Raw genomic sequence first — 144179 nt, 5'->3', positions numbered from 1 at the left:
AACATAATCTTTAAATATATGTATAATTCTTCTGTAAGTGTGTATGTCACTGAACTTCTCTTAAACGACTGGACCGATTTTGATGAAATTTTTTGCGTGTTCAAGGGGATCTAAGAATGGTTTAGATTAATAAAAAAAGTTTAAAATTTTCAAATTAAAGACGTGTAGACAGGACCACGTCTGTCGGGTCCGCTAGTTAAATTATAAATAAGTATTTAAGCGACATAATCGCAAATCTGCAAATAAAATCGATCAAGATTTTTATATCAATTAATAATATATTTTATCTGTATTCAAATCCATATGATTTAAGATGGCATTAAGATCGTTTTGATAAGTTTTTTGGTCTCTGCTTACCTCTACGTTAGCGTGTTTTATGTATAAACGTATGTATTGAGTATATGGTAATTGCTCCTGTAGGTCTTATTATAAACTACTCTATCCCAAAAAAAAATACGATTGTGAGATACAAACTGGCAATTCGAAAAAGACAAACCAACTCTCTTTATTACATTATAGATATACCTAAAACCGTTTACACAATGTGATCACAAATGCATAGTTTTTAGGGATCGAAGCGCAGAACCGCAGTCGAATAGAAAATAAACGAGATATGTAACACATGTAAATGGAATCATCGCGGTATAACTGTATGTATTATGCGTTTGTATTGATGTTACGTGACTGTATGATACTGAGTATGGATACGAATATTTAAAGTATGTGGGCGTAGTATTTTGTTTTTCTTGAATATTTATTAACTCTGTTTTAGGTTAAAGATGCAAGGGAATGTATTGTGTGGATATAGTCTCCGAGTCTTGTTTTCTCGATCATGTAGAAATAAATGCAATACACAGGTATATTTTTATACCATCACTGTTTCTAGAGGGATGGTAGCAAACACAACTGACGAAAGGTCAGATGCGTCACCAGCGACTCTTATAATGCAGATGATTAGTACACATTTTTTTTTCAATAGTAAAACTTGGTATTATTTTTTGGCCTTATTACAAATCCTGCTGCACATTGCTCTTGTAACGTTTTGTTACTATCAAACAGTTTATTTTCAATGCCTCAAAACTATCGTTATTACAATAACTACAATCTATTCCCAACAAGTTATTAAAAGAAACAAAGAGCTGATTAAATTCCGTTCACCGCAAATACTCTCGTACATCGGCCGGCAAATTGCCCTTTGGTATATAATTCCTTATAGTCATAGCTTTGTTACATCTTGTGTAGAAAGATAAGCGGCTTACCGTATTCCCGTCCACATACTTAAATATCTTCGCAGGACAGCAAACCGTTGAGATATTACTTGTATCTGTTTGTTTATGTATTTTTGTATAGCCTTGTGGGAATAGCGCTATAGGGGAGAAAAAATACTATTTTTCGAAAGAACTTCATGTAAATTAAAACTACTAATTTTTATAATGTTTTTCAAACCTGTGTAGTGTTATGCTTTCTGTGACCAGAGTATAAAAATCAAGAAGTAAGTTTTTAAATGTGTTCTGTGACTAAGGAGCAAATAGCATCTTAATCAGGATATATTAGAAAAATAATCTATACTGATTACTGTTATAATATCATGCTTAAAACTTATCAACCCATAGATAGTAAAAACTAAGATATAAGACGAACTCAATTCGTGATAAGTCACAATTGAAGTAAAAGTTCTATGTGACTGTGTAAACTAAAGAAAGTATAAAACGATAACCATTCACGCGTGTAAAACGTTTTCTCACGTCGCCATAAAGCCCTTTAGTTCACCCTCACAAGAAACACCTCACAGAAAACACCGTGTACCAATAACTTATACACTTTTTACTGCAAGCCATTTATAATAGTTACACGGAACCCTTCTAACACAGGCCATGTTAGCCAACCTTTTGGTGACCAGTTATTGCCGCCCATAAATTCATATTTACGGCCTATAATGCAGGCTTGTGGTCAAATGCATCTATGTACGATACAATCGCTCGCAATGAATATCGTGTACCTTTTTGATGTTTATATTATAGATAGTTAGAGCGAGATGGAAGATAAGAGTTGTTGGAAATTGTAGTTGTAAGTTATGACTTAAGCTAATGATTGGAATCGGAATATTGACATTAGTTTGTTTGTTAGATTGGTTGCCAATCAAAAATATTGAATACTTTTTTTCTACTAATATTACCTATATTGTTAAAATAAACGGGGAGAATTCAAGCAAGGAAAACAACAAGAATTTAGTTTTAACTTATCTCCAAGATAATCCTAAGTGTGTTTTTTTCATTCTTTTTGAATTTCCGAACGCTATAAAGTATCAAAATTACATACAGTTCATTATTCAGCGACTAAAGCATTTTTGTAACTAAACAGCATTATTGATTAATTTTAACTTTAAACTCAAAAGAAACTCCAAAAATAAGCTTAACATGCAATGTCCAACTAATGCAGATTCATTTTCCATACACAAACATTAATAGTTACAAAAGAACGCTAAATTATAACACAAAATACGTAAATAAAATGTAAATCTTCTTACAAAAGTGCTTATATTTTGCGTCGATTGTAGACATGCATTGCTCGTTTAATGCAGCACAATATTTGCAACATGCTCTCGGAGTGCGTTGTTGAAAAATATTTGCTTTTTAGAGCAAAATAATAAGAGTTTAAAAGCAGTTCTTGCTTTTAAAACATGAGTCTGTTGTTATCGCGATGTTATTTTTAGATGGAGTGCCTTGATAGTCTATTTGTAGTGTATGTCGTTGCTTCTATTATGTAATGGTTTGTTACTTTGTATGAGTTAAAGTTGTTAGTGTTATTTAAGGCACTAGAAGATGATTTTATAGATGTGTTATTGGTGTAAATGGTTTCTATTTACATTTGTCTAATCTATGATCACTTTATCTTAAAAACTGTAATCTATAATTTTTGATTGGTAACAGTTAAGTAATTAACTAATAAATAAGTGATGTGATTAGAACCAGAATATAAAGTAGTATATTCATTATTGTGTTTTAGTAAAGAAAATGATTTAAGCATGACAAAGCTTCAATGCATTAGTACTGAGTAAATTATTATGTATTAGGCGGTCCTGTATGACAAGATGTATGGATGTAAATAAAGCAAAGAAAGTTTGAAAGGACCAAGTGACGTTCTCTGGTCTCTGCCAACCGCTTTGGGAAGAAGGTGTGATTTTATGTATGCATGTATGTGTAGTAAACAATTTTCTATTTAACATGTACTAGACGACCTATGTAAATATAAAAAAAAAGGCGCACATCTGCAAACTTTTCGAGGAGGTGCAGTTACGAAATGTTATGTTTTTATTTGACAATAGTAAGTTTTGTTCACGCCGCCATAGACTTACACAATCAGGCGTTGCATCCGGACGTGTGAGCGCTTTTGAGAATAAAAAATATAAAAACTACTACCATTTGCATATTTACTTATTTAAGTGTGTTCTCTTTATTATAAGTTAAAGTTGTGGATCACCTCTTCAATTAAATTAATCACAGTTATGTGTGAGTAGTTTATTCGAGTTGGGTATAAGCTCTGTATATTGTTATAATACCTGTAAATGCATGGAAGCCTGTAAGTTAGTTACTAACTATAGTAACTAAGGGACTGTGTAGTAAATGTTGACATTTAACTATACTTATTTATAGAAAAAAGTTTCCATTGACCCGATTTTCCCGACTACAATCTAAAGTGAAAATATTATAAAGATAACAAAAACATCTACTTCTCCACCGACACTAGAATGCTTACTGCACTAAAGCAACAAAAATCTGTCCACCACTTCGATTGATATTCACCTCACATTCGCAAACACATAGTAGTGGTCTAGAATTTTGTTACTCCGCTAAAATCGCGGCTCAATTCAGCGGTGGAACGGATTGGTGCTCCTGGAAACGGCGGCTCAAAGCCGTTTCATTTTTCAGTTGAAAAATTGCATTTTTTACTTCCACTGCTTAGGGGTAATGTAGTGGGAATTTGTGGTAGTTTAATGTAAATATCATTTGTATTGTGGATTTTGATGTCACTTTGTAAGTGGTGAAGTTTAATTTGGTGTAATGAAGTATGACCTGTTTGGTGAGTGTTTGGACTTTACGAATATCGGTTTTGTATTGTATTCATAGCATGTTTCGATTTATTATGCATTCAAGTTCTGTGATAACGATTGGTATTTAGAATTTTGATTCTAAATACCTATAGTTATGACAGATATTTATTATCTGTCATAACTATAGGCACACAAAATAAAGCTCTATAAGAGTGTCTAAATGCTTTTTTTCATACTTGTATATAAGGTTTTTAAACGTTTTGTTATTGTAATTTTAATCACGTTAAAAAAATCTACAATCTTGTATATAGTACACAGAATTCTTATGAACGTTTTCAAACATAATGTAGAATTACAATCTAAATAAGAAGTTTAAATTTTTATGCATCAAAATATTATTCTTATATCATTGTAATTTACGCTAACATTTGTTATAGTCATCAAAAATTTGGTCTTACATAGCGTAAAAACCTCTTAAAATTAAAAAATAAATATGATGGAACATTCTCTTATGTTTTTGTAGTAATTACTGTTCTCTCAGTGGAAAACATTTCACATTTGTGAGCTAAGAAATAAAAGAATACTGTAATAAAAATGCAATTAAAAGAACACTTGGAAATACAACAACATTGTCGAGAAAGTTTTGTAAGTTTATGAACTAAAAGTACAGTCACGGACAATGAAACGGGTATCTACATACACGTTATTTTTAAAATTATATTAAAATCCTTTAGTAGCGTGGTTTTGTTCTAATAAGCTATGTAATCATAATGATTTATTTTTTGTATAATAGGCTTTTGGGACTTTCAAACGCTTCTGATGCTTATTTATTAATATTTATGGCAATACTTTGATAAACGTAACCAAGACACTTAAACAAGTGGAAATGTGTCCTACAACCGGGTCTCAAACTGACTATCTGCAAAATTTAATAAAAAATAGCCCAGTAGTTGACACGAGTACACGTAACAGACAGACAGGCGTATTTTTATTAGTACGGTATGGATTGATAATGTTATTTTTAAAACATTTATCAAATCTTCGATGTATCAAAATGTTCGTAAGTGTACTTAAGTTGTTTGCGCTTAGATTTCTAGACGTTAGAACCACTTTGGTCCCACAGGTTTACACTAACTTTAGCTTACAAGTCATCGGTAAACGATGATCGATTTTATGTTGAGTAACTTTTTACAAACAAAATTTGCTGTTAATGCGTTTTATTTGGCAAGAATATTTTACGACATGCGTATTTGAGAAATACTATTGATATTTTTTAATAATTCTCCATTCTCAAATTACTAAAGTCCTGACATTAGTTTTTTGAGTTTTAACTAAACAATTACGATGAAATAAATCACAACTACGATAAATATTATATTCCAAAATTTGTATGCATAAACCTCAAAAAAAGAAATCTAAAATGCTTCGTTTATAAAGGTCAAATTATAGACTAAATATAATGACTAATCACTACACTGTTAAGGAAAACATAACACTTTCAAGCGCGTAGCGTATACAGGGTGTCCCATAACTCAACGATAATCCGAGACAGGATGAAAGGCCAAGTCATACCGGTTCTAGGAAAAATAAAAAAAAAATTCCATATCACTTAGTTCAGCAATAATAGACACTTTTCAAAAAAGTTGAAATTTCACACCCTTGGTCGCATTTTCAAGTCCTGTGATCACCAATGTCACAATTTCGCTGTGTTTTTTTGAATTTCGTGATCTTCATTAAATATGCTATTAACCGTAAAACGAATTAATGCACAAAACATTGTTAATTTAATAAAAAAAGATAAGTTTTAGTTAGTCATCGTTCACAAAAATATCGTTAGTTAACTTTGACGCTTCATATTGAAAAAAAAATGTACTACACTACCCTTGGCAAGTTATTTCAAAAGTTGGCGCATTTCATCAAGATTTCAAAATGGTGCAACACTTGTCACTTTTCTTGCCATTAAAAATGTTATTTTTATTTGAACGACGAGTATCCTCGAAGATGGATCGAACGCAGTCGTACAATTGTATGGCCTCCTCGTTCCCCCGATCTTAATCCAGTAGATATTTTTACTGGGAATGTATAAAATAAAAAGTCTATTCAAAATCAATACAAAATCTATCAGAACTTCGCCAGAAAATTGACACAGCGTCAGAAGAAATAAATGCAAGGAATTTAGCTTGACTAAATTAAATAAATAACAATAACAATAACGTTCAAATAAAAATAACATTTTTAATGGCAAGAAAAGTGACAAGTGTTGCACCATTTTGAAATCTTGATGAAATGCGCCAACTTTTGAAATAACTTGCCAAGGGTAGTGTAGTACATTTTTTTTTCAATATGAAGCGTCAAAGTTAACTAACGATATTTTTGTGAACCATGACTCACTAAAACTTAACTTTTTTTATTAAATTAACAATGTTTTGTGCATTAATTTGTTTTACGATTAATAGCATATTTAATGAAGATCACAAAATTCAAAAAAACACAGCGAAATTGTGACATTGGTGATCACAGGACTTGAAAATGCGACCAAGGGTGTGAAATTTCAACTTTTTTGAAAAGTGTCTATTATTGCTGAACTAAGTGATATGGAATTTTTTTTTTATTTTTCCTAGAACCGGTATGACTTGGCCTTTCATCCTGTCACGGATTATCGTTGAGTTTTGGGACACCCTGTATATTCACTTTAAAACTACATTGACAACTTTATTAATACAAAGGTCTATTGATTCACAACGATACTAACAGAAAGTTTATTAATACATTATTTCAAGCGTAAACCTCATTATTGTTTCAGAACCCTAAACCCCCAGGCGAAATAGATACACAACGTTCCAATCACGAAATTTATGAAATTTCCACAAAATCATGATTACAACTTAAATAAGTTTTAAGGGACTTAATCCTAAACAAACAAGTGAAAATTCAAACGATACGATGAATAGATTTTTGTGGACCTCTGCACTAAATCCCTGTATTGGAAATTGAGCTATTATTTTTGTTGAGTTCAAGGGCTTTCAATAATCTTTGTTGACAGAGATACTGTACATAATATTGGTGAAAGTAGTTTACAAACATATTATGTATTCACATAGATAGAATATAAACAACAACAGTTAGTACTAAATATTACATCATCTTTTCGTAAATACATTCAATGTACTACTCACCTTTAATTTTTGAAATAATTACGAATTTAATGAGATATGCGGATGTTTTTCTTGCCAATTTCGTTTATGGTGATTTATTTTATCATGACGTGCACTTAGTATTTGATTATATGACATGTGTATATCTGAATATTATTCAAAATTGGAGCAGTATTTTATATCTTTGAAAAATATCTAATTAATTGCTAATTTGATTGAAGTTATATCGTAAAAATTAAGATAAACCATGAGTTATTCATCTATTGGCTCACGACGCAGTCGTAAAAATTAGCTTACTTCATCTGCAAAATATTATTCTGTCTTCAAAATTTAGAGTCCTTACCCACACATAACAAACGTATTAAATATCTTAGGAAGTTGTGACATGTAAATATTTTACGACATTATAAACTGAGCTATACGCAGATTTAATATACGTGGCATTTATAGGCATTTCTCATATATATTCACTGGCTTAGTGCCAAGTACGGTTATCAATATAAAGATGGATGGCTGTAGTATATAGATTTTATTACGGACGGTATAAATTATCGTTACGAAGTTTGTGATTTTGTTATGATGATACTATGTGTGATACGCATTATAGTAATAAGCAGAGACTACTAGATGTATTTATAGTTTTTGAATATAACAGAAAATTTGTGAAATATCTCGGAAACATTTATTTTGCATATAATATTTTCATTGTAAATAAAATTATACCTAACATTTCAAACCAAAGACGTGGAAAGAAGCAATAAAATGCTTTTTCTCCGAAAAATAGTTCAGTATTATCCCAGTTAGAAAACACACACAAATACACAATTATCAGTACATCGTATCGTTCAGTTTATAGTCACTAAAACCTCGCTCTATTCCTAAACTTGAGTTTACATCCTAATTTCATCTATAACATTTTTATTGAACGATAACAAAATAAGCAACAAAAAAGCTTGTCTACCTTCATTGCTCACAAACAGGGCCTATAAAAACACAGATTTTAATACTGCCATTTTCGCGAAAATCCTGTCAAAAAGATAGATATCAGGTTAAACGGATCATTTACATTGTCAAATCATCTATAAAGGGGAACACTAAAATCTATACTAATATTATAAAGCTGAAGAGTTTGTTTGTTTGTTTGAACGCGCTAATCTCAGGAACTACTGGTCCGATTTGAAAAATGATTTCAGTGATAGATAGCCCATTTATCGAGAAAGGCTATAGGCTATAAATCATCACGCTACGACCAATAGGAGCAGAGCAGCAGTAAAAAATGTTACAATAACGGGGAAAATTTTGACCCATTCTCTCTCTTATGTGACGCAAGCGAAGTTGCGCGGGTCAGCTAGTGAGGGATAAAATCGGGAGAAAATTTTTATAGTCAAAACTCTTCCTCGTAAATGAGGGTATCTTATAGATTTTTATGGTTTACTTTTAGTACTAGTTTTCGTTCAGTGGTTTTCCTGAAAAGATTCATGTTTCAATTGTTTGGACTGTTTGAATATAGGGTGTTTGGGAAGGAACTAGACTGTGTCGGCGCGCTATAGATTTTGGTTTGATTTAGGTATGAAGTTGTTTGCGTTGCAGTTTCAAACTGATTACGTTTATGTAGTTTATATGAAAATAGAATCAATCTGTTTGCATATAAATTACATAAGAATTCTACCTTTAAACTCCAATTTTTGTTCAAGAAATAATCTCCAAGAAAGTATTTTTATTTTATTGAGAGTATAGCATTTTTTATAAACTCTAATAAAAGTTTATCTTGTTATAAAATATCTATGACCTACAAAATTACGATAATCGCCGAAACATTTTAAGGACCGAAACAACGAAAGCTAAATGATATGGCCAATAGTCATATTATATACTTTTGTGTTGTTCTATTTTAAACAAGAATAAAAGAAAAACTATAGGTATTATTATACGTAGTAGTATACAGCACAACTTCTGTCATTCATTAGTATTTTGATATTAATTTGCAATAATTTGCTGCACAATTTGAATAGCAAGTAATATGATACCATCTATCATCAATATTATAATGTCTCTCTATAGTATTAAATGACGCTGCTATTTCATGTTTATATTTAACGGAGCACATAGTCGTACATACTATTTTATACCAGAAACGCTATAAAATTCCAGGCAAGTGATATAAATATTCAAATGTAAACTAAAAATTACTAACCCGGGCATTGAGCCCAAGACCTCGCGGTCAACAGACAATTCTACCGCCAAGGCTACAAATCTTTGTTATTCCCAACGTTTCAGCAACTTCTCTCCATTATTTACAACAAGCTCTGTAAAATTAGGATGACGGTTGTTTTATTTTATGATAACATAAATTATTAGTAACCTTCGAAACTTAAAACATGTATGTTCCCATTTCTATACTCATAAATATGAAAAAAATAATGGATCACAATCTAAAGCAAACATTTCAAAGAACACTTGTTACAAACTAACGTACATCGTTTACATTTTACCGATGGGGTAAACTTGTGCGAGCCGTATAACTGAATAGGTTAAGCAAACTTTACATCGAACAATGAATTTATTGTCCAAGTTTGAGTGCAGTTAGCCCATACAGGAACTGCAATTACGACGCGAACATTGTTGCATAATCTTTATATGTTGGTTTTACTGGTTGTGTAAATTTTTGAAACGATATTTGGTTGGTATAAAGTTGTTTGGTTGTAAAACTACAATGTTGTTGAGGTGGTTTGTGTGGAGCTACTGCGAGAATGTATTTGGACTTACTTAAAATGGAATGTACATTAATTTCATTGATCATTTGAACTGAGGATATAACAGGTAAATGTAATGTGGTTTTAACCTCTACCGGGGTTATAGCTAGTGAAATAATTTTAACAAATAGCAACAGTGATAGGTTCCAAGTGAAGGAGTTTATTTAGTAAAGAATAAAAACTTCTATATTTTATGCCAAGTCCCGGTTCTTCAAGCTACTTTTAAAAGCACATTGTTTTTTCATGACGTACGTTTAGCTAAAATGTTGCTACCATGACTAAATAACACATTCACGAAAAGCTTATTGACACAACTTGAATTTAAAATCATTTGTTTTCTGGTTTATAATTTACTACAGTATCTTTTTTGACATTGCATTTTTAGGGACATTTAAAAACCACTTGTCAAATCGAATTCGAAATTAATATCGGCCAGCCCATAACAACTTCTAAAAGATAAAAAGAAAGACAAGATGATCCTTTTTAAGTCAGTTAACAGTATTTAGATAAAAGTAGGGAATTAAAACAATAATCTACTTATTTATCTTAGCTAACATTAGTAACAGTAAATGCAGGTGGTATTCTTCACACAGTCGTAACACTAACGCTCATGAACTTGCATCAAAGCGCTCATGTTTGCATGAGATAAACAATGCTGAGCTGGAATATTGCTCAACTAGTTATGTGGTATGAGATTGTTGTATTACGCTATAATGTACGGAAGTTTGTTTAAAATTGACACGTTTGTTTAGCGATTTCTGCGAATTACTTAAAGGCAGAAAGAGTGTTCTTTGTTTTCTGGTCTCTGCCTACCTTTATAGAAAAAAACGTGATTTTTATGTAAGTATTTCGTCTATCTTATCGTGATTTTATAAAGTGTTTAGTCTACAAATATATTCCCTAAAAATAGGGTTTTAGATGATGCCGATTTTAAGGTCTGTCTTTTCCAATGACTTGCGGGTATGACTATTCATAATGAGCATAGGTTCTCTTATGAAATTAACATAAACAGAAAGAAGCTTAAACTAACAAGTTTTAATTACTTTGACGTTAAGTTGATAACTAACTAGGAAGAAAAGTAAAGACTGGTTTTCGATTGTTTTTATAGTAGCGAGCACAGAGAAAGAATTCAGATGATGTGAAATAGTAGGCTATGTTTGTCGTTCATTTATGGAGTTTAGTCAAATCAAAAGCCTTGCGGCTTGAATCTCTGACCACTCGGAATATACGAAGATAGTAACTATATATTCCTATGTATAAATGCAAGCAAACTCGAATACGTAGAAGCGTTACGCAATTTAGACAATCGCACTGGCCATAGTCCGCCATAGCTCAGTTTCAGCCAACTTCACTCTCATTTCCATACAGTTTGGCCTTTCGAATTCAAATGTAATTTGCTTTCTACATTTCACAAGCTTGTTTTTTGATTCTATGGAATTTCGGAACTATTACACTGACCATTTGTGTTCAAAGACAACTTTCATAATAATAACTTTTATTTGACTGGTATGAATGCGTTTGCAAACATACGAGTGATGAAAAATTTTATAAATATGATTGTAATAACACTCGAATCGACTGCATCGTATTCTGTGAATCTCTTGGCCCCGCTTAGATCAATTGGTATAGGGGTCGTTACCGCTATATCTAATAATATTCATTAGTTCTACGTTCAAAAATACCTAATCTGCTATATTAATGTCTTTAACATTTTTCTAAATTACTAGTTGATTCTAAATGTTCAAGTTTAATAAAATTGAATCTCTAATCCTCCTATGAGATCCATTGAGTGTTTATTTTATGAATTAATTCAAGAAATTTTTGCATTAAATAAAATCTACTAAAAGATACACTAGTGAAGTTGTTCAAAGAAAAATAAGTAAAAATCTGGCTTTTATTCCGTCTAAAACCAATTTGCCATAGTTTTCGTAAAACACTCAATTACTTTTTTATCTGATTTAGAAAACAAACTAAAACCTTTGTTTGAACAATTTGTGAAACTCGTAGCTATCAAATTGAAAATACGACCCACTAAAAACTATTTTATTGTGAGTCCAGTCTTGAGATTTTTAAATTAAGTTTGAAGGCACTATGAAAGGCTAGGCTTTAAAACGTCGCCAACACTTACTAGTAAAAAAATATTTGAGTTGTTTATTCAGATTTTCTGGCAACTGTCTTAAACAAAACCTTTTTTTCCTAAAGTATTTTACCAATTTATATCTGTATTTCGCCGTATTTATTACCAAAAAACAAGCTTTGCCTGCGTGTATTTACCAATTTTATACGAATTTTTGATGTCCTCTTCAGAATCTATCCAACCCGGAACACGATAGACAATTAATGTTTCGAAACAGCCATGAATTATCTTTACGATTTTATAGGTTATAAATAAGACTGGGCAACGAGCCAGCTGATGGCGTCGTATAGTACCTAACAACACAACCAAAATAACTAGAACACCTTAAAAAAGCAAACCTATGAACAACACACTCGATAATAAACTGACTGTCTTCGTGACGCAGTAGTTATGATTGCCACGCCACTACCATTGCGCAAAGAGGTCGTAAGTTCGATTCCCATACGGAACAAGTATTTGTACGATTCACAAATAGTTATTTATTATTATTTATTTATTTATTATTATTAAAACAGTGTTTCTTACATGAAACTTATACTTATGGTCCACAAAACTGTTTGAACAGTTTGTCTGTGGACACGGTCGAGTCTCATTTAATTATAGCAGTACTTAAGATGTACATATATGTATATATTGTATAAGAGCTTTGATTATATATTATAAGTTTATGTATTTTATTTTACTTCGGGTCTGTTTGAACGCTGTGTCCGTTGTTTGTATTTTTGTAAAAGTTCCCATCGACACAAGAGCAATTCTTATGCCCAGTTTCTGAGTAAAATTAGCGGTGGTTTATCTATTCAATAGCTTTTTTTATTTTTTTAATATGAGGTCAAATACTATTGAATAGGTAAACTAACACAAAATCAGGGGTTAGTGTGGGAGTAAAAGCGGGAGTAGTAGTAGATTAAAATAATAAAGAAGAATAAAAGAAAAATATCCTTTCGCATGAAAAACAAACGATCCTTATCCCAAGATTATACAAACAGTTCCAAGCTCGGTTTCGCGATAAGAAAGCTATTTTAATATACTTTATGTTTCTGTCAGTGTTTTTTAAACTTCTCGCCTCACAGTGACAGTTTTAAATTGCATTTTTACTCGACACTTTGTACGGGATTCATTTCGCTTTAGGCCGTACAACAGCGCATACAAATCAGGAAACATGGTGAGGATGGGTATTTATTTTAAGTATTTAGAGTGAGATGTGAGGATTACTTTTAAGTGCGAATAATTTTGGTTGTGTTACAAAAAGCTTTTAAATCTAGATGATTAAAAAAATAAGTACTCGTAATTGATCCAAAAATAGTATAATAATATGTTTATTTCTGGGTCCTTAATAAATATTTATAACTATCACAATTTTACGAACAAGCAAAGAAAGTTTTATATTCATAAAAATTAGGAGGTATATGCAACTAAGCTGGCCGCTGTAATAAAGATTACATAAGACTTACTGACGTAAATAGTGTAACGTCGGTGTATTCCATACACCTCTATCTACAGCGGGTATAGCAGGTGTAATTTTGTATATACCTATGTAATTTATACCAATTGATCACTTATAAATATCAAGCCTAAGTCAATAAGTTCAAAACAAGTGGCATAGCGGAGTAACTACCAGATAAACTTAACCGAATTTTTCAATCTTAACATCGAGCAAGTGCCACTATCATTCTACCTGTATGTCTTCTATTTAAATTCGTGTAGATTTTAATTTCCTTTGTGGTGTCAGTTAATTAAAACGTTTGCCTTATTATTTCTTAGAATTCGCTTTTCATAGTTTATTATTGCGAACTTTTATAATTCATTAATGTTCTACGAATTAACATTTCAAATGAAATAAAAGTTTTCATATGAGTTGCTAGATAAATTAGTAGTAAATTATATTCAGTCAGAAACACGATTTTGTACCTTCTGTACCTATAGTCCTACTACTTAGATAAATCTTGGCATTTGGCCAGCGTAGAGTCAATGCCTAAATCCCTTCCTCATATCGAGAGAAGTTCCTTGGCCAGCTTTTAACTACCTTCGTGCTTAGTATCAACGGTGTGGTGACTACCTTAAGCACTACGCAATCAATTTCAGAGCTATCAATAGAAAAATATGTCGTCAAAAATATGTAAATACATAAGTACACTCTTTCCTTTGCCACACTTTTAGTACGTGTGTGTATTACTAGTACGCATGTATTGTGGTTTTAAAGCAATACACCTATTTTATGTACAACATAACGCGATACATTTGTTTTGTTTTAAGAACTTTTATATGTACCGTTTTATGTGACTTTTGACTTCAAGAATGGGTTTAGTACTGAGTTGATAAAGAAATAAAAGCATGGAATTAGCAGTCGTATGTCGTTGGAAGTGATATGGTTTCTCTATTTATTTTGTTGGTTTAAGGTAGTTCGAGTTTTAGTGGATCTTCTTTCTTAGACTGTTCAGGTGTTAGTCGATTTGAAGGTGTTGTTTGATTATAAGTTTATATAAGGAAAAATTATATTATGGACACACAGTTGATTAGTCATTTGTTTATAGTGGGGAGTAAACGTGTGTTTAACACGAAAACTTAGAACCAGAATAAGGCTTTGATTTTCATTTTCTTCTTCATTAGTCTACGTTATTATTCATCATATTATTTATAGACAAGTTAAATACACACAAGCCTTTTAACATTGATGGACATTAGAACTAATATTATAATTATATTATATTATAACAAGCTTATGTATACTATGGTATGACTGCCTATCTTTGGTCTGGAACAACAAAGATTTATGCTTGTTGTAGATACTTTCATATACGTAGTATCAAAAAATCAAAGAATTTGTTGCAACCGTAAAAAGAAACATTTAAAAAGCAATATCATTCGAAACACATAAAGTTTGAACAACAAACAAAGTCTGTATAGTTTGAAATACGAGTACATTTGGCTTGTACTAAGTACTGACAAAGTTGCACTAAGTGTAGTAGCGAGTACAATAACGTATTATATGCGCTGTTGGATTTACAACTTTGACTAGACGATGTAGGTTTGATGTTAGTGAGCTGATGAATATCTAGCTGTTTTCACTTTGTTATAAAATGATCGTGTAAGTGTCAGAGCTCACAAAAAAACGGTTTTACTTGTCGAAAGTCATGCATAGTACAAGTTTTTCTGTAACAGATTAATATAGTTTAATGTGAAATCTATACTAATATTATAAAGCTGAAGAGCTTGTTTGTTTGATTTTTTGTTTGTTTGTTGGTTTGAACGCGCTAATCTCAGGAACTACTGGTCCGATTTGAAAAATTCTTTGTAGATTCTGTGTTAGATAGCCCATTTATCGAAAAACGGGGAAAATTATGACCCATTCTCTCTTATGTGACGCAAACGAAGTTCCGCGGGTCAGCTAGTACCTACTAAGATAAGCATTGAAGAAAAAAAAGTATTAAAGATCAGATTTTAAATCAATGTATTTATGAGTGAAACGAAATCTGTTTATTGGCAAGATTGTTCATTGTATAAGACACTCATGTTGTCAAACCAAAATCATATTGTTACATCCTTATTTTTTACCACTGCATATTCTCAAACCTGCACTAGGTCACGGACAGGGTGATGAGACAGTGAGACCCGCCTTATTTGAGCAAAGAAAGAGTAATATGTTTAATATTTTAAAAGTCCTTTAACAACATCTATAAGAAAATGTTACTATTTTATCCAACTACATAAAATTATACTATAACAAATAGTGTACTTAACGTTAAAATATGTAAATGCCGAGCCATTTCCGTAACGACAGTAATGTCTATTTAATACAATAGCTGTTAATAAAACCCGATAACCGCAAATTGTTGTCGAACAATTTCCTTGACACAATTTATGGATTGACCCTTGTTGTCGCTATAAAAAGACTTTTGGGTATACGGTAAAACAAAATTAAACATATTTGGTATATATTTTCAATCTTAGAGCGGTGTGGTGTACCTATGTATGTATATATGTATGTCATCACATTTTTGATTTGACACGGTCGGGAAGATATTATTCAGTTTTCTTATATCTGTACAGCATAAGCAAGCAAATTAAAACCAGTAATCATCGGCACATAGCGAGTGGATAAATTGATATTCATTTAAACAATTAATTTTGTTTTATGAATGAGGTAAGAACTTGAAAGAAGAAATGAACTCTTTTAATCAATAAATAATAGAAAAAGGAAAAAAAAATCTACTAATTCAAGGTCGACAAGTCTAAGGTTACTGGGTCAAGGTCACGTCATTATACAGCGGCAATCAAGGTCTGTTACTATCTAGTGATAAGAATCACTTTGATTTCTGTAGCATAGTAACATGAATTCACTTTTGAACAAGTATAAGAGAGCTAGCCGGACAGAATTTTTACATTTGTTTTGATATTATGTGACACCTTATTCATAAGCTGTGAAAGTGGCCTTTAATCACTGAAGGTATATTTTTTAATACGTTTATTTAGTAACAATAACAATATGTTAAGCTTATAATAGAACACTTAAAGTCATTGTTGTGCTTTATCGCAATCTTATATAATGATTAATTTTTATATTAAAAGGTCATTAGCGAAGAAATATGTTCTCATATTTTTTTGGAAAATGTTGCTTATTAGAATTGTTACATTGACTTGTAACGTGGTAATAGAATTATTGGCTATCTAAGAAACGATTTCCTGCCACGACTATGGCCTAGCTATCGATAAATGCGTAAAAAGGTGATCAACGCGCCCCTAGCTTAATGGGCTAGAACTATTTTCTTTGAGTGATTTTAAGAATTAAACGCTTGCTACTCATTGGCACCAACTATAAACTATAGACAAGACGACTGTTTAGCGCACGAAATACTATAGAGCATAGATAAAGTGTGGCTTTAATTCAAAATAAACTAAAGTATGGTTTAAAAAAATAAACAACTTTTCGAAAAAGCCTTTTGTAAAAAGCAATATTCAATTTTTTTACTTCCTAATCGTGAATCCAAAGTTCATCGGTTCACAAAAAAACACATACGTACAATTAACACTGAAAACGTGTAAGTAATTATTCATGTCATGAATGGTATGTATTCGTGTATGCGTGCACGCAATCATTAGTGAGCACTGATAAGACGCGTTACAGTTATAATTTGTGGGAACAAAACATGTTGACATTGTGGAGCGATATATGTATTGCTTTATGTATGTATTGAAGAAAGAAGTAAAGTACTCTTGTTGCTATTATAGACCATAGGTTATATAGGTTGACCACTAAACATACGATTAGTAGTAGTAGTAGCTATTATAGAGTAAGATTATTTAGGTTCAGTAGCGCAATTCTCTACAATTGAAACCACCGAATATCGAGAGTTTGACATTTAAAATGTACTGCCGAAATAGTTTCTACGATATCCGCTGATCAGGTTTTCATACAATTTATTTTCATATTTACGACATTATGCTACGATATATTAAAACGAAGTAATCGCCGTAAACGAAACTAAAATTGCGAGGCATTCAAAAGAAATAAACAAATATAAATAGTTGGAGATATACAGTTAATACTCGTAGTTAAGCACCGAAGACCACTTGTCGAGCGTAATTGAAAGAAATTGAACCGCAATACATTTAACTCGGTTCTAGACTCGTGAGCTTCTATGTTTATGTCTTGAGAAATTCAAGCTGCTTCACAAATAAGGAATAATAGTTTTACTAAAACCAAAACCTGTTTTAGCACAGACTGTTACGTGCTGTAGAATTCTCAAAATGCTTTGAGATTTTTCCAGGAATTAAAAATTGTACACATATATACGTAACATAGCTATTTAGAGGTGATATAAAGACTCCACGTTTGGAATGACATGACATATCTTTGCTGGTACCAGGACAGGGCACTATTCAGAGTACTAAAAACTCCGGCTAAGTGCGAGTCGGACTCGCGCGCGATTGGTTACATACTAGCATAATCAAAAAAATGTGTAAAATGGGTCCCTTTTGTGTGGGGACAAAAAAAAGCATATGAAGGGTCATAGGGTTTTTTTATTTATTTTTTGTATTTGACAGACAGTGGAGGCTTAGTCATAGGGTTCCATTTTTTTTTCTTCTTGGTACGGACCCTAAAACGACCACTTTTTAGTCCCAAGATTCAAGAGTTCGTAATAAGCAGTCTACAGCACATCTAGGCAGAGAAATCAGAACAGTAAAGGTTCGATATTAAATAAACTATAGAAAACCAAAGTAAATAAAATACAGTAACCTAAGCTAGAGAGTCAATCAATCATTGTTTTATCAGTAATCGTTGTCTATCTAAACAGATTCAATATATTTTGTGTTTGTCAACGTCTAATATGTTTACCTATTAGTTGTGGTCTGTTATATTCATATTTTATGATATCGAATGGAAAATTTTATGGCTAAGTAAAATGACCATTAAAGAAAGCAACCCTACGAGCGGACGGCTTTTGGATGAATGGTCACTTAATGACACATAGAAGCATCCGATTGCAATGGATTAATCATTAAGTAAAGCAAGCTGTAGTGCGACCTGCAATTAGATGGGTGTTCATTTCGTTGTTTAAACTATGCATCTGATTGCAAAAGAGGGGGCGCCATGTGTCTTTACAGGTCGTTAAAATTTATGTTAAGTAATCAGCTTTTAATTGAGGAAGAAAATACTCAAAATACAATTTATTTTACAGGAGAGTCAAATCAATTTTAATATAATTAATAAATATTCTGCATGATTAACGTATTTGTGTCAGGTGTATTGGTAAATATTTAAATAGTATCTGCAATCAATTATAAATGAATCAGTATTGTATGTTTTTAATTAAATAAATATAATTACGATGTATTTTTTTAGTATCATGAATAGTAAAGTAAATAAAAACAAAATACATTGAGTTCAGAAAGTCCTTGTTTGTACACCGTGACGTAATATAATCATCAAAAGTTTTACTGTAAATTTTATCAACCCTTTTAGAAGATAAAGCCGTAACGTTTTGGTAAGCCACTTAGCTGTTCAATGTTCTATGCAATTCACTTTACAAAGTTACACAGAGCCTTGTTCCCGAGTTCGTACTAATTTTAGAAATTCAATGTATGAACTTGCACAATAAATAATCTAACTTAATAAATAGTTAACTAAAGCGCACTAAGTTTTAAATGAACTCGATCGTAGTTGCTACGCCGTAGCTCATAGCTACGAAGTGCTACAAACGCTACGAAACTTTAGGCTTGTTACACGTTTACACGGAATTTCGACTGAGTCGGATGGCAAAAACGAAACTGTGTTGCATGATTCTAAAGCCATATTTATGACTAAATATAACATTCACTTCGCAGAAGCCCGGTAAATATTATTAATAAATAAATAAATAAATTTAACCCATTACTGTCCCACTGCTGGGCAAGGGTCTCCTCCCGTAATGAGGAAGGGGTTAGGCCTTGAGTCCACCACGCTGGCCAAGTGCGGGTTGGGGACTTTGCATGCCCTCAATAAATGTATTAAACAAATTTTAGGCATGCAAGGTTTCCTCACGATGTTTTCCTTCACCGTTGGAGCATGTGATAATTATTTCTAATACACACATAACTTCGAAAAGTCATTGGTGTGTTGCCTCGGGTTCGAACCTGCGACCACTTGCGTGGGAGGTGTCAACTTATACCACTCGGCTATCACTGCTTGTAAATATTATTATTACGGAATAATGAATTTTCCATCTACGATTATGAAAAATATTATTTTTAAGCCGTCTGCATTGTACCTGTACTGATTAGTTCTTTTCATTCATATTATAATTCATTAAATAAATTAATTAACTCCAGCAAGTATAACATGACATAAGTGAAGATTTAGGTTTTCGCCTGTTACGTAAATCTAGACAATCTGTACAATCCATACTAATACTGTCTGTCTGTCTGTCTGTCTGTCTGTCTGTCTGCTACTCAATCACGCCTAAACTACTGAACCAATTTGCATGAAATTTGGTATAGAGATATTTTAATACCCGAGAAAGGACATAGGCTACTTTTTACCCCGGGAAAATGACGCATTTCTCGGGAAAATACAGGTGGCGAACGAAGTCGCGAGTAATCAATATTATAATGACAATTGAATTAACAAAATTCCGTTGTCATGGCAACTGTTTAAATGGCGGATATGCCTTAGCGCGACTTCGTTATATTAAGAAATATAAATAATTTTGAGAATATTTTTCGTGAAAAAAAGCATATTTTATATCATCACGCTACGACCAGTAGGAGCAGAGTAACAGTAAAAAGTGTTACAAAAACGTGGAAAATTCTGACCCATTCTCCCTTATGTGACGCAAGCGAAGTTGCGCGGGTCAGCTAGTTACTAATAATTTTAAATAAACGTGCAAAACCTTTAATATCTTCATATTCTTTTTTATAAAATAAGTCTTGTTGTACATACAAAATCAATTTCATCGTAGCATTGAGACAACCCTATCCTTCGCAGCGAGTCTACGAAGCTACAGCAGCTACGAACATTAAACAATTTTGTAATTACTTATCACTTACACCATCATTTATAACAGAGTAAGCAGAACTAGCAACAAACTTTGAAGATCGAGTATTAAGTGTTATATAAAGAGCTCTTAAGTTATTAACCGAATTAACAAAAGGAGGGTCATTGTTTATTGTTTCCTGTTGCATTGTCATCGTTATACATAGCTTCAGTCGATGGTTGCTTCCTGTAACAATTTGGATGTTAATTTCATTTTCAGTATGACTACTAAGTAGTTTATGTTATGCATTCCAGAGAAATTCTATGCTACTGTCGTTCAAAAGACAAGTTTGAATTGAATATATTTTGAATAAAAATGTATTATTACTATCAAGGTCAAAAGTGTAAAATTACTTTGCTAGATGATATACTCAAGAAACATTTTTACACATCATAAATTACGAGTTCACAACTTAAATATATTAATTACAAATTACCTTTCCAGAATATCGAATAAAGCTTGGCATTTATCGAAATCATTTGTATTATTACTAATTCTAGCCTTAAATAAAATACTAACATTTTATTAGCCACATTAAATGTTCAGATCACGATTGATAGAAGATTAACTTTATGAACTAAACTTGTGAAATATTAACTCGCGATTAGGCTCTATTGATATTTATTGGTTTTAGTTGTAATACTAAATTGTTAGATGTTATTTTTCTATTGAGCTGTAAAAGTATTGCAATAAGAGATAAAATATTTTTTGGAAATAATTATTTTTTATATATTAGTGGCCTTTTTTTCTTGCCTTTTTTTTCAAGTGTACTCATATTTGTTGGAATTAATAAGTATTAAAATTAATACTTATTAATTAAAATAAATATAATATTAATAATAGAATTGACAGCGCCGATGAACCTTGCTTCTGCACCTTTAATTACTGAATCACCCTCTTGGTGGTGAAGATCCGGTCTTTAGTTGCTATGGGATGCATTCAGATTATTCGGACAGTCATCTAGGGAGTATTTCGCGGTTGCATCGACTGATTTATTATTTAAAAGGTCGGTCATTGAAACATTTAAGCTGGTAAATAAAATAATCTCTATTTCATTTCGTTCAGATAGATACTTAAAAATGTATCTCACTTAAAAGTAATAATAAAAATGAATGAATTCACTCTACTAATGAATTCAGTGTTCTAAAATTCGAAAACAATATCACATTACATATAAATATTTAAAAATTTCATCGCAATCATGCCAACGCAGTGTATTGTTGGATAAATTAAATTAACCCTTATAAAGCTGTGAAATTACACGAGGCAATTAGGTCGAAACGGCCGAGCAATTTGGGGTTAGAATTAAAATATCACGACACTTCGTTGGGTCAGAAAGACCCATCTCGACGACTTTTTCTAAGCTTACTGGATGAGTTTAAATTTTAATTATACCATATGTTGTTCAACAAAAGAATTTTAAAGGAGTCGCTTAAAAAATTGTTGACAACAAAATATGTATGTTGTTATTTGCAAAGAGGTTTCGCGGAATGTTTTTTTCAGTTCCGTTGTTTTAGGCCTTTTTACTTTTTCTTTGTTTTGTTTGTAATGTACTGAGAGTCGTGTAATGGGAGGCCTTGAAGTAATGTAAGGTAATTAATGTATTTTCCTGTTTTGCGGCCGAAGAAGTGTTTTAAAACGTGAAGAGTTATCGTGTTTGCTGACCACAAGACACAATGCTCTTTTTTTTTATTGGTGGTTGTAAAGATTATTACACAAACAATACAGATTTTTGTTTGTCGAGTAGTCTTTCTGAAGGTTCTTAAACCTACACAAAGGTATTTTAGAGCTTTTACCCTTTCTTAAAACTTAAACATATTGTTTTTACAGCAAGACACTTGTCAGTTGTTCGATTGGTTCACTACACAGACGCCATACGTAGTCACAGTACTCAGTCCTCATAACATTTGCCAAATAACTCTACACAAGATTCAACACATCCTCAAAGAATCTCAGATCATTACCACAATAAAACACGATTCCATTAATTAACACTCATCCCAAAAATAGGTTCACCTCAAAAATGTACCGAACAATCCATCGTTCCCTGAACCTAAAATGCTTGAGTCATTAGGACGATATTTCGCTCAGATTGAGTTTCGTTCAACGCTCGCGGCTACGTAAAAACTTGCCCGACGGAAGGTGCCCAAGGAATTAATTGGGTTTCGACCCAACCCTTGTTCATGTGAGCTCGACAAAATCCAGCCCCCGTTGTCCGCTTAATTTCTCCTGACTTGTTCTACACTTTTTAAGTGCCGGTGTTTCTGTGTTTTTTCGATGAATCTGTGTTTCGTAATGGGATGGAAGAGATTTGTAGTTGTTCGATTCAATAGGGGAATTGGGTACATGAGTTATTAATCTGGTTTACCTTTGGGAGCTTGCTTTGTTTCTAGTCAGAACTTTATTGAGAAATTGGAGACCAGTGGCGTAATTTCCAGTATTCGAAACTATAGCATCGTAAATATGTTACTCGATTCTTAAAAGTGATAAGAAATCTCATTGACCGTTACTGTAAACAATGCAATATTTCATCTTCAAAAGAATAATATAAAAAATGTTCTGAGATTTTAAGTCATAATTTAAATAGCCTTTATGGCTTGTTGTTACTGAATTCGTTTACTTTAAATGTAATTTTTGTTTGACACTTTTATCGCAGCAATATTTGTTTTGGCTTGATATCAGTTTAAAAATAAATAGTTTTAGTTTTAAACACCTTTTATAAAGGTTGTAGATAAAATATTATTATCAGCATAAAAAAGTATTTATTAAACGACTGCATACGTGTCTAAAAGTTTGAAAGCTGTATCTTAGTTTTTGAAAACATAACAAATAATGAATTTGCAAAAACATTTAACGGGAAAGCAAAACATTAAAAAATACGACACACATTTAGACCAAATTAAATCACCTATCCCTTATTAAACGCGTAATATTTTATTAATTTCGTCAAAGATTCCGTCCGACCTTCGGTTAAACCTCACAAATTATCCCCGAAGATATTTTTTGTATTACAAAAACTTGCACATCCTTTCCTCGATGTAATTTTTTCTCTTCGCGTAAATATTAGAGGGGGTTTTGAAATATTTTATCGTGGCCACGCGCACGCAGTGTTGAAAGCGTTATGTTGTAAGAGACGTTGAAAACGTGATGTCTTTATAACGAGCTTATTGTTTTCGTAGGGGGTGGGTAAAAATATTTGATATGTAGGCGTTTGTAATTCAGCTGTCGTGTCAGGAATGTGCGGTGACGAAGATATTTTCGTGATCGCTATTGATTGTAATTAACGGGTTCTGTTTAAATTGTTATGGTGGTGTTACTCGGAAAAGCCGCTTCCGTGAAAGATTATTATGTTATAGAATTTCGTATGACACAGTTATTTCGTTACACGTAATTACAGGCAGATACTCTTTATGTATGTACATAATAAATTAATTGATGTGAAGCAATTTAAAAAAAAATATATATAATGTTTTATGAATCCGATTACGTCATCTCAGCTTTAGCTACAATCAAATGTAATTATTTACTATACTTTTATTTAATAAATATTTAATTTCGTAAATGACCTTTGTAATGCGAATAATTTGTTGTAAGTAACCTTTTAATCTGAGGCTTTAGACATGTCAAATTAAACCTCGGTAATAGCCGAAGCATTTCGTGTGCATAACACTTATAAGCGATCAAACTTGCAGTTAAGACAGATAAGATTGAAAGCCAGCTTTTATATTTTATTGATTTTGTTTTTAAACTAGGTATTATCAAATCTCTATAATATAAATGATAGTCGATCACTCATTGTTTTATGACGCGTAATCATTTTAAAATAATTCTAAAAAAATATGTCATGAGAAAACACTTGCCTTAAAGTCTTTCACAATTTTTTTCGGGGGACTCCACTGACTTGTTTAATAGGCGCAGTATCTTAACTTCCCAAACTTTAACAGTGGCAATACCAAGTACCAGTACCAAAAAGAAGGAAAAAGGGTAAAACAACAAAATAAATTAAAAAGCCTTACCAAAAACGACACCAGTATCGTCTGACGTCTATAAAAAGCCGTCTTCACAGCTTTGATCGGTGTCTCGAATTAGACAGATATAAAACTATACGACAATACATTTATTCTGACGGAGTTAGCCGTACTATTGATAACTGCGATCGTAGCTGATGAATTTTTGATTTGTAGCCGGCCGCAACCCAGTTTCATTTACGACTATGTGAACACGTCTGATATTTATTTTTGCTAAAATTTATGGCACGTAAAGTTTGTCGGTTTGGAAGGTATTTTTCTGTTATGTAGTTTTTGGGAAGTACTGAGCTAGAGTTAAAGGAAGTAACTCAAATCGTCAATAATTGAATTGAGTTCGATTTTTTTAGATTTGTTACTTTAGCGCTAAGTGAAACTATACCGTAAATTTTGCAGCTTAAAAAATAGGTTTTCAATTTTTTAGGACCTTGAATAAGTTCTCGCTGTTTTTTTGTTTTCAAAAAATCTTTATTTAAAATACAATGCTTACAATGACATTACTCAAAGTATTTTCCATCATTAGCGACTACTTTCTCCCATCTCTCTGGTAGCAATTGAATCCCCCTTCGGAAAAATGACTCATCTTTCGAGGCAATCCATGAATCAAGCCATTTTTCGGTTTCTTCAAAAAAAATGGAAGCGCTGCTCGCTTAAACCGTGCACCATCGACCGAGACAAGTGGTAATCGGAGGGGGCTATGTCCGGTGAATACAGCGGGTGGGGTAGAACTTCCCATTTAAGTGTATTCAGGTAAGTTTTGACTGGTTTTGCCACATGTGGCCGAGCATTATTATGTAATAAAATCACTTTGTCGTGTCTCTGCTCATATAGTGGCCGCTTTTCTTTCAGAGCGTGACTCAAACGCATCAACTGAAGTCGATAGCGATCTCCCGTGATAGTTTCATTAGGTTTAAGCAGCTCATAATAAATTACGCCCCGCTGATCCCACCAAATGCAGAGAAGAAGCTTAGAACCATGGATATTTGGTTTAGGCGACGATGTTGATGCGTGACCCCAAGATTTTTTTCGCTTTGGATTGTCGTAGTGAATCCACTTTTCATCACCAGTGACGATACGTTGCAGAAAACCTTTTCTCTTTTGTCGTTGAAGCAACAATTCACACATGAGAAAACGTCGCTCTACGTCTCTCGGCTTCAACTCATACGGCACCCAATGTCCTTGCTTTTGGATCATTCCTAACGCTTTTAAACGTTTTGAAACTGTTGACGCATCTACTTGTAACGTTTTCCCAAGCTCTACTAATGTTTGACATGGATCTTCTTCAAGCAATGCCTCCAATTCTTTGTCTTCAAATTTTGTCGGTGCTCCAGAACGCTCTTTGTCTTCATGGTCAAAATCATTTCTTTTAAAGCGCCTAAACCAGTCTCTGCACGTTGTATTCCACAAAGCATTGTCACCATATGTCTCAACGAGAATTCTGTGTGCTTCTGCTGCAGATTTTTTCTGAATAAAGCAGTGCAATAAAATTCCCCGCAAAAACACTTTATTTGGCACAAAAGTACACATTTTCACAAAAGGCAAATAAATATGTAGTTGACACTGTGGTAAATTCTATTCTACTATAATTTGAGTTTACATATAGCACTACTTTGGTGTTTCGTCACCGTACGAAATTTCAGGCACAGAGTGCCGCAACGTCATCTTACAAAAAACAGCGAGAACTTATTCAAGGTCCTGAATATTAGTCACGTACTTAGAATTGTCTTTTTCGTTCTAGCATTTGACAAGTTTTATTTTCCTTAACAGAGAATTAGTACTTAATTCTTTGACTGAAGCATAAAAATAATATCTTAACAGAAAATCAGCATGATTCAAACTTAAATATTAATTACGTTATCATTCAATATTCAATCGCAACAATTTATTTGCTTTATAAAATGAAGTATTACCAATGAGAGTAAAACATTGAAAATAAATATTGAAGCAAACTACTGAATTATTTATTGATAAATGTTGTGTGACAAATATGTATGTATCAATAAATTATTTTGATTCCAGCAGAACGTTGGATCGATATTAACTTAATGTCTAGTTTTATGAGAAATAATAGATTGTATTTGGAATTAATAAAAACAAAAATATGAAAATCTTTTAATTGTAAAAAATGCTACATCTTGGAGTTTATATCCCGTTTAAATTCCTCTACTGGGCAAAGGTCTCTAGGAATTAAGGTGCCCTACCTAAAGTCCGTACAAATTCGTTTCGGAATCCTATTCCTAGTTTTCGACATAAGTGTGCTCTAATAAAATAGTTATTGTAAATTTAGTTTTTTTTATAATAATGATTGATGGAATAGTGACATAAGTTCAATAAAAAATCTTTGTAAGACCATATGGGTTAGTTCAAATCTGACGGAAGATGCGTCGGGCGTACTCGATTAGTATGGACTCCGCATCGACGCATCATCGGTTACATAATTATGGCTAAACGACTGATATTACACTACGCATTTTGCGTAAAATATGAATATGCCTTAAGATAGCTGCTTTTAACATCATTGTTATTTGGCTAAAATTTTCTTTAAATGCACGTCGTATAACTTTTGCGAAGCCGCTATTGGTGCGTCTGCGTGAAACCCTGAACGTTACATACATTCATCATACGTTACATACGTTTTGTTCTTATCTTATGGCACAACGCATAAACATGCAGCGTGTTGCGTGATGTCTGGAAACAGGCATGTTTTAAATAAGATTAACACCATTTTATGCTATTTTTAAATCCATTTGAATTGCTTTTTAAAATTATAGTACTTATGGCAATGTAGCTAGGGTTTATGAAAAAAAATAATAACATTTATTTTTAAGAAGATTATTGTCATATTAATATTAGTAGCCTATTTATTCGTTGTTTGTAATAAAAAATACGGCAACACGTTGACTTGAGAATCATACCGTGGCATATTACACAACAAAGTACCTTAATTTTTTGCCCAAAATATTTAATTCTAATTGGAAAAGCAGAAAATATGTATATCCTATGCTGTGAGTATCCGTCTGGCAGACTGATTAGAAAATCTCTTCGTTATCCAGGAAACGTTCTTATTGGTTATTTTTTTTCGATTTCATTCCGCCGAATGTTCTCCAATCAGTATCCAATGCCCTTTCACTTTAGCAAACTAAATTTACTGGTTTTAACTGGTAAATAACGTTGCAGTAACGGTTATGAAGACTGGCAGGAAATTGAAATGGGCGTTCCGTTGCATATTGGCGGGCGTTTCGCCGGAGCTAATAATTCACAGGATGTTGTCTGGAGGGTTCAATGTTTTATGAAAGATTGGTGGGGCTAGTTAGCTTTTATGGGAGTTCAATCGACTATGGGATTGATATAAAAAGTTATGTGCCTTCACTCGTAAAGCAAGAGACAGTTATAATATCCACGTGACTTTGGATAGTCATTGGTGTGTTGTATGAGTACGAGACCTCTTTTTGTTAATTGAATAAAAGTTGTAATGACAAGTCATTTGTTTTGTTTTGTCCATAGCAAAGAAGTGAAAATGGTTACTATGTTGTGTTGTTGAATTATATGAACTTAATAGGTACTGAAAGGATTTTCATCGAGGAAGATAAGGTATATTTTGTAAAGCATAGCCCAGGGTAACCAGGGTGGAACTAGGGATTGCCGCGGCAGTCTTTAATAGGGATTAGAAATCTTACTGGAAAAACCGGCGTTGTCAATGTTAAATGTTCTAAAGTCACTATATTATTATAATGTTGATTAGATTGCAAAGTTCAAGTTCAATGTTGATCAAACTCAGTTAAATGAACACAATTCATGTTAATTACGAAATGTACAAACTTTTAATTAATGGCTCGTACTCATTGTATTCATATCTTTTGTACGTGTTTGGGAATTTTGAGATAAACAATATGTTGTCAGTAAAAAAAGTTATTCAGGAAGAAGTCATCTAGTACTTAGAGCTTATACACTTCAATAAAATAAGCCATATCTTAAGATTTAGGTCCAACATTAGGAACATTGACGAAAGTAATGACACTAACATGAAAAGTCAACTTGTAGTATACCTTATTCCGGTTTTTATTATAATAATGTTGACTTGACTTTTTTTCTAATATGTAGAATTTGACCTCGTTATGAGAATTCACAGTAGCTGGTCAATTGGTAAGTTGATAGTGCAAGGAAATGTTTCGCCGTTCAAAATTTGTTTTAAATTTTAAATAAATAAACAATCGTCGTAATTTCAAAACACAATACACACCCAAAGCTTTATAAAGGAGACATTATGCAGTCTCAAACGAAACCTTTAGAACGGCAAAGTATACGTAATAATGTTTCAGCAAACCCTAAGAGGCTATTTGTTATAATAGATTCTTTTTGGAAGAAAATGCATGTTCGAAAATTTAAAATGGAGAGAATGAGCACCATCTATTGGATTTTTCTAGACGTATGGAAGTTGTTTCAGTGATTGTCGGCAATTTTGAACATAGTATTGTATCTATGCGTAGTTTAATACCTCGATTCTGTACCACTATCGACTACCGACAACCGGCTAGCTATCGAAATTTTGCCATTTAGAATGTACTGCCAAAATGTTTCCTACGACACCCGTCAGAGGCGCTGATCAGATTTTCATACAAAATTTCTCGATGACAGTTCGGTTGTCGGAAGTCGATAGTAGTAGAGATACAGTAGGTCAATTCTCTACTACTATCGACTACCTAGGAAACATTCGGGCAGTACATTCTAAATGCCAAATTTCGATAGCTAGCCGGTTGTCGGTAATCGATAGTGGTAGAGAATCGAGGTACAGCTGTTTATGATTACTCTTTTAAAGATAAATTACTACTCTGGTTAGTAAACTCATATTGATATATAGATAAACCGATATTTTTAGGACCAGCTTAATAATTATTGTTGGATTTCTGAAAACTTTATTTAAAAAATTACAATTATTTTGCATTTTAAATTATCAGTCAATTATTTAATTCACAGATTAAAGTTAAACAAAATAATATTATAATTAAATGAATAATATTTCACAAAGTATTATAACTTAGAAAACGTAATCTTAAAAAGAATATTCTACGAACAACAAAAACAATATTGCATCACAAAATACATTTACATACATTACGAAGGAAACATCACTTTTCCATTTACCTGTTAACTGTCAAGGTATAATTAGGTGACTTTCTTACAAAAACCTTTTAATAATTAACGAAATCTTCAGTAGGTCAATTAGGGAGGTTACAAAAAACGTGAAAAGAATACAAAAGATGGACAGTAAGAAATGATTACGATTTAAAATAAAAGGTATTTTTATTGTCTTTGTTCCGAAATTATGTCCAAATATTAATGTTTTATTGTCATTGAAAATTAGACGTTTTTGAATTAGGCTTTCTTTATTGTTCGAGTTGATTATTCTTTTAAGGAAGATAGGCTTTTCAGAATTATTACAATGAAGTAGGCTATTTGTAATGGAGACAGGAAGGTCTCAAAATAAAGATAAAGGAAGAATGTTTACAATAACCAGTTATATTAAAAAAATATGTATTTTTATTTAATCATTAAATGTTAAACTATCAATATCGAGTGTTCAGGCATTATATTTATATTTAGCTTCAATCAAAGGGATTACAATAATAATGAAAAGTGTATGTTGACGTATACAAAGTAGTATTTGAAAACTACATTTTAATGAAAATGTGTATATAGAATTATAATAATATATTGAGCAGTAAAAATAATATGCCATAATAATCAATTTTTGGAGTATTTTAAACTCCAAGCAAATACGCGAGCTACTAGTTGAGCACCTTTTCTATGGACGCATGCGCAGTAGCATGAAAACGACAAGCAGCTGGCATGCTCTATCTTTATTCGACATGCGGTGTTTATCTTAAGTGTCTCTCGCTTTTATTTATCTTTAATCGTTGGCAGTCACTATTTGCGGGCATTTTTACGTAGGCACATATATCTCATAATGTAGGGAAAGAATTAATGTTCAATTTGGTATGTATAACATGATAATACATTATGAACGTATATATTTAACGAAATTATACCTGTTTACACCTGGCTGACATTAGGTTGCGGCCAAGTGAGGGATGGCAGCTTGAACTTTTTCGGTATCCCAGGTATATTTCTTTCGAATGAAATATATTTTTAACAATTACAAGTGAACGTAATAGTTCAAAAATAAATAATTAATTACATTTTAACTAAAATTAATTGCGGCCAAATTTGGATGGCCACCTTTGCGGATCTGCATTGGTTTAGTTATAAATATCGATAAAAATTATATTTTATTAATCAAACATGTGAACGTATAAATCACGCGGTCGGATCTCGTACTATATAAACAAATATTCTAAGAAGGTTTTATTTAAGTAGAAAAAAATATTTAAGAGTGATCCAGGCTAAACAAATTCGAAGAACACGTAAGTTGCTTTGAAAATATTCCAAAATAATATGCAATATTTCCTTTGAGAGCATTTTCACGGCAATACAAAAACCCTTTTACGAAAATTTTCGTCATTCCTCACCCGAAATTCATAGTAACATTAAAATATTTTAAAACGAAAACATAATACAGAAATACATGAAATTCTAGCTATCCGAAATTAGATTACTCACTACCACACACCACTTTCGAAACCCGAAAAAGTTGAGTACGTTTCGCAAATTCAATGTCACTTCGTATTCGCACTATGAATTATTTATTTCACGCAAATTACGTGGTAGGCCTTGATTAGTAGACGGGACGAGAAAAAATGCGCGCAATACTCAAATATGAACATAAGACTGTGTTGCTTAATTTTTTGAATAAATTATAGGATCACTTTGAGTGGGAAGTGTAATGTTGTGAAATATTCAAGAGTCTTGTGAAGCCTGTGGTGCAGACACGGCGACATAGTGGTGAGAGTTCGGTCGGAATATTAAAATGGAGTTTCGTTTGGTAGCTGTCGTGGTTTTGTTGGTACTTCATTTATTTAGAAATGTTAATATTTCATAGCTCCCTAATTATCTTGAGTAGAATAAAACAGTAAAATTATAAATTTCTATTTTTAAACATACTTAACCTGTTGGTAATAATTGTTGCCTAGAGTTTGAAATGTTTACATTTGAACTTATTTAACGTTACTTAAGTTAAAAATAAAACCTTACATACCAAAAGCTAGATATGAATGCATCAGACTTTGTAAATTGATAAAGGTCTTGATTTACACAAACATTTTATAGAACAAAAAACTATCCATTTTCAACGAATAAAAAGCCTACTATTTTAACCAGAAAACTATTCATTCCAAGTTTCTAGTATCATACTATGAACAAGGTTTCTGTCGCAATGCGTGTCCGTCGTCCCATGGGACGGTTTTGCCCACTCGTCCCAAAGCACACACGGACACACTGGCTTTTGATAAAGTCTACCGTTTCCTCAAATTAAAAAATATATTTTTGTGTTCGGAATTTTTCATTTTGAAAGTGTGAAGTAACGAAAAGATTGTAACTCCTGTAAAATATACTTTTTGTAAAAGTATCTTATAGCCAGTAGAGTGAAAAATTATTTGGTGTTATATTCAATCTCATACTATGTTATAAGTATCAAATGAATAGTAAATTTATAAAGTATAAAAAGTATCAAATGAATAGTAAATTTATAAAAATACTTTTGAAAAGAGAAACAATAGCATATTAAAGTTAACTTACTTTGTTACCACATCTATCTGAACAGGTTTTTAGTAGGTTTGCTGTCAACATTTTTATATTATTATGTATTTTTCAGATTTTAGGGTGTGAATTGTTTCGTATTTATTTTAAATTCATTCTGATGAACGGAATATTCAATAGACGGTCATTGGTCAAATTGATTATGTTCTTATTTACCCCGTTATTCATTATTAAACAAACACAACAAAATAAATTATTAATTACGAAGAATCTTCATGACACGAACCATCAAACTCACCAAACCTCAACCCCCATCCCATTAAAACTTTCCTAAAATAAACAAAAAATAAATACAAGCGTCCCTAAGTGTCTTACAACATTATCATTAGAGTCACTCTATTACCCCTACATTAGGAAATGCGGTGCATACTTTGATGACCATAATGGAACTGAGGAACAAGTTTGTTTATTTACTGACGGGAACTCCCTTTATGGAGTAAGTGGGAAAGGACTATGCATTTCACCTGTTTTAAGTTGGAAGGTTAGGTAGAGGCGTTTTAGTGGAGATTTTTTGAAAGGGTTTCTTCTTTTTTTTGCTGTTAATTAATCTGCGTCTGTATCTATATAAGTATGTTTATAGTAGTATGTAAGTATGTTTATCAGTTATTTGCTTACTTTTTACAAACTATGGAAACCAAACACAGAAGTATGAAGATGTTCTGCTTAGTTTGGAATCAAATGGCCGTGTGTGAGTTGATAATTATATTTATGGTATGATTTTGATACATAGCAATTTAATGTTATCATCATTGATATTGTAATTTAATACTTTTATTACCCACCTACTGCAACAGTACCAATACCTTTACTGTCAGTGCGCTCTTAGTAAGCTTTGTCTCTTTTTCCCAATTAGCGACAGCGTATTTTAAACCCTCAACTTTTAGAAATGTTTCCTAGAAAAACCTTCAAATCAAGCCTTACTAAGTCCACTGGGTCGTTTTATATTGTGCAAAAATATCTGTGTAACTTGTATTTCTAATAATTCTATAGTATTTATAAAATCCTACACGTGTAGCGGCTATACAAACAAAAGCCTAGCAAAGCCTAAATCCCAAAAAATCCAGTTGACAAATAACTTTTATCATCTCTGTGATGACAAAATATAACCAGCCTATAAAAAATCTACATAAATATAAAACAACACGACGTCAAACAATAAACATTTTAACGATTATATCAGTTCTAAAATCTTTTATTTTTAAGCATTCGTATACATTTTTACCACATTTTTTTCATACATAAACAAGTTACAACGCTCTAAACATACTCTCAGCATTAATATGCGAAAAGTCACTAAAATCTTCTATGTAAACTTTATTCATTGTTAAACTAGGTAGCAAATGTTTCACGACATGTGTTACTAGGGACGTCGGTTGACGTCGTGCGATATTGCCGGACTTTGCTCTATATGTGTCGCTATAGACGATGATAGGAATAGTGCAAGGCCGCCGGACTGCGAATATCGAAAGAAACTTCGGTTAAAGTCGTGCGATGTTGCCGGACTTCACTTGATATACAACATCCTACACTAGGAACATAATATACAAGCCATGTGATGTCGCTAGATATGTTTAGCGAAATCACCCGAGTTCGCTTGTCATGTCGCGACACATGTCGTAGGACATTTCATTTTGTCCCCTTGTATCCGTGGCATTATGTGACAAAACTACAGTCGTTCAAATATACTATTAATATGACACCCTTCATTTAGATCATAAAGGCGAAGTTCGAGAACTTTCGACAATAGTATCGTGCTTGTCTTGTGCAAATGTCAAAGTTTTGCTAGTGTTTGATATTCGAAAGCCTTTGAGACTTTAATTTACCACTTTGTTGTGATTTCGAAACACTACGAAACTGATATGGACGTGTGAATAGTTTACATATTAGTTCATGCTTTTTGATAAAAACTGATCAACATCGCGATAAACCCAAGCGAAGATACTGATGGAAAAAAGATTTCAGGCATTGTGTGTGTAATGGCTTAAGTATCCACATACTCATTTTTGATCATGAGTGTATTATTTATGATTTATAGAATAAAACATAGAAAACCAGTAGGGACAACTGGTTAGGACAGTTAAAACAGCCCAAGTTTTCACAAGAGTTAGTTATCTATTTAATTATTGCATCGCGTTATGTTATTCACATCTTACTACTTTTTGTGACACGAGTATTAGTAATAATGCACTAAACAAAACGTTAGCAAAATCGCAATCACTATAAACCATAAAAGTATCATGAAAACGAACGTCATTTAATAAGTAATACCATGTTTTAGTATTGCGAGAATAAAATTTTGTTTTAATGATGTCGCCGGCCGAAGCAAATAGCCCATTTGATCCGCGAATAATGGTTCACAGCAACAGACGTTACATCAGTGCGGTGTAAAGATGTTGTTCTGATAGATATAGGAAAGGCTTGGATGTGCTAGACCACTGACAAAGACGTCTAACTTTTTATTAGACATGGTAGTCGTAGGCTGCGACTACGGCGAGTGCAACCTGCGCCGCACGCACGCGAACGCAATGTGTGTTCGTGTTGATTCCGTCCTAGTATACTTATAATAAAAGTTTATAAATCTAATACGAATTACGAGTAAGCAACACTTGGCGCGGACGTGCCATAGATATGTAGATGGCTGTTTAGTAATGTTTTAGTCAAGCGTCTTCGTGTTTCGGAAGTCATGCCAAAAGTCGGGCCCAGTACCTCGATTCTCTACCACTATCGACTACCGACAACCGGCTAGCTATCAAAATTTTGACATTTAGAATGTACTGCCAAAATGTTTCCTACGACACCCGTCAGAGGCGCTGATCAGATTTTCATACAAAATTTCTCGATGACAGTTCGGTTGTCGGTAGTCGATAATAGTAGAGAATCGAGGCACAGTTGTTGTCAATTACGGTAACAGTTGTCAAACAATGTCAAATGTTTTTATTAACCTGTGTTACCTACGCTTAATGTAACACATACCATACACTCATCTACATGAGATTGTACAACACCTCCGATTATTTCTGGACCAATGATTACATTAGATCTTACCACCTGAAACACATGATAACTAATATAGGTATTCATAGTATATTACGTATTAAGTGCTAGTTTGCTTTACTTTATTGAGATTAAAAATATTTTTTATAGAAGCCCATACCTCTCCCTAAAATACCTATTTTTACTGAATTTAAATATTCTCTATTTCATATTTTTTAAATAATTTTGCAGCTAACCTGACGAAAAGCAACAGAATAATTCTGCATTTATAATACTAGCTGACCCGCGCAACTTCGCTTGCATCACATAAGAGAGAATGGGTCAGAATTTTCCACATTTTTGTAACACTTTTTACTGTTACTCTGCTCCTATTGGTCGTAGCGTGATGATATAAAATATGCTTTTTTTTTCACGAAAAATATTCTCAAAATTATTTATATCTCATACAACGAAGTCGCGCTAAGGCATATCCGCCATTAAAACAGTTGCCATGACAACGGAATTTTGTTAATTCAATGTCATTATAATATAGATAATTCGCGACTCCGGTGGCGAAACCTGAATTTTCCCGGGAAATGCGTCATTTTCCCGGGGTAAAAAGTAGCCTATGTCCTTTCTCGGGTATCAAGATATCTCCATACCAAATTTCATGCAAATTGGTTCAGTAGTTTAGGCGTGATTGAGTAGCAGACAGACGGACAGACAGACAGACAGACAGACAGACAGAGTTACTTTCGCATTTATAATATTAGTATGGATATGGATTAGAACGAATTAAAAATGCAACGTCACTAAATTTCTCTTTTGATCTTAACTCTCATTCCAAAACTGGACGCTTATCTAACAATGCATGTATTCAAAATAAAAACATTAGACTTAAACGCCGAAACTCACTCTGCTAAATACAAAATGCAAATTGTTCACCAAAACAGATTTGCAACGTTACCCCGCTCATACAAGGAAAAAACTCTTTGCCTTTATCAATTTGCAACAGTAATTACATGAATTTGCATTGCTTTGTCATATCGCGAAGTAATGGGGTCTTTTTACTGCTTATTTTAACAGGAAAACGGTTTAAAAGGCTCAAGGGGTCAGTTTTCGGGGCGGCTGCACTGAAGCCTGTATGCATTTAGTAATGAATTTTGAGATGAATATTTTGAAATTCATGTTTTAACACCGTGACAGAAGGAGTTTAGTGACAAAATGATGTAAAATTTTCGGTACAATCGTGTTGTTTGCCAAAAACTTTTAATTTAGTGTTAATATTTTGTAACACTCCGAGATTTAAAAAAAAAACCAATATGGGAATAGCGGGAAGGGTAATAAATCACACTATTCTATAACCTTTAGCAAATATTGCATGAAAAACTGGTCAGCGCCCCTAGCGTATTTCGAGAGAACTAACTTTTTTACGTAAGTTTCAACTGCCAAAAAGTGGATACTATTGCGAAATATTTATTCTACAAGCTTAGTATTATTTAGTATTACTAAATATAAATAGTTTTCACCTTTCAAAAGGAATACCATATCCATTTATTTCGTCAGCATTGTTATTCTCTCGAAGATGCTTCCGCAGGCTTTATTGCATGAAATAGGTATCTTTGAACACATTTGAAAATTTCCTCTTTAACACTTACCCGTTCGCAATGAGACTGTTAATGTTTTTATGATAGTCTCGTAAAAATGCCTTAGCCGTTAGTTTAATGTTTTGTGCACCGTTACTGTGTAGTCACTTGGAATGTGATGTTAGTTGCTGATTTGATGTTAAGGAATTTGTTTTGCGATTTTCTGAACTATTGCTTTTTTATATATTTAAGTGCGGCTGTATGAAATAGAAATTTATTTTAGTTTTAAATGAATATTTTGTTTTAGTTTTAAATTTGAAAGAAGTTGAATATTTTATATTCTCTCAGCCCTCTTTCCAACATTTAGATTAGATTGGAAAAACTAGATTTAGATCTCTTTATAGATACAGTTAACGGTGCTCAGTTCTAACATGACTGATCACTCATACTGACCTGTGAAGTAATATTCCACAATCTGTACTAAATTAACGAGCGTCTGATATTTGTCATAAACAGTTCTTCCGAAAAACCCTAGGAGCGCTGATCAACTTTTTCTTCATAATAATAATATAGTCTTTAATTATAGAAAATTGCCCGTCTAGTGAACTGATAAACGCAGCCATTCTATTTTTCACGGGATCATTTTAAAATTTTTCATTGACTAGAATATAAAGTTCACTACTATTATGAAACACAATACAATAGTTTTTCTAAGAAGTTGAGGACGTGTTATCACTGCAACTGTCACGTTGTACGACGGTCGACCTGGATACTTCGAGTCGAGTTCTTTCTGAACTAGTTCAGTGTTCTCTATTCATATGGAAAATATGATTGTGGAGGAACATGGTTTAAGAATAGACTATACGATCAAGTTATAAGAGGAGATATCAGTCTATCAATAATTATAAAATACTATATTAGTTACAAACTTTATAATGAAAACCTGCTTCCGTAGCGCAGTGGTTATCGTCGTCATGCCGCCACAATTGCGTCGGGAGGTCGTGGGTTCGATTCCATGTAACAATGATATGTGTAATCTAAAAGTTTTGGGTCTGATTGTATTCTTGTAAGCAGTTCTTATTAAAAAAAAAAACATAATACAGCGATGTATTCGTGTAGGTCTGTATGTAAAGTGTATTTTATATAATTAAGACAGAATTATTTTCTGCACATGACTCTGGTTAAATCTAAATCTTTTATTGCGTTGCATTTATTTTTTCATTGTATTGTATTTTTGAAGATTTTATATATAGGTACTCTAACATTCAGAGAATAAAAAAGAAATATTAAATCAAATTCTGATATTAACTACTACTCTAGTAGTAGAACTGTAGTTCTTTGAAGTTCAATTTCCAAGAGCAGTAACCAAAAACTTAATACCAACCAGAACAAACCGTACCACAAAGAATAAAATAAAACAACATAGAACAATTTAATAACAATAAAAAACTGGTGTTTCGCAAAAAACATAATGTGAAAGAGCCTTTAATCATTGTCACTTCTGTTGATTACTTTCAGTTATAACGAAAGAGCTTTTCACTCGAATTATTTCTAGGGTTGAATAAAAACATTATAAGCGTTTAATGGAGGCCATCTTTGTTTCATTTTTCTTTTCTCTTTAATATAATTAAGTTTTAATTGTTCGGAGTTAAGTGGTTGGTAATAAGGTAATCTGTTTTTGGAAGTACGCTTAGTTAGAAGGTTTTAGGTTAAGTATTTGAGTAGGTAATTTGAAATATTTTGTTGTAGATTATAATTTCATTTTACGCCTAGTTTTTTCAAAGGTAAAACTACTAACGGGAGATGGGAGATAAAAGAGCAAAAATTCTTACATATTTTGATAGGAAGCTTTGTTAGGTAATAAAAAATCCGGTTTAGACCCCGGGGCTAGCATTCGGCATTTGCATAGCTGTTGGACCACAAGTAAGTATAAGAATTACTTAAATTAAATAAAAAACGGTCGATATCACATACGGAGACACATACTGACTGATATGCATTTCTCGACAGTCAAACAGTTTGAGTTATTTATTCAATTGTTCTTAAGTAGGACTCCCCGTTCAATGCAAAATACAGTTCAATCAAAGCATTATAAAAAAAACTATAAATCAAAACCATCATGAGTCAGCACACCTTTACATCTATAGAGAAAAATATTACCAAACTATTCATACACTGTCCCATTTCAAATGCTTGATTGATTGCAAGCGATTAGCGATTGCTTGACCGTCAATCCGTCGTCATGACAACCGACCTTCCACATAAACCAAATAACAAAGACCTGTCATTATCCAACAAAACATTCGAACATCGAACATGTGTAGAGTTCTAATCATTCTGGCCAGTTGAATGAATCGACAAAAATAAATACTGCAGTCGGGTTAGATTCTATTTCGTAAGCAATAAGATTGAAATTGGTGTGTAATAGTTGTGTTATAAGATTAAAGCGGGTTCTACACGTGCGTTGATTGGCTCAGTTGACAGATAGGAAGATAAATGATCGTTGTCATTTGTCATTCGTGTCCCGACGTCAGTGACGAGTTCTTGCACTCGCCCTATTAAATGCATATTATAATGAGATATTTCGCCCGCTGATTGATGATTTGGCGATAGGTGATACTAAGCTAGATGGATTACAATAAGTTAGCGATTTTAGGAATGTTATTGTTCCGGTGTATTACCGCAAAATGACAAAAATCTGTTCAATCTCCACAGTGCTGTATTTCAATATGTACTCTTATGAAATTAAATTAAAGTATTTAATAAGAAATATATAGTATACTTTCGAGTAACTCATTAAAATGTGAAAGATTTCGCAACTAAGGAAACAACTGATGACATGCTCCGAATTTTTTGGACTTGTTTCTTATTTAATATTTCGATTCTCAGTTACATAAACCTCTCAATGAGTTTCACTATTTTCTTACCATTATGTATGTTCTAACTGTCATTTTCTTTCGAGATACTTAGACTTACAGTTTCATTGATATAGGTGAGTCTTATAGGTACACATTATTCAATAGAGTTATTTCTATTTAAAAGAATCCAATAGGTAGCAATAACAAAAGTCCTTCAATCCCACTATGAATGGCTCTCACAGAAACACAATGTCGTAATAAAATGGATTATAAATGTAATCACATCAATCACTCCGCAATAATACAAGCTACAAGTATTTTTAGGGGACAAACGTATCAGAATCCAGAAAATAGTCTGGGGTAAACTTTTACGTGTGTGTAAGTTTCAGAAGAATGATTATTTTTAGAAAATAAATGAATAAATGAGTGTCTTGGCATGTATTATCCTCGTCTTCATAGTGGTTTAACATAAGGAGGTGAACGAAAAATGCCGAAGAATACAATATTGAAAAAAAAACTATTAATTACTATTAGGGTCTAGTTTGTGACTACAACTAAGTTAAGAGACTTTCCTACTGTCTACCGTATATGTAATGTACCGTATGATAACTGTCCTGGCTCTGGGATTCATTGTTGCAGCAAAAAGCCGGAAACAAAAGGCGGCACGGAATACTAGTCGAAATATTTATAATCAATAGTTAGGTACATTTATTTCTTTAAAATGTAATCATAATTCTAAATTCAATGTCACGCTTTATCACCAAAATCTGGATTTGATATTTTCTGATTCACGATGCATTTTATTAATGTTATTATAGCGTCTTGAACAATCTTCAGATTTAAGATACGTTCCCATTACGGGGATTACAGGGTGTCCCTTCGCAGATAACTTTGACGGACAATCTTTTATCTCCCCTTTGTACCCTTTGTGTACCGACTACATTTTTCTTATTAACCGACCCTACTTTTGGTTGACAAATCAAACATTTTTGCAGGGGTTTGATTTGATTGTGGGCTATTGATAGTCGATAATGTTAACGGTTGATGACGTTAAGTTTTTGTTAGATGGGAACAACAATAGTATAGAAAACTAGTCTGGAAAAACACTGGCCTTTCAGGATTACTAAAAATAGGAGTGCCGAGCGGATTCAATAAAAAATAAATGATTATTATTGTATGTGTTATAGTTCCTATACACATCTAAACATGATATTGTTTCGTAAACCTGACGTTTAAATTTTGAAATTTAATTTAATGCATTTTGAGAGGGAAATAAAATCTCTGAATGACGGTCAGATATATTCTTATTAGACCGAAAATTTAAGTTTATTATCTGAATCGGAACTCATCCTATTTTTCTACTGTCATCATTTATATTATTATTCTAATATGATAAATAGAATATGCTAAGTCTATACAGTCACTAACAAAATAAGTACTGCGATATTTTTTATTTAAGTTAAACACCCAAAATATACCATGGGTAATATTAAGATCGTTAATAGTACCTGCACCTGCGATTATAACAAATAAATTGTAAGTTCTTTAAACACAGGACGAGGGTCAGAACATCTGACAGAGGAAAGCTTAAAGCGATAACCAATTGCGTCGAATCTCCAGGGGGAGGCTTTTTTATTCGCAAACAGGGTTCAAGTCCAGCGGGAACTGCGTTGAATTGAAGTGGCGTTTTGATGGTGGCCAATGACGTGGAGTAATTGAACGCATAGCAGAAGAGTGACTTCCGATACAGACGTTTTGTGGTATAACTTTTGATACTAAAGTGTCATTGGTTTAATATTAAAACATGGACCTATAATAATGAGTTATCGTGTTACTATTTTAATTTCCCGGTTAATTAAAAGGATAATACTTTCAAGCCGCTTCTTTGTGCGATTTGGTGGGGTACTAAAATGCCTTTAGATAAGTAATATTCGTCAAGATCTTCCTCCCGGAATCAATAGGTGTTGTTTAATAATTAAGTCCAAATTCAACCTAGCGCTTTCAAAGTGTAAAAGACTCAATTGTTAGTCAGTTGACTGTAGCGAATCAAATAATTTATTTCGTAGGTTTTATGTTAAAGCGAAAAAAATATCTTACTAGATCTAGTGGTAGTTGTTTATGTGCCTTACACTTTTGTGAGTATTGCATAAATTGACGTTCATGATATCTTACCGATTAAATTACGTGTCTTCATTTGTAGCAGAACTTTTATTCCCAAACTTGAAATCTCAATTTAAGAATTTCCTCTATATTTCGAGGAACATAGCCAGTGTAATGCACCGTCGACTCAAAGAGGGGAATGAACATCCTCAGGCATTTTTCATTCTAATATTATTTTTGAGACTGTCTTTGTGGCTATGGTACACGAATTTTGATCTCAATTGCAAAGTGTAGTCTGGATGTTTCTGGAAAGCTTTCATAATAGTTCATAGTTCCCAGAGCCCAGTCGGTGTTGGTCTAATGTTTGGTTTTTTAGGCATCTACATCTGCTATACGAAAAATAGGTTTAAATTACAAAGATTTACAACAATATGCGTGTCACTATAAAAATGTCTTACTGCAATTTTCACGTTTTAATACCCGTAAGTTCAAGCACAGGAATACACTGTGACGTCCCGCTTTTCACTGATTACAATGGTAGTACAATTTAATAGGGGACGAGCCTATTGCCAAATACCGAGCACATTACATCAGGACAGTATTGAGAACATTCCAACGGTAATTGGAAAACTGAATAGCTCTTTACCATGCATTTCTACACGGACCACAAAGGTATGGCAACTTAGTAGAGAGTTTTGGCATGCACTTTTATTTTGTTACTAGCTGACCCGCGCAGCTCCACTCATCTTTCAAATTTATTCATCTTTTACACCTTTAGACTTCCACAAATAATTCAAGACCAAAATTAGCCAAATCAGTCCAGCCGTTTAGCGAGACTAACGAACAGCAATTCTTTTTTATAGTAGGTATTGATAATTTATAGTTCTGATTATTTTCAAAAAGTAGCTGTATCTAGCAAGTCGACGTCAGCTGCACAAGTCTGCTAGTCAATAATGTTCTAAATCCTAAATTTTGTATACCTACCTCAGCGGTAAGCCATGCGTACAGGGATCTCTACTAAGTTTTTAACTATAGTCAGAAAAGAAAAATATTGATGATATATTTATAAACACCCCAAAATAGCTCATGTTATACACGAGCTAATAATAAGTATGTAGTGTAAGCAAGGCTGTGTACACATTGTACATATTATTGAGCGTACGACAGTGTCAGCGGCCCGTGAAATTATGCCCCCCCTGCTATTGTGCTGCACCCTTATTATAGGGTGGCGTGATCGATGAGAGGTAGCGATTTGGGGTTTATTTTCTTATTTTTAAGAAAGAAATCGTGCTTGTGATATTTTTACCTATGGATCTGTCTGATCACGGAATAAAAATATTTGGGCATGTAATTCTGATCTATTCAAGCCACTGCAACCTTCGTGAACTCCCTCCTCACAGTTTCAGTGTCCCACATGGCAGCTCCTAAGTATATCCCAGATTCCTATACCATTAGAGAACTAAGAAGTCAGTTGAAACAGAGCTGTGACTTGAAAAGCCATCTATTGAGTTGTCTTTATTTTTTTTAAATAAAATAAATATTATATTTAAATTACAGTCTTTGGCAATCACTCTAACCCAAATTACAAATTACTTGTTGCTAGTGTAATCTTTTTGGGACGAACAATGTTTTTCCACAATATAAATACCTATTCATACTTTTTAGTAACGTCTCAAATTCATAGCTAAAATCGGCTAAGCAGGATTTCCCAAAACCACTACAGCTGATAAACGTGCGTAGTATCTATTTATTTCCGATGTTACTAAATCTGTTAAAAAGTAGGGATAAAAAATAATTGTCACATACAATCAAACATTTTAAACTTTAAACTCTAACAGTTTTCAACTTGCACCAGACGTTGTGAAGCATAGGGAATTGGATACTATAGGGACTGCCGGTGTACCTGCTCTTTAGTTATGTTATGGCAGCATTAAAGAAAGAATTTTAATACGTACATTTTTGAAATCGCCCCCAAAATAGTTGCCGAAAAGGAATTCCGTTGTATTATGAACATGTGCATATTTTTGACTGCATTTTCGCCTCCATAGTGTTCATTTATCGTTAAATTTTAATTCTTTTCAGACTATATTAAAAACCTGTTTCAATTTTGTATTAAATATTCCGAATAATAGAGTATTCAAGATATTTTAACATTGAATTCTGATAAACAACAAATGAAAAGTTTCATATGAATTTATTACTTATCCATAATACGAATTACAATTCTGATTATTGAAATAAATAAATACATTTGGACAATTTACACATTAAGTTCCAAAAAATAAACTGGTATACTGGGAAATCGGACCAGCTCAAAATGAGCATGATTATCATAGCCGGCAACGAAACAGCCATAACATATGAATACTATCATCCTAATATACATAAACAAAGAGGAAATGTTACACAAAAACACAGATTTCCCCATTCACATATACGCACCGTGTATACAAAATATCCCACTCGTTTTTTCACGAAAACAAAGATATGTTGAATATAATGCCCTACATTAACTCTCTGTATAAAAAAGTAGTAAAGTTTGTCAGTACGTTGCGTGAAATATCACGGTACTTATTATCTTATGGGCACCGTTTATGGCGATCTGAGATTGTCAATTTGGCTGCACTTTGTATGTTTTCCATTATTCGTTATTACCATGAAAGTGGGAGGTATTATAAGAATGATAGTGGTTTTGTATATTGTATAATTCTGTTACATATTTTGTTCTCAGAATATTTTTACCAGTATCGAGAAATTGAAACTTTTTAACGTCAAATTAAGTCAATTAATTAATAACGAAAATAAAATTTTGCTTAGTTCTTATTAATAAAGGAAGAATTTATAAAGTTTTTCTGTCGTGTTTGATTGAGTCCATGAATTTATGTTATACAGCCCTTCGTAATTCACAAATTGCTAGTAAGAAAAAACGTTTCCTAATAAACGATGCTGGCAATCTAAGGATAGCCCTGATCCTCACCCCTTTATTCTTTTAGCTATTAAAGTCTCCATAACAGCATCAAATAACACTACTCCCCAATAATCTGCGTGAAATGATACAGAAATCAAAGGGATCATTTCTCTCTCATTGGAGATTATGACGGCATAAAAACCGTGTGACGTTCATAGGGGAAGATATAAATGAAATATGATGTTGTTTTGACCAGCTTTGTGAAAGTAAAAGTATATTCATAATAGTGTTTTTTTTAACTTCAAAATTCTAAAAGTGAGTAGATTTTAACATTAGTTATAAATTACATTGAGTATTCGTATAAATTAGCACCCAACTCACACTTGACCAGCGCGATGGCCTTAAGACCTTATCCTTCTCTTATTATGGGAGCACACCCTTGCTCAGCGGTGGGACAGCAAAGAGTAAAATTACAAATATTTTTTTGTTGCGAATTATGTATTTAAAATTAGGTGTATGTATTATAATTTTTACAGTCTTTTAACCCCTTTATCACAGTTTAATTTCAGCATAATATAATTTGTTACTAACAAAGTAAAGCAGAAACCAACATATAGAGAACAAACGGCAGACATTATGTACAAGATTATGCATTCAGCCATGTGCCTTACGGCTACTGAAAACAGATTTCCAACTGGACTAAGGCCATTCTGCAAAATATTTACAAAATTAATAGTATAGAGTCCATATATTAAATACACTATTCGCGCTTTTTAACCAAATAGTAGATCACATCAGATCATGTTTTTAAAATATCAAAATATAATATTTGCACGAAAATAATTCAATTGTAAATCAGGACAGCGACCTTTTACAGTCGTCACTATTTATTCATAAATCGTTCCTACGGAACCCACTAAAGGTGATGATTCGGTTTTCATACGAAATTTGTCGATAGCTAACCGGTTTGACGATAGTAGAGCAGTTGAGAATCCTACTACTAGATTATTATATTAGTATAATAAGCTAGTCTAATAAACCAATCAAATCATTATCCCTCAATGTATCAATCAAAGACAGATTGAATTTAAGATAGAACAGCTGCTTCAAATTTAGCTTAAGATCGGTCAAGGCAGTATTAGGTTTCTGAAGCAAATTCTCAGTACGTCGTAATTGGTTGTAGGCTTACCTTATCGTCACCGTATAGACGTGGCAATGCACTGACAGTAGCGTGTAAATGCACTCTCTGTTGAATAGGGAACTGTACTAGATAATTAATATTCTCTATCTCGGATAGTATTGAGACATCAGAGCGTAACAAGTAAAGGATTACTAAGTGAGTAATGAGTATTTGCGTGTATTTATCTTTTGGTCATATTTCGTGTACCTACTTCCAGCCAAATTCCCTTTGTGATTTTTCCATCTTCCTTAAGCGCGATTTTTTATAGTTTGTGATATCGATTATCGAGAGATTGACATTTTAATTTTGCAACGAAATTAGTTCCTGCGGTTCCCGTAAGAGGCGCTGATCAGATTTGATCAAACAAAATTTGTCGTTAGCTTTCTTGTTGTGCATAGTCGATAGGAACCAAAAATTTCCTACTGCACTGATATAAATATAGGTCTGCGTTAACAGCTAGTTTAGTAGCACATAATATTGACATTTATGTAATAATTTATTACGGTTTAAATTAAAGAAGAATCTTTCAAAGCCCCTTGTAGTTTTTTAAGTAAGTATGGAATAAATATGATCTTGCAAACCTCAAAGCACAATAATGTTCAAATTTCCTCAGACAAATCCACGTTTTCCCACATTACCTTCAAAAATATGTATTATAGTTACCAAGAATATGTTTCACCGTCTCCGGGAATTCTAAGGCGCATTATCTGTGGAAAGCGTAAGAAACGTCACGTGGAGACAATAAAAACTGTTATGCCGTAGGCGTTCTAAATGCCACTGTGTTGACATTAAGAAACACTTTGTTTACACCCTTCTTTGTTGCACGAGGGTTTCTTTGTGTGAGTGAAATGTATAGTGTTTGTATGAGTGGGTGATTTGGTTTGCTTTTATTCGTTTGGAGTAATTGGATTTTGTATGAGTGAAGATCTAAGTGTGATTTTATTTATTTTTCGTGTCTTATTTCTGTTACGTACTTTTCGTTATTAGCCTTTATAATAAAGTAGTGCATATGCTGATTCACAAATTAATTTATTGTTTTTTGTTTGTCGAGTGTATTTAAGATAGTTGCTACACAAGTTGTTAAAATTGATTCCATTTGTAGATCCGATAAACAGTGGCTAACATTTTCAATCACACTTTTTTGTATTGTCATGGATATTATTACCTTTTTTAAAATTTGATTGGTAGAAATGCCTCTTTCAAATGTTGCAGTATATTGTGCATATTCTTTCCTAAATCTTTGTATATTCAAAAGGCATGTCAAAAAGCTACTTTCATCGTACATATTAACCCACGTGTCGTGTGTAAGGTGCATCAATCCGACTCGCAGACGTGGTAATTATGTGTCATACTCGCTAAAGGGGTGCTTTGCCCTCAGATCGTACTCATTGTTGCGGTCTGCTGTCGATATTTGTGTGTAAGTTTGTGTGTGTGTGATTTTAGTTATTGTCAGAGTGTGTGTGTGTGTGTGTGTGCGTGTATGTCTAATTTTTTACAAAATATGTTTAACTTTTGGTAAAGAACGCAAATGATAAGTGCATTCTAGATGTGTTATTAACATGAATATTTGAAGTTATAAAAGAGTCTTGTTTCTGCGATGTCTGAAAAAAAAATACAAATTATAAATTCAAAAGAAATTGCTATCTCATCTGACTTTACAATAAGCCATTTTCAAAAAACAAAATTATTCCAAAATTATTTGAACCGTATAATTAGACATAAAAATCAAAATTTGACATCCCCTTTCCATCCTATCTCCAAACTCAATTAAAACGCGCGAACGAAACTTATGCACCCCTAAATCAAACATTTATTCAGAATCGAAACACCCTGTACAATGCACCCTGTGTAATGGGTGCACCGGATCATGGGCCTCGAACAATGAGCAATCAATGGCTAAATTAAACAACTGCCTTCGTATACCTATGCAAAGATGTGGAGAATCTAGAAGAGTCTATAAAAAGTGATAATTTGAAACGTTCAAGTGAGAAAAAATGGTCAATTTTTTCTGAATAGAATGTTGATTGAATTGGAAGTTTAACAATTTAAAGTTTGTGTATTTTAAGAGTTGCACATAGTTATAAAGATTGATTTAAACGAACGAGAATAGGCGAGATTTTATGTATGTGTGTATGTCAAAATAATTAAAAAGTAATATGAGACGACTCGACTGTTTTAACCATTACGTTATTGTCGATTCTTTGGTTTTGTAAAGAGAGATAGATCAAGAAACCCATATGAAATGTAATAAAAAATAAATATTTTAAACTGAAGCGGAGTAATTAAGACCTTACAACGCTCACCACGCTCAACTGTTCAAACCAACCACACTCACACCTTCCCTTTCACATCCAGTATGCTCTATACCCTCATTCTGCTCCTCCCCCTGTTTACTTAGCGTGAAGATGCTCCGTTGAGTGATCGGCTTATTTCGGCGTAGATAATTAAGTGACGTACAAAGGAAATGCACGAACATTACACTTTATTATGATGCTAAATAGAAATGACATGCGTTTTCAAGCATACCTAATACATATGTAGCGAAATGAATGTCTATTCAAATTGAGCGCTTCAATTTGGAATATTAAAAGGGGTTATTTTATGAAATTATGTAAGTATGTGTTATTTGGACCGTGTAGGTTGTGAATAGATTCTAATAAATGAATAGGATCTAATGTGCAGTTATGGCTCAGTGGTTTGATGGTAACAAGTGTAAATTTGTATCGTTAAGTCCGAACTCTGGGTGTCGATGACCTCTGCAGCGTAATTGAGTTAGCAAAAAGCATTTTTGTTAACCATTTGAATGTCCCACAGTCGAGTATAACATCGGTCATATTCAAGGATAGATTTAAATAAAGTATCGCATTCCTTTGAAGAACACATTGCAAAAAACTAAAACAAAACACATGGAAATAGAAAATTCTGAATAATATGAGACACCGATATTTTTTATAAATCTGGTTGTTTGAATCTCGTAGTTAGTTTAACAATCATATAACCAATTCGGAAGTTTCTTCGTCTGTTTGTCTTACTTTCAAACCTCAACAGCTGGAGTAACTTGGATGAAACACAAAGATATAACAAAGCCATATAATAATGTCTTCATAAAAGCGTAGACAAGTAAAATAAAAACATTTAGAGTCGCCAGCTCTAGCTAGTTATGTCAAAGCTCAATTCAGCTATAATAACAAAATCAACAAGTCAACGCACTTAAGTGTAGTCACAGAGCAGTCGTCAATTCGATCACAAAACGTCCTGCGATCGCAGTATCGATATTTCGCGATGTACCGAACATTCCACTGTAGTTTCTTTAAGTTTACGATGTACTACTGCGCACTCGTAAACCGAATCCTCAAAGGAAACTAACAAACTCAATGGCGGGCTACTTAAACTTTGATCTTGGAAAAAATTACAAAATCTTTTGAGAAGGTGATATAATAAATTCCATATCTCTCTCTATGGAGAAGCTTGGGATTCCATGTGTCCTTCAAAGTGCTAAAATATCACTTAGTCTGTTTATCAATAGATTGTCCACGGTGAAGGTTACTTGATTATAATCGTGATAAATGAGTGGAATATGCACAGTCTATGTATTATTAAAATCACATAAAGCTCAATGTTCGTTATAATATCCTATTTGAATTGTTAGAAGACTATATAAAATTCTATCTCACAAACTCAATATTAACAAAGTTATATTCCCATAATGTCGAGCGTATTTCTTATCTAATTGTTACTGAGATTAACGTAATAAGAAATATGCCTATTTAAGATTACGTTGTACGATCTGGAAATTGATCATCATATACAGTATCAGTCGAAAAAATCATACAGCTCAACGGCAGTCACTGCAAGCCTATTTTCCTTAAATCCCTACATATAAGACACACAAACGGTCTTTTTACAGTAGGTTATCGCTTTTCTTTCTTTAATCCCCTAATAATTGCTTAAGTCCCCAGTCGCCATATTCCTATTAAACAACAATAAGTTACATGGACGTAAGTCGAGCAAAGACGTTCAGTGTTCTCCGGCGCACGAGTATAAAATAAATGCCATAAAACTTATATTAACTGACTCTGTTACATGGTATAGTGAACATGCTTACCGATGGTTAAGCTGATAGGAAACGAGATTTGTTAGTTTTGTGATAGTTCGTGTATTATTTTTCATGCTTTAGAGAGACTTGGTGAGTATATTGAATGCATTGCTGATATAAAATCTCTTTCTTCAATGAAAGCTTCAGTAACATTTATGCGCGAGGTGCCACGAAATCGCGTGAAATTTGGGAAATTTAAAAAGAGGTTTAGGAGTCAATTTTAGAAAAAATAGTAAGCCTTGATCCAAATGTTTAATTCGTACATTTTGGTGGTTGAGCCGAGGAAGCGTGCTGACATATAAAACATTCAAGCATACACACATAATGACTTTTATATTTATATTTCAAGTAAGAAATATGCATTTAGTCATACCAATAGAGAGTCTAAAATAAAAATCCTTTCTAGAACATATTCACCTTTACTTCCACCATAATGACTTCATCAACACAATACAATCAACATAAACATGACTGTGAGGTATAAAAGTTTTAATTATTACTCATTAGTTGTGTGGCCATAACTCTACTGTTATCAAACTTCCATGACAGCGGGTAATAATAATATAATTTATGAATGTATGCGGTGTTTAGCTGCATCCGTTTGTTAAATGAGTCAATTTTCTAAAGATTTTTAGTTTGGAGCTAGTTTTTTCTTTCAAACTGATGTTTTAGGCTTGTTATTAATAATATTAAAGATAAACAATACAAAACGGATTGCCGTTCTCTCAATTCGTGTCATCCATACTTCCATGTTTATATAAATGCAGAAGTTTGTCAGTCTGACTGCCTCCGTGGCGCAGTGGTTTAAGGTCGCCACGCCGATACCACTGCAACGGGAGGTCGTGGGTTCGATTCCCACACGGGACAATTATTTGTGCGATCCACAAATAATTGTTTCGGGTCTGGTAGTGCTTTGTGTCCGTTGTTTGTATGTTTGTAAAAGTCCCCGCGACACAAGAGCAATTCTTAGTGCGGGAGTTGTCTTTTCTTAAAAAAAAAAAAAAAAAAAGTCTGCTACACTTTCATAGCCAGGCTACTAAACCTGTTTTGATGAAATCTTGCATGGAGACACTTGAAGACCTGAGGCCAATAATAAGCATAAAACTTGTCTTCAAAACCAACTTCTAAACGTCTATTTTTACTGTTCTTAAATCAGGCAGGGTCAAAGTCGCATAATCTGCTTATAACTTATATCCTGGGAATAGCAACCAAGTATTTTATAAAAAATCCTTATAAAAATTAATAAGAATAAAACATATTGAACTCCACACGGCATTTATCTTCGTGAAGCAGCAAACTCGGTGTTATTAAGACTTCAGTGCCACTGACACTTCGAATTCTCTTTGAACGTTGTAATAAGCAATTTCCTTTCGTTTATACTGACTGTCAATTATCTTGTGCACTATTAATATTTTACTGTTTTGTGTGATTATGATTTTTACTTGTATAACTAAATGTTAATATAAAAATTCATACTTATACACTAATATGTTTGTCTCTAACGCTTTTGTGAACTTAACTGCTGAATCCATTCACTTAAAATTTAGCTTGAAAATCGACAATATCGGGAATCTCAACAATCATTTTTATTTTACTCAAGCAAAGCTAAATCAATAGTTCATTAAAATTAATTTAATTGACCCGTGCGATTGGCTTGTCTTTTGGCTTGTATGTATCTTTTTAAATTTAGTTGAGAGTTTGTTGAGTTTAGAGTTCTTGACAAATTGCTATTGACAAATTAGCTATGAGGAAAAAAATATCCAACAAAAGCGCAAAAAATATTAAAATCGCTACTTTCATAGGAGACAATCATAGTTGGACTAAATTGCGATTTCCCCATTTGAGTCTTATTAGTTGGTGGATTAAGTAGCATGTCCAACACTGGCTAGTTAGTAGTCTTGATTAGACATACTAACAAGCTAATTTTAATCTTGGACAATTACTGCTAATGTTTGCGCAAAATTCACAGCAAGAGCACGAGTGTACCCATTTAGTTGTCTACGGAACGTAGCGTTACCACTACATTACCTGCTACGATTCGTACCTTGCTCGTATTGTCTACGACATTCGTAGCTGCTACGCTTTGTACAGGAGCAATGACTAAAATATATTTTATCTTGCATTGGTTAGTATGTATCTTAGAACAAACATGTAGAATAAATATGTACTATTTTTTATAAATAAAATAGACTACAGCCGTACCAGTTCCGCAGTAAGCGTGCTTAACTTTGTGTATGGCAAAACGTGGTTGTATTTGAACAGCTTTTAGTTTAGGTTTATTTGGTGAATAAATAGGTGGGATACTATTATAATTATGAAATTAACCAAAAATCCGTTCAAACGAAAAATCCTTTGTGTTGTTAACACGTATTTACACAAATTCACACAATTTTGAATAAAAATTTCATTTAAAATTTCTAGTACAACACACGGAAACAACTCACTAGCCCAGTCAATATTGTTTGAACTGTTTATCATTTTACGCATCTAGGTAGTAAATACCACCGTTGAGTTATTATCCAGTAATGCAGGCTAAATGTTCGCGCTTCTTCTTTATGTTTGTAACTCACGCACGTGTGGGGCAAAGATTATGTGTTTGTGGAGAGGCGACATATTTTTAAAGGATTTTTTTTTGCTGATAATTATATTGAATTAGTATGTGAATATTATCATGATGAATAAAGATCTCAAAGCCATTTTTGAACGGCTAAGTGAACTCAATACCTAACCCTTCCCTTAGTTCCTTAGATAGTTAGTCGGAGATCAGAGCAGCGTAGGACAGTAATGGGTTTATTTTTGTTTTATATAGACCCTTTGAATGGATGCTGATTTGCCGCCAAGCAGGAAAAAAAAATTTAATTGGTGTGTAATGTTTGCCAATCAATTTGGTAAATAATATTATAGTATGTTATCTATGTATTTTGAGGTGTTTTTCAATTATTTTGATACAAATATATTATTTAACAATATGTTATTAAACAATATTTATAGATAATTAAGTCACGCAAACAATATTAATATATTTACTAACGTAATTATTAAATTCTCGTTTGTTTTTTTTTACGTTGTGACCAATAGCATACATTACATCACGCCTGTTATATCCGAAGGTGTAGGCAGAAGTGTATGTAAACTACCCAGATTTCTCCTTGAACAGTGTTATTTCCATGTAATAGGGGACTATCATTATCACGTATAATAATACACCATAACCACTGATTTAATAAAATAAAATTCAAAGTATATTGTTTTGTTTCAATCCGGTCGATAAAGAATTACTTAGTATTTATAACCCTAATATAATATGCATATCAATCCAAAAGCCGAAAAACTCATTGACATATTAATGTCAGTCACTTTAGGAGCAATAAAATAATATGGAGCGTATCAGCATTGAAAATAAACGATTTTTTCTGGATTATACCCCTTTGTTTCAACGCGAATGAGAAAATTATGCAAAATATCTTTATCTGCTTGCGTTCGAGTCCTATTAGGGAGTGAAAACAAATCCTGGAAAGTACCATCATGGATTTCTTTGTCAGCATTTTTGTAAGAGAATTTTCACTGAATTAAGCTCTTGTACTTGCTGTACTCATATCTGTAGTGTTATTATGAAGTTGTAGACTACTCGTAGGGATTAACTTTTGTTACCATATAACAGATTTTTAAAAGGAATAATTTGAAGACTTATACTGCATTTTTTCCTCTTTCACTATTTGTACAGCCTGAAGTTTTTATTGGGCATGATTTATGCATATAAAAAGCCGCTTAGGTTTCTCGACTCTCAAATAAGTACTAGTTTGTGCGTCAGATGACATTGACAGGATTTTTTTTGTTTACAGTCCCTAATATAATTATACCTCGATTTGAAATGTGTGAATAGTGAATATAGATAGCTCCATAGTTAATTATGAATATTGCTCCCAATTAACACGAATTATTTTTAAATCAAAATTATCAAGTGACTGTGACCTATTCTACAACATAGTCGAAGCTGCAGGCAGAAGTTAGTCTTTTTAATTTTCACTTCTATCAATGGACTAAGCGATGAATAAAAAATTTTAACGAATTTCGGCAATATTACCATCATTTTCTGTGAAAGTTCTCGGTTCAAAGTCACAAATTTCTGTAAACATATAACGATGTGCAGTCTAGAATTTTATTTGTGTTTATTTTACTTTTGCGTGTTTTTATTTGGAGATGTTCGTAGAACATAAAAAATGCTCTATTTATGAACACACTTTTAAGATAGTGTGATGATTTTATAGGTGTTTATCGTTTCCGACTAGAACATATTGTACAACCTTACAATTATAATTTTAACTTTACAAAAAACCTGCACGATTTTTTTTATCGAATTAATAAGGGGTTTTAAGTTTTGTCATCAGACGGACCACTGTTACACACCAATAATTAAACTATTTGACAAAAAAATGGTATTAATTTAAAGAAATCTCGTTATTTTTCTAAATGGTAGGTAATTGTAATTTTAACTGTGATTGGCTTCAATTTCCTTACAAACTTCCACTGTATGGCTACCTCTTTTAAATATTATTATACAAATTACTTATTTGAATAACTGTATATGTTATCTTTCTACTGCCTGTACGCAATACCATACGTATTCGTATGACAAATAGTCGTTCCGGCTTACTCTGGCCGTGTCGATATAAACAACGAGAATTTATCGTAGGCCTCACTACATTGACGTTTTATTGCTTTGAATAAGAGATGCTTGGAATAAATGTCTATAGGTGCCGGTAATGGATTTTAAGAGTTTGTACAAGGTCGTCAGAGAAGCCAGAAGACGTTTTTAGTAGCTGTATAATATACAATGAATGAAAAAAATTAGTAGAATTATTTTTTATTTGGCAATGGTTGGGTCTTAGTCGAAATAATGCATGCATAGGATTATATTCCCGACAATAGAAATAAGTGAACCGATTACTTCTCATTGTTCTGGCTCTAGTTGTAATTTGTGTTTTAAGCTACACTATGTTTTTGCGGAACTCGTTTTTGCGATAGGTAGAAAGGAGACATATTTACAGAGAGTGAAAATAAATCAAAGAACTTTAAAAATAAATTAACTATCACTACAGATTTCCTCACAGGAGCTCCCAGCCTGTAGGCATGAAACTAAAGTTATAAACCCACAAATCCTTATATTGTCCATTCTACACACTTATGTAAGACTACACATGCGAACGCCATAATAAAATGAATTTATGTCACCGAATGTCCGTGCCCGTTTGGGACGTATTGTAAATATCTAAAAATATGCTCTAGCTCTCGTGTTAACATAGTTTTGAAGGCGTTTTGGGGATATTATAGACAATATCTATAAAGTAGAGTATTTTAGCCAGCGTTTGCTTAAAAGTACGGTGTAAAACATTGACTAGATACAAAATATCGAATTTTGAATTATTTTAACCTTTTAGCGAGTTGCGAATTTCGTGATGGCAATCATGATCAAATTTTCATTCTTACCAGTTTTTAGAAACGACCTTGAAAATTAAATGAAATATTTATATCAGAAATCTTAAACAAAATATTGTTAAGAATACGTGATTTTTAAATGTATGATAATTTGACGGATAGTAATATAATACCGTCTTAAACATACAATTAAAACGGGTCACACCAATTGCTTAATAAAGTATATTATTATGTAATAGTCACGATAGTTTAAAACCGTAAAGATTCCTTATGTATAATGTGTATTCCAACCTTCCGCCCACATAAATACACGTAATAATACCAACAAACACATCTACACTCACCTTTACAGAAGCCTAGATACAAAAAAAAATATTTATCTCTCGTAATATCGGTTTCGTGAGTGTTTTCTACGAATTCAATAATACCTTCAGTAAATTTTCTATTACGATGCCAAATTGAAACAAGTTGTATTGGTTATTGTTGATCTTTGATCTTGATATATTGTTTTCTATACCTACAGGTATACTTATTGTACTGAGAATTTTGACAAATACAAAGAATGATCAAACTGTTTAATGTGGTGAGTACATACATCTGTCGGGTCATTGTTCTGCTTTGTGTTGTTGCTGTCTTGGTACAATTAAGAAGAAGATGATCAAATCACAGTCACCTTGGCGCAGTGGTTACGTTGATCGCCTTGCCACTACTAGTGCCTCGGGAGGTCGTGGATTCGATTGCCAGAGAAGCAATTTTTGTGTGATCCACAGATAATAGATTCGGGTCAGCTTGTACTTTCCGTCCATTGTTTGTACCAAGAGCCATCCTTGAAGCAGGAGTAACTTTATTTATAGCTAAAGTTGAAGCTATTTTTAGCACGCTTAGCGGAATCAATTACTTGAACAAAACAGTCGTAAGCCATCGTTATTGTAAAAAGAAACGTTGAATGCTAAAAATAAACATTCCGAATTGCTTTTAATAGAACAGTTTTGCAAAAACTGGTTCTATTAAAAGCCTATAATACCACAACCGTCTATAATTCCTAAAGCCATATGCACACACATTACTTACATTTGAAGGCACATAAAAAGGATCAACACAAAAATAACACAATTAATCCGGCCCTGGATTCCGTTATTATTGTAAGTTTAAAATGTTGCTGAATATTGGGGATGGACATACAAAGGGATCTCGTCTTCCGAATGACTGACTTTTGTATAACTTGTGTGGTACAAATTGTTGATTTAAGCGGGCTTGAAGCGTATTATAGACGTAAAAGTATTTTGTTTGAATTGTACCACAGTTTTCGGTTACAACTTTTTCATTTGCGTTGCATGTTAATTATGTAAATGACTACGGAAATATACAGGAGCACGCGTTATTCCTTGGAATGCAAGTATAATTCTCGTATTTTTTATATAATAAAGTTATCAGTATCGGTTATGAAGCATTGGTTTATTTCTATTTAACAAAACGCTGAAGTGAAACCTGAGAAAACAATGACAACGTGATGCATTACGCCGCGCGCCGTAGCTTTAAGTAACTAAAAAAAATATATGACGTAACAAAATTTTACACAAAATAATATTTAATTTTTAGATTTCCAATACAAGTATATTGCTAAGTCAAAACGTACCATTGTAATGCTTGTGTCCACATATTGTGCCAATATCCACAAAGTTAGCCTTTTACTCATCGCTTCTCTCGTATCACTTGCGGCAACAAACATAAGGGCATGTAACAATGCACCCCTGTTTCGCACGTGAGTAAGTCGCATCAATCAAAATGATTTATTTGCATTATATTACACTAACTTTGTACCGATTATTTTGATATCTTGCAATTCACTAAAACCTTTGTATATAGTGTAAACGTATACTGGTTCTATGTGTGTGTTTTTGAACAACGTGATATTTGATTCCTTGCTCGTGTAGTGCTTTTTTGTTGAGAAGGCGCTGCTTTTGTGAAATGTGATATAAAAGATTTTTTTGTTGCTGTTTAAGAACCCGCCTCCTTCGGTTAAAGATGAGATTTGGTAATTTTTTCAACAAATTGTGACCAAATCTATTATTATTTAGTAGACAGTTTAGCTATGCTCTTTTCAATCATGCTCTTAGGCTTGCTACACACATATTCGGTTCGGTTCGGCAATATATATCGAACAACAAAACCGATTCGAAATTGTGTTCATCTACGCATATTCGGTTTTGTTGCCCGGTTTAGTCGATTATTACATGCACAAAATAAAACAATAAGGTATGTAAGTCAAAATCTTAAAAATAAATATAGATATAGACATCTAAATTTATATATTTACGTAATTATTTCATCACCCGTAGTCTAAAACAACAATAGCCACGATTAGTGCGCTAAAAATAGACCTTGCCATAAATTTTCGAATAGATCGATGCTGTCAATTGTCAGTCTCCCGCTTCGTCTGGCTGATTATTTATTTACTAGTATAATATACTAAATATTGTAGAGCACTCATAGCCAGCGTTTACTGGTCGATAAATGATCACGACACACAGATAGATAGTTTGCTTATCAATATTTAAACTGAGCTTTTCGATACTTGTGAGAGTATGTTAAAAGTCGATTCCGGTGGTTGTCCGTTAGATAACAGCTGTCATATTATGCTAGGTACCCTTAGGCAGACTTTTTTGTTTTTTTTTTGCAATCAGTCCTAGAACTATAAGCGGATTTGATGAACGGTGATTTGTTTAAACTTAGTAATTAAAAAGATATGAACTTAACGGTTTAGTATTTTTTTTAAATAGATTTTTATTAGAATAGCTTCCGCACATGATTCTGGCTGAGTGATAAAAAATTTATAAAATATTAATTTGGATTAAAACTGTGTATGTTAAATTTTATTTAAAGCCTAACCTAGGTATTGTTTTGGATGTTTGGACATTTTCAGCCATTTAAAAAGAAAATAACATTTTCAATTTACGGAATTAATACGAATGTTTTGACGGTTCGTTTTATTTTATTTCAATGCGGTGTTTAATTTTTATGCTTTGAAGCTCAATAACTATCAAAGAGAAGTATCTAATCTGGGTTGTATTTTTATAACTGTGATACTTTGGCGTTCCATTGACTATTGCACTATAATATTATCAGAGGATGAAATACCATTAAATGTAACCTTCTTCAAAACGTCAAGAATTTTATAAGATTTTTAATCGTTCTTTTTTATTATTTTTACGTTTAATAGTTCCAATATTAAATACCTGCTTGTGAAACTAAATTCACATTACCTAGCGGGTGAATCGTAATTTAATAAATATCAATAAAACAGAGTGAATTCAGCAAGAAATTTTAATGGATCCATATCTTTTCTTCCGCATATCTATGATACTAAATCTATGAGCTAACCATGAATCGTTTTGGTCACCACTGCACTACGTAGCAGTTCTTTTACACACAACATAATAAAATTCTCCACACCAAATTCACGTTAAACCGGACTGTACAAAGATTAATCTGGCGATCAGATTACACCTATTGTCTGCGACTGTACTACACCGTGTACACTCGAGCACAATAGTTGTCACTACAATTATTGTGAAGTTACATTGTTTATTTGAATAGGGACTGTTGCAACGTATTGATTAGTGTTTCGATAAAGTATGAAAGGCGAATTTGAAAACTTGAAATTGTCATGTAACGGTTTATAGGCAAACTATACTTCTTACATTAAATATAAATAGTTGTAAGTTGTTGCAAGGAATTTAGTATATTGAAATTCCTCTTTATTATGTTAGTATTATTTGAGGATGTGTCTTGTCGTCTCAGACAAGGATATGAATTAAAGTATGTAGGCTTTCTTGCAAATTCTCCGCTACGACGGTTTCGTTTTAGCTTACCTTGTAAACTTAAAAACATTGTAATGCATTAAATAGCAACGATATATAAGTCTAAGATAAAAAAAATATATTTGAAAATTAATATATTTTTTAATATTTAATGACAGATAAGGTATTAAACCTTAAGCTTCTCAACATTTCACATTAAAATTAATCAAACTGAAATTTAAAACTACAGTAATATTCTATAACGTAATATATTATTCTATTTTATGTACTGAAAACCACGCAACGAGAGCCTTTAATTAATATAATTAAATAATATGGACAATTGTATTACCTATTTCATAGAATTCGCATAAATAACTATATTTCCGTGTAACATTGGACTATAGTACCAAAATATGAAATTATAGTTCGAATACAGTTCACAAAGTATAGCTTTCAATGTAGATTAATATAAATAGTTTGTTGCAATATAGTAATGTATTGAGTGAATGTAAAATTTCAGTTAGTTATTAGTTATGAAATGATATAGATGGTGTTAGATGAAAAAAAAAAGATAATTGATGAAGAAGTCTATATAATAATATGCATAATATGTTTTTATTAAAAAAAAAATATTACGGAGACTGCCTCGTACGGACTTAGGAATTTGACAATAAACTTAAAAATCAAGTTTTTTTTAATTTTTTTGTACCGACGATATACTATAAATGTAGAATTAGTTCTCCATTTTATTTTGATACAACATTATCTACAGGTTATCTTGCGTGCATACATCGGCGCGTGTTGTAATTGCCTACAATCTAACACTTATACATAAAAGCTTTGTACTTCAGTAGAACACGTAGTTCATTAATCTACAATTTAACCTCGGCCAGCCGAAGGTCAACAAAACCATTATCCGAACCCAGAATACCAAGACAAAAATTAATTCTCAAACATTCCAATCCAGAACCAAATCAATAAACTCTAAACCGAATCTATCACGAATGCCATCAATACAGGCGCATGGCGGTCCAATTTCAAAAATTTCAACCAATATCTGCCACAACATTTTACAAATCCAAATATTTGCGAAATACCGCAGTACGGCCATCGCAAATACCGCAAACGGATCGGGCTAGGGGCAAGGTGGCCGCACACTGTGACGTAACATGCCTGGAATGCTTCACAACTGACAATGCGTGGAAGGTCGTTGTTTAATATGAGTTTTCGAAGGTTGTTAAGCTTGTATTGTGGATTAGTTTGAGTAATTTTGCAACTGTTTTAAGTGTTTTTCTTTTCTATTTCTTAATGAAATGACAGTATAATAAAAAAAAATCACACAGCTTGCTAAATCCATACAGGACGGTATATTCTGTACTAACGTACCTAAAACTAGTAATTACAATATTTTATTTACTATGTAGTAAATAGTCAGTGGCATCTTTTAAGAAATGCACACAACCACTCTTGTACCACAATAACTATCCAAACATTTGACCTAAAAAAGTAACACAATAACAATGGCAAAATAAAAAGAGGAACGATTCAAAAGGAAGATATTTTAGCTAAATCAGTAGGGAAATAAATATACTTTGGGCTGCAATAAATAACACATGTATATGATGGCACGCACGCGAGATCATCCATCAAACAAGTGAGGAAAATATTAAATGCAATTGTTTGTCTGAAGGAAAATCAAGTGAGAAAATTGGGTGGTACATTAGGTGTTTTTATAAGGAGGGTCTTAATTTATAACTAAGAAACGCAATAGAGATGTGAGATCTTTGAGAACAGCGTTCTATAGTGTCGCCAAACTGATTACGATTTGAGACAACAAAAAGATTTTGTAGTTTGACAAATAGAGCATTACATTATTTAATATCTGTCTACACCTTGGAACAGGTCGTAATTTTCATTTAATAATAAGGTATATTTATTTTTGCAAATTACCCGGACTTTTTGTAACATTAGACATAATGAAATAGTCTTCTATTATAAGAATAAAATAGTTTCATCATTAAGGATAATGTAGAAGATCGTTTGAATCAATCAAAAAATGACATAATAATATAGATTCATCCAAAATATCCTCACTTACAGATTTAAACCTAACATGGTAGAGTTTTTCAAAGGTATACTAAACAATAAAACCATATTTTTTCAAAAATGTATATTATTCTTAACGTATTATCATAACTGAAACCGGTTTAAAATCATAAACATAACTGTAATCTTACATAACAACATTTCCACGAACCAAAATCCTAAAATAGAACTCTAGGTTGTAAATTAATTACTGCAAAGCCCAAAGCCTAACCAAGTCACTCGGGTATGAATGTATGAAATTCCTAGAAGGCAAGGGACCTAGGAACACAGTACCTACAATAATAGTCTCAGTTGTTCAAGGAAGGTGGATAATAAGATTATTTGGATGTCATGCAGTTTCATAGTTCAAGGAAATATGATATTTGAAATATCATGTTATTTGATTTACTAACAATACAAATGGTATTGGGAATTGGGATTATAGATGTTTGGTTTTGATTTGTAATCCTGTATATCTAGTTATGAAACTATAATTATTTGGGAGTATTGTTTGGTGTGTTATGTAGTCGTAAGACTTAATTCATTTGCAGTATTTTGGCGGGCCACTGACAGACCTTTTTTACTTACGGATGGTTCATGGGGCAAAAAAAAACAACCCAAATTTATAATTACTGAATCCTTTGGATGCTAAAGTCACTTATTTTCATGCGCACAACGACATATATGAAATTTATTACAAATAAATACATGATTTAAAAACCAAATGAGTGCAGATTAGAATAATAAAGAATTAATGAATTATAAAAGTTCAGACATTAAAAATTCTACACTATATATATATATTACTATACATTGAAAATCAGAAATAGCTATCCAATAATTCATTTTTTTTTAAATAAATAGACTCTTACTGCTACAGTTCAATGTAACAGCAACCTTTTACTCCATTTACTAAAGTATCTTTCGCTAGTAACGTTGTATGGGCACTCATTCGATTCTCACTTGTTGCAGATTACTGCAAATTACTTTTTCCAGTTCGGAATTACAGTTTGTGATGAGAACTTCCTAGAAAATACATGGGTAGCGATTATTTGAGTTGTTTTGTTAGTCGTCATAGGAAGTGGAGTTTTCTCTTTTCGGAGAAAGTATGTTGTTCTTTTCAAAGCAATTATATCTGTTGTGTTTATGCATTTTGTGTTGTTTTCACCTTTCACGATTACGAACTCGACTAATAATGCTGTCGCTTCAAGCAGACCAAGGTCTAAAATGCCACACATATAAGGCAATGAGTTGTTAGGCATAAGCCTATTTGTTTTAAAATATAAAACATGTTAACTATATATAGATTGCAGATCGGATTCAAAGTTGCAAACGAATGTACAGCGCGGCAGCGTAGTGGCTTTCGAATGGTCGTCATATAAGATATGTGATAGCCCCCCTGGTTTGATCGGCAAAGATGAGTGCACAACCAATAGTACCAGTAGGAAAGGCAGTGAACAAAGTTGTAATAAGTACATTAGTTACATTGGTTCTGTTGTTTATCATAGTATGATTATATTTGACAGCCCAACTCAGAGGGGCTATCACGTATCTCAATTGACTACTATTTGAAAGCAACTATGCTGTACATTGTTTTCTCCCTTAGAATATAGTGAATAGTGATTAATACGTTATGTTAAAGCAGCAATGTACTGCGTAGTGACCATCAATTTGACGTACACTAGCTGTCAACTGTGATACGTGCTAAGCTAAAGATACTACTTAGATCGTAAAAATAAAGTTTTTATAATTTTTGTATAAAAAATATTTACTGAAAATATAACTTAAAAGAGAACAGATGACTTTATTCCCAGAGATATCTTAAAAAACATATTATATAAAAGATCTTTGGTCTTGTTAAAGTTTGACAATTTTGTGTTCTCGTATGTTATTGTACATATTACTTTGAATTCACTTTGAAGAATATTTGTGATCATTTTGTTATGTTCCAGACGTTTTTACTTGACAAAGCAAAACAGTATAAAAGTGTACACACATACCTAAATACGAGTACATACATTCATAATACCTACATTATACAAAAACACGCCTTTTTCCTAGGAAGGCAGAGACAAAAAAATATATTAGCGTAAAATTTTGTATAACATTTATTTTATTAGTTGCAGTTCTAACATACGTATAAAGTTATAATATGACTTTTTAATGCTAAAAATATATCTGACATTTTTTACTTCTTTTTCGTAGATACATAATATACCTAGTATTTATGGCCATAACCAAGCCCCTTTAACATTGAAATCCCTTTAAACATGGATCAGTTATAGAAACAGCAGATACGCTTTTTAAAATAATCGCAAAATAATAATTAAGCGTATCAAAACTTGACATAGTTAAAATTATACTTTAAATAAACCTTCCTCTTACTTCTAGGAAATATAGAACAAAGAAATTATAATTAAATGTCAGAAAGTTGATGTCTTAAGAAACGTTCAGATAAGAATTTCTTACTAACTGAGACATTATTTAGATAAGAACAATTAAAAGTAATTTAATAATAAAGTATTTTAATTGTACTGAATTACCAAAATAAGCTTTAGATTTTAAAGTGGCCCTATTTATGTGATGGCAGATTCGAAATAATGATAGCTTCCAACTTAATGAAACAAATACACTTACGTCAATGTTATTTAAAAGTGGTAATAGCAAATCAAGCAAAATTGTCTTTAACACGTAACACCAAACAGTCCTATCGAAAACTAATATACTGTTTTTGTTATATCATACAAGATGTGCAGAAATTTACCTAATGTTTGCATTATGTCTACCTATTTGTATAATGATTTCTTTATCTTCAGAGGAAAAATGACGAAAAATCAAAATGAACATCAGCCACTCACATCGTTATTGCATTAAAAGTGTTAACCTTAAACAAATTATCTCTCAAGTCTGTAACTCCAAAAAGTCTTAACGTAAACGAGTATATACAAGTTACGTTTTACATTAACTCATACAAGTTGTGCAGAGATTTACCTAAAAACAGTTAATTCAAACCGACACAGTTTGAAACTGGGGCAGCAGTTGCGTAACGTGTAACTATGTTGAAGTTTTCAATATTTCACTGCACTTTTTTGCTGGAATAGTAGTAATAGAGCAAAGGGTTTGGTTGTATTGTTGTTTGTTTTATCTCTTTGGACATAGACGATTCGAAAACCCCGACTTCTGAAAAACTACAAGTGTTTTTCGGAAGTTGGGTTCGAAGAAAGAAAAAAAAATGTGTATTCCCATCATCATCGGATATATTCATCGAATACCTGCTTCCTAATAAAGGGAAATATAAACTCCACTGTAAACAGAGTCTTAAAAAATATTCAGTTTAACAAAACAATTGCTATACATATGTGACGACAATCTAGCAAACCAAGTTAAAATACACGTATAATATTATTATAAATAACATAAAAAATATACCAGAGAACCAAATCAAACACAGTGTAACACAATCAAAACTAAATACTTATTTTAAATACTGCCAGCACTTATGTATCGTATTGCCTTACGATCGAAAAAATACAATTGTACTGAGTTTATTGCGTGATGCCGATGAGAAGAGCTAGCAAAAAAGTCGGAACCACTCTTACAAAGTAAAAAAAGAACTGTAACCAAAAATAAACTGAATACATCGACAGTATAGTATGACATAAATAATCCGCACTGGACAGTATTGGACAGTGTCCCTAATTCTCATAAATCGAAATATCCGGCGAGCCACATCGAACGGGTTCCGTGATAACGCGTATTTATGATGATCACGCTTCGACCGTGAAAGAAATTTGAAACTGACGAACTATTTTGGTTTAAGTTGTGGTCAGTTTTCATCGACGTTTGTTTGTCGTCCTGTTACGTAAAATTGCTAAACCGATTTTGTTTAATTAAAGGGAATAATAGATTATATTTTCTATACTCACCAGCTTCTACTTTAAGCGAAAACTAAATAAGGATCAGTAAAATAGAAAATGATTTGTCGTTGTTAAAAAGTTGTAATTTGCCGTGGATGTTTATGGCAATTATTAGGTTTATTTTGAAAAGTTAACTAGTTTTAATCTGCTCGATAACATCATGCGATCATAGCAACGTTTGCTAAAAATGTGATAGCAATATTTTAAAATCTATAAAATATCTATTTAATTTGGTGCTGCATTGAAAGTATGCATATTGACAAATCATAAACATTACCTTTATTGCTATCCATATTTTAAATCCTCATGAAATATTAAAGGCGTAACGTATACAGAACAACACACGTTCCTTTCAAACAAGTTTTTATTAAACTTCACTAATAATCCGATAGAACCACTATTAAAGTTTATTTCGAACATTTATTAAAGTTCACCCATTGCTTTAATATCATATTACTGAAGACCAAACATAGCAGACAATGAAACACCATGGGAGATTTTTCTCATAATAATCTCTTTATCAAAAGAACCATAACACCATGAACCTCTATTATAATATACACCACGCGATTATCAACTTTACGAGCATATAAATAAGGTGCAAAATAGCATTAGGGGTAGTCCTAACATTAACATAATTTCATAACTAGGGGTGAACATATTTCTAATAGCATATTTTGATTTTTTTATAGGTCTCTTTGTTAAGAATTCGCATTAATGTGTGGGATAAGACCCGTCCGATTATGACCGCGCCGTCACATTATGACTAAGTTTCTCAACATTGTGTCTTGTAAAATAGAAAATCCTGTCATTCGTACCTTTATTATAGACTAGAGGCCGCCCGCAACTTCATCCGCGTGGAACTCTTCCCGTGTAAATCCCGATTCCTCGAGAACTCCGGGATAAAAAGTAGCCTTCGTGTTATTCTGGGTCTTCAGCTACCTACATATGTATATACCAAATGTCATCGTAATCGGTTCAGTAGTATTTGCGTAAAAAAGTAACAAACATTTATATATTCTCACAAACTTTCGCATTTATAATATTAGTAGGATGCAAACACAATTAATGTATAATAGAATACGGGAATTAACGCGAACACGCATTTTACCTTAAAATGCCTAACGTTTCGGCGCAGGTTGCACTCGCCGTGGTCCCAGGCAGACTTCCAGTCTGCCTGGGACCACGGCGAGTGCAACCTGCGCCGAAACGTTAGGCATTTTAAGGTAAAATGCGTGTTCGCGTTAATTCCCGTATTCTATTATACATTAAACATGCAACGCGAGAGTTTAAAAGTTATGATTGCAAACACAATTGTTGATGACCTTTTTTACTTCATTAAATGAGAACCCTGATCTAAACGTGTACTGTACTATGTTATAGAAATATTAGCCTAAAAGCAGTTAAAGTAGGGGTTGACGCGAAACGCAGCAGTGCGTATCATAATTATGATTTTATTCTTCAAGTTAATTATTTTGAACACATTAAATTCAAATTAAAATGATTAATATTATCACTCAATTAATATTAATATATCAATATGTCAAAGCACAATTTATAAATAAATCAACTAGTTATCGTTGACATGATCAGCTTACAAATAGATACCAATGAATTTATGTTAAGACTCTAGGGACACAAAAACAATACACTAATATTGTAACAAAATTATTTCATTGTCTTTATTATAATATACACGAAGCTCATGTGTAATATGGGTGAAATAAAATAAATATACTGTGCTCATTTAAAGAAAAGGAATCCTATGTTCTAACCCGAATCTCTAACTATCTACATACCAAATTTCATTAAATTCGGTTTTGCCGATTTAGCTGTGAGAGTGCAACCGACAAACAACATTTCGTATTATTAATATCATTATCAAATTTTTAAGTGTTCCAACATACTTAATACCTACTTATTGTTACTGGATAGATATTGAATATAGTAGGTAAAAACTTAACCAAACTTAAAAAAAAATCAACCACTTAAGAATTCAAACAAAATCTTTGAGAGCCACTGCCCATCAACATTGATGGTTGTGAGTGGTCGTTAATACACTGGGGAAGTTTCCGGTTACTATTGAAGGGTGTTATTAAAGTACCTATTCTGTTTTGTATTGATTTGTTGAGATCGTCCAACTGTTGTACGATTTTGCGGGAAAAGCGTAATTTTTGTTGTTGATTTCCAATTATTGGTTTGACAGTTCTGGGACATGTGGTCTTATAACATAGTAACATAAGAGTAATAATTAAATCCAGTGTCAAAATACTTTCATTTTAATGATTTTTTTTTCCTTCGAACAACTTATTCATGATCAAGGAAAATGTTACACAATATTTTATCGTTACATCGGAAGCGCGATTGTCTACAAACAAGACTATCGAGAATCGAGAGTTTGATACTTTTAAATATAATGCAAAATTAGTTCCAACAGCGCCCACTAGAGGCGCTGAACAAGTTTTGTACAGAATGTTTCGGTAGCTAGCCGGTTGTCGATTGTTTATAGTAGTAGGAAACCATCAATATTTAAAATTTTCAAATATAATACAACCTACGAGTATGAAACTTGATACTAAGTATTGAATATTATTAAAGAAGGATTAATACGTGCATTGTAAAGTAGGTACCTGTAGAAACTAATGAATAAATAAATTTATAAGTAGGTATCACTACGTTTCGATTTTAATTAGTCTTAAATAACAAAGTTCCACGTATTTATCAAACAAAACAGAATCTAAATTATCATGAGGATGCATTATTTCATCTTGTACCACAGCACGCGGTGCAAAGACGACAAATTACTTCTACAATGCAGCTACTTGCATTCATTAATCTGAATTAAAAGTACATTTAAATAAATCTTAGCGCAAATTACAATATAGATATCTAATATTTTTTATTTTGAATTAGCTGAAAAAGTGAACAATACATTTTATCCATAGATTTTTTATCGATTGTTAAACATGTTTTCGGACAAATTGTTTTTGTGGAATTAAGCTAGCTTGGTATCTATGAGGTGAAAGTGGTTTAAAAATGATCCTATGTTTAAAAAAAATGAGTTAGAAGTATTATGTATGTGATTTCTGGTTATTGTCTTATGTCTTATTACATGACAGTTTTTTGAGGTGTTGCATTTATAAGTTTCGTTTAAACGATCTTAAATGCTTTATCAACCTTTGAAGATACTTATTCCTTTCTCTAAATACTAGAAAACATTATCTCTCAGAAGTACTCCAGACACCTAACAAAAACTAACACAGGAATTCTTACAAACACCTTGAATAAAAGGCTTAAGAAAACAATAACATTTCTGCTCAAGTAAAAAATACAATGACAACTTTTGAAGTGGCACACAATAAGGTTCATGTTTAGTTATAAAAGCTCTCAAAAGACAATACGTTTACAGTTTTGCAGTTTGTTTTGCCGACAGGTAGAAGTTGCATTATGAAGTGTTGGGAGTTAGTTCCAGCGGCTATGACCGGTGTTTACTTCCAGGAAGAAATCGAGTGAATGGTATATTTAATATTCTTCGAAGTATAGTATTTGTAGTTTTGTGATGGTACTACGTACTAATATACTATGTGGTGTATTTCCAATAGCATGGTGGCAAAAAAGAAGGTTATCATAGGTTTCTGATATACTGTTATAATCTATACTATCTATACTAATACTATAAAGCTGAAAAGTTTGTTTGTTTGTTTGTTTGTTTGAACGCCCTAATCTCAGGAACTACTGGTCCGATTTGAAAAATTCTTTCAGTGTTAGATAGTCCATTTATCGAGGAAGGCTATAGGCTATATATCATCACGCTACAACCAATAAGAGCAGAGTAGCAATAAAAACTGTTACAAAAACGGGGAAAATTTTGACCCATTCTATATTATGTGACGCAAGCGAAGTTGCGTGGGTCAGCTAGTATAATATAAACAATAAGATAAACAACATAATAATATATTTGCATACACATCAAATAATCTGTTCGACAATTTTCTTTCGTCTTTACATTCAGATCACCTAATAATACGAAGGAAAAAAACATTTAGAAGAATAATAAAAAAGCCGTTATAGAATACATACGTCATCATTACACGTAACACACATAAAGCAAAAAAATCCTTTGTCAACACACTATTAAATAGCACATCACCTTGACTTCTCAATAAAGACCTACAATCATACCCATACTCCAATAATAAATCTTACAATATATTTAGAATACAATAAGTCAACAATCTCTGCTGTAGGTCCCCTCTTACAAACATACAAACAAAAACTTGTGCTGAACCAATAACACAGTTACTATAAATAAACACTTCTAAAAATAAGGGCAAATGTAACAAAAGGCAAAAATGGCCTTGCGAATAGTACAGGGTGATTTAAAATTGGCATTTTTCTATTTTGGACATACCACTGTCTCGGTGGTCTAGCAGTATTCGCTATTTGCTCGTGTTATAGGAATGATGCAGTGCTGTTTAGGTTTTTTCACGAAACCATGGTGATTCTCGTTTAGAAACTGGAAAATTGTCCTCTATAATGATAGGAATAATTTTTACTCATAAATATACACTATCGCTTTGTAGCCAATTAATATTTGGACTTTAGGCCAATTTTGTAATAAATGCAAAGCAGAAATTGCTTTGATAATTGATATGGAAAAGGTAATCACGATTACGGGTTTATTACTCACACCGACAAGCAATAGTATGTTTGGGTTTTACTTAGTAACGCTTTCTAGTAGTAATACAAGGACGATTTCTTGGCTCTTTACTCATGGTATATATTGAAGACTCCAGCATGAAATTAAAACTCACCTGTAAGTACAAATAGACCTAACTAAATAGAAAGTCCGTTGACAAAGCCACCCCATCTCCTCGGCCGTTAATCCTGAACTACTATTAAAGGTTCATTGTTCTCACACAATAAGAAGTGTACTTCTTAGAAGGATGCTCATAAAACCGGCGTTAAGATCTTATTATAGAACATTTAAAAGACAAAAGACTTGCCTCTTTACTGCGTGTAAATATCTAAAATGTTCTGTATCGCGGTTCTCGCTAAGATATACGCAGCAATTTGAATAGATCCAAGTTCCTGTACTTTTGAAGACAATGAGAGATTTGTTTGCGTGTTTTTGTTTTATGCTTGTTTTTCAACTGGAATTACCACTTCACTGTCAAGAGGTTTAAGTGGCTGTAAGCATTTTGAGAGGCCATTGACAGCATTTTCTGCAAAGATACAATGATTCAACATAATTAAATTTCTTGTTTACTGTTGTCAGCGATTCAGAATTTCAGGTGGATTAAAGCGAGGCCTCAGTTAAACAAGGTTCTAAAGATTCTCTACTACTATCGACTCTCGACAACCGCTAGTTACCGAAAAATTTCTAATTAAAATATTTTTAGCTTCCTACCGGGCTCCGTAAGAACTATTTAGAGAGTACATTTTAAATGTCAATCTCTCGATACTCGAAGGTACGGACTGTAGAAAATTGCGCTACGGATTACAATTATTACTGCACAAATTGTTAAAATAAATTCTATTGGACGAATTTTGCTGTCGTAAGTCTGTAAACTAATATTTCGTTGTTCCATTTAAACCTAAAGGGAAATGAAGGTGTGAATGTATGATAATTGCTACTGAGTGATGATGTCATAATGATTCATAGCCTGAACTGGAATACCGAGCGTTAACGAGTTCGATCGATAGATAGACGAGTCGATAGGTAGTAGTTTAAGTTTTTGTCAGTTTGAACTTATAACCGATTTACTGACCATTTAGACTTCTATCAAAATTACAACTTTTTTTAATATTAAACCTTTAGTTTAGGCCTTTTTGTTTAACAAGGGCCCAGCCTACCTAATGTCTAGAGGCAGTTTATGCATACTATTTTAAACATTTAAATTATCAATTGTAAAAGGAATAAGAAATAAATAATTTGAGTTTTACGTATATACAAACATTCATAAATAAATAAAAACACGTATTTTCCCTACAGGGGTAGACAGAGACCGTAGATCATATTCTTCTATTTAAAGAATAAAACATTGAGACGACTTTTACTATACTTTAAAATTCTTGTAAAACGTGACTTGGACGTATCTAAAGAGTACTAAATTCTTGTGAACATTTCAACTTGTAGCCTTTGACCTACAAGCTCACAAATTCTAGGTGTGCGTGATCGTGCGCTCAGTTTGCTGCTAAAGAATAAATTTAGCGTAAAACTCTGTAAATCCTTACAATATTTTCTATGAGACTCGGATGACCTTTTTAAAGTACGTGTCAAAGAACATATGCTATCTACTTTGAGCTATCATTTTAAGTTGCGCTCACCGGACCGTAAACGAGCTGTAAGTTAAGCAATTCATGGCGCGGTCATTGTTTAGACGGGTGGCCGCTTTTTGGTATTTGAACTGAGCGTATTCTTGCTACAGGACATGTAAAAGTCGGTACAGGCTGTTGTCAAATACGATAGCAGAAGACAGATCAAGCTTTATCTTTTATAGTGGCTTATGATATAATAAAATGAAAAAAGAGCAAAAAATACGTTTTATATTCGTATTATACATCATTCTTGGAGACTATTACTATATATCAAATGAAATTTTAATACTTATACGACGCTAATATATTGACCAGTAACTGCAACTAATATTCGCGTACAGATTACTGCAAACGCTGTGAGTCTGCGCACGAAACTTCGTTACTACTAATAAAGCTTAGCGAAGTTTCGCCCACTGTAATACTACGGGCCAGTGTTCGTTCTTTTTGCTACAAAACCTGTCAGTTGGACTGTCGAATATGATTGATCGTGTCTTGTTTTTTTTTCACAAATAATCGCAATATCAGACTTTAGACAGAAGTTTTAGTCATATAGGTATAATATGATGATGAAATGTTATAGATAATGTATTCTATAACATTTCTAAAGCTTCGGTCTAAAGTCTCATATTGTGAACTAACACTTCTGTCTCTGTCTAATTTCTATACTAATTATGAGAAGTATGTATGCATGATTATTCCTTCTTACACACAATACTGCTGTATTGATTCTGATAAAATTTTGCTGAACGATGGATTCTATCCCGGGAAAGACGTACTTATATTACTTAGATAAACAGTGTTTTACAAAAATGAATATCTAGCTCGTTGTAACATAACAGTCTTTTACTGTTTGATATTTTCTAAAGTAAATAATTATAGTCTATCCTCAATAACTGCATTCAATGAGACGTGGCCAACGACTAACGTAGAAAGGAAAACAAAATGGATTCAATTATTTAGACAGTATTAGTGCAGCTGCAACATAATATAAAACTTATTGAAATTTCTATTCTATAATTCTGATAATTCGAAAGATAGAGATAATGAAATTTGGCCAAAATGGTCTTTGTTTCAGAACATCTACCCCTGCTTTAGCGACGAGAGTAGGAACACCACACAATTGTTGGAACTTTCTGAATTTAATTCGAGGTGAGGTTATGTTGTGTTAGTATTCACCACATATAAATAAACTAATTCTATAATCATAATGAAAATAAGAGTGTAGGCAAATGCAAAAATATATATTTAACCTCGAGAAATAAGCTTCTTCTGATTAGCTGACTAGCAAACTGAACTAGGTGTGACGCTTTTAACTGTCTTTGTCCAAGACAAAATGGTACAGAAAGGTACAGAGCCCCAGGCTGTTAAAATATATAGATCCAGAATTATTTCCCTCAAAACCGGAAAAAACTATAATCCAACTGAAGTCTCAGTGAGCTAAATACTATTATTTCTTACTATATATGGTACATGTTAAACAACAATAGAACGTCACTTTCTCATAGGTTCTCCATTTATTATATTGTGGCATCAAAGTGGACACAAAAAATCGTTGGCCAAAGTTCAGGAGATGATTTATCGACAGGTTTGGTCGACAATATCACGGAGTTCATATTTTATTCTATGAGACAAGGGAAATAAAATATAAATACAGACTAGGATTTGGGTTTGAGTTTGGTGACAGTGTTTTATTATGATGTAAATAAAGGTTTTGGCAAATATGGCTGTCTTAAAAAAAGTGAAATGCGAACATATACATGTAAATGAACATTTTATTATTAACATAAAAAGACTCGAATGATAATCCGATGCGAGCGTGAAACAAGCCCTCCAGAATATTTTTAAACAATAAAGAAATTATGAAAAGCAATATATAAAAATCAAACAATGAAATGCAGTGCATATTGCAATGTGAACTATATTGCAATATGCACTGCATTTTTAGGTGACAAAAAAAAATTAAACTAATCCCAAAACTAAGTACTTTTCAGCATATTTTACTCAGCCACCAAAAATGAGTCACTATTTACGCTCATAAGCACACCACTCACGTTATCTGTCTGCAGTATCTACTCTTCAAACATAACCACCAGTAAAAAAAGCCATACAAAAAGTACCGTCCTATCTCAACCCGAACTCGCACTCACCCTAAGCTAACGTCATAAACCGATGAGTCACAAACGCCACCTGCCCTCAATAATGTTATTAAACAATCTATACGCGCCGTAACAATGTAAACATGCCATTATTTGATTAACTTTCTACAGGATAGATTGTATTGAATTTTTATTACCTTTTTCTAATACCTTTATTATATTGATATTGTTAAATTTCGATTAAATTACTTTTATATCCGGTGCTTATGGTTATTGAAGTAATTTTTCGTATCATAAAATTATAATGATACAACATACAAGCTCCAGCCCGCGACTCTATCTACGTGGACTATAGCTATATAGCATATTACCAGCACAGTCCTCGTTACCACCTGGTTTCCAGGATAAAAACTATCCTATGTTTTTTCTCAGCCTATGTTTTTGCTCAAATAGATTCTGTAGTTTAGGGGTGAAGAACTGACAGTCAGACAGACAGACATACTTTCGCATCTATAGTATTATTTAAGGTAAGTAATAAAAATTGAGCTTCAATTATTTTTATATATCATTATAATTTGGTGTTCCATTTGCCATAAAGCATTTAGTGTCTTTACAAAAGATGGCGTTACAATTATTGTAAATCAAATTTGAATCCTAATTTACATCTTTAATATTGTTCAAGTATGATGGAGTTTATAAGACTATTAGAATTTATGTATTTCATTACATTCTTTACGTAATAAATATATTAATAAGGAATGTAGTTTTAAAACCTTCATGCTATGCCGAGGTTTCTGCGTATTACGTGAAGGTTTAGTTAAGTTTTGAAACACTCCTTTATGAAAAAAAAATTTTTTTTTTTGGTTTACAAATTGAACAATTCTTAGCAATATATTTTTAGAACTTGACTTATATAAAAACATCAGACTTCACTTTGAGGAAAAATATTTTTGCAAGCTTATTTTTTACGAAGAACAATTTAAAACCTGTCAAGTTTGACTTTTGAAAACCTAGAAAAGATTTCCCCGTATTTTAAAACAACATTGAAATGTGACCTTAAAATCTTGAGTGACAGCCTGGCATTTCCGGGTTGGGGATAAACTTGACCCCTATCATTGTGACCTGATACTGTCATCAGCAAATTGAGGGTTTATGACTAAAACATTGCTAAGCCCCTACTTGACGTCGTGAATGATGAAAGGTTAATACTGGCAGGTAAAGTCCATACCTGTGAAATGCAAAATTGTAGAGTCGGTTCCAACAGTATAAAGCATTAAAATATTTTAAAAATCTTTTATTGCAGGAAGTTTGTTAGACTTTGTTAAGTATGTACGAGTATTATGAATGTTACAATGGATAATACTTTTTGTATAAATTAGTTTGACTAGGTGTTTTATTGCTAACTGTACTTGCGTAAGGAAATTTGAAAGGATTGTACAAGTGGCGTTCTTTGGTATGAGCCTACCTCTATGGGAAAAAGGCGTTATATTAGGTATGTATGTATTTGCGTAAAGAAAAACAAATTTTTTTATTCAATTTATTAAAAAAAAAAACATAAATTACATTGTATCATATTTTTTTAGCATTTCCCGTTGTACATATTCTTAGAAAAAAAATGGAACACCAACAACTGGTAGCAGTTTGTAAAAGTGACGGGTGATACGCTTGCCTTTTATTTCGTGGAACCGAAAATATTGCTAGCGAAACAATGATTCAAAAAATAACTTTTCTACTACCTATCGGAGCAAAAACTCAATATATAGCTTGAAACGCGGTATTTCACTTTTTCCAGGCCTTTTCATAGTTAGCAATTTTTTTTCAAAAACAAATATTTAATTTTGATAACGACATAAGTCAGTTACCAGTGATGTCAGATATGACCTTTTATACCTAACATATTCAAATATCATCGAATATCTTTACCAAAATTGAACGCGTTATACCAAACACGTACCCAGTTAATTTGGCGGTCAGCTTTCCCACTGATTTGTTTACTTAGGACCTTAGATGAGGAACTTAATTATTCGATGCCTGTTTCTTTTTACGGATGGTAAATAAATCTGCTGCTAGCGACCCTTGGGTGTGATTTATTCTTAGGTGTGAGTTTCTCGGGCGAAGTCTGGAGGGAAATTGTGAAGTGTGTGTGAATGTGTGTGCGTGTGACGCAGCCGTCTTGTAGCTGCAGTGCAGTAAAACTGACTTTGACGAAGTGGACATGGTTAGTAAAGTAGTTTAGGATTTGCGAATGTTGTGTGTTGAAATTCTAAGATGTTCTACGCGATTCTTGAAAAAAATATTTATTTGAATTTAGGTAGAGTTAAAAACGTTAAGGGAGCATATTAGACAATTTTTGACCTAACCGTTTAATTAGTTTCGTAGCGTAATTAAATTTTGTCCAGAAGTAAAGTCGTAAAGGCAACAGACAGATATGTCACTCCGTAATATTCGGATGCAGATTCCATTATCTGCACCAACGGAATATTATGTAAAACATATATTTTTATAATTAGCTTGTTTTATACATCAGTGCAAAATTATATTTTTTAACAAGAACACAACAAAATTTTTTGCTATCTTCTAGCAAAATATTCAACTCTAAGCAGAAATATTAATTAAAATTTTAACTTATCGTAGCATCAATTTTAATAGTTTCTATACCTGTATGTTAATTGTTGGTACAGAACAGGTATTTGCTTTGTGCTGTGAGATGAGAGCTTGTATCTTGTATCCAGTTATTGTTTGTACGTCTTGATCTGAATGGACGTCAGACCGTATACGGGATGCAGTTGCGAATATTGATACTTGTGTTACGTGTGCATAATTATATTGTATGTTTGTTTTAGTTGGTTCTTTGTTTGGAAATAAATTACACACATAACATTCAGGTGTGCCTTCAATTCATATAACAGGTACTTTTTTGTCATCGAAATTTTTAAAAGCGCAATAATGCTAAGATGATGTCCACAAGCCGGTTGTCGGTAGTCGATAGTAGTAGAGAATAGAGCTACAGAAGGGGCAAATTCGCACGAGTTCAAAATACGTTCAAAGCGAGATTTTTGATTTCGGGATCGCCTCTTCTGGAGAAAGCTCCCCATCTATAAAACATTAAAGTCTAAGCTACTCAACCCTTCATCGTTCAACGACCGGTGATCGCAACTGGCCTGTAGCACGTCAAATTATTTGACGACAGTTTACACAGCTTAAATAACAGAGTTCTGGGAACAGCCAGTGTCACTGAATCAAACCTTATAGAAGAAACTTGCTATGCTATACAGAAATATAGTATAGGTTTTTACTTTACTAGTGCACTCTGGCCAAGACATGAAAGGTGAGACTCAACACTTCAAGAACTTTAAGATATTGCTAGTATAAAATTGTCGAGTCTAGTATTCATAGTGAATAAATAAAACTAGCGCAGTGCTCCCGAGCATATATGACGAGATTTATAAGTTGGAAAAACTGAAAGATATATTCGCCTGAGTTACGATCTTTTCATCGTAGTTTCTGAAATATATTCACCTAGGTATTACATGTATCTTCACGGTAAAATATGTTTATAAGACAGAAAGCTAAGCGTGTTTTTAAAAGTATACACACAAGCATTGAAATTAAGTTTAGCACAATATGATATGTACAATTTGTCGTCTAATAAACGTGAGTACTGCACTCAAGTTCCATAAAATAAATAAAATGTAAGTTTAGTATCTTGCACTGACCATGCCTTATGCGTTTGAGCTTCAGTACTAGAGCAATGAATAAGCCTCGAAGTCGTAATTTTATTTGCTTAAACCAATAGTAGAATATAAATTAGGAGTAGGTGCTGCAGTAGTATTAGCATGGCAGTCGTTAAACATACAAATAAAATTAATTAATTAAATGGCTGAGCTAAGAACGCTATCGGAATATAACTAATAGAGGATAGTCCATTTAAATAAAGCAAGCGCAAAAAATCCCGATTAAATATATTAAATAAATCAAAAATATACAATTCACACTTTATTATTCAGCAAACTTACTGATAGCTCTATCTAAGTGCCTAAAAAATACTCGCGAAAAATTCATTTCAGCTCACATATTTTTGTACATACGTAGAAAAAAATCATAACAAATCCTCTTATCTGTCTGGAGTTGTAAATTATTTACATTACCTTCGCTGTCCATTATACTGCTGACTACTCCCCACTCGTTTTGGGAATCCACGCCCCGCGTCGCAAAGGCCAGTTGTCATCTGGCTCTCTACAAGGGAAGCACGTCCGTTGCGCTCCGAAGCCGTGAACTTTCCGTGATCGCAGCAAAGTGCGGGTGTTAGAAAACATTTTTGGTGTTCTGTGAAGTGTTACGCACTGGGATTTTCGACGGTGAGTTTCTTTTTTGATAATAGTAATTTTTAAAGGGGTTGTTTTTATTTGTTATATTTTTTTGTGTTTAATTGAGTTTTATTTTGGAATATTTTAACAAAACAAAAATAGTGTCATTAATATTTTTATTGCTTTTTTCTTTTATTTTGGAAGAGCAACAATTTTTATTTTATAGCCTTATGTATTTATTTATTTATTTTTATAATTATTATCATTTAATTATTTTAGTTATGGTTTTACCCTGATATTTACTAAGCATAATTAAAATTTTAAATTATTTACGCTTAAAAAAATTAAAAACATTTCCGTTTAGTATAGTCTCAGTTTTGAACGCTCGAGCTTTTGTTCTCATTGTCTTCAATTCCCCAAATTTTCCCTAATTTTATTAACATTATCTTTGTAGCAATTACAGTTAAATTGAGCTCTTAGCTAACACGCTCGGAATTTGTTAAAATAGACGTTCGAAAGCAATTAAATTACGCTTCTATTCAGAACTATCTCGGAAACCTAAGACAATCCACATCTAAGATCTGGCATACCTAAGGCTAACTACAAACTATGTATCAAAGCAAGTCCCATTGTTTTCGCATCCGGCTTTCGTATTCAGGAAGCCTGCCGCCGTCCTATTTTGGGTCTTGAAGACATTAGTAGCCTATCTATATCGCTGTCTGCCTCGTCAGTTGAGAGATTGGCAAGATTGGCTATAACGGGACGACGTCGTCCGACTGATGGTTGAGTGTTGAATAATTTGGAGTCAGATTAAATTTGTTATTATTAGACTATGATGTGGGCACGTAATACAACTATGTATATTATTACGATAAAATGACTAGAAAAACCTATCTGATTTTTCTTTTCTTTTTGAACTTTTATTTTGCCAGTCTAGGAGTAGTAATAATAATTGCGTAAGCGTAGCATGGTTTACACGATTTGCCTCATAGAAAAACATTTGTTGATATTGATATTTATGTACAAATATTTATGAAAATGTTATCCCAGGGCAAAAATTTCAAATATTAACAAACTCTATATAATCAAGTCACATTTCTTCCTAGTTATGTTAAGAGGTCTTATTTAACCCCTAATTTTCTGCAAATTTATTTCTGGGCACGTGTCTCCTCTCCAAATGAGAGAGGTCAAGGACCCTTGTAATATTAAATTTTATATTTCCCCTTATTATTCGCAAAATTTAATTATAATTTTACTTTTAAATTACTATATCACTAGAAAAAATGAATAGATAGACGTGACTTCTCTGTGAAAAAATAATGCTTATGCTCTGTTTTTTTTTATTAGTTTACTAATTCTAAGAAAATAAGGGTGGGTGTACAGTTTAAAAGATGGTCACTACAACTGAATCCTGGGTTATGAAAAGATTTCTCGCATAAATATATTATTTTTCGTAATACACAAAAATGGTTTTCGTTTGCTTGTTTTCTTGGGGTGTACAGGCTTGGTATGCTATTTTTAACACATGCCCTACTGTTGCTATTATTTACAGTCGACAGATACTATCAAGTATTGAGAGTTTGATATTTAAAAGATATTTATATATCAACTAGCTTGCTTATACGGTTTTCACTAAGTGCGCTGATCAGGTTTTCAAACAACATTTGTCGACAAATAGCCGATTGTCGACAGTCGACTGGACTAAGAAAACGCCGCTCTAGTAATACTTTTATATAAAAACCACGGTCCTCAAAAGTATTAGATTAATTGATACAATAATACATAAAATTTGTCGATAGCAACCCGGTCTATAGTCAATAGTAGTAGGAAATTGCATTACAGTACGCCTAAACTGCAGACACAGGGTGTAATTCTGCTCTGTTGTATCCAAAATGCAGCACAATTTGGATCATTAACATTCTTATATGTACATAAAAGCAAACTAAAACATACTGTAGTAGTACTATGCCGTACAATTCGTTTTAAGTACTTCAAGCATAAAGGAAGCAAGTGCAGTTTCAGTATTAAAGAAAATTGAGCCAAAGTACACAGTTTTTATGGTTTAATATTCTATGAGGTTACAAGTTAGTTGTGGGAGTTCTTTAGTTAATAGTAAGTGAGTTTATGGTCTAATTTCATGAGAATTCTTAGAAACTGCTCGGGTAAAGTACTGGGTTCACGATCAATGGGTTTGACCTATAGGACTTTGGGTTGAAACTAAGTTCCTATGATTAATAAAGTTTAGTAACTTATACCTTTAATACATTTTGGTTTCACTTCTTGGAACCTTATTGTCACCATCGAGTTAATTGTAGTAAATTCTCTAGATACAATTCAAACCACTTTGTATATCATCAACTCTATTTTGTTTCTATAATACTATGTTTTAAAAAGTACTTGAAAAATATTGCCTTGGAAATACGCTGCAGACGCCGATCAATTTTCTGTATAAAAATTCTCTGTAGAGCCTCGATAGAGGTTTGTAATCAACCGTCTCGCTATTGTGTAGCAAAAGCGAGATAGTCTTTACAGGCGTTTTAAAGCTCCTCTGAAAACTATGTACACAAACATAGTAGGATCGGGCAAATAATACAGTAAATGAAAGCTTCGTAACACTAGTCGACAACGAATACTACAAATACAGACGCTTCGCAACTATGTTTTCTCCCAAAACTCATCTCAAATAATTACACTCCAAGGAAATACCATCTAATTACATTATACCTTGGACTAGGACCAATATAACAAAAACATAATACCCGAAAAAAATGTCAATTACTTTCATTCACCGGCCGAAATTGGTCTCATCGCGTTTTCTTTACAAAAAAAATGTAAAGACAGGCTCTTTGCGTGTAATATTCTGGCCTTTAATAAATGGCGGAAGAAATACGGCAGGGAGGTATTTGGAGAGATTTTTTTTAAAGAATTTTTCATTGTGAGTGGTCTCCCACAAAGACGGGAAGCTCAACACCAATTAGTGTCACTCGTTTATTAGTTCGCGAGGCTTCGGGGAGGCGGTAAACCTCGGAGTGTGGATCAAGCTGTGAGATATTGGCGGTTTACTGATTTTAGATCAGAGAGTTAAGGAGTCTTTGGTCTTGTGGTTTTTGAGGAGTATCAGATAAGCTTCGATCAATCAATTTATATAAAACCCTTCCGTTACTGAGTGAATGCCTGATGGACAAGGCATAGCCAAAACTACTGAGCGTAGAAAGTTGAAATTTTGTATGAAGATTACTTAGGAAGTGTAGAAGAGCGCTAAGAGAAGATTTTTGAGACTCTCCCCCTCCCTACAAAACGTGAAAAAACTTAAATATTTGAAAACTAAAGTCGACATTTAGTTGTTTGCCGCTGCTAGTAAAGTCTAAAGTAATGGGTCAATAATATTTCAACGCAATGACAAACTGCTGCTATTAGCTGGTATTTTCCCGCTGTAAGCTTATACTTTAACTTACAGATTGGTTCTTCGGCCATTTTGCAGACTAAACCTGGGGTGTAAATAGACGTTAGAAGCGGAAACAGTATCTACTAGTACCACAGCTTAATACCACAATAAATACACTTAGGACCTCTTTATAAAAGGACAGCACATACAATTCTTTCACAATTAGTGGTACTCCAACTGAAGTGCTGTTCTCTACAGCTGGTATTCTTGTTTAAAATGTACCGCAAATTAGTTCCTACAATGCACGATAGAGGCGCTGATCAGATTTTTGTACAAAATTTCTCGATGGCTAGCCGGTTATCAATAGTTGCTAGTAGTAGGGAATAGCGCTAATGTATTGATGATTTGTTGCATTCTGGAAACTTTTTGTGTTCGTACATACTAACAGAATGGCACGTTTAAATACTGAAGAAACGTAATATTGCATATTTGGCTATTGTAACATGTGTAACAACAGTGTTAATGAAGTATTGCGTTTTGACTTGTTGCATTGAACTACGGTAATTGCCAAGTTTAGATACTACATAATCAAACAATGGCAATGTTTAAAACGCGATTTGGTTGAGTTTTGGATATGAAATTTGACGAACGCATTTGGTTCTCACTTTTTAGAACAAATATTGCATTATTGTATGACGCTTTTCTTCTTCTATCTTTCTTCAGAACTACGTATGTCATTCTTGCGTAGGACTAAACATGTTCAAAGTAATTCTTTTGGTCAAACCTTCCGGGAAATACAAACAGAGTATTATTTTCCAAAAATAGCTTTGAAAGAGACAAACAAAATGTTGTCAAATAATGCAATATACAGCGGGTTCAATTTGAACTCCCACGTGAAATAATGCTTGAAAACACTTGAACGTAATATGACGCACTATATGTCGTATGTTGCAATAAGCTTCCTTTAATGAAGCACCGTCGCATCATATTTTATTAAGCGCACTACCTTCCGTTTAACGAATAATTAAATACATATTTTTTTGACTATTTAAAATCTCTTTTAAATGCTTTAATAATATTACTGTATTTTTAATTAACAGTTGGTTAATGATTTTTACAGGCTTTGAGTCTCTTCGTGAGCTCATATTTTAATCAAATCATTACAAGATCGTTCGTGGGATGCAATAGTTTTAGTTACCCCTTCGTTAATCTTTGTACCAGAGCATCGTGAGTTTATTTCTCGCACGTGTTTAGATATGTGTGAACTGAATTATTGATCTGGAATAATCTATATTATGTACAATGATGATTTACTCTTTGAAACATTCCAATGGAACTCTGAAACGTATACGTTTAGAGGTATGGTCGAAATGGAACGGACGTACGTTCGAAGAAGTAGGTAATGGTTTTGGTAATCCAAAACCATTTACTACTGCTTCGACCATTACAGTAGCTCCGTAATAATCTAAGAATATCATTCTGCTTTACTTTAAAGTATGGACTAATAACAAGTAAGTATTTCTTCAAGATTGTAAAGCTTTCTTTTTCTCCCCGACCCTATTTGTTGGACGTCAGCACAAGACGGCCACTGGTATCCCCACAATTTTATTTAGAACGTCGTTGCAATTTTCATCGCAAGAAAGATTTTATAAAACATGCACCTTGCCTCGGGCTGCTGACTAATTGCCTACAAGAGTATATAATATTTTTTAATATATTATTTTAAGAAATGTCTGGCATTTCGCTGGTTATTTTGGGTTACAAGCAGAGATTTATGGTTTAATGAAAAATGATAAAAGATTCATCATCATCTTGGTCATCTGGTACATTATTTATAGTTAGGTAGAGTACTACGAGTACTACGAGTTACAAAAAAACTGTGTATCACAATAATATAAAATATGGAAGGTACATCACAACTGTTATATCCGAAGGCTTAGGAGTATGAAATGCACTCACGATTTGCCATTTACATTCTTAGTCCTACACACGTAATAGGAGGCGAGCCTACTCCCAACTACCATACTCCAGGATACTATCGATAATAATGTATAAAGTCTAATTAAGGCTCTCCACAGTCATTATTCACAAAAAGCTAATGTATATTATACTAGGCACTTAATTTCACTAAACAAAATCCGAATAAGTAAATTGTACCTTCATTTGAGCACATAGCTTTGTACAAAGGTACTGAAACCTGAACATTAAATTTCCTCGCGTTCCGCTAAAATAGAGGCGATTAAGGGATTATCAACCACTTTTCGGTGCAACGTCTGCAAATAAACTTTGGTGTACGGTATTATGCGGAAAGTGTCGCCGTATTTAGGAACAAAATATCTATACATATTCTTAAATCCGGATTTGTGAGGTACTAATTTTATGTTGTGCTTTGCGAGTTAATTTGCTGGTTAGTCTTAGTACTTAAAGGATTTAGTGTTGCCTTTATTTTTGTTTTTATAAGTTTATACAGCGTAACATTGCCTCACTATGTTGATTTTTTAAAATTAGTTTTCCTGCTACCAACAAATTCAGAAAAGGCTATGTCGGAATAAAATACAGCAATGATAACTTTAAATCTGGATTTCGTGGTTAGTTACATATTTATCGCTTTGCCGGATGTGTTTCATACAATCAAGAGAAATGTTATAAAGAGATAAAATATATTCTGCAAGGGAAAGAAACGTGCCATGGCATGATTTAAATAAAAAAAGAGGCTGCAAAAATATGAATAAAATAAGATGTGCATTTTAAAACATGTAGTGATGAAATTGATAAAATATGCTGAAGGGGATTCGTTGCGAAGGGGAGAAGCTGAGATTTAAAACGAGGATGTGTTTCTGAAAGCCTTGCGGATATACATGAGCCTCGAATGCGAAAAATGCTCGGGAGTTTAAGACTATTACCAACCAGTAACATACTGTAGCAGTTGTTTTTTTTTAATATTGATTTCATTGTTGTTTTTTCTTTTTAACATTAATTACACGAAAATAATATTGAGGTCCTCCGTAATTGAAATGAAAAATAAAATATAACGTCAGTAAACACCAGTTGGTACAATGCTGTTTTAAATAATATGACGATATCTTCGACGGGGACGTATGACAAAATGCTCGAACTTTCTTGAACGTAGAAACAAAAGGAGTACACAAAACTTAACGCTTCGTTGCTTCTGTCCACCCCCAGGGAAAATACTGTAATATTATGTAAAACTGTTGTGTGCTCAAAAATACGAAAATATTCGTACATCCGCGAAATTCCCGATAAATAAATATTCAGTATGCTGCGGTCTCATAACATTTTATTTTATTTCGTATGCGTCAATTATTAAACCTGAATATTTTCTTCGGAAAAAACAATAACGCGAAATTATTTATTAAAATTTCGGAAATAAAATTATTTTTATTACTCATTCTGTTTTACTGTTCTTCGGATTTTATATGACGTGTCTTTATTCCGCCATTCGAAATTTTAGAAATAAAACCGTCAAACACATAAACTGAAGACTATTTCAAAGCAGTTCCGTTTACTGATGAAGACCTTAACAGCTCGGGCCATCAAAACACAATTTAAAATTACAACTTTAATGTGTAATGCATAAAGTTGGAAATCCTTCGTTTTATTGCGGCTGTCAAATTTCCTACAGTGTTGAGTTATTTCTCTATACGATACAATAGCTGGATGACGAATGGCCGTACAAGTGAGAAATATTTCAAACTTCGTACAGTGATATACGATAAATCAAATGTTTGAAACGAGTTTCCTACATTTTCGTACATTGATTTCACTTTTTATTGAAAACAAATAGAAATGAAAGTAAACGTTCTATTATATTTTATTAAGTGCCGAACCGATAAATTGTTAAAATATATTCATAAAATGTGAAATATTAAAAAAATATGAAAAATTCTAAGACAAATCTAAAAGTAAATCAATTTAAAAATAGGGCGACCGTCTAATAGTTTCTATTGTGCTTCGTTCTTTAAGTTTGATTGTAAAATTAATTCTACAATAGACTAACAGAACTTGTTAAATTTTCAAATAAAACTTCAATGAGGTTTCAAAAGGTTTTGTGGATATTATAAAGGTAATAAGTACAGTACAAATTTACTGTTCAAAGCGTAATAATGAATGGTGATCGGTTCAAAGTTTCTGTACAGTTAGCTATTGATTTTTCGAAAACTAAAATAATTCTTATGAAACTTTCCCATTATACAATGAAATGAAGTTGCTTAGTAAAAGTTGTTCGAGTTGTTATAAGTTTTCTATTGCTCGTTATAGAGACTTGAATGTGGGCGTTTTTAGCACATTTTAACTTTAAAACAAAGCAAAGATTTTAAAGTTTATCCTGTTAATATTTGATGTTCAATAATTTTGGAAAGTTCGTAATTGGGAATCTATTTTCGGGGAATTGTAGAAGTAGCCTGTGTTTGTGATATTTAACAATAGTTCCCAATTAAATGATATCATTCATTGAACCGTTGCATTGTGTAAACTGTCTTTATCATTATAAAACCAAATAAAGAAAGGAAACAATGATATAGAACGAGCTTAATCTACAGATTGCTGAAAAGTTTTATCAGTTCCTAATCTAACCAGCCTACTGCAAATATGCAATAGAATACTTAGTTATAACATACAAACACTCGTTGCACACACGCCTTAATTTTTCAACACCATTATTGCTATTTTTTTATAATATGGCACTTATTATATCCGAAAATACATGAAACACGCCGTAGTCTTTTATGTATCAGTTTAATATAATAAGCGAGTACGATACCAGGAATGTAAACAAACTCCGGGTTACTCTCGAGATTATTTCAACAAAAAATGGTTAACAGAATCATGGCATTTTGTCTATCGCCCCGACTGTAAAAGTTTAATATTATTTGTTTATAGTAAAAAAAAACTCTTCAAAAACATATAAATTAACATGCAAATATTCCCGGTAAACCTAAAACCCAAATAACCAATAATACGGTTTTACACTTTCATATTTAACTTGGTGCAAAAAAAATTTAGTAAAAAATAAAATTGGCCAAAATTTTGTAGATAAACATAAACTAGTAACATTTCGCGGAACTTTTGTGAATAGTCTTTTAGTTATAATAAAATACTGAAAAGTGAAACAACGACCAATGTTTTCATATTAAAGTATGTGGAAACGCTCCAGTGAAAAATAACAAAAGCCAAAATTGTACGTACTGCATTTTGGGACATTCTTGAGGAAACTTTTCCTCGTGTATGATAACGGACTTAAAGTTTGATTTACATATCAAACAAATAATTATTTTTTCAATATTCGACTGCTAAACACGAGATCCCGGGTTCGATATCCAAGTTGACCATAGTGCCTATGTTTAAAAAAATATTTTTAGATTATTTGCATCAATAGTCCGGAGCTTGCTAACGTGCCCGGCTATGGGCTCACCCCCTACTAAATACATTGCGAAACGCGGGTGTATTTTATACATATGTGCCCACACCTTCGGGTAATCAGGCGAGATATTATTATTATGTATGTTTTGTTAGCAGTCACGACTCATCTGATGTGTGCGAACATATCGCTGTAGGATAGTCTTTTACATATATTTATTATACATTAAGTCTTAAAACGTGAACAGCGAATAGTGGGTGTGTAAAATGCCACAACCTACACTTTCAGGATAGTACGACGTTTAAATAAACATACTCATTTTAAATGTATAAATTGAAAATGTACATAGAAAACGCTATTACATAGAATAATAGACCAAAACTCAAAAATTATATTTCAACATTTTCATAACTACCATTTCAATCAGTAACCTCTTTAAAACTAATTCAAAATTTAATTGAAAAATCTTTCATAAAAACTAGTTTCTAAAGTGTTCTTTAAAGTTTAACACTTATATTAATTCGTTTAAGTAATACTTAGAAAGTAATTTGTCAAGCGTAACTCGGACCGAGTTTGTGGTATCCATCAGAAAACAAAATTTATATGTACTATATTATACTATACAATTTTTGGATTGATTGCTTTATAAGAAAGCTAAATGTCATGAGGTACTTTTTAAACCTACAAAACAGAGTCTTCCAGTGAATACTTCAAAATTTAATGATAAATCAATCACTCATGGTTTTTTTTACTGTGTTAATAACAAACTTATGACACTCAAGTAAGGGACTTTACTGCTATAGCCTCTCGCCATTTTTTATGGAAAATTATAAGTGTGTCTCGTATGTTGAGAATCAATTATTTGCATCAACGATATATTATGCTTGCAACTCGATGGTTTCAATTTTGTTCTGAATAACACTAAAGTAACGAATAATTTTGATAAGCTACGATCCTAATCGATGCGTCCCCTGCACAGGAGTAGTGCAAAATACTGAGTTTCATAATGATAGAAGTCGATATTTCGTATAAAATAAAAATAAAACACGGATTTCATCACGAATATTTCACTGGAAAACGTTGGGAAATCCATAAACGAAAAATATCGGAATAAAATATTATTTCGACTCTTAAATCTTATAAATGCATAAAATATAAGTCTTCAAATGTTCAAATTCTATCTGCAATAAACGTTGAAAATTATATTGTATGGAACTGAAACTTTGTCCTCCAAAATTGGATTTGAGGAGCTAAAGTGGCAGTCAATTTTGTCACGTGCATCGTCGATAATTTGGAGATACAACTCAGAAACCAAAACAGCTATTAGATTCATGATTGTACTCAACGTGAGACAATAATAATGACATAATTTTGTTTTTTTTATAACACTTTCACGCAAAAATGTTGAACATTTTTTTTAAATGAACACAGTTGATTGTTTACAACTAGATCATTACAAAGGATCTTTTTACGGTAAAATTGTCTCTGTGGACGAAATCATAGTCAGACTCTAGCCTAAAATAAATTCGAATCGATATCATCCCGATGTAATAAAGTCGTAAATGCAACGTATGCGATTTTATACCACCTGTTTCGAATAAAATATTATCTATAAATACTAATACAATACGAGTGGCTTTACAACCAAAAATTTATTCGTTGTACGTGGCTTTTAGTAATATGTTAGGATTTATTCATCCGCTCTTGTTATTCTCAAAAAGATATAAATCAAAAATGCATTTCGAATACTCGGTTTCACTTTATGAGTAGTTGAAGTTTACTCGAGTTTTTTAAGTTTTTTGAAAACAGTTTGATACTTTGACTGCAACCACCAAGTTTAAGAGTTGCTCTTTGATGATACTTAATGCAGTTTACCTAGTATTTTTATCGGGATGATAAAAAGTAAACTTGAGGGATCGTTTGACCATTTTATAGTTACAGGCGATAGACATGTTTAAGATGCTTCGGTTGAATCGACTTGACTGGGTTGATCAGAGAGACAATCGGCAAGCTACCTATAAATTTCGTATGAAAAAATTGACAACGCCCCTAACGGATGCCGTAGGAACTAATTTTGCAGTACAATTTTAATGTCAAATTCTCGATACTCGTTAATTCCAATAACAGTGAGAGAGGGTTCATTAACTAAACAATAAAATAAAAATAATGTGAAATATGTAGATCACTATTATATAACATATTAAAAGTTAAACGGTCGTTATACCACGTCAGCTGCGAGTGACGTCATTATAAAATCATTCATACTTTCAAACTAAGTGAAGGACAAAAAGTGCTCTTACGGAAAAGGGGATTTAATATTCTCTGGATATCCATCTGAACTACTGCGCTAGGAAAATGACGTATTTCTATAAGTATATTATGTTTTCTTTCTAAAGTACTTCTTGTGGATTTACTAATACATGCAAAGCTGTCTATTTTTTGATAGTATATAGATCTAAAATAGTAAAATTATACTTTAGTAAGTACTGTGTTGCACTGAAGTAAATCAAACATAGGTATATCTTTTTTATAAGAGATTCAATTGCTCAATTATAGAAAATAATAAAAAACATCTTTCAGAGTTAAATATTTTACAGCGCCTCTTCCTTCTGTGTAGCCTTATTGAAAACTTAAAAACCAACTGTACCAATTTTTTATAAAAAATATACCACCTTAAGAAAAAATCACGTTATAAACTGCCAAAAAACTAAGCTTAAATTTTCACTTAACCTACCATATTCATTCCTCTATGGGCCGCAAAAAATATTCTCAGTATTTATAGGGTGGTGTGTGAGCGGCCGCCGTACCGTAAGTAGCTGTCAGCGGCAGTAGGTTGCTCGTCTGGTTGCATAATGGACCCGCCTTTAGACAAATTTACGGCTCGACCCTGCTTATGAATGGCCGTAGTGTGGTCAGAAGCATTGAAAGAATATTGCGAAACTATTTTTCTTGAAATTTTCAATCTTTGGAGTATCTTAATAGTGTGGAAACTTTTAAGATAATTGTACAGCTTAAAGTAGCGAAAAGTGATAAATAAGACAAAAAGATATTGAAATATTTATCTGTCCTAGAAAGTTACTGCTTTCATATGGGAATTATGTGTGTACAAAATAGCAAAAGGAAAAATTGAGGGGAAATAGATAGGAAAGTGAATAAGCGGTCTTTGAAAGGTTGCGAACTATATATTTTTAGGATGACGTCTTCAATACAAAATGAACCATTCATATTTTCGTTTCTACTATGACTACACACTACAGACTGTCTGGGACTGAAAAATTACTATTTTACTTTTAATAATGTTAAAGTGCTGACGAAATTTTCCTCGTTAATAACGGGCAGTATTTCTAAATATGACCGGTATAAACTTCGGGAGCCGTATCGTAAGTTCCTGTCAGTGGCAGTAGCCTGTTCGACTGAATGCATAAATGGGCCTAGACAAATTAACGGCACGGCCCAATTTATGAACGGGAGTCCGATGATCAAAACCGCAATAGTGTGGCATTATTTTGTGTGAATGTGTTTATTAATTTTAAATAGTTTTAGTTAATTACCGCTAGTTGAAAATGGATGAATTAATTGAAGTCATTTATTAGTTAAAATTTTGATACATTAAGATTTTTTTGCTTATACTGCGCGAACGGTTTTTTAACTGTTATCTTAAAAATAAACGGTCAAAGTACTCGTAATGCTCATAACGAAATTGATAAAAAAGGATAGTTATCGTTTTTTTCATAGTTCATTTCAATTTTCTGGCAATAAAATATTAAGTTATGACCTTTAAACACATAATTCATCAAAATTCCACAAAAAATAATTTCATAATAATTTCTTCTTGCACGCAATCATATTTCAATAACATTATTTCACACCTACGCACGTACGTCACTATCCGAAGACGAGAACAAAAAATCGACCTCTATTCACTTCATCAAGTCAACTGAATGATAGATCGATGTCTATTTTATATCCTTGAACCAGTGATAAAGATACCAGATAGTTAGCCTTGGGGTCAAGGTCTGTCCGTTTCTGCGTCATCGGCCTAAGTTACGGCTGTCTTTATGGAGAAGTTCGTAGTATCTCGGCCATTGGGTTGTAACTGGGGGACGTGAGTTGTTTCTATTGCTAGAAAGATGTGGATTGAATTGTTCGGGGTGTAATCTGTGTTAATGACAATTTTTTGTGAGTTTCGAGGTATTTCCATTGTAAATTTTATTTATTGAGAAGGGTTGAATCAAAACTCTTTAATGAAAAGTTATAAATTAAATTTAGTATTTCAATAACCATGTTTCCATACAATGAGTTCATAGCAATGGTGATCTCGGTAGTATTTATTAGAGAGATAAAAATAATACTTAAACCAATAATAATGTATGCATTCTGTATAAGCCAATAAAATAAATCAATATGAATATTTTACGCACGCTAAAGCCTACGGGGTTATTTGAAAATCGTCGAGTCAACAAGCAGCCACGTACGCCATTTGGCAAATACTATAGACACATTCAAATTAATTTGCGTATTTCAAGCATCTTTAGCAAACACCAATTTCATCCGAACGTTGGTTCTCGGAATAATTTCATTACCGTATTTGTTAAACCGTAGAACGGGGCACGGCCAAACCGAAGATCTTCCAAAGATACCTTTATTCTTTTCGTCAACAATTATTTCTTTCTTCAATCGATACAAATAGATGAAATTCGTTTCACTAAACTCACAAAAGCCACTCTTAGGTCCCTTCGCGATAACTTCAGAGCCGGGGTGTACCTATTAAAGAAATTGAATAAACCCGAAGTATTCTTATCCGCAGGTAAAATTCTGTGCCTACAACAAACGTGCTTTGTGATCAATTTGGAGGATTTTGTTAGAAAAAATCTCTAAGGGTTGTTAAGGCACAGGTACAAATAGGCAGGTAGTTGTTAATGATTGCGAATGCACAGTGGGATTACCTCGGCTTTTGTGGAACAAAAAAATGTTACTGGTTTTTGTGAATTTGCGTTGTAAAATATTTTTATAATGGATTGGTTATGCATGAAATATGTATTGTTAAAAAATTAAGGCTTTATCATTGAATTAGTAATGGAACAAAAATTACAATTTTCGTTGTTCAGTTAATATTTTATAAATGAATGTCTAGTTCCACTGAGGACACCGTTTAATTTGTTAAATGAAATGAGTCCTATGTACATTTACTTTTTATTAATGTTTGTTGAAACAACGAACACTAATGGATTCTTTTATTAATATAACTATTACTCAAATATTGTTACAGTCAAGTTCTTTAAATTAAAGTTAGTTTATTATTCCCCGTTCTATTTCGTAAGGAACCAAGATAATAAAGTCTTGAGTGATAAAAACTTTTTTATATTGTGAAGTTTTAAATATAAACATAAATAACTTTAGAAGTGGAGCAATATTCTTAAAACAAAACAGCTTGAATCATCAAACCACATAGCTTATTGTCGTAAGTAGAAAGAAAAGTATCAGGTAATAACCCATTCACGCGACACCAAAAGTGTAAATACAAAAGCGTTATAGGATTTGTACAAAAAAACGTCCATTAGATGTGTCCCATATTCCAAATTATAAATTGATTAATTCCAACGAAATCATGTGAAAGGAAATTGTGGTTTTATCCTCAACTTACAACAAACCTGTCAAGAAGAAGGGATTAAGTTACATTCTAACATTCCTTCTAAATAAAAGTTCTATGTCAACCGGCTGTTGACATAACCGGCTGTTGGTCGAAAAAATGTATTTTTTTTTCATCCGAGAGGATAGTGGCTCACCTAGTGTCAAAGTTATTCTAGCCGCCTTAAAATATTTAACATCTTAGGTCAATTTACGGTCTGTAATGTGGTAATGTAGATTGACTACAACCAGAACCGCTATTTACCCCTCCGCGGTACGGCAAAAATATAATTATATCCTATAAAACAATTCCTAAGAGAAACATCCATTTTTCATTAAAATGTTTAAAAGATCCCATTATCAGTACACGTTTCGATTCCCCGAGTATCAGCTCGAAGCGCAAAGACAATGTGCTTAAAGGATTAACGTACTCTATAAGGTTAAGACGATTCCCGTCTAAGTAGAAAAATAAGGCTCTACACATTCCGGGAATTACGTCGACATGTTCGAGTGATTTCGGCTATTTTCGGGAAATTTTCGGGCATTTTCGTAATGCCAGTAAACCGTTTTAATTGAATTTAAGCTGTGTTCTCACGGCGCGAATGTTAGAAAATTACTTAATGTTTATTTTAGATTTTATTGTTTCGTTTACATTGCTTTGTTGGTGTTTTTGTGTCTATAATATTTTATTATATTGTTCATTAGTGTTGTTGTGTTATACATGTTATGTAACACAGATTATGTAATTCAATTAATTTACTTTGATTCGAAATCGAAATAAAACGAGGTGTATAATCGTAGCTGCAATTGAAAACTAAATAATTTGTAGTTGATACGAATACTACATATTTTAAATTAATCACAGTCTTCGAGTTTCATTAATAACAAATTAAATAACTTTAATTGATATTATTGGTTAGCCTTTATTGCAGAAAGTTGTATTGTAATATTCTTGAAAATAATTAATAATTTACAGAGCTCCAACTAACTACAAATAATTAAGTTGACACACAGTTTAATATCGAGTTTTAATTATTGAAAGTCACTATTTAAGACGCAATTAAAGCGTCAGGTATAATTTAGAGTTATATTTAAAAAACCTGAAAACTATTAAAAATATAAAAACACATCTAACTCAAGTACGGATATAATACTTGACTACTTTAACGAGTAAAAAGAGATTATTACGTTAACAAAATAAACTACATATTTTCTTTATCTACGTAAAACTTAGCTCTGAGTCGTAATAAAAACTCTAGCAATTTGTAGACATAAATATTACAAGAGTTTCTATTACTATTCAACATCGTAACAGCACATTTGATAAAAGTAGGTACAAATAGATTTAAACAACTTGTTCAACAATAACTACAGCACTTCACAGATATTTCTAAGACTAAAATATTACAGTCTATAACATTTTTTGCCCACAAATAGGCTATAATAATCGACGAGTCATTTTAAAGGGTGTCCTCGAAAGCCGAAAAGACGTAATATTTTATCAAAACAAATTCTACGATAAAAGCTCACGACCGAACACTCGGGCGCTCGGCTAATGGAACTAAGGTTTAAGTAAGCACGTACCTCTCTCCTATTATTTTAATGTGGCATTTTGCGTTCGTGACAAAGATCAGAGCAGTGATTCTACACACTCGTCTTTCCAAAATTATGTGAGAAATTTTCCTAACAAATATTTTTGGGCGCAATATTTTCTGTTTCATTAGTTTTTATCGGCTCAAGGGTTAATGTTTCAACGAATTGAAATAAAACTTATTTTACAGATTATTCTTTGTGTTTAATGTTCGGAATTTATTTTTGTTTTGAATTGTTATGATTATGAGTAGGTAATTTTATTTAATTGGGAGATGTAATTTTTTTATAACTATCTATCATTAACTTTCTGCCTCATTAAATACTTATGCTTAGAAAAATGTCGGCAAAAGAGTGTACAATTTTATTAAATTGTGATTTAGTGCTCTACGTTTGCGAAATCAATACCTATATCAATTGAGACAAACTATTGCCTAAAATATCAATAGACTTGTTAGTAACATGTTTGAATGTCATTGACCTCAGATAATATCGGATAGTTACAATCTACCTAGCTAGTATATTGTTAGAGCAGTTCGAAGGCCTAACGACCACCGTCTTAATTGATTACCGCCGGAAACTACATTATGTCTACACCTTGAAACATGAAGTAGGTAGTTCTGTTTAATAACCCCTAATGACTATTTTAACTACCTATCTATAAACCGGCCAAGAGGTTACTATTGTTAAGCATAGTTTACTTAAGCGGTTTCAATGTTTGATCATTCCCTACTTCCAAAAATGCAGTTCCAATGGTGACGTTGTACCTCTATTATTGTTAAATTGCAAAACAAATTATAAATATTTTCTGTTGCTGATATATTAAATGCAAGAGTTTAAGCTTTACTAAACATATAAACAATCACTTATATTTTATTTGAGTGTATAGATAGACGTAGATACAAGTAATAATAACCTTTTATTCGTCAATTGAAATGAATAACCCGTCCCATTGCTGGGCACGGGTACATCCATAAAGGTAAATTTAATTTTAGGATGAGTTTAATTAATCATAGAAGTCTATAACACCATTTTAAAACACGAACACATTTCTACCAAACACTAACTTAGTTCTCTTTAAACATTTTATTATACCACCGAACCCAACTGTCCAATTAACGTCTGTACCGTTCAATACTATTGTCCAATTTGGAGCATAAATTATTCATCCAATACTATATCAATAACATCGACAGTTTGATAAATACTTTTGTAAATCGGTTCTCGAACTAGTTTGATACATACATAGTGCATACCCACTTTCAACCTTTCAGGGGTTGATTTTAGAAAACATAAGTATTTTATGCGTAATCCCGAATGTGGTTAATCTAGATTTCAACTCAATTGGTTTTATGGTTTAGGAAAGCGTGAGAGATAGACAGACTTCTGCTTCTATAATATTGCTACCTTTTGTCTTCCGTGAAATAAAACATTATTTTCTAATGTTAATCAGATTATGACCCTGCAAAGTTTTATTCAAAACGGGACATACGTGTTTACGTGGAAGAACGACAACATTTTACATTTTTAATTTTATAATTTAGAAATTTATGATACTATTGTATCGATATACAAATAACACCGGGTGTTCCATAAATATTTGTGAATTTATTCCCGAGCTGTGTTCGTTCGGTTTATTTCTGGACTTGGTCATCGAAAGTATTGATTTTAGCTAAGATAACTGATTCAGATGCAAATAGGTTAACGGCTATGTAGAATGCAGTAGATGCTATATTACGCTTCAGTTATACAATAATACACGAACAGAATACTATATTGTTCTAAAACTGCACTGCTGAATTGTATATTGGGGCGATTTCACACGACTATCAACTGTACTATAATTTCGAATTTATTTGGATGATTAGCGCTCCTAGCGTATTTTGAACGAACAATCTTCCGAATAATTTTAAATGTCAAACGCTCGCTAGTCCATAGTAACGACTAAAAAATACATAAAGAAATGTAAAACCTTTAGTGCTCCAAAATTTTAAGTTCATACAAGCACCGCAATAACTTAATAATAATATCAACCCATTGAAAAAGCCTTATAAACAGGTAAAACACTCCTCAGCACAAACATATTCAACAGAAAAATTGAATAAACATCAAAAAAGCCGTGAGGGTGACTAATTTTCGCGTTCCGTCAATGTCATGGTTGAATTCCGAGAACGAGCTCAAACGAATGCAAACGTGGGCCACACAAAATTCACTGTAACGATGTTATCTACAACCTTATATATTATGCTACATTTTGTGTTCATGCCCCTTGATTTTGTGGCACATAGTGCAGTAGACTTTGTCACTAGGCATAAATTACTTTATTAAATGAGCTGTAAAATTAGTTTCATTTTGAATGTATTTATGTTTAGAATAGTAATTAAGTATCCTTCCTCTGTCTATAACTTAAATTCTATCATTATCAATTCCTAAATTATGCCTCAAACATTTCAATATTGCCGAACAAAATATTTCCATCACCAAATTGTTCTGACCTGTATAAATAGTTCAACGTTATTTGAACTCCCGACCTTTTGCCGGCCAGCCGACGTTTGAACTTTTGAGCTATTATCGTCTCACACTAAATATGGATCTAAATTGTGAAATTATTGGACCGAAACCAAATACGGAATATTGACAGGCTGTCCATTTAAATTTGAGAACAATTTGGGTTGACGTTGCATATTTCAATAGTTTTAGACCGTGTTTTTGGGACAGAATTCTCGTATAGTTTGGACTGTCTGAAATATTTATAAATTGAGGTTACAGCGGTCACACACATGTACGAATACATGCATAGGTTTAAGCTTTTGACAAGTATTTTCGCACGACTAAATAAGACTTTCTGCAAGTATTTATAAGCGTTTGTGGCCACTTCGAATGATTAACACCTATGGTACATTATGAATATCTAAATAGTGATACCAAACTACGGTCTGGATTTTGATCACGCTTAAAGTAAATTTACAAAGCCAGTTTTGCAAATATTTTCATAACCAAAATGAACTTTTGAAGTAATACGTCTGAAAGAAATCGCACAACCTTAGAATCTTGAAGAAATACAATGACCCCAAAACATGCATTTGATTTGCGTGGAAGACTTACGGTCAAATTTCTCCTTTTAACCAAGATTAAAGTCCAGCAGTGGGATAGTAATTTGCTTAATTTACTTCGTATTCCTGCAAATGTACATCAACATTCTTGATTGTGTATGCGTAGAGTAAGTGAATACGTTAACCTGTTTCATATGCGTGATTGGTCTACTGCTCTCAGCTATACCAATAGTCCTTACACATAACCTATTACATAATCTATAACAGTAACAATACAAAGACGAACACAAACAAAACACACTCAATATTTAACTACCCGATGAAGTTTGCTCAAACCATTATTAGTGTCAGTGAATTATTATTACGGTCCTCTGTCAATATCCCTCGAACATAGATCAAACAATAAACAGAAGTTATTAAAAAGACGAACAAAAACTCTGCCAAGTGCGAGTTGAACTCGTGTACGAAGGGTTCTCCATATCTTTAAAGTTAATTTATAAATACATATAATTTAAAGCGTCTTATTTATGCCTTTATCAATGTCGAGGCAAATTAGGCAAATAAATAACGATGTAAGCCCCCTTAAATATTCATTTTCTTCGGTTTTTGGTATTTGGTTATATAGCGGCAACAGAAATCCATCTTCACGGTACATGAGATGTAGCCTGATGACACACAAATAGACAGATAGATAGACAATGAAGTGTTAGTCATAGGGTTCCACTTTACCATTTCGGTACGGAACCCTAAAAAAGACGTTTGCGATGTTCTTTAAACAAAAATAGAACAAGCACACCCACCGAAACGAACCGGTGGACTCCTAACAGTATCTTTTTACAACTTCACTTCAAATAGGTATTGCACGCGATTCCCGTCCAGAATTAAATTTAAAAAAGTACGATCGAGTGCGGCCCCGACGATACTGCGGAAAGCGTAATGATTTTTAAGAATTCGATTCCTTTTGAAATGTGGAAAAGAGTTTTGTGTCGTTATTTTCAACTGATCTAGTTTTGTTGGTGACTGTTATATAGTTCTTGTGTTACTGTTTGTTAGTTGTTCTGTATTTAATGAGAGGTTAAAGGTCCTTTGTGCTGTGTGTATGATATTGGTAGTGCATCAACTATAATGATACGGTGTTTGTGACTGCTGAATACGCGGTTAGAAATCCAGAAAAGTCTTGTACATCGTTTATTATTTCCAATGCTTAGAATAGGTTTTAGAAAGCTTACTCTTTTTTATTAAAAGTTAGTTTTATTAAAATAGATAGTTGAGCAAATGATTTCTTTATATGTTGAATGCAACAAACAATTTAAAGTCCTCCCTAAAGAGCATAAGCAAAAGTACATTAACGTTAAAAGACATCTGAAGATTTGAACTTCTTAACTAGTCTCTCAGAAGCAAACAAAAACCTATCAATAAACAAAATACATGTGCCGTATTACATACGTACTTAAAATATTATTATACAAGAGAAACATTTTCTTAGAACAAAACTTTGCGAGCTCTCAAGACAAAGACGTTTCTTCAAAAGCAGCTTTAAAAAGTAAAAGGCAAACATGATTCGTGAATCTTCGCACGATATTAAACTTTTTACAATAACAAAGGACTTAACTCGCGAACTTTACCATCTCGATCTAACAATCCCCTTAATTAAAGACTCGCAAACGCGTCAAGGGATGCCCTTAAAATTTCAATCCCTAATAACCATTTGGAAGAAACAAAAAAAGTCAGCACACAACATGTTCTCTCTCCCTCCCACTGATTACTAACCTCATTCGTGTGAAGAAGAAAGAACGTTTTTAATTAAACACGCTGATGAGCTAGTTTCGTGATGTGTAATTTTCTTTTGACGACAATGCTTTTGTGTTTTGTTAATTTATCTGGAGAAAATGGTTGTAATAAAAAATCGCTCCAAGGGATATTGGAGTTTTAATTAGTTACTTAAAATTCAAATATTAAAATATCTGTCTTCATTTTATATTATTGTTTAAATACGTACCTTGTCATTGTTCTAGCTGATTACAATTTTATTTCAAAGATTATTTACTTTTGTTTCATTAGTAAAACTAGAGTACTTGAATGCTATACTTAAAAATGCTATCAATTTTTCAAAATGTCAGTGAGTCATTTTTTATTCAACGTCTACAAAAAGGCACATATCCTAAACAAACATGATACAAAACGCACGTACGATGACGAATTCTATTCTCCCCCTATCGAAAAGCATATTATCAAAGTAATTACGGTAAAAAATGATAACAAAAAGCCGAATTCACGGAGGGGTGGACGTGGCATAAATGACTCAAAGTCACGTGACACGTAACGGTGCGTTCATTACACGCCTCCCCACAAATTAGGCTGAGTGCAAGCGATACATTCGATACCCACTCCAACAAGTCAATGGGCGAATGAATTACGATCCGTTTTCCTAATAAAGTACCCAAAATGTGCCCTCTCACGGTACAGCCTACCTAACGCTTAAGTGATTATGTAAATTTAAAACCGTTTACAAACTGTCCGGACTATCTCTTGTCCAAAATATTTGAAAGTCGAACTTACTCACTTTATTCGTCTGGAATTTGAAGTAGTCTTATTTTACGCTGAAATTTTCACGTCAAATGAGTTTCATAATCCATTAGTATTTGTCGGATATTCATTTCGTTGAATGGAGAGATAATGCTGACCTCAATATTTATGTATCGCTCTTTTCCGATTCAAAGCCTTTATCGAAAATGATATTTTATTCGTAAAGTTACATGAACCGTTTTTATGCGAAAACGCTTTCAAACCAACACTTTAATTTCTTTTTGTTTGTTTCAGGTTAGTGAAAAGGCAAGGGGGACATGGAGACCGTCGTCCAATATTTACTCCTAGCTTTGGCTCTGACTTCAGTGCAAATATCCTACACTGAAAGCCGTCTAAATGAAAAACGCAGGGATAAAACTGAAAGGAGGTACCACGGAACGCAAGTGAAAGATAACATATGCGAGTTATCGAACAGAGAATCCAAAGTGCATTGCTATTGCGAAAGTACAGACATCAAGACTGCCAAAAGGGCTGACTGTTGGGTATTCAACGGTGGTATCGATGAGAGTGATCCGATATGGTCTAGTTTCAATTCTCAACCTTACTTAGAACGCCTCACATTCAACGTGAGATCCGACGGAGCTCTCAAGTTTATTCCCTTCCACGTGATCCATCGAATGAAACGGCTACAAAAACTGTACATACACTACGCTACACTCAACAAAATCGAGAAGCGAACGTTCTCGAACATAACCACGCTGAAAGAAATAACGCTGATGAACAACAAAATAACCGAATTGGACTTCTCATCGTTCACGAATCTCCCGTCGCTCGTAAACTTAACTATAAAAGAGAATAAAGTAACAGAAGTGCAAAGGGATGTGTTCGTCGATTTGCCGAGTCTCAAATATCTGGATTTGTCGTCTAATAGTATCAATCTGGCGCACGACGGTTGTTTTGAACATCTGACCGTATTGAACGATCTCGTACTAGAAGTTAATTCAATTACGGTACTGACTAGAGACACATTTAGAGGCTTAGCTAATCTGACGAGATTGGATCTGCGGTCCAACAAGTTGTCAATGTTGGGCGATTTAACTTTTACGGAACTTTGGAATCTAAATGAGCTACTTTTGGATAATAACGAATTGAAATTTGTGTCCGAAAGAGCTTTTGATGGTCTCGCTCTGCTACAGAAATTATCTATGACAGGGAATAAATTGAAGTCTATTAATGAGGGGCTATTAGAAGGTGTGCGCGGTCTTGAATTATTGGATCTGAGGAACAATGAGATAGAACATTTTACTTACGAGACGGTGAAACCGATATTGGAAAATTTGAAGATGAAGACTTCGGTTCTATATTTGAGCGGTAAGATCAATATTATTAATCAGAACAGAAATGTAGTAATTTAAATCTGAAATTATTTCGTCTGTTTGGTACACAGGTTTACCAAGTTCAAATATTACAGTTAAAAGTTATGACACGTCCTAATCTTCGTTTAGGGACCCATAACCCATTCGGCCGGTCAGTAATTGACCCTTTAGTACTTTCACACCATGCTGCATGCTCACTCATTCACAAAGGCGGATCCCCTTTGTAATAACATATAATGACGCCAAACACTGTTATTTGTGTTACGCCGGAAAATTCATATTTAATTCCATCAATGTCAAAATTATTCAAAACGATGACATTACTTTGCCATTATAATGATATTACGCGTTTTTTTTTTGTTGGCAGCATGTTATTTACGAAATAAATAACACAGTAGGTCCTGGGAAGTTAAATAAGTATATTTTGTCCAAACAATAGGGAATTCCCTCCTGTATTTAATCCCCTACTAAAGCACCCTTCACATTAAGGACAATTAATGAATGTAACAGCTCCCTTTATCGAATCAGCAATGGTAATAAACTCGATTTTTGTACAATGGTGTACATTCAATGCAAACATGTCGAGAATTTCCACATTTTAATTAAATAGGCACGTGTGTCTATATAATTATGTTCTGTTGTGATACTTCAGTATTATGAATAATTAATATTTACCATCGTTCTGTTTATACGGATAAGGGATAGCTTAGCAAAGCCGTAATTTTAATGAAAATTATTTTAATCGAAACTTAATTCAATTACTATTTGGTAACAAAATTGTGTCTCTTAAAAAGTTTTCTCCTTTTAGTAATTCACATTTCATTTCATTTAATTACAAACGTTTCAAAAATAGTTTATAGAAAGCGTTCTCAATAGGTTTTAAATTTATAAAATGCGTCAATTGATATGACGCAATGCGCTCAACAATCCGCATCAACTTTATGTCACTTAAAGTTGCTCTTAAAGTTTCAAGACATAAACAAACCTTATACTGCATCATAATAGTCTTACAAACGTAGATAAATAGCACAAAAATATACCTAGCATTTTTTAAATAGAAAATACTTTTCTTTAGATATTATATCATGACCTTGAAAATACAGATATTATATAAAGAAACACAAAAGTATGCTTATATTTATTTAGCCTTTTGAATGAAGTAAAATATTTTTCACTTTTGCGTGAAACTGTCCTTACCCTAAATAAACAAACACATCAAACATAAGACTAGATAGCTACGTATTTTATAAAACGGGCAGAGGTCTCCCCCAAGAGAGAATAATTTGCCGTAATTACCACGTTTATTCAAGCCAATTGGTGGTCATAAAACGTGGAGGAAGAACACAGCTGTCATCTCTGCTTCTACATATTTATCATATAAGATTACTCACGAGGGAATTATGACAATTTCAAGTGTGACGTACTTACATTAACTTGGACAAAATATTATCTTATCGACAGATGTTGTTTTACCTAAAGATTTCAACATTACTAGCCCTTCCCGACCTTTGTTCGCTCGTGCAGAAATTTAGAACTTAAACTTATTGGAGCATAAAATTTCAATCCCATGATATTATGTGATTATAACTTTCCAGTCCCGAGTATATTTTCTTAAGTAGAAATCGTATTTTTTGCTAAAACACTCACAAAGTTTGAGGCAATATTTGAATAATTCATTCGTTTTCGTGATACAGACGTAACAATACGGCATGATATTTATAACTATCGCATAGGCTTTTCTCTTTGACGTTTATTTTATCCTTTGAGTTTATCCTAACTTAGAATTTTCTTTTTTCCAGGTAATAGGCTAAGTTGTGACTGCCGTCTGTCGTGGATCCAAGTTCTGAGAAATGAAACGAAGAGTGAGCCTTTAAGATCAGCATTAGATGACGTGACATGTGCTCTTAATACGGCTGACAGAGCTGAGAATACACCGAATGAAGTTAATCAAGTGTACAACGATGCTAAGCCATCCAAATCTGAGCATCTTTTTGAAGTAGAAGGAAACGGCGACGTGCTCCAACAAGATGGTAACGAAGAAGAATTGTATGAAGATACAAATCAGTATAAAGTTGAGCCAACAGTACAACCGGTCGTAGCTAATCAAGTTGCCGTAGTTAGTATGCCCGTAGAGACGCTGCCTTGTCCGCGAGAACTACGAAACGGGGAAGATTCTCTAATGCTCTCTTCAAAAGATGAAAGCTACTGGCAATCTAGTACTAGTACACGGTATATTTCAAGTTTACCTTTAGTAGTAACGTTGACATTATTAAGTGTATTTTAAAATGTGAAGTTTGATATAGATACCTTGTGTGATGCTACTTGTATTTCTAGTGGCGAACTTAATGAAAATATTCTTGACGTTTCAGTTTATCTTAGTTTTAAAAACAATGTTACATTTTTAACTTTGTAATTGAAATAAGAAAATTCTCTTATCGTTTGTACATTGTTATAAAACTCTCACAATTCAAATCTAGTATTTAATTTCAAGACCGTCGTCTGGAATATTTTCATTTAGTTCACCACTAAAAGCTATTCATTTTATACTTCTGCTATTATGCTTGATTTTTAGATTCTAAGAGAAAAGACTGGTTTAGATATTTAATAAATTATTTCTTAGTAAGTGTAATTTAAAGCCCAGTGTCGTAATCTATCCAAAGTTTAATACTGCTAAGTGATGTGTGAAGTAAGTTTGGAATGTCAGTAGCATTGCAGTTCGCTATGATTTTGGACGCGTTCCAACTTGTTGAAAACCTATAGAAGAAGGTTAGAACCAGTTAGAACTATCGAAATATCTGTAAATGTCCATTTTAGAAATTGAACGATTGTTTAGAACGCTATTTTTTATATAAAGAAAATAAATTTGTGTGCAGAACTAAGCTTAGGCTTTAGAGAGATACTTTAAAAGAAATTCAGGCAAAATTACTTACTGTAAAGCGAACAATAGAAATAAGTTATTTATGTATGCAACGATATAAATTTTTGAATAAAAACTTGATAGAAAATGTGGTGTATTATCCGTAAAAAGCTGCTTGAAATATTTGAAGGTTTTTATAGAAAGGTTGAAAAGAATCTTAAAAACTGTACTAAGCTACTTTCTTGTGTACAAAATGATCAAAGAGGGGTTTTTAACCCTCGCTGTTTTAAAATAGTTTGTTAGATTTAGAATATTTTTTCATTGCAAACTGTCTAAAAAAATAACTTCACAGAATTGATAACATTTTTCGCTTTAAATATACAACCCTTAGTTATTTTTTTTGTGATTCTATGAAATGTTCTAATTAGTTCTTAGGTCGAAATACTTTGTTCTTTGCCAAAGATATCTACAAAGTATAATAAAATAAGATATGATTGTGTAATATTTTGGACTAACGCCTAGCCCCTCATTGCGGGAGGAGACAACCCATCAGTGGAAGAGTAATGGGTTAAATTTATTAATATTTTGACTTGTCAGAATACCTTAAGTTAATTCAACATAAATCAAATGTTGAATACTTTATTACATACTAGAATGCAACCAGCGAATCCTGTACCGAAACGTAAATTCTGAGGTAAAATGCGTGTTCGTGTTAATTCCCATATTCTATTACACAATAAACATGCAACGCGAAAGATTAAACGTTAAGATTTTCTTTATAATATTAGACGACTGTCAATTGAAATTTAATATCTATTTTTATCATAATGACTGTCATTCAATATGTTGCGTATGCATACATAGTGTGTTTGTGTTTAAGAAAATTAGTTCTGAAAGTCAAGAGTTTGTATTATAATAATAATAAGTTGTGTAAATATTGAGTATAAGGATTTGGCTATTGTAATTAGGCGATAATGAAACATTAATAAAAAAATAAGATTAACTTGGTTGTTTTCTTTTTCACTTCTAAACATTAAAATGGAAAATGGTGTTGGTGGTTGTCAGGGTCTTATGGATCATTTTTACACATCAGTTCAGTTCAGATGTTCAGTCTAACTTCGTCGTCCATTTTTTATCTACTCATACTTAGTATGTACTAGTTTCCAGAAAAGTTAAAAAAGTATAAAATGAGAGGAGGAATATAAAATACAAAATCAAATATTTTCGTCCAGTTAAATCGATTGAATACATACCATGTAATCTGTTATATCTAAATTGATTTCAATAACACTTGCTACAATATAATAATATTAAAACATAAAGGTTAATAAAAGGCATTATGATATGAAATCTAATATTGACATCCTTAGATTCAACTCACCCGGAAAAAGAGCATAAAATGAGGATAATAATTCTCCAAAAACGCCTTCGGCCGTTTCGCCAAAATTGTTTCCGGCTAAAAATATATTCCACCCTTTATGTTGCTATACAGGATGATTTAGCATTCAATTCAATGTCTTTTTCCAAAAGCCAAGGTTAAACTACGTTGTATGGATTCGAAGTTCGAGTGATACGTTAAGTGGGTTCGAATCCTACATAGACTTAGGAAGCTTTGGCGATTCAAGACTCAGAGAGGTTTATTTCACTTTGCATCATGGCATGAGCATGAAAAATTTTACTAGTTTCATGAGAAACATTATGAAATTACAAAAATATATCTTTCGTGTTCTTTGCGACGAAACAAATATTCGAGTCAAAAACCTCCTCATGCAGCGGTGGCGCTGAATAACTTTGACCTTTGAACTACTGAATATTGTCATGATCAATAAATGAATCCAACCAAACAATTCTACAGTGGTTGTTCTTTCACAAGATCGAAAAAGTAAATAAGTACAAATCATTTAATCCAGTAGCTAGAGTCCAACAACTTCGTAGAGAGCCTTGTACGGAATGTTTGTGGCTGACGGCCGTACAGTAAATTAAGAATTTCAGTGATTCGCAAGCTTATACAGCTTACGGTGGCATTTTTGATACAGGCATTTTATTTAGGGAGATAAAAAGACATGCCGAAGCTGTTTAATAAGTTGTTGAATTATAGTATTTATTTCTCAAAAGCAAAATAGAAAATATATTTTTACATACAAATTAATTAGTGAGGTTGCCGTCAAAGTCTCAACTATTTAATTTATCATAGCACAAGGTAATAATCCAAGTCTAGTTAAAATTCAATTTCACATTTCAACGTGAACATAGACTGCGCAGTCAAGATTACGCCGTGAATTCAAAAGTTAACGTAAATAATAGAGAAATAACTATTTTATTGAAAGCTGGTTCTTCGTTTAATATATTTCAAGACTATCTCAAAGGATTAAGGAACGGTTGAACTTCCACCTTTAGAAATATGGAGTAAGATTAAAGAGGAAGTAATCTGTTTACTTTCGTATTTTCACAAAAAAGGATCATTCCAAAATTTTGAGTGCTGAGATTTATAAATGTCTTGTAAACTATGAATATGACACCTGATACTACAAATCAATAGGGATAATCTTACACCAAAACTTTTAGCCAGAAGGTTCATTTTCTACAGTCGTATTGCCGAGTATCGAGAGTTTGATATTTAAAAAATACCTGAAATTAGTTTTTTGGGGGTGTGTTCGACAGCTAAGCGCTTGTCGATAGTAAGAGGACATGGTCTATCTCATTAATTTACACATAAATATAAGCAAGTCGAGACGAACACATACCAGTATAATTATAACAAACAAAAATATATTCATTCTTCTACATAATCAAATTTATTTTCTTCGTCTCTAAAGAGAAACTATAACATCTTAATAAAAAAGACATAAATATACTAAGATAATACCCTAGAGAAATATACTAGTCACTGAATCACATAAATTACCTAATTTTAATAGTTTTCATATTATCATTTCTATAATGGCTGCTCCTGAAGATTTTTTTCATATTAATGTCGAAACTACATTAGAATAAACCCCCAATTATATTCAAGATAAATGAAATATTTCGCAAAGAACAATCTTTTTAAAGAAGCTGTTACATTATACCACATGGTTATAATAATAATTAATCCCTTAGGCTTGAAACTGCGTTAAGTGGAGGCCCGCGCGATCCAATACAAAATTGCGCAACCGCGCCTCGCGCGCAAATCTCACGTCGATGTATAGTATTTCTTTAGTTAAAATATTTAGTCCAACAATTAGCAATCAGGTGAAAAAAAATGACTTATTTTAAATTGGATATTTCCAACTTAACTCATTGCAGAGCATCAAATATTTATCTTTATAACTAACCCAACGTTGTGAGAATACTTCTCAACAATGATTCTGATAACATAAATAACAAATGTAATTTAGACATTATATAATACACACACGACATATATGTATCTTGTACGTAATTATCTGTGAACTATCTGCTTTCTACCAACCAGTGTAGTTTTAATATTGTTACGGCTGGTACAATCTCATCTGAAACTAAAAAGACCGCAATAGCTTGTATGTATGACAAAGATTTTGTGGTTAAAAAAACGTTAAAGTTAGTTAGTCTTACCTAAAATGAACAAAACCAGGACTTCAAATATTTTTGCGTCTCGTCCGTCGTCGAGTATTGACAAATAATACGTGCTGAAGAAATGCTGATCAATCATCATATAAAAATTGACAAAATAGATTTAAAATAGTCTTTAACAGAAGAAATCCTTCTTCCGTTAACGACTCTTTCAAATTCTTAGCGCTATCTCGTTTACCTTACAAGCTGGAACAACTTAATAACCTATTGATTACTATAAAAGAAAATATCGACGGTCCCTACGTACATTCCCTCAAGTGGTACTTACGGGATTTGCCTTTTTTGTTTCCGTGACCTTCCGGTTGTCATATACTTTCGATTGATCAAAGAAAAATTAGTAAAAATGCTTTAATTCTACCCTAAATCAACACTCGACAAACCCCAGAACTACAACACTTCCAATGTAAAATGTCACTAGTGAGAGTTAAGACATTTAATTTTTACATTGGCAAGTCAACAACACCCCCGCGCGCCTCCCCCGTAACTCCCACATGCGGGCTTGTTGCGCTCGCGCAAAAAAGAAAATGAAAAATGTAAAAGATAAAGGTAAAGCCATCAAAATATCGTCAGGTAAGTTGAAATAAAATGAATATATTTTAACGTTTTTATTTTATTTTCTCATAAAAGACAACAAATAAAGACTTCGTGCAAAATTTCATAGCTCTGCGATTGATAGAACTTGAGATACAAGTGTTTGAAACTTCAAACCGCTCTCCTGTAAAATTTGCGTTTTCCAATTAGGTTATTGTACGTAGGGACCGTCGATATGATGTACATGACACTATGATTATCAACTGACTATAATGAATAGTACCCATAACTACACACAGTTAGAATCTACACCACTTTTACGTAGCACAAGGTTGTACTATTCTGAACCACTTTTAGTTCAAAACTGTTTTTAATGCATCTAAGTTCAGTCCGACACTCCCCAAAAGGTTTGGGACACTGAAGTTCGGACTTGCTGCCGACAAATTAAACAAGTCGACTCACTCAAAGTTTGACAAATCCGATTTCCTGTCGGTCTTTTACAAGTTCAAAGTCCATCAGAAGTGTGAAGAACTTAAGTATTGTTAATTTTTTTGTAACATCACATGATAGCATTACTATTTCTATTAGAGAATCAAATTTAAATATAGAAATTAAAATGCATGCATTGGAGATAATCTTCAAATATCGTATTTTTCTACAATTTTGCAGAACAATTTTTTAAGTTTTAATTTTATTTACTCCACAGTCCGAAAGCATTAACCCTAACAGGTTTTTTTCAGTCCATCCCAACACCTACTTTTCTAACGAAAAAACGGATTCCATACAATCTTAAGCCATCCAAGGTATCAACAGTAATCCTTAAAACGGGATAGAAACAAAAAAAAGGCAGGTTTTTTGTTTTTTAAGTAACAATGCTAAGTAAAAGAGCAAAAACGCTGAAGAGGCTTTTCGTACCTTAAAATTTTTCCTCAGGTAATAAGTACAAGTATTTTACTTCGTGTGGCAACGCATCTTAAAGGCGCTACTACGAGCTTTTGAAAGGGTGACAAAAATGTAAAGATTATTTTATGAGTACTTATATGTTATGAAAAATGAGTTAAACAAGTTAGTATTATTATTTTCTTGAGTAATTTATATTTATAGTAGTGGTTTAATGTCAATGGCTACGACTACTATAAAATCTTTCATTTAGTATGTCTCCATTCTATAGTTCACTGAGTCAATCTCACTAGTATCATTCGGTTATTAACATGATTTAGAAAAAAACACAACGTTTGATACACAGATCGATAAGAATACATAAATAAATACCAATATTAAAATCAATCATATTATTGTTTGTTATAAATACGTCTTTACTTAATCTTGCAAGTACGATGACTCATCAAAAATCTAATCCCACAATCTCAAAGCGACAAACATATGAGAAACAAAAGTAGTACTCCCCCGTGATTCCCATCTCAGCGGATGTTAATGCTCTTCTTCATGATGGGTACCATTTACCGTTATTACACCTTCTTTTGGCGAACAGCTCTATCACCAAAATAATGAGAGCCTAAATAACTTATTTTGTCAAGACCCCTCGTTTGGATATGTTGCGTATGTTAAGTGCCCCTTTTGGCGCGGATTTGAGGGGATGAAATTCCATTTGCAAGTTAACGTTCGGCCTAACATGTTATTTATACGTTCGAGTTTATTTTTGACGCTGGAGCCGGCTTTCATATTAATATTTTGATGGAAATGTTTTTTAGAGGAATGATTTGGAATATGTCAACTGTGAGTATTATTTGTGTTTGATGTTTTTGTGGTTTACATGTGGGATTTTTATGTAACAAAAATATATGACAAATAGCCTTAGAATTAGAGTATCTTACAATATTTTCTGATCCGAAAGATAGCTGAACACTTATTTTTAAACTTGTTACTCAATAACATTACTAACGAGAACTTAGCAAAATTGAAATGCATAAATATCAATCTAATTTTAATAGTACCATATTACAACATCAGAAAAAATATTTTCAACTTATAAAAAGGAGTCTACAAACGTTCCTATGCCTCCTATCGAAAAGTTTGTTCTCATTACTTTGGTTCACAGAAATAGTGACTCATTCGCCAATTCATGCATTTATAAAACCGTTAATTTTCATCAATTAACAATAAATGCAATGAAACAGCAATCTAATGAAACTATATCATCGGCTGCAATTGAAAGCATTCGCTTTTAGTATCAATTAAACAGCGATGGTTTAATGGTACCGATCGAGAATTCACCACGATTAATATTCTATCGTACGTTCAACTGGCCATTTTGAAGTTCCCCATTCAGTAAGACGGACGTTTTAGCAGACTGGACAGGTCCAAGTTAGAAAATGTAATTGAATTGTTATCCAATTTAATACATATTGCAAAATCAGTTTTAAGTAATAAAAACTCTTTTTTTTTCTCGTGTCTTCGCTTAGGCTTAGGAGCTCATATCGGACTAAGATTCCTATATCGGACAAGTGTAAAATATAAATCTGATGATACATTCGACATGTAAAGTATAGTTTCTAAAGTGGAGGTCATGGAACAAAGATTATCTTCCTTTTTATCAGTTTTGAAAAGTACACACTGAAACGACCAAAACCCACAGAAAACGCAGTTAAATATGCGTATAGCTAACGATCATGACAATTCAATTCGAAGGTTTAAAAGCTATATTTAATGCTCTATGTAAATAAGAACTGTAATAAAACATTACACAAAGAACAAACTGTTGTACTAAAAAGCATACAAAACACTATGTAAATTATTTTAACGATATCAAAGTATACTTTTCTGTGCCTCGATTCTCTTATACTATCGACTACCGACAACCGAACTGTCATCGAGAAATTTTGTATGAAAATCTGATCAGCGCCTCTGACGGGTGTCGTAGGAAACATTTTGGCAGTACATTCTAAATGTCAAAATTCGATAGCTAGCCGGTTGTCGGTAGTCGATAGTGGTAGAGAATCGAGGTACTGATCTAATTCTAAAAATTCACCGTCACCATGACTCATGATTTTAACCAGGTAAGTTAAAAGCCTTAAACTTACACCAAACACTTAGAATTATAAATGCTGGAATAGAACAAGACGGAAAATTGTCAACAGCTTTCCTCAATAACATAAATTGCTGTGCAATTATTGTTCTACCACTATTCGAGTAATTGCCCGCTATTAAGACTGGGGGACTTGTAAATTATATGAAACTAGCTCTCGCCCACGACTTTGTTCGTACGGCAAGATCCAGAGGTAAATAATCATATGAGTAAAACCATCCAGTAATGCAAGCCTATATTTTCTATCGAAACATTCAAACGAATTTTCGCATTTTTGATATTAGTAGGACTAGTTGAAACGCGCGGTTCTGCTCCCGTATATAGTTTGGTATCCCTTTGGACTGCAAAACTTTTGTAATAAACGTAGCCTATGAATCCTATTGAAGACCTACAAATAATATTCTAGGTCTACTGCTTCCATCCAAATTTTAAATATTTATATTTTATATAATCTGTTCAACTGCTTAGCCATGAAAAAACGACAGACAAGCAGACAATCTTTCGCGGTATTTAGTAGGGAAATATAAATAAATGGTTGCTTGTTGAACAGACTAATAGTATAAAGACAAGGAATTGTTGGACAGTTTTAGATTTCTTGCTACTCATAAATATTTCGTAGAACACTTCCGTGGAAAAAAATAAAGGTACCTTATTTTTATTTCGTAGTATTTGATCTAGTTAAAAATAGAATAAAGAAAATTGTATATTTTATTTGGAATGTAAAAGGGGTGACAGATGTAGGAAGTGAAATTATTCTCAGCCTTTAAAATAAATGTCAAGGTGAGTCATAAAAAGTACGTTGTTATTTAAAAAATACTTGACCGTTTAGGTAATAGTATAAATACAATTCTCAGTATAAATATGTATTTTGCTTCTATTCGTTGTTTTCACTACTTGTGACTTACGCGTCAGAGGTGCCACTTTTTATTAACGGCCTTACACCTCTACCTTACCCACTTTTCCATTTGGAAAATGGACATACGTTTGGCTAATTTGCATATTCTTGTTGCTATGCTAGTAACATCTAAATATTTCAGTCCAAGCTACTTGTTTTCAGCGACACATGCAGAGCAGTTTTTTAAAGGAATATCAAGTGTCTTGAATGAAAGTGGAGCATAAAAACCTGAATCTGAACAAAATAATCGGCTTAAAAAGGGAAGGTCACTCAGAATCTTGATAAAACACTCAGTTGAAAAGTACAACAAGGTGCTAAACGATACTAAAACAATGTCAGATGGAATTTGTTCTTGGGATTAATTACATTCACTAATGAAGATAGATTGTATTTGCTGAGTCTCTGAACTTTTAATGCTTAATGTTGTATCATTTTTTTCAGTGCCCTGGGAATTCTTCTTTAGTCAACTATTGCTAAGCAGATGTTAGGGATATTTATTTTATTTAGGTGGCCGCCTTTGTTGTTTAGGTAAGGCGACTGACGATCACGAAGTCTTAAGTTTTATTTCTAGACCGGATTTGTGTTAAGAGATATACTTTTTATTATTTCTGTTTGAACATGCTAAATGCATGAGAGAGTTTGAAGTTTTCTTCAAAAAAAATATAACCAAAGATGCAAGCACAATATAATTAATAACAAAACATTATTTTCTAACCATAGTGCTTTATATTAAGCCTAAGTAGGACATCGTTTTGTTCAAGGAACAACAATAAATTTTGATAGCTTTCCTAACTTCTCTAGAAATTACTTCGACTTAGTTCATTATCAATAGTTCTAAGAATCTCAAGTTCCTAATTATGTTGATGTTTTCAGACAGCGCCGTTTAATTATTAACTAGTTTTCTAATTATTAATATTTAATTAAACACAAGTTAACAAATAGACAGCAATGTAGAGACAATATTCTGGATCCAGTTCTAAACAACTTTTTTTTATTATTATTCACTGATGGATTAGGCATTTATCTCATATCATAATATATCTGATGGTAATAGACGGCGAAGATTAGGATGTTTGTTAGAGAAATACTCATTTGTTTTGCTTTTGAAAGCTCCGGGTTGTTGCTCGTTTTTGAACAGGCTGTATGTTAAAAAAATATATAAGTTTAACCACAAGTTTCGCTCCTTATGGATAAATTTCCGCTATCTTTTCCAGTATATCAAGTGTTAGTAACAGTTAATGTATGAAAACCTCAGTATTTTTTTTTATTATTGTTATAGTCCTGTCTTTAAAACGACAAACCTGATGCGTGCAATAGTAATTTCAATACGATGACCACCAAACAAGTTTAACACATTCAGACTTTCCGTTTATTTGTATTTAATGTAATTACAATCAACAAAAGATAAAGTATCGAATAATAAATAACCAATGTCAATACCATTGAAATTCCCCTCGAAATTTCGGACCCCATGCGTTTCTGGGCTCAATATTACAATAAATGGTCCGCAAACAGTATTAAGCATTGTGAAAAGAATCGTATTACACTCTTTCGTATTATTAAAAGCAACAAATCAAGTACTTATAAATACATTGTGCAGAGGGTAGACGTAAAAAATGTATTTTTCGAAAATCACTGGGATATAATGCTAGGACGCGTGTGATTTTTTTGGGTTTGACAAAAAGTATGCGTGATGTCATGACAAAAAATAGAAATGATTAAGTTGTTTGGCAGAGTTAAAAAAGTAGGGGAAGATCGAAGTGATTTTTTTATTTCATTTAAAAATAACATAATAGAAAAAATTACTAGTAAATGTTGTTATGCGGAAATAAATAGCGCCCCGGTGGATAAAACTAAATTTCCGTATCAAAGAGTTAACAAAGAAGGCTATATGATTGGCTTGTGCCGGAACTTTAACACGTTAAGGTCCTAAGCTACCTTAGTTTACTTTGATTAGTAGGGATGACTATACTGTGATCTGCGCTAATCTTATTTCATGAGCAAGCTTGTGCTTTAATACGAAATATTAAAATAAACAGTAAAATGCTTTGTATACTTTAGCATATTTCAAAAGTTTCCATTCATCTCTTTATTTAAACTCGGAATTTTCTAATTACTGTAGTTAATAGTATTCTTACTCCACTAATTCATGTCCGATGTAATAGATGGCGCTGGCAACTTTAGGGGTAGGCCTTTCAAACGAAAATTAGGTAGCCTTAAATCCCTCGGGGGTAATTTTAACTAAGCTTTTACTTAAAAGGTCTGGTAAAGCTAAAACCTTGCGTCAAAGCTAACACAGGGCCATTACGCGGTGTTTAAGATAAATATTCGATTAATCTTACATTCGTTGAATTGAATTTATGTTGATGTTTCTGATTCCCAAAAGGGAAAGGTATTCGAAGAATAAAATGCTAAGTGCTTTGGTGATAGGTGATGTAAGGGTATTAGTATGTTTGTGTAGTAAAAGTGCTTTCTGGAATTGGGAACAGAATGAAAGAAGACAAGCGATTCTTTGAAGTTCTTGAAACGACCCCGTCTTTTGATATTCTAGTATTCAATTTTTTTTAGTTTGTTTGGCTGTCGCACCGCAGAACCTTTCCTTTCATTCCATATAGTCAAATAGTTCAGGCCAGTAATTTTGAAGTCCAGAGTTTGGTTTTCTACCACATTTAAAATGTCAATCAAGCTCTCGACAATTGTCTGTACCGACTAGAAAATTGCTCATCTGGTCATCCTATCCCAAAATCTTAAATCATATTATTATTAAACTTCATAAAAATCATCACCAATTACAATTAGCATCGGACTTTCATTGCTTTATAAATAAATCAGTTTGAAGTACAACTAATCCAAAATCCAAATCGGATCCAAAGTTTTTACACTACTAACCTAAAACTTGCGTAATCTGTTCCAGCACTACTAATTGCGTTTCTAGTACTCAGTTGTTTATTAAGGTCCTCTAACTTTCTTATTGGCTTCTTAATGTCCAACTTTAGAAGGAGATAGTCGTTTGGAATGCCTAAATGTAGTGGATATTTGCCTTATCTTTTATGGTTTAGTAATTGAGGGTTTAGACTAAGACTTGTTGAGTAAAGGCTGTGAATCTAGGAGTTCTTCGGTTTATACTCAAAATTATAGTTATTTGATTTCGCGATGGGAATTTTTAAAAATAACAGTAACAGTACCGCAATTTTGTACAGTCAGTACTGTCGAGTATCGAAATTTTGACATTTAGAATGTACTGCCAAAATATTATTTCCTACGACATTCATCAGAGGCGCTGATGAGATTTTCATACAACATTTATCGATGAAAGGTCGGCTGTCGGAAGTCGATGTTAGTTAAGCATCGAGCTACTAGTGTTCTATATATATTATATGGGAAAGGATCATATTTTACAGATATAAATCATCGGTCCGAAAAATAAAGTGACAGAAATTTAACATATTGTTTTGTAATTCCTCTGATTATGTTGAGCTTAATGAAACAAACCATACGCATTCATCGCCAGACACCAGACTTATGCAAAACCATATTATTCAAATCAATCCTAAATCCTTTTAAAAAGAAGTAGAAGTATTATGATATTGAAAGTGCCTTTTTCAATAACGATTGAGACCGCAGTAAGCCTATAAAGAACTCAATAAGGTATTGCAATAATGCTCACTAGATTGAACATAAGCACGAACCCTTACTTATCTCGTAATACCAATAAAGGAATTCCAACCAAATAGTTCTATGAAACTCATAGATACAATTACCACATCAATGATCGCGCTTAATCTTCCAAGGGAACTTAACCAACTCACACTATTGGACAATTTCAACTTTAAGTTTAGGAAAGTAAGGTTGAGATTCGTTTAAAGAAAAATTTGACAAAATTGCAATTCTTTACTTGTGCGTTCTTTCATGTGATCTGCTGAACTAAAAACGTTTCCGCGATATAATGGGGGTATGTAGAGGGGTGATAAAGTACGGATATCGCATGGGGCTAACGAGACAAGAAGATATTGTGTTAGACTCTTTGTGTTTGAGAAATAGTGGGTCATTAAGATCTGTTCGTTTTATGGCTATGACTTCTGGACAAAGTGGAGCGTGCGACGCTGAATGAACGCGGTCGTTAGTAACTTGATGTCTGATGTTAGTTAGAAAACTTTTGACTAAGTTTTTTGGCAGACCTTTCTGTTTTGTGACTGGCTTTTGGCACTTTGTACGGTGTTTCAATGTACTCGTACTGTTGGCACGGTAACATCACTTCTAGTTTATTATTTACTGTCTTTCTGGTAACGGATGAATACTTTGACTTTTGTAGTAAGTTACTTTGCATAGCCTGTGTGTATATTTGGAATGCTTCCTTGTCCAATACTAAGGCTAAGACGACTCTCTTAGATATGCAAAATTGTCTTTTATTCGTTGTTAATTAACTGCATATTATCCCATTAAAACCTTAAAAGATAATTAGAATATTTGGAAATGTGTACTGAAAATTATTATTCCATATTTTGTACGTGATCACAAGCTTAATCTATCTAATGTAAGCGATTAACATTTCAATTTGCATTCAAAATATGATACAAACGCAACTTTGGTTGGAATTTAGCGTATGAAAACATGTAACCATGTAATTTCCTACTAACATCAATGTGAAACTAATCGAAGTTAGGGTAATATTCAAATACCGCTAATATTGGAGTCAGCAGTAAAATACCAAATTTATATTAAAATGTCAAAACGATATTTAGGCTAGTTACATACTTACGTTAATGCGATTTGTTATTACTATTGAATAGTTTGTAATCGATTTCAAATCGATTCAATGCAGTCGCTGACTAAACACTAAAATTATATAAAGCACTGGATGGATCAAAATTTGATAAGGCTCATATGTAGTAAGTACCGAAGACGAGCCGCGGACTTCAGATTATACGGCCTCAATAAGTTCTGGGGTATCTGTTATTTTGTGGAGACTCGCAACTTGACTTTGTTGATAGAGCATAAAGCCACTACAGGGTATATTTGTCGGCATCTAACGAAAGCAGCTATTATCAGAAAACTGGTTCAAAAATACATTTTATATTCTGCTCTAGTAAATATATTTCACTAGCACACAACACAGAAAATAAAAAGCAAACATCTCCCAAGCCGCTATTCCTAAGCATATCTTTTGAATTCACAAAGCTTCAAGACATGTAGCGCCTTACATTTTCTAAGCTACTTCGTATAATCGTGAGACTGTAAGCCGCCTACCGCCAGTACTTTCATAAACCCATGGGCGGATATTGAAATTCTGCTAACGCATCGACAGTTCGTATCGTGTGCAATAGACTGTTGTTAAAACTTCCATATTGCAAATGTGAAATTGTTTTTTTGGGTGGTTGATAGTTTTAGCTTTTTAGCGTGGTCAGATTTTCATACAAAAAATTCATCCAAAGCTAGCCGGTTGTCGATAGTCGATAGTGGTAGAGAATCGAGAGACAGCATATATAGTAATTCGGCAGCAACCAGCATACCTTGCATTTACTTAGGGTTGTATATTTTAGTAAAATATGAATTTTCAAGTATTGGTTATAAGCTTGACGTAAGGATGAAAACCTTTGAAATTTATGTAGTATATTTTGTTTGCATTCTACGAATTCATTTCATTTAAAGGACAAAAATCAATCAACCAATTTTCTTTCACACATACGTGAGTTGATGAAATGGCAAACATTCCATGAAATACAATCTATAAACCCATTGCTGTGATGGTTGGGACGGTTTTTAGGTAGTAATAACGATTTTTTTTTTCGGGCTGAAAAAAAAAATTTGAAGTATTATGAAAAACACAATTATTAAAATAATATTTATGAGTGATTCACTGAAAGAAATGAAATAAAATCAGATAATTTATTTTAAGTCTCGTAAGTTGACGATACAGTAATAAAGATAAAACCGATGAGAAAAAGTAAGCGGCATGCCTGTTTAGTATTTTTTATATTGTATCACAGCTTTTCTTGCCAAACGATTTATTGCACATGTATTATTATATTGCAATTTATTGTAGAACTATTGACTTTGCCAAAACGTTACACTTTAACTGTTTATTCTGATAACAGATAATTATGAGCGCCAAAATGGTAAACCGAAATTTTAATATTAAAAATGAATAACAACTTGCTTTTTTCAAAATGACCTATAGCTAAGTCTAGACATGTATAGAGATTATATTATTGTACGTTTAATAAAATAGATCTATTTATTGCATTGCCTAATTTTATCCGTAACCGTTCCGTCGTTTAGACGTATCAGTATCAATACTAGTAAGAACGTTAAAAGTAATATAGTCTTGACTTTAGGGCTGTAACAAATTCAAAAACGAGCTGCTCAACTCTACAACGATGGCTTTAATTGCGTCTAATTCCGTGCAAAAGATAAAAGAAGGAATTCTTTGTGTGGATGCAATCCCGTAAAACGCGCACGTGGTGTTGTACTCTGCGTGGTTTGTACTCTGGCCGCTGCGCTCCTTCATCGGGCACCTTTCATATTTTGAAGTACTACAGGCGTGGCTCCACTGATGAAGATTTGCAATTTTGAAATACCTAAATACGACTTAATAATCTACACTGACTTGTCCGCTAATACACTAGACGAAATATCAAAACTTTTGTATCTATAAAAATAAATTAAACTTGAAATTTTCGCACGCGTTTCCAAGTAACCGGGGAACAACCATTTCCGTCGAATTGAGAATCTCCTCCTTTTTTTTAAGTTGGTTAAAAACAAACACAGTTTTAATAAATGACTATTAAATTTTCTTTCCTCTAAGAAAATTAAACAACTATTCGGGCAACCATTTGTGAAACAATCTAGGCCTCTTCGTAGCCTGATGAAGTTTTGCAGCCTACAAATACAATGGGGCCCACGTTGACGTGTGTTCTGTTACAACCATACAAGCGAACAATTTCAACGCAGATCAGAAATTCATTGCTCACAAGAAACAATCACTGCTCTCGTGTAGTCCGTTCGTATGTACCAAATTACATTTTGCTGGCATCAACACAAAATCTTCCTTACGCATATAGCATGGTTGCATGTAGTGGAAACTTGGATACAACATACTATAGCTCTGATATAATCGACTACCAAGAATCTACTAAGTTTTTTATTAAGTGTATTGTTCTATTTCTACTTTTACATACGTACGAACGCAAGCGCAAGCGTGCTGAAATACCTAAAAACGTTGTATGACACTTCTTAACGCTTCTTCTTCTGATGGATTGACGGTAGCGTAGTCGAAGCGCTCAATTCAGTCTTGATATAAAGGGTTCGATTAAGAATAACCCGTTCGGTAGTGTACAATTTTTAAAGTCGGCACGATAGTCTGCCAAACGTTTGACGTGCAATACTTGACAAGTTCTAGCAAAATTCGCAGGGAGCGCTGTTAAGTGTTTTAATATAAAGATCTATAGGCAACGTTATCCACGCTGTCTTTATATACCAATACACGAAAGATTTATCCACCTTTCATCGACGCTTAGGTTTTGCCCCATAGTCTTTTGTACTGCTATTCAACTATCGTTAGCCGTATGTGGTAGAAAATCACCCTTTTGTATAATAATATATGTTTTGGTGTCGTGGTAGTGGTACAATCGCTAACAAGAAGACCGTACCTTAAGCAGTGTCAACACGCTGTCGCGCCGCGTAAATAATAAAGGCGCGGAGAAGCCTCGCGTCTGGAGACGTAAATATGTGTACGCTCGCTACTTTTTATTACGAATGTCGCCGTCCCACTTGCGTTTAGTGGTGATGAGTCTTTAGTGGGTACGATACGATCTGTAGCGCGATTCTCTACAGTCGGTACTGTCAAGTATCGAAAGATTGACATTTAAAATGTATCAAAATAGTACGACACCCGTTAGAGGCACTGATCGGATTTTAATACAACATGTCTCGATGGTTAGCCGGTTGTCGATAGTCGATAGAGGTAAAGAATCGCAGTACTGTATGAGTATTATGAATTTCAGTTGACAACTAGAGCACGGCGTTTTAGATTAAATTACGGGCAATTTGAAAAACATGTAAACAACGGACAAAAGGATAAACAGTTCAAAACATCTATCCGTCTTGTGTAGGAATTGAATCTTGGATACTCGCGCGGTTACGAGACGTTTTTCAATTTAGTAAAATGTTTGGCAAAAACTTGTAACAGTAGAGTAAAACTTGTAAAATCGTCTCGTACCATCTAAAAACGTAATATCCTCTTGTTTAAACCAAGGGTTGTAATTACCCAGAATTTCATTCAAATTCTTGTTTGGCGTATCAAATATCAACAACTCTACAGCTATTAATATAATTTGTATAACCTCAAATAGAATCAGGATATTTGTTTCACTTCCTATTATAATCATTTTGTTTATCTTAAGACTATTATTAGAATGCTTTGTAAAACTAGATAAATGTTTGTATGACTTCGTAGAAACGAGTTATTTCTGGCGGAATGTCGGATTTTTTAATGGAATCGAAATTGTATTGACAGCCGTCAAAAGGTGATTGAACTTCCTTAAGAAGCTGATGCTTTTTTATGGCTTTGAAGTGTTGCTATGCATACATGTACTTCTGTAAATCAATAATTGTATGAACCATTACTTACGACTTTTGACTTTTGACTCCGTAAACTTGCCCGTTAAATGGTTTTGTAGAAACCCAAAACCTAGCAGTTGGTAGATAGCTTTGTTTGATGATGATGATAATGATAAGCTGATCCCCATCAGCTTATCATTATACTTAGATACATCATGCTCAGTTTTTTTGTTAGAGATTTGTATATACAAAAATTATTAAGCAACAAATAAATGAAAAATAAAAGTTCAAACATATCAAATTGGTAAGTAAATATTCACAAATAAATTTTCAAATTTAATATTTTACTAGAAAAGGACCGTACATAAAAACGTTTCAAACCAGTTTTTACGTATTTCAATTTAACAAAGTACCAAACATTAACCAAATGAAAATGTCTAATAGCAGTTGAATTTAAATCAAAATTTCAGGTGGCCGTATTGATGCATATTGTAATGTGAAACATTAATTAGAGCTTTAATCAATGTGTACTGAGTTGACTAACATTTCACTGTTTGGTAAATTGTAGTCCATTTAGTGGCTTCGGTTTGGCGACGTGAATATACGTAACTATGAGATATTAATGTCAATTAGTAAAAATAAATATAATATATTATAAATGTTTAGTTTGCCATATAATTAATCACTTAAGAATCGTAAAGTAGGTCTATTATAACTCAACGCAAACGAAATTTCGCACGAAATTTCAGCTATGATTTTTTTAATTTCCAAGCTTCGTTTGAATTTCTGAGCCTTTTGTAATTCGTGATAGTACGAAATCGTAAATTGATTTATATGATGCGAAAAATCCGATTCCGTTTCCAGGTAGCAAATATGTTTTTTTATAAATAAGTGTAAGGTTATTATGATGGACTACTGGACACGGAATTCTTGTCACTTCACTACATAGTATAAAACAAAGTCGCCCATTTTGTCTGTAGTCCCTTCGTATGCATAAAACTTTAAAACTACGCAACGGATTTTGATGCGGTTTTCACTAATAGAAAGAGTATTTTCTCCGACAGGTTTTTATATGTAATTGAAATACATTGAAACTATATTAGCTGAGTTATAGCGATTTATGTCCAAGAAGTCAGAAAAAAAATCTAATTGAAGATTGCATTTGTGCGTGCGCCGCTTATACCGTTGGATACAAGTAAGAACAATGTATAGCAAAAACATTGGTCTTTATTAGTTCTACAAAAAAGTCCGGGATGACATATATCCAGCTTTTTTATTTAAGTCACAAAAACTACTTTTCTGTATTAAAAAAACATTTAATTCGTTGGGTGATGTTTAACTGGTGATATAACCAATAATACATATATCCTTATCAAAATAAGTAAGTTCATCATCACGAGCATTTAATTTAGATTATTTTTGCAGTTTACAGTGTGTTATTTAGACATATAGTTTAGGAGATATCACGATATTAGTATTGCGGCACGGTACGGGCCGGCCGCGGCGGCGGCGGGAATATTAAAAAGTAGGTACTACGACTTTGATCTATACATACATATAAGACAAAAAAAAATCAGTACATTACTTAAATATTTTTTCCAAAAACTGATAGGGGGGGCGGGGCGATCAAAGAAGAGTCACAGAAACCAAAAAACATTTTAATATTTTAAACGCGGTTAAGGGAAAGAGAAGTTATTGTGAATTGAAAATTAGTATCCAATATGTGTGGTACGTTGACTGTATTTGTCGAAGTAGCGGGATACACGCAAACGAAGTTGCGCGGGTCAGCTAGTATTCCATAAAATAGGATTTGGCATGGTTTCACCACTTCTAAATAACTATGTGCTAGCTTATCAGATGAATTTTTGACACTGCTGTCGCTTTATGTAGCATTAGTCGTAATTTAGGATTTAACATGTTATATCACTTACCAAACGTTGAGATAAAACATTTCGCCAAACTATCCTTCCAAACTTTAAAGAACAAAACGGGTAACTAACTTCAAAATATCTCAGTACCTAAGTAGTGTCTAACGGAGTGCTACTAAACGTGGCCAATGTTGGCTAATTAGAAGAATAATCGGGGAAGTAAAAGTTTCAAAGATGGGCAGAAGTAAACTCGTTAAAGATTAAGACACCGCTGTGTAGCACCTGATAACTTTACTGTTTATGACTCGTTTAGTTAAAGATAGTTACTGGCGCCAGTACTGACAGTGCAACTAAAGTACTCAATGGAACGGTAAATAAAAAATAATACTTTTACATAAATATGAAAGTAAATGAATCTCTCTATCTAAAATATTGACAGTACCGTTAGTGTACTGAGCTGTAAACTAATTAATCGATTAAGTTGAAAGACAGGATACTTCATACCGCATTATTTTCACAAACAATACGACCGTAAGTTTAATTATTCGGTACATCATACCCGTATTTTTGATACTATTCAAAATAGTAACTTGCAACATATGCTCCGCCAATACATAAGAAAAATGTACATAAAGCAATCTGCATTTTCTACTCACCCCCATACAACCCTTTTAGTTATAAAACGCTATCTATATTATAACAAAACAATCTGACACACCCTGATTATATCATCAACTCAATCAAGTAAAGGGGTCACACTAACTCAACCGACCATATTAAGATTGACACTTTCCACCTAATCGCATCTATTGTCTAAACGAAGCATGGTCCACTAAACATTATAATGTAATATGAAATATATTATTGCAATACCCAGTTAATTAATATTGGACAATAATACAATTAATTATGGTGTATTATGTATATATCTATATTATATTGCTATCTGTATTTCATTTCAACATTTATCCACGTCTCACTCTTATTGACGACTGTCAATCTTTTAAGTCGTTGTGTAGATTTTTGAGAACTCATAAACTTGTTTTTATCATATATAATTAGTTCAACCTTGTGTCAAAAATGTTTAAACTGCCTGAAGGAATTTGACGTGGTTTAACGACCGTTATCTAATTTAACGACAACCGGGACGACTTTTACACACCCTCCGAAACACGGAGACGCATTGTCCAAATGCCACTTATACGGTCATCTATCTGAGGAAGGACCGCGGCAATGTTTGCTTAACCCACAGATCGTTTACTGGTGAGCGAAACTGGCTAGCTCACAAAATAGTCTAGTCTAAACGAGGCACAATTCAAAACGTCCTCGCTAGTTGGGTGCCAAGAAAGTGCTGCTCAAAGAAAATTCGTGTCGTCAGCAGTTCGCTATTACGTTTAAAATTGTATTAAAGGTTTAATTGACCTTTAACTTGTTTTATCTAATTACTAGAAATTCCTTTCGACTGTTCGGCAACATTCATATATTGTCATCGCAATATTCTATATGGGGTCTTTATGTATACGGATATGTTACCCGTGGACTTTTCAACTTTGTTGATGATTTGGTTGAACTTTTGCTATTGTTTTTACTATTTTATGTGAACTTACCCAATTATAAATTAATGCGAAGTGAGTTTGGACTAGTTAATCCGAGCTATTCTCTTTTAATCAATTTCTCTTTTTCACAATTTGAAACTGGCTGGAGTGATAAAAACAAAACCAGGACTCCAAACTACCGAGAGGTTTATATAATATAGGTTTATATTCTAATAATTGTGTAAATGAATGATTAGCTTAACCATTCAGCAGTGATAGCCGAGTGGTATAAGTTTACACCTCACACTTAAGTTGTCAAAGGTTCGAGCCTGAGGCAACACACCAATGACTTTTCGAAGTTATGTGTGTATTGGAAATAATTATCACATGCTCCAACGGTGACGGAAAACATCGTGAGGAAACCTTGCATGCCTAAAAATTTGTTTAATACATTTATTGAGGGCATGCAATAATAAAAGTAAATAAAAACAAATGTCTTATAGACTGCGTGTATTTTTCTTCTAAGCCTACGATCTGCTCTACAAACAGCTGAAAAGAAAAGACATAATTCATCTCGCTGTGACTCGACACAAGTTCACAAAAAGATGATATCATCCTACAAAATACCAGGAGACATAGCAATGCCAGTCCCACTCACTTAAGTCTATTTCAGTAAGTCTATTGAAGAAAACTTTCAAAGGAAAATTTCTGATCAATTGATCCGTGATTCATATAAATAGATACACTGCCCACTGACAAATATTCTTCGAAAATACTCCTAATAATAACAATATTCGGTCCTAAGTTTATCCCACTCTTCTCTCTATTATTCCCATCTACATTTGACTGACGCATAACAGAGGTCATTGACCTATAGCGCCAGTGGATATCCTACTAGACTTGTTTATTACACAATTGGGAGTTGACAAGGCGCGACAATATTTCTTCATATTTGATACCAGCCACGGATACCAAATATATGACTGAGCATTGTGACAATCGTTTTTTATAAGTTTACTAAAATATCTTTCACGCTGGACCTTATAATCTTTAAGTTATTGTTTAATTGTATTTAAACACGAAATTAAAATATTACACACATTGCGATATCTTCGGTATTAATTGTGATTATGAAATGATTGATTTTCTACTGATTTTATTGGTTAAAAAGATTGCAACTAAATCTGCAAGAATAAGAGTTAATGACAGTTCGACAAGCTACCATTCTGTCCATTGTAAGGGACTAAGGTACCTTAGCTTTGGTCTATCATAACTGTCTACGTGCGAAATTATATCTTTAATTACAAATTTTAGCTTTAAATACAATAATTCTGTCCATGCAATAAACTGAAATAAGAACCTTAAGAGTCAGGAAACTTAAACCGTACTAAACACAATTTACAAATACACAAAGACAATGTTTGTGGGTCAGAAAGGACACAGTTTATCAACCCGCATGAGTTATTAGTCAATTGACAAACACGGGTTAATAGCCGACACTGATAAACGAACATTTGCTTCCCACATTTAACTTGACTCATTTTCATGATGACCTTTGTAGGGACTTGGGTGTAGCTCTAATACGTTCCTACCACCTACTGAACTGTGTTTGGTTTTCGTTTGTATAGTAAACTAACTTGTGGCACCCTAGTGTAACCGATAGCTGATCAAAGTCAAAGTGCTATTAATCTTTTTTAGTTTATATTTGCATAATTCTCAATAGTTGTTAGGTAAAGTGTACGGTAAATGACAAAAGGCTCGCCCCCTAATACATGGAAATAATTTTATCAATTCAGAAACGAGGGTGTATATCATATACCTCTGTCAATATTTTCTAGCGTAACAGGCGTGATAATATGACATGTATGTACCTTATATTCATTTAAGAACCCCTCATAATCAAGCATATTCAGCAACCATATCTACCATGACAAACACAAATCCACCTACTAATTCATAGAGCACAGCCAGCATATTAGTAAAATGAACGAATTAACTATTAACACACTACTTCTAGTTTCAGAGGATCCTTTTCCGCGTGTACAGTGGACATCCCAACTAATTACAAGTTGAATCCAGTTGATCCCGGAACATATGAGATCACAAAGAGCATGATTCCACTATACTTAAAACGTAAATATTTGATTCTTAACACAAAGTGTGAATGCTATGTAAAGGACCGTGTAGATTTGTATAGTACTACCTCTTGACCACGACTTTGTCCGCGTGGACTAAAATTATACGGCTTTTTACTGGCATGGAATTGCCGACATAAAAAAATATTCTTAATCCTTTCTCAGCTCTTAAACTATCCGTGTACAAGTGGTGGTTCTGTGGTTCAGACATGAGGAAGAGACAGACCAAGTTTCATGACAGTCAAATTATTTTTTTTAATAGGAATAACAGGTCAATTTCTATTTCAAGTATCGTACCATTTCTTACCAAAAAAAGTTTTAAAAGCGGTTGTGCCCATTGTCATATTTATTTGAGAAATAATGTTAACGTTTTAACACATTTTCCATGCAGTAGATAAATAATAATATAATAATAAACAGATTGGCTCCTAACACGATACCAAAATGCACATAGATAATTCTATCATCATCCATTTATTTATATCACAACTGAATATTACTCCGTTGTCGGGCAAATCAATTCATAAATAAACACCAATAATAACCACATTTGAATACAAAATCAATACAACAATAACGCTATCGTGTTAGGTGTTAACGTAATATTGTAATTGAAATCCCTAAACCCGTTCCGGTCACAATCGGTATGTCTGCGGTCGCTCTAATACGCATCGCACAAGTCGGCCCATTCATAATTTATGTACAATGCTTTTAGCTGTATCATTAATTAAACGTTTTAATTAATTAGCAGTCGCTTATCTAGAATGATTCGATAAATTTTGATGTTACTCCATGATCGATTGTCTTTTGCTTTTTAATAAAATGAGGTGTATTAACGGCTTAGTCAAGGCATAATATTGCCTTTACTTTAATAAATAGCTTGTCACTCAAAGCTACAGTTTTAAAGGAGTTTCACATCAAAACGGTGTTTATGATCTAAAATATTCTTCATTTTCAAGAAATTTTACTTTGAATCTTGCTAGTAAAAGAATTTAAAGATTAAGAAGTACTTAGTTTAAGTATTATCACCTAGATTGGACAAGAAGATTATTGTAAGTCGCACGCAGTGGACTTTTATAATGAATTTTGTAGAGAAAAGAGCCTGCAGTGTTTTTATTTATAAACCAAGATTATTATCAGTAGCGCTTTAAAACTAAAGTTATGGAAGTTTAGGGTTATAGTTTTAACTAGGTTTAACTTGGGTCTTTAATATGACGAAAATTATGACTAAAGTATACAAAGGATAGAAAATATACACTTACCAAATAAATATGAACGAAAATTCATGAATTAATCTACATCTTAAAGTAGCATAAAGACTTCGACATAAAAGTTATGTTTTCAAATAAAATTAAATTGGCTCAGCCCGAATAGGTGGTCAGAAAGAATAGCGTGTGAATAAAGTATAAAAATAAAATAACTTTAATTTTCAACAATTTTATCAAAATTTATACAGAACGACTATTTCTCTTTAAACAACTCATTATTTAATACAAATGTTATAAGGCTGTTTGCACTTAAATCTGAAATACAAAAGGCAGAAAAAAAGTTTTATTTTTGCCATATTTAGGGTTTGTTTCTTAGGCAGGCACTTAAAATTTTTACACATGATGTATTTCTGTTACCACTTTAACAACAGTACTAGAATTAAATATCCAGCCAACTCGCACCTGGCCAGTTTTTCTATTTTGCTCTCTTAAATTCACCAGCAGTTTTAAACGAAAACCTGAAAACGTCTCAAAAGCTTTTCAGACTTTCCTTGGACTTAAGTATAGTTAACGCTTGATGAAAACGTGTCTAGGAAAATTCCCTTTTTTGGAAATATGATGAATAAAAGCCTAAAATTATGATTGATATTGATTTTGATTTTGAACACAAATAACGGACTCAATATTTCGCTATACAGACAAAGGAACAAACAAACAGTTCTTGAAAGTATGTCATTCCAAAATTGTTGTGTGGTGAATTTTCTATAATATCTCTCTTAGAGGACCTGTGACCAACCTTAAGATAGTTTAATTATTTATCTGCTGAGTATACCGAATATTAATATCTAAATAAAAAACATAATGATAATATTGAAAAACACTCCGATCGAATGAACCTCAAAAACTTTTATCAGAAAAGACTGCAGCCGAAAGTAATGTACGTAACGTAGTTAAGTGACTTGAGAGTGTATATTTGTTGAGTGATCTTGTTTCTGTAGTGGTTCTGCTATAGGCTGACAATATTCTTTCGAAAATGACGTACAGTACCTCGATTCTCTACTACTATCGACTACCGACTACCGACAACCGGCTAGCTATCGTAATTTTGACATTTAGAATGTACTGCCAAAATGTTTCCTACGACACCCGTCAGAGGTGCTGATCAAAATTTCTCGATGACAGTTCGGTTGTCGGTAGTCGATAGTAGTAGAGAATCGAGGTACAGTATCATCAACCTAACATATCGATAGAGTTAATCAGATTACAGACAGCTGCATATCTATTGTACAAGCAATCAGTTAGATGATGTTAATTAATAATTATATTGATACGCACGATTCAATCAGCGATACGAAGATGCTGATCTGTTATTATAATGGTTATAAACTAATTTGTGATGCATTGATTTAGTTGCAATAAGTAGATTAGGGTGGCCGAACAATATGGAATTTGTACGTGATGTCCTAGAAATATCGATTATTAATCATTCGGAATTCATAAACTCTACGAAGGTAAATTAAATCGATTTGTTTTAAATTGAACTGTGACTGATAAATCGATTGTCGCTTAGCTGGTGACCAAAAGAGGATCACCTGCTCCATCATTTATAAAAAAATATTAGATTAATCAAAATTTAAGAATAGGTCAAATAATACTTGTACATTCGACACACCATACTTCACTTATGACACATTTCAAACCAGTTATTTGTACATTAAAAACAATGATCTCCTTTTTAAATAAGCGGTCATCTCAGTGTTATATCGCCGGAAGACCTATGACATTACTAAACGACCATTATCTTAATTGATAATAACTGAGGACGTCATTTAACGTGCCTTACAAAGCCAAGAAACCATTTCTCAAATGACCGTGGCAAAGCTACTAACTACTAGTGATCAGTAGCGCAATTCTGTACAGTCGGTATTGTCGAGTATCGAAAGTTTGAAATTTAAAATGTATTGCAAAAATAATTCCTACGAGGCCCGTCAGAGGCGCTGATCAGATTTTAATTCAAAATTTCTCGAAGACAAGTCGGTTGTCGGTAGTCGATAGTAGTATAAAATCGAGCTACAGTTCGCAGATCAGTTCTTTAGATATGTTCTGTTTAGGTACAGAGCTTACATAACGTATTGCAAGAGTTCGCTAGGCCAATAATAAGATATTCGACGACAGTGTAAACATTAAACGCCATTAAGTAATTAAACAATAAACTGGCCACAAGAATTGGCCGTCAAAACCGCACCATAATTTGTTTTTGTGGTCCAAAATAAGTGAGCATTCCCACTAATTGTATTTAAATTTAATACAATTGAGTTTCAAATTGTACGTTTCAATTGTCTAACATTAATTCATTCTGGTTCAGTGGTGTGCGGTCATTAATAGTGCTGTAATTTTGGATAATAAAGTTATTAATAGCTTTTCTATATAAAGCTTTGTCATATATCCTTCTAATTTTATGTATTGATTATGCAATTTCGTAAAAGCCACAAGTGTCGTGTCTTTGTAAAGTGAAATGCCCTCTTCGAAATAACAAATTTAGCCTAGCTAATTTAAGTTTACATAATACCGTGTATAAATCCGCAGAAACTAGTGATTTGCCGATTATACTGTAGCATACTGAAATCTTTATGACGCCAGTAAGATGGTCACTAAAAAGTTTTTAAACATACTTAATTAGTTGTAGAGGCAATCATCAATGATGTCATGTTATGTTGACTTAGAGTAATAGCATTAAACTATGAAACATACTAAAGTCAATAGATGACCTAAAACAGCCTGAAAATATACATTTTGTTCCCTTATCCAACTAAAAATAGACCCTGGCAAAAGCTCTGCTTAGTTTGAAATCATATAACTACGTATAAGTTGTCCAAGTAGGTTTATATTCATTTATATTATCGAACTAGCTGACCCGCGCAACTTCGCTTGCGTCAAATAAGAGCGTCATAATTTTCCCCGTTTTTGTAATATTTTTCACTGGTACTCTGCTCTTATTGGTCTTAGCGTGACACACGTGATATATAGCCTATAGCCTTCCTCAATAAATAGGCTATCTAACACTGAAAGAATTTTTCAAATTGGACCAGTAGTTCCTGAGATTAGCGCGTTCAAACAAACAAACAAACTCTTCAGCTTTCTAATATTAGTATAGAAGATTTATGACTCTCATTACCTAGATTATAAAACAATCTCAAATACTGTAACTGGCTAGCATAGAAAGCAAATTAACCTGAAAGCCAGAAAGTAACACGAAAAATTATAACTGCCTTAAACAGAAAAATAATATTTTTTAATCAGCTAATAAGGTACAAGAGTATCTTCTAAACACTAAAGACAATACCTAACAGTCCTAATTAGTACATCACGCAAGGTCCCAGTACACCGGTATCTGCCAGCCGTACATCATGGCTATGCAATTAGTTCTAATCTGAATCAGTTATGGATGGTCGGCAGTAATGCACGAACATGTATTGCGTTTTGAACTGTTTGGATTTGAGTTATTGGTTTGATTGTAGACCTCTTAGGCTAAGGTGTACGAAGCTTACTAAATAGTGTAAGAAGCTAAACATTTATTTCTAACTTTATTCGAAGTTACTCAAACATTTCAATAATAGTACGAGTATGTTGCATCCCCAAGTTTTGAAGTTAATACTCATGTTATTACGGCTAGCCAATTATCATCTAAACTGCATCGGCAACCATACATTACTCCATCGTCTGGCAACCTTCGGTCTAAAAGCTCAGTGCGCTCGAGCGACTGACAACCGGTTTCTGAGGTATATTTAGCGGTAGTTTATCTATTCAATAGCGTTTAAACTCATATAAAAAAACGCTATTGACTAGATAAACTACCTATAAATGAAGTCAGAAACCGGGCATGAGTGTCTCGAATGCTACGCCTCAAAAGATTTCCCTTCTTATTGTTTTAATCAAAGCACGTTCATACGCTCGTCAAAGTGACCACGAGTTATACCATTTGCAAAATGATAAGCTTGCTTATTTCCCAATAAGTTAGATTAGATACTTTTTCTTCTTTCTTGATCTCTCACAAAGGATGATTGACATAATAAACCATGGCAAGTGTGTACCTACACTACTGTTTATCACCTTTTCAATAAAACCTAAACAATTTACTGGGGCATTGCCCTTAGCCCATCTTCCATCAACTAACCCTTTATGACTTGCTTTTTCAGACAATGCCTGCATTATAGAATAGAATAAATAACAGTGAGTATATTAGTGTACCTAATAATAAAACCATTACACCCATTAAAACGTCAACACAATCAAAATAATAAATAATCATTCAACAAATCTCAATCATTAAATAATTCATGAAATGTAATTCGGAAGCCGGTAAATAAATTGGTGCGGCTCATTCAAAAATTTATATTAAATAACCATTACAGGTCCATTATAAAAACATTAAGGAACAAAATATTGTTGTATGAAATTCATATTTAACATACTTGGTATCGGTAAACCTGTGTATAATGTTGATTTTAAGAATCCTTGTTATAATTTTAGCCTCGCGTGTCGGCATCTGCGCTGAGTTTTCCTTTGCAAAAAATGCAAATAATTATGTAAGTAATTGTTTTCTTTTTAATTTCAAAATAACCGCGTCGAAACTTCCTTTTTTATTATTATAATTAGCAGACTGTATAAAGAAATAAAAATATGGACTCAATACAGTTTTTATTGGTTTAAAATATCGTTTCGACTGTGTTGTAAATAATAAAATATAATAAGTACAATTATTCTAGAAATAATTAATTATATGTAAATTGATCTCTGGTGACCTACAAATATAATGATTATTATAATTTGTTTTGTCGTTCGTTTAAAATGAACGAAAGTACATAAAATGGCCCATTAAAAGTATTTGATAATTTATCATTCTTCATACAATAAGTCCTTCGTGGAAGTCAACGCAAGTAGTTTTCCGTGTCCAAATAAAGTTTTGACAGACAAAAATAGTTTCTTTTATCAACCAAACTACAGGAGCTTTAACTGGTATTATTTTGAATCTACACTATTATTATAATTGTAACATTTTTTCTTCGGTATGGTTTAACGGCTCAACCGGTGAACCGAAAGAATTTATTTTTATAGTCGACGAAACAAATATTGATTACTTTTTCATATATAACTTTCAAACTCTCGCGTTGCATTTTTAATGTATAATAGAATACGGCGATTAACGCGAACTCGCATTTTACCTTAAAATGCCGTTTTTGAGGTAAAATGCGTGTTCGCGCTAATTGCCGTATTCCAATATATTTTTTCATTTTCTAGGGTCCCTACGTAATTACCTGGAAGAAGTACGAAACATGTCAAGGCCCTAAAGCAGTGAACCTTACGACTATGATATCCGAACTGGTAGCCAACGAAACACACGCTATGGTTTACTACAATACTACATTTCATTCTGTTGTTCGAATAGCTGAGGTAAGAAGTCGTTTTTGAAACAGTTTACAAGTTTTCTTTAAATATTTGTTAGTTTTTTTCCATTAGATTCAACTAGGGCCCGCCCGCGACTTCGTCAAATCACTCTAAAACTCCGGGATAAAAAGTAGCCTATGTGTTATTCCGGGTCTTCAGCTCTCTACATACTTAATAATACTTATATCTATCTACATACATATTATCGTAACCCGATCAGTAGTATTTGCGTGAAAGAGTGACAGGCATCCATACATACATATTATATACTCACAAACTTTCGCATTTATAATATTAAGTAGGTATACCTATAGGCAATAAGAAACAAAACATGTTACTAGTCAATTATTATTTAAATTGGCTCTGCGTAACTTTATTTATCACCTACAAAGGTCGGTACTCGGTTCATTGATATCCACTGAAGGTAAGACAACCGTAAAAAAACCTGTGTGCTAGGTTCATCAGGCATTTAGCCTGATGAACCTAGCACACAGGTGTTTTTAGGTTCAAATCAAATGTTAAACATAAAAGAAATATCTAAAAAATATCTAAGAAATATCTAATACCTAAAAAAACCTGTGTGCTAGGTTCATCAGGCTAAATGCCTGATGAACCTAGCACACAGGTTTTTTTAGGTTCAAATCAAATGTTAAACATAAAAGAAATATCTACATGAGTATTGAAGAGTCGCTCGTAATCGCACTACAGCAAATGTGCGTAAAAGTGTGGAGGTAAATATTATTCTAGGAATTGTTCATTAGCGAGCTATCGTTTTGCCACCTTGGGGACGGTTCCAAGATTGTTCCCGGAAAAAATATATCAGCTGCTACTTTGATATTTTCTTTACTTATTTAACCACATCTAATTTTAGTACAAGCTAGTAGCTTTTTACAAAAAAAAAACATCAGTTTTTCGGAAAATGTTGATATGTGTTGTGCATTTTCTTTGCAATATCTACCAAAACCTTCAAATAGATGAATTAGAGTTGTCTTGAACCATGTAATTTCTTCTTTTTTATTAAGAAGAACAATGTACCGTAAACGTTACGAAGGGATTTATGCATAAAATTAGTCCCAACGTCATAAAACTGTTCCAAAAGCAATTAAAGTCCTCGCAACAAATGCAATAATGTGTTTTAGGTGAAAATCCAAGTATGCCACATCAACGGTATTCACAAAACAACGCTGTGGAATTACAAAGTGGATAAACCGTGTCAGCACTTCGCGATTGCTAGCGCAATGGCGAACTATTTGCCGTTGCAAAACAACTGTATCGTCAAAAAGGTTTGTGTCATTAACCCCTAATGCTTTCCCTTAGGACTCGCTTCGAGTATGAAGCAAAAGTTTTATTTTTAAATATTTGAAAGTTATTCTAGAATGTTTGAATACTTTTTTTTGTTTTATGCGCAACTACATAGTGGCCAGTCTTAACTTTTCGACTCTCTAATTATTTTTTTTACCCGTGACTGTCCCACTGCTGGACGAAGGTGTCTCCAACGAGGAACGAATTATGTACTAAAAATTAAAAAAAAAAAGATTAATGTTGGTATTGGGTGCAAATAGCACATACCCATTTTGATGACCAAATGGGTGCCGCAAGATAGTCGGTGGCGACAGAAACGACCCATATGGAATAGTTTGAATCTACTTCAAGATAAATGACAGAGATATCCAGCAAGCAATAGTGTTTAGAATTTAAAGTCCATTCAATAAATTTTGCCCATAAGTGGTACACTGGATTAAACTGTAAAAAAGATATTTATGTTATTCTTTGATAATATATTCAAATTGTAGTAGATACCAAAATTTTTTTTTAACTTTAAGCGCTTCAACACTACTATTAGGTCGGGGAAAAAGTCTTTTCGCATTATAGTATGTATGAACTTGTAATAAAATCTCTTTGGCTTCAAGATTCACAAATGAGTACACGGTTTATTATGTTTCTTTCAGTGAGCTCGTGATGTACCCAAATATCAAGCTTTTTTGTGTAGAGAAAATATTTTATTACAAGTTCATACATACTTTAATGCGAAAAGACTTTTTCCCCGACCTAATATATACTCTGTTATTACGACTTTCAAGTTTCAAAGAATGAACTATAAAAACACGCTTCTACAATAAATTCTTCATCTAACATTCTTTGTTTGTTTTCAGTGTGAATTATACTTCCAAGTAAACCTAACAGCCATAGCTAATCAGTTTTTCGGCAGTACCTTCTTCTACGGCGAGTTCTTGTTAAAGGTCAACGTCCTCTCTAATCAAGGGAATGTCATGTGTAATGTTATTAACATCTTGTTTAGTAAGAAGCCGACATAAAGCTGGTATGGGATTCATAATTGTGATTATAAATTCAGTATTTCGATTAGATTATAATTTGTGGTTTGAAGTAAATATTTTGTTTCGTATATTGTTGTGTTTTATTCGTAAACAACTTAACTATAAACATACTTTTATAGAGCTACCACATCTTAACACATCTTATTCAAAAGCAATATTATTATTTGTTAAGCAATTTATTTAAGTTAAGCAATATAACAGGCACTTTAATTTTTTTAAATATCGATTCTGCGCTTATTTGGTAAAAATTGATTAAGCCTTTTATTAACTGTTCTAGCCTATTTCAGTACGTAGTATATTCTAAAACCACGCACAAATCGTAAGCAATCATTCCAATAAATTCAACACAAATCATTGAACTAGAACAAAAAGCAGCAAAGTACTCAAGAACAGCAAACAAATAACCTCAAAAGATCCTAATTGATCCAAGCAAGACTTAACCCTATAAATGCTAATTGGCAACCATAAACTACACGGCCACATCATCCATAACTAAATTACGTCCAAACCAGGGGTTGTAAATCATTGGCACGTTCCGAATTAATTCACTACAGTACCTGGGTCTAATCCGCGAGCGCAATCAGAACGCTTTTGTGACCGAAATCGGGATTAGTGATGAGAATACAGGATTTTAAGACTAGAATTGACTATTAGTTGATTTATTGAGTGGCTGAAGTTTCGGTAAAAGTTGCAAAGGAAATGTCTGAATTACCAACGTTTTCTTGAACAGCTTAGACGTGCTTTTCATCATCAATATCATCATGTACTGTAATTTGAGACCCACTATAACCTTCTTCCTTTCTCGTTAACGCCTTCTCAAATATTGTTAAAAGTAAGCATTATACCTATTAACAGAAAAATTATTATGAACACGTTTTTACAATTTTTTTTGGTGGTACTATAAACTTAAACTGTATTTATACACTTTTTACACAATTAACTATCATAAAGTTGTCCTTTATAACACCAAATTTAACAAAATCAAATGAATATAACTTAAAATAATACGAAACTACAATTCTACATTTTAAAACTAAAACAAAGCATACAAAATAGTTCTCTATTTAGCACATCCCTATTCTATTTAACTACCTCTCCAGAGCCAAATAATTTTGGTATCGGGTTTTCATTTAAACAGTGTGACGTACATATAGTGTTCGGTCAATTAAACCGAAATGTGAGAGAGACGTGTTGAAACTTTTAATGTAAAGCCTTTGATGAGGGTCTTTATAAAAACGTTACACAGTCTTTTCTGTACGGCTTTTCTGTGAAATATTTGATAGTGAGGAATTTAAGAGACATTTTGATATTAGACTGGAGTTTTGAAGAGAGAATATGTGATTTTTGTTTCTTTTACATTGAAACAACTGAACCTATCTGGAGAAAATGCTGGTAGAGTGACAATTATATTCCCATGAAGAACATACTCACCAAACCACTAAATTGATTTTAAATCGCTAGTGCAACATTTCTCCAATTTTAACAAAATCATACATACGTACAAAGGTAAAATCCCTTTGCTCGCAACGAGTCACACTAAATCGTGTCACCGTGTGACTGGTTGAGAAAAATATTCGCATGGAGTAACAGTGTGACTCAATGCGAATTTTTATTCTCATCTAGTAACACTAGTACACGAGTAGTGTTACTCGTTCGGAAAACCAAATCGCATGGAGTAACAGTGTGACTCAATGCGATTTTTTATTCTCAACTAGTAGGTAACATTTTTGAGAATGTCTATTTGACAACGATAAAGTTAAATAAAAATTATAAAATAATGTATGAGTTTCTAACATATTAGTAGGTATGGACGTAACAGAAAAAAACTGATCAGGTTTTCTACTTATTTATTAAGATTAGTTTAAATCATTTCTTAATCTAAAACAAAGTGTTTTTGTCTAATTGTACTTAGATGTAATAATAAAAAAAACAACCTGGTTACAGTACAAAATGTAAATAATTCTTTTTTACCTACTATTATATAATTGTTTATCGTTTTTGAATGACAGCGGAGCGTGTACTGAACTTGTCACACGCATTGCACGATTCACCATGAAGCAATGTTGCCAGATCGGTGCGTAAAAAATATCAGAAACTCATACATTATTTTATAATTTTTATTTAACTTTATCGTTGTCAAATAGACCTTCTGAAAAATGTTACCTACTAGTTGAGAATAAAAATTCGCATTGAGTCACACTGTTACTCCATGCGAATATTTTTCTCAACCAGTCACACGGTGACACGATTTAGTGTGACTCGTTGCGAACAAAGGCATAAAATCACGCCTCTTTTAATATAAAACTAGCTTAGGGAATGCAACTTGGTACGATCTCTTAAATTTTCTTTTAACAAATTCGTCATGACAATAATAATTGAATCGATTCTCTTAAGTCCCGCTTACTTTTTTCTTACGCCAGCCAATTCATCGAACTCTTGATTCAGTTCCTCGATATAATTTTACCTACTTTTCCATAACTCGGTCTCCAACTATTTCTTATCACCAATCAATTTTAACGAACTTCATTAATATCACACATCGACGAAGGACATTGTATTCGCAATCAGTATTCTCATTACGTATTCTGCTCGGCCGAAGGTTCCCTGTATCTTAGGTGTACAATAAAAATAGATGAACCCTTTATACGGGCCTTGTAATTTGTTTTAAGCAAAGTGCTCTCGTCGCACTCTGCTGAGAGGCGGTTATTTGGATTTAGATTTACTAGATGTGACCGTAATACAGGTAATACTATAACTAGTGAAATTATTTTGACGCTCTTAGACGTAGGTCACCGGCTAATGAACTGGTAGGAAGGTTGGTTACCGTTGTCCTAGTCATACGATTGATAGATCTAGGTATCATTTGAATAACAATAACAGAAATGTAAACAGCTCTTGGAAAGCATGTGTCTAATTTTGACATCCTACAGACGAGAGGATAACAGCTGTACTTTTCTTTTAATTCATTAAGAAGAAACAACTTGATCTTGAAAGAAGTACATTATTATTTATGAAACGTATCTATACTTTATATAATATTATAAAGCTGAAGAGTTTGTTTGTTTGTTTGTTTGTTTGTTTGTTTGTTTGTTTGAACGCGCTAATCTCGGGAACTACTGGTCCGATTTGAAAAATTCTTTCAGTGTTAGATAGCCCATTTATCGAGGAAGGCTATAGGCTATATATCATCACGCTACGACCAATAGGAGCAGAGTACCAGTGAAAAATGTTACAAAAACGGGAAAAATTATGGTTCTCTTATGTGACGCAAGCGAAGTTGCGCGGGTCAGCTAGTCACAAATAAATCGTAAGTTCCTTTGCTGTTAAACCTGTTCTTCTCAATAGACATCCATCTGGAGCTACAAAATATAAAGCATTTTTTACCTAACACATTTATTTTTTCATCACACCGTACGTCAAAAAGCAACCACGCACAATACTGGCACTTCCATGAGTTAAACAAAAACAAGTTCTCCCCACGTACGTAAGGACGAGCACGTGGTTACCTTTACTCCACCACCAAACTTTCCCTGTTCCACACGCTACATTTTAGCTTAATTAGATTTTCACTACGTACACTTACCTGCCTCGTAATTGTAGTAGCTGAGTATTTGTTTCAACTTGGACAGTTTGAAGGCACAATAACTGAGGGTGATCTCTCGTTACTGCAGTCAGTTGTGCGGATGTCGTTTACGAAGATTGTCTTTGTTTCAAGTTTTACCTTCGATTAATACTTGCTGTTTTGAGATCCTAAGGCTCCCCGACCATGGGGGAAAGAAAGGCTGTATAATAATATGTTAAATAAAATTGCATGATGAGTGGAGAAACGGTGTTTTTATGCAATTCCATTGGTCAACTATACTTTTGGTACCTTAATTTATCAAAAACATAGCTTTTTTTAAATATATATTGCTGTGTTCATGAAGGTTTCCAATTTACGCTTGCTTCCGTTGATAAACCTAGTATTTATAAAAATACACTCTGAGGAAATACTTTGAATTCCACAGATTAAAAAAGATACAAAATGTATGATTAATATGAGTCATAATTAAAAAAATACACCAAACTTGTGCTCATTTGACTCCTTAATTTCCACGAGTCTATGTAATATTTTCTAGGTAATGCTTAAGTGCTGAAAAGTGTTCCTAAGAACCTCTCTTAATTAAAATATAATGACTTAATTTTTCAAAGCCTTATTTCTATAATTTATAAAGTTTATATAATGGTGAATAACATTGTTAATTAATGTGTATAAAAAATATATATAAAAATATTCATCAGATTAATACAGCATGAGCAATTGAAAAAATTACTATTACTATTCTATTGAGTTCAATAAAAGACGCACAGCTCACAATTTTTCCCGTACCTCGAGACTCATGCACTTAGGTTTAACGATCACGTTATATAAAACTTACTATTGTTAAAACGACAATCGTTATTGCACGACGATATCATAATACAAGTCACGGAATTCAACATTATTGCTGCTCTGTTGTCTTTCTGTAGCTGCAATGGACGATAATTTGATTTTGGATTCGATTACTATTTAAAGCTTAATGATTTTCATGTTTTTCTAATAGACGTTGTATAAGTTCTGATTCGTTATACAATATTTAGTCCTTAGTCCTTTTCATTCATATTGTTATACAGTTTCAAAATTGATTGTAAATAACAAAACACTGTATACAATCAGGGCTTACACGGCGTTTATTGGTAAAACATTACATATTTTTGGAAAGTAAGTAAAACATGCATTTTGTAACGTAAAGGTATACTCATCATGGATTTGCAAAAAACCTCTATTTTTTTCTTATATTTTTAAATAATTACTTTATTCAAAATACCTTCTTTCAGAAGATTAAACAAAATAAACAAGTTCCATGTACTAAGATTGAAATACTACATTTCAATTTAAACTTCTCAAGAATTTATAGCAACATAGCCTTAAAGTGAAACAGGATAAAGTTTTCAAATCTGTTAAGTATGTTCCCGTAGAAATACAAAAATATTATCTTGAATTTATGGGCCGCGAAACAGGCGGATAAAGATAGATTATAAAATATTAAATGAGTTTTCAATTAAAGAAACGCAGTAATGAACACAATGAAATAATATATATAAAAATAAATAATTGTACGCGCGTAACTCCCAAAAGTCAATTTTGTACAAATTTTGTTTTATTCAGTAAAATTTGGTTAAGGAATTAGACCATAAACCGTTCTTTTTTTGCAGATACATATTTAAAAACACGTATTTTTATATCAATCTAAAAACTTCGCATATCCCTCTTTGAACAAAAATATGTCCGTCACATTTATTGCCAAGCTCAAAAATGCTGAAAACCGAACATCCTGAAAAAGTACACGAAAAACTCGAAACGTACATTTGAAAACATTTCCCGAAAACATGGTCCACGTAAAAATAAAAATTGAACGGAATAAAAATATGAAAGTTTCATGGCCCCACAGTATCGCTATATGAGGATTTTCTAATATTCGTATTGCTTATCTGAGGATCTCAGAAATTTGTCTCATTCCATTACGGTTGAAAACTTACCTCCGCATATTTTGTTCTAAAAAGAATATTATATTTTGATGACGTTTTAATTTGTGGATGAAAATCTGATTCGGTTTTATGGATTAGAATGGTGATAATAGATACTACCCCTGTGGTTTTGGTATTAGTATAAACGATTGCCGTACAGAGGTCGAGTGTTCGATTCCCGTGTCGGAGAAAGTGCTGTCGGTCTTTTTAAAGGTAGCCTAGACTTTGGTAACGTGCCCATTATATGGCAATTTCTCGCTCTCTACGTAGTCTCACCCACTACATGGGAGTAAAATTATTAATTCAGATGTTGGTGTTTGAAACACATATCTACGCCGTCATGCTAAATATTATGTGTGTGTATTATAGATAGTCAGTGCAATTATCTTCTATGATAGCACACATAGGGGTATTATTATGTGACCTAATGTTTCAGCGCAAGGTAGTGCAATTAACATTAAACCTGACACTTACATAGTATATAGGGCGTGTTTAGTAAAGTGGTCCTCCAGCTACTACCACAGCACTCGAGGGTCGTCGATCCAATACGAAGAGGGAACAAATATATTTAAACCTTAAATAGTTGTTTCAGGTGATGTTTGCACTTTTTATTACTTGTTTGTAGCCACATAGAACTGGCTTCTTATAGACGGTAAAAGTGGACGAGATGACCTATCTCGATGGTTGTCAGGAAATGGCCGACGAACGCAACAACAATATGACAGTATGGGTTAGGAAAAAAAGATGCTATAAGAAGTGTCACACACGCATGAAATCACACCGCACTCCGATGGGGGTGGTAGAAACCAAAGAACGTTTTGGTTCGATCCTTACAAACAAATTAATATAAATTTAACCCATTACTGTCCCACTGCTGGGCAAGAGTCTCCTCCCGTAATGCGGGAGGGGTTAGGCCTTGAGTCAACCACGCTGGCCAATTACGAGTTGGGAACTTACAATAACAATATGTTGACAATCTATAACTTGTTTTTTGACTCGGAAACGAGCAACGATAATTCCTGTACCGTTCACAAAGCTCCATTACCCATCAACACATTATTCCAAATAACTAACGCCAAATGAAAGTTGTGACAACGAGTTGGAATTACATCGAGAAGACTATCAAATGCGGTATAATTAAAACAGTAATCCTCTTAGCGCTTTATCAGAGATACCGCATAAATGACATCGTGATGTGCTCTGTTCAAATTGTACTACGCTTCAAACAGTTATAGCATAATTAGTAGAACATTATGGATTAAGTTGAAATCATGTGTTTCGTAAACGAGCTTTGATAAGTCAAAATTGGGGTATTCAAATTTGTTTATGATCTAACATTGCCATTTTTAAGTTATTAACGAATAAAGATATTAAAGCAGATACTTGCTGAAATGATAATATGATTGCTGGATTATGAGTCATATTATACCAGCAAGTATATAGTTATAAACAAGATATGTATTCATGTATGTTCGTGTACACAATGAGATAATTCACCTTAGTGTCTAGTTGCAAAAGAGCATTTAAAAAATAAAGAACGGTTAAAGTGAGCCTTTCGACGCTTTTGCCGAGTCTTCAATGCCAGATGTTCAGTGACGAAAGGTTTGGCGCTACACTGAACGCGTCATAATTTCGGCAAATGTATGGTATAGGTATAGGTGACTTCAAAATATAGCAAATGTGTTGAGCCTAACTGACAGCACTGCACGTTGCGTAGGTGTATAGCTAAACGCAACCTTAATTTTTTTGCCGGTAATCAGAAAGCACAAGAAACAATATTAATAAACTTCAAATTCATGGGTATCATAAGCTAAAACATAACATTAACTTTGGCATAACAACATTAGTTTGCTAAAATAGGTCTGTTGCCGGACATAGAATTCCACCTCAGGGGATTATACGACATGTTGATAGAGGATATCGAAAATGTACATATTTGAGCAGATCCTGTAAATGTCAGTCCCAAATGACATTGACCGGGTAAAAGTAATGATGATTAGTGAACTTCAACATTTCTCAAGTATGTTTCTCAATTTTTTCAAGTATGTTGTCCGTTTTCATTGTTTTTCATCGTATGGTTTGTGGTGAACCTAGTATCAAAGTTGTTCAAGCCTCCCAAAGGCTTTTGACATGGCTTATCGACTATGACGCTCAGTTCAAATAATACTTAGCGCCCACCTATCTATAGAATAATCGCGGCAATGTTACTTAACTCACTGATAGTTTACCGACCGGTGAGCGCAAATAGCTATGACCGCCTCGTTTTCATGAACATGCTGAAGTGTACCTCTAGCTGAACATCTGGATGTTCAGCTAGATATTAGCATTTGACCGGCCTTCATGTGAGCTTTTCTACGCTCAGTTGTGGAACACTAATCCGGGTTATAAAAATAAGAATTATATCAGACAGAGGTTGAAGAGAAACACTATCTATTTTCACCTAGCGCTGAGTTTACTGCCTTTGAAACTCGTCTTAGTAATTTTTTTTGAATTAAGATTTTTACGACGGAACTATGCCCGATATGGAAACAAATCCGCAAGTTCCATATCATCATGATCTGTAATCTGAAAATAAGGAGAGTCTCGATATTGTATCTAATTCAGCCGGTTAGTATTTATAATTGTAGTATGTATTGTGGCTTTCCATTGGTTCCGCAACGTCCCTCGGGAGACTAGTGTGAAACTATACATAAATTATATTACTAGCTTATTTCCAGACTGTGTAATTCTGTATCCTATAATACTGCCTCGATTTAACAATGCTAAACATTACGTGGTATTTTTAATGCTTAGATTTATGTATATACATACATAGACAGATTTTTTTTATAGTAAATGTGTGAGGTAAGATGTGTTTGTTTCCATTTTAAAGGTTTCTGTATAATGTATTCAATTTTGTAAGACTATAAGTAAATAATTCCACGTTGACGAGAAAATAATTATCATCGACTGTGATTTTCTTCGAGAAATGTTACAGCGCCTTTTTAAAACAACCCGTTCAAGAAGGAAACTCTCCCGTCTTTTGTATAATGTGACTCAATCATCGGGTGCTGTACTAAATACTAATTATACGCATGAAGATAACATTGAACATATCTGCCTCTAATATAACATACTGAACAATGATCCAGCAAGTTATTGTCAAAGTTATTTGTACGTCGATCTTGAAAATTACTCCACATATCAAATATTGATTTCCAAACAAAAGAAAAATAAATCTCTAACGGTAAAGAATAAACGTAAATCAAATTGTATCTAATATTTTCATACAGTGAAATCCCACGGGGAGAGGTTATCAAATAAGTTAAACCCAATAAGTTTCAGTTGAGATACCCCAGAGGGCGCGCCGAGCGAAAACAAACAAACTTCACACCTCAGGAAATACATAGAAAAGTTTTTTTGGTATATTTCAGTGAGTTACTTAAACTTTGTACTATGCGAACGTGTTTTGGTAAGATGGAATTTGGTACAATATAACTGTCACGAGTTTTACACAAGTAGTCTCTAGGGGGTGCCTTTTAAGAAAGCGGATTGATGTTACCCATTGGTTTGAAGTCAAGGTGTTGGCAGTACAGCGAGGGTGGATGGCAATGACAAATTGTATTGAGGTTTGAAAAATGTTTTTATTGCAAAGTTTAGGGTACTGAAAGTCACCATTCAAAATTAGTTTAAAAAATTCTA

At 32.9% G+C, this 144179-nt stretch overlaps 2 protein-coding genes across 2 annotated transcripts; both read left to right on the top strand.

Moving 5' to 3' along the window:
- The first annotated feature begins 77925 nt into the window (after nt 1-77925).
- LOC142977309 (uncharacterized) lies at nt 77926-104805 on the top strand. Its single transcript, XM_076121126.1, has 3 exons — nt 77926-78061; nt 99864-100940; nt 102745-104805. Exons 2-3 carry the CDS (start codon nt 99887-99889, stop codon nt 103227-103229), a joined length of 1539 nt encoding a protein of 512 aa, XP_075977241.1. The 5' UTR covers nt 77926-78061; nt 99864-99886; the 3' UTR covers nt 103230-104805.
- A 26441-nt stretch (nt 104806-131246) lies between these two features.
- On the top strand, nt 131247-134930 carry LOC142977391 (uncharacterized). Its single transcript, XM_076121270.1, has 5 exons — nt 131247-131253; nt 131701-131756; nt 132469-132621; nt 133755-133898; nt 134769-134930. Exons 1-5 carry the CDS (start codon nt 131247-131249, stop codon nt 134928-134930), a joined length of 522 nt encoding a protein of 173 aa, XP_075977385.1.
- The last annotated feature ends 9249 nt before the right edge of the window (nt 134931-144179 follow it).

The sequence above is a fragment of the Anticarsia gemmatalis genome, chromosome 12, assembly GCF_050436995.1.
Source record: "Anticarsia gemmatalis isolate Benzon Research Colony breed Stoneville strain chromosome 12, ilAntGemm2 primary, whole genome shotgun sequence".
NCBI classification, from domain to species: domain Eukaryota; kingdom Metazoa; phylum Arthropoda; class Insecta; order Lepidoptera; family Erebidae; genus Anticarsia; species Anticarsia gemmatalis.
This window is presented reverse-complemented; position numbering and strand designations above follow the sequence as displayed.

What these genes read in the sequence shown, in the direction of transcription:
- LOC142977309 (XM_076121126.1), top strand. Translation starts at nt 99,887, where the DNA reads ATGGAGACCGTCGTCCAATATTTACTCCTAGCTTTGGCTCTGACTTCA. An exon ending in TTCGGTTCTATATTTGAGCG is followed by an intron (nt 100,941 to 102,744) that starts GTAAGATCAATA and finishes TCTTTTTTCCAG; the next exon opens with GTAATAGGCTAAGTTGTGAC.
- LOC142977391 (XM_076121270.1), top strand. An exon ending in CAAAAAATGCAAATAATTAT is followed by an intron (nt 131,757 to 132,468) that starts GTAAGTAATTGT and finishes TTCATTTTCTAG; the next exon opens with GGTCCCTACGTAATTACCTG. An exon ending in ACAACTGTATCGTCAAAAAG is followed by an intron (nt 133,899 to 134,768) that starts GTTTGTGTCATT and finishes GTTTGTTTTCAG; the next exon opens with TGTGAATTATACTTCCAAGT.